The 121,896-nt window shown below is 41.8% G+C and overlaps 2 protein-coding genes across 3 annotated transcripts in view; one reads left to right on the forward strand and one right to left on the reverse strand.

Moving 5' to 3' along the window:
* Positions 1-15,085, reverse strand: part of LRP11 (LDL receptor related protein 11) — a 20,206-nt gene extending 5,121 nt beyond the window's left edge. Inside the window, exons 1-6 of one of the 2 annotated variants that reach the window (XM_062641764.1) lie at positions 14,467-15,085; positions 9,366-9,526; positions 6,165-6,306; positions 3,782-3,907; positions 2,850-3,059; positions 2,157-2,459 (exon numbers count right to left, since the gene is read on the reverse strand). In XM_062641764.1, the coding sequence (XP_062497748.1) occupies positions 2,449-2,459; positions 2,850-3,059; positions 3,782-3,907; positions 6,165-6,306; positions 9,366-9,526; positions 14,467-14,980 (1,164 nt within the window). In that variant the 5' untranslated portion in view covers positions 14,981-15,085 and the 3' untranslated portion in view covers positions 2,157-2,448. Of the gene's footprint in view, positions 1-2,156; positions 2,460-2,849; positions 3,060-3,781; positions 3,908-6,164; positions 6,307-9,365; positions 9,527-14,466 lie in introns of those variants that run through there. The other variant, XM_062641765.1, reaches the window with a different exon arrangement.
* A 50,733-nt stretch (positions 15,086-65,818) lies between these two features.
* On the forward strand, positions 65,819-120,577 carry PPP1R14C (protein phosphatase 1 regulatory inhibitor subunit 14C). The gene is made up of 4 exons (XM_062641649.1): positions 65,819-66,188; positions 107,905-107,988; positions 109,189-109,221; positions 119,270-120,577. The coding sequence occupies exons 1-4, from the start codon at positions 65,910-65,912 to the stop codon at positions 119,342-119,344; spliced, it is 471 nt and encodes a 156-aa protein (XP_062497633.1). The 5' UTR covers positions 65,819-65,909; the 3' UTR covers positions 119,345-120,577.
* The last annotated feature ends 1,319 nt before the right edge of the window (positions 120,578-121,896 follow it).

Raw genomic sequence — 121,896 nt, forward strand, 5'->3', positions numbered from 1 at the left:
CCATCCTCACAATACTACTCAACATCTTACCCGTTACCAAGTAGAAAACAAAGACAGATTTCCCCAAACAGGTTTAGGAGCCTGACATTAAACATGTTATGTTGGTTTCATTTTATTTTCGCTTTCTCTTCATTTTCTAGTCCATGCCTAGGAAACTGCAATTTATAGCCTTTTCCAGCTACCCTAAATCAGAGATCTAGGTTATTGCTACTGCTGTTGATGCCTCTGCAGCAAAGCCATGACGGTGACTTGGGCGCTCAGTCAAACGCTGTCCAGCCCTGAGTGACACTGCACATCAGCTGGCATGGGCAGCTGGGGAGAGGCAGAGACCCTGTGCCAGGGGAATGCAAAGCTGTTACAGTGATTTATATGCTTGAGTTGGCTATGCTGGGGAGTGCAAATCTCACTTGTGAACTGAACCTGTCTGCATTGACCATGTTTGCTACACTGGCTGTTGCTGCTAAAAGCCAGCCCATTGCTCACTCCAATGTGCTTTGCTGCAACTGTTATTTTTGTTATATTAATTTACAAGTGAAGCAGTGCTGGAACGTGCAGCAGGGCTTGAGAGCTTCTTTGGAGAAAGGTATCTGGATGCATGCAAGGTCAACTCTAGGCCAACAACCAAGATTATCATCTTGGTCTAACAAAGACCTTTACAGTGTGACCTGGAGGCATAGGCTCTGCATTGGCACCGGCAGCAGGTGCCACTGTCTCAGGAGACCACTCCAGAACAGGATTTTTGCCAGTGGAATTGCTGAACTTCTGAGGCTATTCACTGCTGCTTGCTTCTCCTCAAAAACTTATCTAGCAATTACTGCCCTCCTAAACACTTTTCCAGACAGGCTTCATGGCACTGTTCCAGTGTTTCCATGTCTCATTTTTGTAGCACCTAATTATTAGATTTGGTCTGTAACCTCCTTGAGATGGCAGTAATGGACAGATCTGGGTGGGGTTTTAGGAAAAGGTTAGATGCCTGTCTCCTCAAATCCATAAAGACTGTGATGCTTGCCAGTGGAGCAGGACTTGAACCTCTTTGGACCTCTGGGAATCATTCACACACAGCCTGCGATTCCTGTGGAGCTTAAGTGTCTGCATCAGAAGACAGCAATGCACAGCAGATTTTGGCAGCTGGGCTTTGGATCCTGCTACCTAGCACCCCTTCATGTCCCACCACATGCACCTCCTTTGGAACTGGTCTGTAGGTAACTTAAAAACTTACTGAGCTGTTTGCTGCTTTTCTGGTTAAAAGTACTGGGCTCTTGGGTCCTTCTATTCTACAAGGAAATCCTTAAGTATCATTTAACTGAAACTAAATTCCAGATAAGCCTTGTCAAAAGAGCAACATTAAACCCCCAAGGATGAAACCCCAGACATGGTCAGCTGAAAATCCTCTGTCTAAAACAGAAAAAGGTTAGAGCAGCTGCTGGCAGTTCACTGATCACTGCTGCCCCATTACATTCATTTTAGTTTTATAATTTTTTTTTCTTTTACTGTCTACTGCTGTGCACAAGCCTTGAGAGCAAGACTGGTGCAAGTAAGTCACTACGACGGGTAAACACAGAAAAGGACTGTGCAGAAGTGCCATGCTTTTACGTGCATTTCCAGTTATAACTTCTGATTATAGGTTGCAAAAGTTGGTGACCTCAGTTCTGGTTTTACTTCTGGATTCACAAGCCCAGTGGCTTTTGAGACCTGCTTAGCAGTTGACTTTCCATTGGAGCTTGCAATGCCCTTTGGCAATTTCATATTTAGTTTGGGTGGCCCTGTATTAGGTGTCACTTGGGACTATGTGAGCAAGAAGCAGAATTTTAAGTCATTCCAATACGGAGCACAGAGGTCATCTACGCTGCCAGAAGAGGGGGCAACATTTGGGAGAGAATTTCACTATCAGTTCCTACACATTCACTGAGGCAGCCCAATTCTTTAAGAATGTTGTTTTCATTCCTTTTGGGGTCTCCACAGATGCAGTACAAGCATCTGAAGAAACATCACATTGCCAACCAGGGCAGTGCTCTTTACATGAGTCAGGAGCAGAGGGCACTGAGCACTGCTCTGTTGTAACAAGAAAATAAAGCTGTTTATAAACAGCTGTGTCCTGGGGAGCAAGAATCAGTGTAAATCACGAAGAAATAAAAGTGAGAGGTCTCATAATCATATTATGCTCTTTGCACACGGTTTTATTCAGCTGTCATTTCTGCTCATTTTAATTCACCAGCAGAAATTTTGAAAGACACACCAATTTCACTGCAGCTTCTGGAGCTTTAGCAAGGCAAGGGCTGGTGACTGCCTTACTAAATCATTACACACTGACTCATAACAGAATATGGAGGAGAAACACTACAGAGAGTACTGCGGACTTGGAGTTGCTTTTTACCAACGACTCGTCTATAGTGATGAAAGATTTCTTCTGCCCTGGAGACACACTTCAGGAAAAAGTGCCCATAATAGTCAAGGTCTGACTTCAGAAGAAGAAAGAAAAATATTAGTCTTCGGTTAGCACCAGGAGAAAAGCAGTTACTCTCACCCTACAGATTTAAAGAGCCTTATACATCAGCTTACACAGCTGAGCCTGTGGCAGAATCTGTGTTTAGCTCACTGCATGTTTTGTTCCTTAGACTATTCTTTTCCTAGCATTCCTACATTTCAGCTTTCCTTTCACACCGGGTAAGAACCATGACAATTATAAAGCAATACCTACTTTTATTACAAGCTGCTTCTGTAGTTCTGACATTTGCAAATTTTTACTCTTAGCCAGGCACCAAAAGACAATTAAAATAAACTCAAGGTGCAAGATGTTTTCTTTCTTTAAAGAGAACGATTTACTGAAACTGATTCGTTTCAACTCTTACCTGGCACAAATCCACTGATTTGTTTCTTTGGTCCCTGAGAAAGCGATTGGTTTGTCATGTCTGCATCCACTGAGAGAAGAAGTTGATTTCTGGCAGTGGCTTTCAGGGTGATTTCTGCAGAGTTTTCATCTGCGGTTTCTGGCAGTCCTACAGTCCTTTGCTGGGTAGTGCCAAGAGCTGCATGTGTCACTGTCTTTCGACCTGGGCTGACTATGTGAACAGAAACAAAAATCATACTTTTTGTACAGAGTTGAAGGGGATGGTAGTGTTCTGATGGAGACTTTCTGATACGGGCCTTGAGGCAGGATAAACAACCTCCTCAGGTTCAGATACATGATGAAGTGTGACTTGTAGATACACAGCAAGTTACCAATCGCCTGCTGACAGCTATTACACAAAAGTATATCCATGAACTCTACAGTGAAATCCAGGCACTGAAATAACAATGGAATAGTGGTTATCCATTGAGGTAATTCACCCCTAATGATTTCTGTTCACTTAGCTGAGCAGAGGCACGTATTGAGGATGACTCATGAAACACTGGTTCTCCCTACATGCTCACATTCCAGTGTTTCAGATTCTAGCAAGGTACATAACTGAGACACCCTTTCAGATCAAGACCAGGCTCTTTGTTTCTAAAATCATTACGCAAGTAAAGGACTGATCTTCTAAACGATGAGAACACAAAATCTGCCATTTGGGGACCTTTAACAGTTTTTGTATGCTTTGAAGAAAAGGGAGTTAATTTCTGAGCATCTGCTGTATCCACACATTAAACCATCCCATGTGCTACTTCCGACAAAAGGCTCTGTGGTGGGAGCAAACTGACTGCTCCCTCTCTCAGGGAGACAAGCCACAGAAAGGGCACCACTGCCCTTTGGTCATTCAGGCTGTAGTTACTTTCACAATCTTCTGTGGCCTGGCACACTTACGGTTCTGGCAGAAAGTTTCATCTGATCCATCAGGGCACTGTCTCACGCCATCGCAAGCAAATGTGATGTCAATGCAGCATCCATCATCACAGATAAACTGGTAACGAGAGCAAACCCCGACACAGGCTGTTGAGAAACAATTACCAAATTACCAAAACAGAAATAATAGAATAGTAGAATCATAGACTGGTCTGGGCTGAAAGAACCTTAAGATCATCTAGTTCCAACCTCCCGTGCCATGGGAAAGGATACCTCCCACTATACCAGGTTGCTCAAGGTGCTGTCCAACCTGGCCTTGAACACTGGCAGGGATGGAGCAGTAATCCAAGCAGTAAATACTGAGTCAAAGAGTAAAATCTGCAGCACCAAGGAAAAAGCAAAACCATGCTATGTCAAGAAGGACAATGAAGAAGGCAGAAAGCTAAAGAAAGGCCAGGCTCAGCTATATGATGCTATATTGACATAGAAGCTAATACAGCTAATAGCTGGCACCCTCATCACTACTCTGGCAATCTCTTTACTATAGGAATACTCAACCTGGAGGCTGTTGCACCTTAGACCCCGTGCAGCACCCCTACAGCACCTTAAACCCTGCTGGACTGAGCTAAAAGGAGATCTGCCCAGGCTTAAAAGACACAGGACAGTCCTGAAAATAGATGAATGAAATCTCTATGGCTGTAACTGCATCTCTCCAACATATAATTCCTATTATACACCCATTCTGTATTTCTGACAATATGTTATTTTACATGCACACATAGGGACTACATGGGATCTTTTATGGTATGTTTTCTGCAGCCTAATTAAAATACTAAAAGAATGCTCATCCTTTATTTACATCAGCAATCCACTGACTTCAATGCAGCACATGCCAGAACAGGACAAAGCACAAGGCCTCATAAGGGATCTTCATCAGAAAGAACTGATTGCTGCCTGCTTTAATATTTACATTCCACTGGAAATGGAGAAGGTCCCTGGACAGTTCAATCTGCATACTAATACCTTTCCTGAAACCCATTCTGACCTTGTAATCATCAAGTGTTTACATTCGTGCCTTTGTCTTTCCAACAGCAGTGTAATTCATTGCTTTGTGGAGTATTATCAAATTCAGTGTCTGGTTAATGTAATAGCAAATTGATTTGCATAAAGAAGTCACAGCTTTTGGTTGTTAACCTGCTATGTACCAACATGTGCAACGCTAAAGGAAGAATGGCAGGAACACAGGCACCTGTTCAAAACTCCTAAATTCACGCTTAGAAAATGCATTTCCTGATCTTTGGCACTAATAATCACACAATTCTTGCATGCATTAAGGCACTGGGCATTGGTTTAATTCCAGCAGTGGCATTTGAATTGCAAACGTACTCAGGGAACGAGAAGAAAAACTGCAGCCCATTCTCTATGTGTTCCATGCAAAAGACACCACAGACAACCACAGCAAGCAGCCAATAAATAAACCAGGAAACCTCTCTGGCTGCTTTAGCTGAATTAAACATTAATGAATACCACTCAATCATCCATTACTGGAATACAGGCATTATTAAGCATACTTGTAGCTGTTTTTTTGTAATATAAATTTATTGCCATAGGGACTACTCTCTCACATAGAGATATTGCACTGGTGGAGAGCAAAGTTCTCACTGGCTAAGCTGAACATACTGATGATGCTGTATAACTTTTACTTTATGCCAAAGCGGCAGATCTGTATTACAAACTTGCTAATTACAACAGAATTAGAAATCATTACAGAATTGGCAGCCACTGAAATCTTTTACTTTCTACCTTTTACGCTTGTTACACGATTCTTGAGCTCAGAGTTTAAAACTGATGGGTCAATTCCAGCTTCAGTTTCCTCAGTAACAAGGCTTTGGTAACAGTCATTGCACAGAAAAGCTTAAATATGTGAAAACAAGAAACCATCTCATCTTTTAGATTACATATGCAAATCGATATTCTTATGAGTCTGTGCCTCACACATACTATTAACTGATTTTAACTGGGTCTTCCCTATAACACAAGCCCTGTCATGGTGCACGCACCATCTGACTATATAATGAACTGTTACGATGTGCCTGATACATATGTCAGTATTTCATTTTTCCAACCCTGCATGCTTATTAGCAATACAAGGATGAACATTTAAATGCTTGAAAGTATTATTGCTCTAACAAACAAGCAATGCTTCCTTGCCCCTAACTCTGAAACAGCAATTTAAAGGTGAAAGAGATGTCCTCATGTAATGAATAAGGGCAAAATAAAACACTAGAAATGGATTTCTAGTTATTAAAACACTAGAACTATGATTTCTGCCCCCATCAAGACCCTTGCTCTGAATACCACACCGCGGGTGTCACACAGGCAACGGCTCCCGTCATTTTCTCACCTACTGCAGAATGAACCATGGGCAGAACGGTCACAGAGATGTTGTCAGAGCTCCGCTGACCTGCGGTGTCTGTCACAGTTAGCTGGAAAATATATGCTCCTTCCTGAATGTGAGACAGTTTCAGTGTTCCTGGTTGTGGTACCTGATGAAAGAGAACAGCAAAAAAACCCCACACTGGTATAGAGGATCCATCTGTAAATTTGTAGGACTAGGGAGCTCATTTCTGTATAATGCTTTTCATGCAGATTCAATACCTCTATTGAAAGTCTAGCCAGCCCACTCAAGCATGCGTATCAACATGTGATGTTTTGATTTTTTTTTTGCATCCAGGTGTAAAAATAAACATGCCTAAGATTTATGTAACTTTCCTTCGTACACTCAGTTCCCTGAGCACTGGATGATAAATGGAAACATAGATTTAGCTTGAATTGTCAGTAATTGGGAATGCAATTTGAGAAGGTACGCAGTAAAATACTATTTTGTTCTCTGTCAAATTAATCTGTAGACAGTATACATGTATCCAAAGAAGTTACTTTTGCTATATATTGATTTATGATAAGGTGATTGATAGCACTGCTTTATGAATAAGACTGCCCACCTTTGTCCAGTATGACATTTGATGTAGTCACTTACAACTTTTACAAATTGCTGAACTGAATTTTTCCATGCCCAGCACTGGATGTCCATGCTTTACTCGGAACCAGAAATAAGTTCACCTATAGTGAGTGACCTAAACATTAGGTTTCAGGAAGTCATGTGATACAAATACAGAAACAACTTACACTGGATTAGATCTTGAATAAATTAATAAAATAACTTTTACAATGATAATTTAGAACAGATACCAAACTGGCATTACCAGTATAACAGTCATTTAGAAGTAAGTTTGTATAAAATGAGTGCAAATGTTGAACCTTTTTTAACTTTGTGACAATTACCAGTCACAAATAACTCCAGCTGTCTGTGAATTCAGTAACACATACAGTAACTACAGAAAACACTCAGGTTTATTGGACATATAGTGTGTTTTTACGAAGGAAGCACATAGGGCTATATATCCATCTAATATTAAAATGAAAATTTAATAAAGAACTTTGGATTGCTTATTTAAAGTTGTTTTTTCATACCTAAAATGGAACAGTTTTCAATAAATATGGTAATAGTCCTAAACACAGCTTTATATGAGGGTGTATTGATAAATGCATTTTTCTCTTCTGGTAAGTGAATTTCCTAACTGAAATTGCTTTCATTTTCTATTTATGTGAATGCACTCAGTTATGTGATCATGCTGTTGGTAACCTCCTGATGGAGTACATGACCCCTTAGAATTTTATTCTTTAGTGTTTTACAGAGATACATATGCTCTAAAAAGCACCGGCTGCTCTTCACCATGACTGCTGGGAGAGCAAATATGGTATTTAAAACTCATGAGTCATGGAGTCCAGCTCTCTTCTCAGTGCAGAGCCAGAGAAATGCCACTGACTTATGAATATGCTGCCACTCCTCCAGGCATGCTCTGTGCTTTCCTTTTTATCTCTGCCCTGCCCTGAAGAATGCCCAGCGGTACCTGCGTTCTTACAAACTCTGACTCAAACTAGACAGTAAATTTCCATATAATCAGCACTAAACAACAAACACCCCATAACTGCCCCTAAGTGTCACAGAGCTGCACAGCTACAGCATATGGGTAGCAATCTCAGAAGCAAATTATCTAAGAAGCAATAATCAGTCACAATAGAAAAACAATTTCCACTGGCTTCCTTCTACAATGTGGTAAGATCTCTTTATAGCAGTCCTTCCCCCTCCTCTACCTTCTATTTATTCTTTGGTATGTAAGTGCAACACAATGCCTGCCTTTTATCTTATTTAAACATAGTACCATTCTTCTTTGTAGCTATGGATTCGTGTATTGTTTGCTCAGAATAAATGACATGAAATCCAGTAACATCAGCATAGCAACTAAAGCACTAAAGACGGAAAATGAAGGCTGTATGAAGAAAAAAATAAAATCACACTTATAATATCTCGCAACTATAAGACTTTGTTCAAGTCTTTTCTATGTATTATTCTGTTCACACTCCTTATCAAAGCCTTTTGAACTTTTACTTTCAAGACAATAAAATAATAAATGAAGCTGAAGAAACTCACAGTGGTCTCTGACATGACAGTTTCAAATTGCAGTGCAGCTTCAAGCCACTCAGAACTGGCTGAACGCAGTCACCCTTTCAAAGATGTGGAACTTGCAGTAGAATACAGAACTTTCAAAAGCATGCAGCACTGGCTTAACTAATGCTTTTGAACAGCTCTTCCTAACCACCGGCAGCATCTCAGCAACAGTAAAGTCTGTGGTCCACACCTACTCCCCTTTACATGTCCCTCTCTAGGTTAAGTTCCCAGTGTGCCCTGAATACTGTGGGTTGTGAACAGACTGTGAGTAAACTCTATGGGTTTGAGACATTTTTTCCTTCCTTTTCTACTGCTCCTAAAACATTCACAAAGAAAGGTGGGATGGAGAATCCCTCTCTTGATGGTTAATTTTAAGTTAATATTTAAATTAATTAATTAATTAATTTTAATAATTAAGCCAAATTGAAGCAGAAATTGTATGGATATAATAAAATAGTATAACAAGGTTTACATCACACATTTTTTTGCAGTTTCTCCGTAAGCACTGACAAAAGACTGTTGGTGAAAATACGTTGTTATTTTTAGTAACTGAATTACTGAGATGTCTCTAAACTGGATCACAGAAGCTGAAAACCAAGTCCAGTGAGCACAAACAATGGTGAAAGCAGAGCTGAAATGCAGTAATTAACATCTGCTTGTTAGCTGCTGGCTGTCTCATGCCATCCTATGTACAGATGAACTGTATAAACCTCTAAAAATACTCACTGGAACAAACCCCCCAGGATCATGGTACAGTCCCCATCACTGCAGGTTTTTAAGATGTGCTTGAACAGGTAAAATAATCCCATCTAGGCCCCTTGTCCCACAAAAGCTTGGACCAGATAATCTTCTGAGGTCCCTTCCAACCTGGGCTCCTCTATACTTCTATGAAATAAGTGCTCAAGCTTTACATTCATCCCAATGTTGGTGCCTGGTAGCCATATCCATTCCAGTAATATTTTTAGTTCTACATTTAAAACAGTATGAACATATCAATCTGCAAGTAACTGGCCACGGGTGAGATTGCACGTGTACCTTCATTTCAACTGATGAGTCACCTTGCAGCAGGGTCCACTCATACTGCACAATTCCATGGTCATCTGAACTTTCTCGCCCATCCAGAAGCACCCAGTCGACAGGCAACTGCAGCACAATATCCTGTCCTGCCTTGCACCGTGGAGGCTCATCATATTCTTCTAGAATAAAAAAAAAGAAGCTCTGTTATTTATCAGGGTAAGTCAAGTGACTATTTATATAAAATGTACATGTGTGTTTCACTAACACAACACACAGCACGGTTAGCATCAGTGTAGTTCTTAATCTGAAAATGAAAATGGATTTAAATATGAATTACATACATATTCAGATGGCAGTTACTGCACACCTTTTACATCACCCTGCATAACTTCATAGGCTTTTAGCTACCTTTTTATAATACACGTTTACAGGAGTGAAAGACATATTTAACAAAAGCTGACTGGCAAAGCGGTGTACATACTGATTACAAAACATCAGAAATGACTGCTGATTTTAAGTGCCGAATTTAAGACATTCAAAGCTTGATTTTCATACTATTTAGGATTTGTAGCATCTTGCTATATTCAAAGTACAATACTTATTGATTAAAATTGTGAGTACTAAGTACTTTTGTCAATCAGACTACAAGTTTTCAGATCAGGCTAACAAACCTCATGATATATTAAGTGATATGGCATGTGAGAAGTGGTTTAAGACATCTGCTCTGCAACCATCAGGCAATGCAGGGAAGAGAGTGAGATAAAATCCATTCTACAAGTCAGCATTTGACAAATTTAGCCACAAGACTGTATCTTTCTGCAGCTACCTACTCAGGTTTCATTCCTTCTCTGGGCATGGGATGTTCCCTGCCCGCTGAAGTGTGAGAGTGCATTCTGCTCTTTTACCTCTCAAAGGATATTCTGTAAAGGATGTTAATGTTAAGCTCAGAAAAAAATCTATTGAACATGAGGCTGTAACTTCACTCAGTGTGGGCAGAGCTGCACCAGGAAAGTAAAGGTGCTTCCACATCAGCACAGGGATTCCCCCTTGCACATGCTCCTCTCCGGTATTAAGAACTTGCTTGAAGGAACAGAGCAGTGGGGCAATATTTTGTCAGTGATGGAACAGCAAACTTTCTATTTCTTGTTTTTCTCAGTAGTAGGAAAGGCGTAGAAAACTTCAAGGCAAATGCCTTAAGTTAGTAAAACGTACAAATAACTGAAAACAGGGGCTAATAATAGAAAGTATGAAACAGTTCTTGCTCATTCAGCTGGCACAGGAAGCTTTGCCTAATTTGTATGCACTCAGCTCTCAAAACCAGCTTCATTTAAAAAGCAAAGTTTAGGTGCAAAAAAACCCCGAAACTCATTGTTAATAAACACCAACATTATGGTGGCAGGGCAACTTCTGTTTGGTACATATGAGTTACACACAGTCTTCACATTATTTACTTCACCAATCACTGTCAAAAAGAGACCGACCTGGATCTGAAACAGCACAGCCCATTCTTCTTCCAGTTTTACCTTGGAAGGAGTTTCATGTCCCCTGTCTGGTTTAAATGACTGGGTCAATGCCCAGCATGGGGAGAGACAACCCCACTTCCCCTAAACCCTAAGCAGTGAGAATATTCTCTTCCCAAACTAACTTTATACTCCACAGTCTGAGTTGCAATGGCAATGTCACCTCACACTTTGGGCAGGTCACAGAAACTTATGCCTGCTCTTTGCTATGGATGAGAAAAAACTGGCCTGAGAGAGAAAAAACTGGCATGGGAGGAGAGAGCCTATTGAGCTGAAGACACTTCTTCCATAGCAAAGTTTCAGGCAATGGAATACATTACCCTCAGTGAGCGAAACACCTCCAAATCTGCTGCTAAGAAGTCAGCATAAAAAAGCAAGGAGGCATACTCCAGAGCCACGTACAACCACTGCTCACAGGAATAAAGGACTACGAGCCACAGGATAGCAGAAAAATCAAGCTCAGAAAGCACCTTTCAACTTCTGTTTTGAACTTTTGTTTAGGTTGAATGTAAATAAGCAATATGGAACTGATTTACCAGATCAAGACTTAGATGCTGGAGCTGTCTGCTTTCTAGAAAAGGAGTTGCAACTTTATGAACAACACTTTTTTCTTTGGGGGGAATGCCAATGGCTTAACTTACTCTGCTTCCTCCATCATGATGCAGGCTTTGCCTGCCAGTAACGAAGCTGCCAGCTAGTTTTCCGAATGAAGGCTTTGTTATAAAGGTTATTTCACTGCTGATTCCTAAATGTCTTTGATACTAGTTCACCTTACTGTTGAACTCTCCCATTGCTCACCACTACTGAGCAGCACAGAAGGCAGACATTTCTGGTGAGGCACTCAAGTCCTCTTTCTTTCTATGTCAAAAATTTAAAAATATGCCTAACAAAGGCAAACCCCATTTCCTCTTCCTTCACTATAGGCATATGGGGTTTCACTGTTAACACAGCACAAACTGCCTGGAATTGCAAAGTAAATCCACAGCCAAAACATCACAAACTGGGTGAGAAGGACTTAGATTTACAGTGAAATGGTCAGTCTCACAAATTGATCCCATCACTGCCTGCTCTGGAAGTATACAGATACACACCTGATCTGACAAATACAGATCTGTTATTAATTAAATATGCAATAATTTTTCATTTACTGGAGATCCTTAACATAAATGAAACCACAACACCCTAGAGATCACTGTATACTAATGCTCAGAAGTGTTTCAGAATTATGAGGACACCCCATTTATGGATTGGTTTGGTATTATCAAAAAGAAAACAGCAGCAGGCTCAACACCACAGTACTCTGACAAAAAACAAATGAAACAAAATCCAGGTAAAATGTGATCCTCTTGTGAAAGAAAATACTGAAATTAAAAGCTCTTTCCTAAATTTCCTAAATTCAATCATGGGGCGACATAAGGGAGGTGTGCCTTCATCGTCCTGTGATGATGCACTGTTGTCCAGATTAATTTTTCAATGTAATTCAAGAATGCAGCAGTAACATAACATCAGACAGCAAAATAATTCAATCTTAATTCTATCTCTCCTGGCCTATGTCACAGCTGACAGATGTTTGAATAACAGCTCATTCTCCTTTGTGGCTTTGCTTTGTCTCCAGTATTATTGCATTAAGAAGTCATAATTCCGTTTCCAATACCACCATCACCCACAAGGCAGACTCTTAAATAAACTCAACAGGATACAGAACAATTTGCAGATTAGGAACTGAAATTGTCTTGTGAGCCCAGTGCTGAAAGTTACAAAAGCTGCCAAAAAGGCAAGGCATTAAAGAATTCCTGAATTTAAAAAATCAAGAAATTCAAGATTTCTAATAGGTCAAGTAACATTTGAACAATAATATTATCTATATTGTGTGACACTACACCCTACATTAGGGCCAGGTTTTAATGGAATTAAGGTAGCTCAAAATGATGAAGGACATTTGAAGGTACTCTGAAAGGTTTTCAAAGAAGCCTAATTCTCTGTGACTTTGATTTAAAATCTAGCCTTAAACCTTCTGTCTTACAAGTTCATACAGGGTTATAAAACACTTACCCAAAACTTGATATATAAATAATGTTGTGGAACTAATACTTTGCCTGTTGAAAATGTCAAAATCATATCTTGGGGTTTTCTGATACCTTAAGCTTGCCCCATCTTCACTGCTCAAGGTCCTCCCTATAGCTGTCTAGTTCACCTGTCAATGAACTTTCCAAAAAGTATGTAGGCTTTGTAACTTCCTGTAGAAAGAGAACTCCTGCTCTCTCTTATTTCCAAGAGATCCCCATTGGCATTCTCATAAAATATGCAAAGGCCAGCGGACCTCAGACCTGAGGTCTCTCCTGCCAAGGGAGCAGCAACAGCAGGCACCACAGTGTCCATTCACGCCACCATTAGGTTTTCTTCATGCAGCGAGTAATTTACTTCAGTAAGAGTACATTTAGGGAAGTACCATCAACAGAAGATAATGAAATTAAGACAAACTGAATTAAGGTGCAACTGTTTAACAACAGGAGCTTTGAGAGTGAGAGTAAGTTCTTTGGAGTGGATGCTAGGAATCAGACTCCATATTTAGAAACTCAGACTTATTTTTCTTTACAGCTGCCTGCTCTGGATTACATTGCTCTCAAATACACCTCAGTGTTGAACAAACTGGTGCTCTGGATGTTGCCCAGATTCCAGATGCGGTTATATAGTCTCCATGCTGCCTCTGGACTACTGGTGTAATATCAGAATCATAGAATCACAGAATAGTTAGGGTTGGAAAGGACCTTAAGATCATCTGGTTTCAACCCCCCTGCCATGGGCAGGGACACCTCACACTAGACAAGACAGTTGCCAAAGGCTCTGTTCAGCCTGGCTTTGAACACTGCTAGGGATGGAGCGTTCACAACTTCTTGGGCAACCTGTTCCAGTGCCTCACCACCCTCACAGTAAAGAACTTCTTCCTTATATCTAACCTAAATCTCCCCTGTTTAAGTATAGAGGTATATACTTATATATAGCTACATCCTTGTCTTCTTCAGTCTAACTCCCAAGTTCTTAAGCAGGAAAAAATCTGAATTAAGCGAATGAGTAACCGCTTAGCTGACAACGTTTGGACAGCACCCCCGGGAAGGCGGCCCTGTGCTTGCTCCAAGCTATGCGCCAGGTGCGGCGTAATCGGCCCCAGCACTTCGCGCTTCCCAGGGTGCCCAACACCCGCAGGACCCCGCAGCCGCCAACACCCGGTCGGAGGTGCGGGGCCCGTGAACATGCTGGTCCCACCAGCCGGCCCCCAGCCGAAGGCGCCCACCGGCACCACGACGGTTCTGAGAGTCAGCGGTAGCAGGGCCGGCTTCTTCCCAACTCGCACTCCCAGGCACATCTGGGACGCCTCAGGGAGGGGTCCCGCCGGCGCTCCCCGTCCTCTCCTCCCGCGAGAGGTTTTCCCTCCTCTCCCACTACGTGGGGGCACCAAATGGCGGCGGAGAGCGGGCCCTGCCGCCGGTCCTGCCCTCCCCTCGTGCCGAAGGCTGCCGGCCGCCATTTCCCCCCCGCCGTGAGGCCGCCGCTTCCCGGGCCCTGCGCGGCCACCCCCCGGTGCGAAGCCCATCCCTTACCCGGCAGCGGGGCGAGGCCGGCGGGGCGGCGGCTGTAGGTGCTGTAGCCGCGGTGCGGGGCGAAGCGGCAGACAGGGCGGCCTCGGTGCGTGCAGTTGAAGAGGTAGCAGCCCAGGTCCGCCGCTGTCCCCCGCGGCCGGGGGGGCTCCTGCACCACCGCCAAAGTGCAGCGCGGCTCGGCGCAGCAGGCGTCCAGGCACTGCCGCCATCCCGTCGCGCCGGCGGGGGCCCGCAGGAAGGTGGCGCCGGCCGCGATGGAGTCCTTGGTGCGGATGATCGAGTCGGGCCTGGCGGAAAAGCTGCTACTGCCTCCGCACACCTCCCCGCCGCCTGCTGCCGTCGCCGCTGGTGGTCCCGGCTCCTCCTGCTGCAGCTGCCGGCGAAACTCCTCCAGTAGCGACTCCACGCCCGAGATCTGCGAGCGCAGGTCGGCCAGAGGCGCCGCGCACCACCCGCCTGGCAGCACGGCCCGCCCGGCCAGCGCCGCCAGCAGCACCAGCACCAGCGCCGCCATGGCCCCAGGCGGCGGCGGCGCGCAGGAGAGAGCGGGAGCGGCGGGAGATGCTCCCCCCGCCGGCACCCGCGAGCGCGGCGCGGGGAGGCGCCTACCCCGCCCGGCTGCGGAGCGGCGGCGCTCAGTACCCGCCGCCCTGAACAGCTCCGCCGGGCGGGGCCGCCGTGGCCCCGCTCCCGAGACGGGTCCCGCCCCCTCTTTTCTCCCTCAGGCCTCCCCGCCCGTCGCGGAGGGCGTCGGCTTGGGCCTGGGTCTGGGCGCGTCCGAGCCGGCTTCTGCGCGACGGCGTTAAAAAGCGTTTTCTTCTAAAATAATGCCTTAAACGTGTCCCCCAAACGCGTGAGGGAAACCTGGCTTGCGCGAGCCACCAGGCATGAAGATTGGGGAGGGACTTGGTGTGTCAGGGTGCACCTCCTGGTGTCACTGAATGGTGGTCGCTGAAACTGCTGGTGCTTGGGTGAGTGTAGGGCAACAAACAAAGGAACAAATTGTGGAGGGCTTCCTCCCAGCTGTGGCATTTCTGGTCAGAAACTAGGAAAAAGCCCCCAGTAGTCAAAGCTAACAAACACAGGTGTGAGTTCTTCAGGTTTAGGAAAAAAATCTCATACAGGATGCTGGGAGAGAACTTGTGAGCTTTTGAAGTAAAGGCTGAACAAGTTTTGAAGAAATCCTTCCAGGTAAAACTTACCTGTTTTCATAGAAACAGCTCGGTTGGGAAAGACCCATAAGATCATCACCACTACCCCAGGACTGCCAAGACCACCACTAGACCGTGTCACCAAGGGCCTCATTTACATAGAGTCTGAATGCTTCCAGGAATGGTGATTCCACCACTTCCCCGGGCAGCCTGTTCCAATGCCTGAGCACCCTTTTGGTGAAGAAATATTTCCTGATATCCAATCTAAACCTCCCCTGATGCAGCTTGAGGCCATTACCTCTTGTCCTTTCACTTACTGCTTGAGAGAAGAGACCAGCCACCTCCTGGCTCCGTCCTCCTTTCAGGTAGTTGTAGAGAGTTATAAAGTCCCCCCTGAGCCTTCTCTTCTCCAGACTAAACAACCCCAGTTCCCTCAGACTTTCCTCATGAGATTTGTGCTCCAGACCCTTCACCAGCTTCGTTGCCCTACGTCCTTCACAGCTTTTGTTTTAGTTTGGTCATGAAATGAAGGCTGTTTCTGTGACACAGGTTAATAACAATGTGACCTCCCTGAACATCAGCAACCCCAAAACCAGCTGCCTCATTATTTTTTTCATCAGGTGGATGGAGCCTTAAAGAGCAGGGATGGCACATTGAGAACTATTTACTAGCATTGAGAAACAGACATGGCACTAAACTGTATGGAGGTGGCAATGGGCTTTGCACTGTGTACAAAGGGGTATAGCAAGAGGTGAAGGGGCATCTCTATGTTTCTGTATTATCTGTTTCATTCTTGCAAGCATCTTTAAGCATAGACTCCTCTCGAATCACTGGAAAAGTCTTTACAGCTGCATCAAAAAATGATTATTTGGGCAGGTTATTTTGAACAGCTGGAGGGAAAGAAGTGTATTAGGAATGTCTTTCAAACACCTTTTTTACTCCTTCATATTTTTGGCTTATTTCAGGACATGCTCCCAGTGTAACTCAGAATTGCCTCCAAAATATATCTTTAATATTCTACCACTGTGGTCCCTTAGGTGTTGCCCAGAAATATTCACATGCAGCTCATAGTTTGGCTTATGATTTTTCCTCCTCCTCCCCCCCCCCCAAATCACAGGACTCTAGTTCAGTGATTCTTTGAAGCAGGCTGGCCTGTCGCCAGTGCAGTTAAAGATTGCATTTCTCCAGCTATGTGCTCTATGGGTTCTCTAGATTTCTAAAACTGTATTTTTAAGGCTTTCAATTTCCTACCAATTTCAGTTGAAACTGGTCAATGCATTGAAAGGTTATAGGAAGATGGAACAGCTAGACAGTGAGATGGTATAATCCTCATTTGCTTTGAAAATCAGGCTACAATGCCATGATTTTATTTTTTAGGAAAATTCTGGGGAGATGATCAGTCTGTTTGTAACAGAAGTAACTGACTGTAAAGCACTCACTTGATAGTAGTGATACCGGTTTGGTACCACTCTGCTCTCTTGTGCCACTTGAATGCGAACCATAAATAAATACTTAGAGATTTATGGTCTAAGTGTTAATACACTAATGTCTAAGCTAAATAAGCTTAGGTCTGAGCCAAATAAAACACTTAGAGAACATGAGATATGTGTTCATAAATATGCTCACACAGCTGTTGTGCAGGCTGAAGTTGGAAGAGGGAGCAAATGCACCAGGTCATCACTTCCTCAGAGTCACCAAAGATCTGGAACTCCTGTGTTTGAGCAGAGAGTTTCTTTCTGTCACCTTATAATGAGGAATCCGTGTTTGAAGGTGTCCCCAAGGAGAACAGACTCTTCTTCGAGCACGTGAGCATTTAAGAGGTAAAGAAGAGTATGGCTTAAGGGAGGTAACTGTACCCCAAGCTGCTGGTTTGCTTCAGTGGCACTTTTGCCTGTTTGATAATTAATAGATGTCAGAGCATTTTCCTGAGTTGGGATAAAGATGACGTGCTTAAATTTGTGCTTGGAAGTGTTGAGGCCACCTGCAGATTAGCTTCTTGAGCAAGAATGTGTAAGTGCAGCAGATTTTTTCTTATTGATGCTGGAGCAGAACTTGTTTTGTTGCCTAATTTTCTTGGCTCAGAATGTTACCGTGTTATCATCTCGTGTTACTTTGGCCTTTTGAGCAGGATGCATTTGTAGTCATGCTGAGCTTTACTCAGAAGGTGGCAGCAGCTTATTACTTAAATAAATTAGATTGCTGCTAGATGTTCATGTCTGCATAAGTGCAAGTACTTGTACTTAATTTCACATTTCTTTACTGGTTCATTGTTGTGAGTGCCTTAGATTTCCTTTAGCTTCTGGAGTTGCGAATCAAAATTTATAGTTATGCTTAAAATATTTTATTTTTGCCTGTCATCAAAGTGAAGTTTTGGGTGGTTTGATTTTCAAGTAGAGGGCATTAGAGATTCATAAAGGTATTTGTTAGGTTTTAATCCTTTTTCCCTTTTCAGATGATACACATGTACCACATCTTATTGTCCAAAACTTCATAAGACATGGGACAGTTACAGAGACTGCTAGCTTTCTTTACTAAGAGTGGGAATTAGACAACACATATGTTCTTTCCATCTAAACAATACCTGGCAGAGGAATACAGGGATTCAGAATTCATGAATATTCATGTTTCCAACCATCTGTTGATCAGTTTCTATGCAAATTCAAAATTCACAAATCACTGAAACTATGAGAGTAAGACATGAGTGCAACTGCTTTTCTCTTCCTTTAGATGTATTTTTTTCCAACCTAGGAGAAAAAAAATGGATTAAAGAAAAACAGGAGGACAGAAAGGTAATGGAGTAGGACTAGGATGGACAGAAATGGAGAAGGTAGGAAGGGAGCAGGAAGAAAAGGCAAAGTTAAATCCAGGCTTCCCCATCTGAAATGCTTTCCTGTGGACTCATGTTTTCTTTTTTTTTTGTTAGAATATGTGCTCAGGAAAAGAAATATGTCTTCTTTTTCATGTGATGTCTTCTAGGTGCTCTGCAAACAGTAAACACATAATGTTATCTGCAGAAAATGTGTCATTGGCATGATGCTCTCATTAAACACATTTTCTTTGCTCCAGCTTGCTTGTGAGAATCTGTTCAGTAAACACCCATCATAAATAGAAATTGGCTCAGATGTTGGAGTGGACCATTGATTGACAGCTGAGTTTGAGCAATTTGCCCATGAATGAATTGAAGTGATAACCATTTCTTTGCAGCTTGAAGGTTCAGGTTTCTGTCTGTGAGAGTGAAAGCTGAGACATTCAGAAGAAATTACAGAGGGTAAGGTGATAAATGTTAACAGTGGGAATGGAGGAATTACAGATATATGACTTTGTATTTTGTCATTTTTTTAACATTTTCTTTCCCTCCCAAGCAAAATTGTGTAATACTGTGGTGCTGGTGTGTCATAGTTTAACCACAACATGGTGTTATGAAAACAGCAGGAGGAATCATTTTTCAAACACCTAAATGAAAAATGTAATCATGAAAATGTTTCATATCTCATTGATTATATGTACATCTCATGGTGATGCAAGTTAAAAAGGTATGACCAGTTACAGCTTGAGATGATTTCAGTCCAAGTACTGTAAACAGCTTTCCTTGCTCTCTTTAAGAAGAGAAAAATAGCCAAGCCCTCTCTTGGCAATATATGTGTGTATAATTGTGCTTATATCAAATGCCATATCAAATATCAGTGTTCAAAAAGTGAGAGCTCTACTAGTTGATAAAGTGGAATATTATTAGCAGCCTCCCCCTCCTTCTATATGCCTGACTGTAAGTGTGCCTAACACAAAACAATTATTTTACTAGAACAGGGAAGGAGACAGCGAATCAAAAAAAAAGGCATGAGATTTTTTTTCCTGACACGCTTTCCCCCTAGCAGCAGTGGTGAGGATTGGGCTCAGAGGGATACGTCAGGTGATTACTTTAACATTACATTCATGTGTGCCGCGGCTGCTTCTCTGCCCAGATACTGCATAATTGACTGCACGGCATTAGCCAGGCACCACGTGGTATGAGCACAGATACTCTGACAGGAAAAGCACTGAAGCTCTGGTGCTGAGATAAATCTCCTTGTAAAGAAGGAGGATAGGCAGGTGTGAGAAGGGGGAGCCACTTCTGTAAAGTGAATTTATTAACTGTGTTTATTACCTGGTATAAAGTGTAATTCACTGTGAGAGTGTCACATAATGATAGTGCTCATTGTTGCCAGTGTATAGGCACTACTAGGGTGAACTGACTGTTTCATCAAAATCATGCATGAATGTGAACAAGGAAAAGAGAGGTAGGGTAAAGCTAAGCAAAGAAATCCTAATGTTGCTGAGAGAATAGTACCACTCAATGCATTTCTTAGCTGGATTTTGGAAAAACACTTTTCTTTTCAAATTGGAATCCACCAAATGTGCCTTCAACATCCTGGTCAGTGCAGTAACACTGGCAGCTGCTTCCTTGGCCATGAAACATGCAAAACTGCAGTCTGAGAGGTGAAGGACAGTTGTGATTGTATTTTAAAAATTATTAAATTACTTCTCTGGGAAGGGTGTTATGAGAGCAGTAGATTTGTAACTGGAATTTCAGCCAGTTTTGTAGAGATAAGTTACCACTGATTTACAAACAGTAAAACCTTAATTTAACAGCCAGAGCCCAGATTAAGCTAGGAGTAGAAAAAGTTATTTTGCTTATAAACAGCACCATTAGTAGGGGAATGGTTTAGAGAATGAACATGGGTCAATACTATGCATTTTTTTTACGGTCAGCATCTTACAACCTCTGAAGGAACTGACTTTGCCTGTATTTGTACTGGAACACAACAACTTGTGCTTCAAGGTGTGTTAGCTAAGCAAAGATTTGTATAATCTGTGTCCACCAGTCAATGAAAAAAAAAATCCCTACTGCATATTGAAAATGTAGAAAACTATTTCATGTCCTGGCTGAAAGTACATAACCAACAGCCTAAATCCTGTTTGCTCATGATTTTTCTGAACTACACAAAGCTTTGATATGCATGAAACTGCAAAAGATTGCTCCCCAGAAGGAAAATATCTAGCTAAAAAAAATTGCTCATTGCCATTTGAGCCATGCGTTCTTCTGCGGTACAGTATGTTAATCGATTGGGTAATAAGCTCATGAATAGTGAGTCAATGGAAGCTAGTGGCAGCCTTGATGTTGATCAATAATGTCAAGATTTTGTCACAGGTTACAAATAATAGCGGGCTCTGCAGATGCCACTGAATTAGCGAATAAACTGGTCGTGACCACCAGCGCTCCTGTTGGTATCCCCTTATGATTTTTCATACAGAGGGCATAAAGAAGCCAATTAGTTGGTCACTGGAAGCAGTTTTATATAGAATTCTTCATTTATATGTTCTGAATTTAGTATGCTGCTCTTAAATGAATAGTTTTGAACTTCTTGGCACTTCTTTCTTTTTGGCAGTTTCCAGACTTTACAGAAAATACAGGGCTTCAGGAATGTTTGCAAGGGCAACAGACCCTTTGCATCTTTAGTGATTTCACAGAAAAACAGAAATATAATGATGATAATGTTTAGGTTACTGGCAACAGCAGAAATTATGAGCCAACTGGACAGCTTGATCTGCGATGGAAGACATCAGTCTTCTTCATTGTTTTTAAAGCTTCCTTTTAGCCTCCATTGCCAAATACAAAAGTCAATGTAAACTCAAATCTACTTTCATTTTCTTTCTACTCTTCTGTTTTTTATCCTGGGGATGTTAAGTAATAGAAATGAGTGTAGCAACCATTACAGATAATTTTAACCCATTGTGTTACAGCTGTTAGATCTCACAGGGATTTTTCTGAAGTGATTTCTTGGATAAAGATTTTTCTTTTCATGTTGAGTATGCTTTGACTGGTTTAATAAATCAGCTACTGTGGGGAAAATGTGCAGTTCACTTCAGTTCAGCCATCAGCCTGAGCTGCTGCTTTCATATGTGTTTTTTTTTTTTTTTTCTACTGCCCTAACTGCACGCAACCATGATTAGGTGGAAAGACAATAAAATCCACATAAAGGATTATTTTAATTCTGAACCTCGATGTTCAAAAATAGCCAAACCCCGTTTTTAGGTCTTCACGTAATTTATAAGAATAAAAGTGATAGCTTATGGCCACTTTGGTTTGCCTGGCTATTGTTTTGTCAGAGAAGTAGGACCTGATGTATTTTTCTGTTACAAGCATAAAAAATGAACCCATTATAGCTGGAAGCACAACATTTTTTCTTAGTCTGAAGGTGTATGAACAAGATCAGTAGATCCTCTGTCTTGCAGAGCTGATCACGTCACTTGCCCTCCCAGCTCTGACAAGAGACTTCTGCTGGCTTTAGTAGACTTTGGGTCAGATTCATGATCTGCATCTCTTATTTTCAAATTGGAAACACTAATAAGTGTCTACAAAAGGAGACCTACAATAGAAAAATTAATTCATGATAACACACTTGAAGGTCATTGCATTGAATAATGAAATGATGTAATTAGAAATATTCTTGCCTGGTATTTTTCACTCAATACAGTCCAATTCCTCTTTTGCATGACAAGCTGACTGTGTTTGCTTTAGATTACCATATTTGCATTTGTGTGTTTTTTCTTGAAGCACTCTGACTGTACAGTTCTAGCAGTTCCCTTGTATTTCTGGCTGCTGCCATGCTAAGCCTGCTGCCACTATTGCATTGTAGGTCACACACACAGATCTCTCCAGGTGAAATCAGTGGTGGTGTTTAGTGGTGCTTCTGCTTTGCTAACGGTGGAGAAATGTGGTTTAGGTGTGTTGTGGTTGGCCTCTTAATTGGAGCTCTTACATGAGTTTTATCCAAGCATTTTACTTATATCATTAAAATAGTCTTCCTGGACTTCGAAGAAGGAGGGCTGTTAAGTTAATTTAGATGAGAGAGTGGGATTTTCTTTCATTTGAGCTGCAAATCACACATTTTGTAGTGAAGCTTGAGGAAAATTGACTTGAATGCAGATAATCCTGCTATGTTCTTCCCGGTGTTCTTCCATATATGTCTTGGAGGATGTGTATGTTTCCTTATGGGTGACAAACTTGCCTGAGCAAATACCTCATTGGGTGTCAGGATAAAAAAGCTCAGTCAGTTTGTCTCAGTCTCTGTAATTTAAATATTGCCACAATTTAAATATAAATTGTGATGGGAGAATATCTGGATTTTGGTTAGGCTCAGAAACGGATTACCCAGGGTAAATGTGCAATGACAATGCACTGGTTGCAATAACCAAAAAGCGTCCTAAATATGATACAGACTTTGATTCGGGAGTTTAAATTTCCAGTTTTCCCCAGTACTTCAGATTTCATTATTATTTAATAAATACCTAGAGTGTGAATACACATCTGAGCTATTGCATATCATAAATTTCCAGGACTGGCTGGTAATAGTCTTGAAAAATACTTCTAAAATGAGAGTTTGGTGGGTTTTTTTTTGCTTCAAATGTGGCCTGGAAATGTTGTGATAACAACCGTTTTCTTGGTGTTTCTGTACTTCTCTGTGCTAAACTGGAAACTAGCAGTGAAAAAACATTTATTTCAGACCTTCAGAAGCAGTTCCCCTGAAGCTCAGTTCTGGCAGGAGGTGGAGATTCAGCAGGTTGATTGTTTGACCAAACCAGCTTGTCCCTTCTTGCATTTCTTTTATAGAGAGAAAAGTAAAGTACTTTACTTGAGCAATACTGACTTTTTTTGTATATATATTTGACCACGATACTATATTCCTGCTTAACCAGATAGTGCTTCAATCAGTGTAAGGGGCTGTGAATGAATGCAATTTAAATGTATTAAGCAGTATACTTTTCACTCAGGTGGTTTTCTTGTTGCTAATGTTGCACAGAAGTTATTTACATGTGAAATTTTGAAGCTGCAATTAGGAGTGCAATTCACAATAAGAGTATATTTGATTTGTATCATGAAGCCATTTTGAAAGGCTTTCCCTGCACAGTCACGTTGTTGTGTAGTGCACATGTGATTGGCACTTCTGGAGTTGAAAGCCTGCCCTATTTTACATCTCCAGAAGCTACAGAAAAGCCAAAGTACTAATCAATCCTGAGACCATATCACCTGTGTAGTAAATTAGCTCTCTGAGTGAGATGTGTGTTGCTGGTAACCCATATTCCTGCCTGAAAGTCAGATCATACCCAGAAGAGTTGCTGTGGTGTTGCTATAGGGTATTATAGAGCCACTTGATTGTAGAACATTCTTATTACTGCTTGATTATACAGCAGGTATGCAGTACAGTATCTCATTTCAGTAAAACTACTGAATTTATTTGTTCTCGTAATCTAAGTAAGTCTTGTAGAAGGTATCTTGCTGGATCTCTTCCAGTATGGCCAGACTTGAACCTCTTGTTCTTGGCTGATAAGAGTTTGCAAGTGTTCATGTTCCTAATACTTGAAGAAATACTTGAATGCATACTTTCTGTATTCCATTCTCCTAATAAAAAACAACTGTCTTCTCCAAGGGCCAAGAAATTTGGCTAAGTCTGGGACAAGTATCCAAATGTGTTGCTTAGTTAGATCAGCCTCAGAAATCACACTGTTAGGTCCATCCAGACTGGAATTAGAGGAATTTTCTCAGGTTCTGTGTATACTTCCTGCCAGATGGCATGGAGAGTTTGGATAGTGTGTGGGATTGTCAGTTTACTTGAGAGGTAGATTAAAGTGATAATGGTATGTGCTATAGGGTTTTCTGGTATCTTTGAGCAGCTCTTAGTAAAGCTTATGTGCTTTGTTTAATGTTGTAAAAAACCCCACCACATTCTCATTCCTTTGCTTTTTCAGTTCTGCCAGCAACTTTCTTAATCCAGAGGAGGTAAGAATGTGTTTGCCCTCTCTTTTTTCCAAGAAAAAGGGACAGGAGAATCACTTAACTTAATGCTTATATGAGTTAGTAATTTAAATATGTTATAATAACATTTTATTTACACAACTGTTTCACTCAGCTCCTCTTTTAAGAAAGAAAATAGATGAAAGTCATTTCCTAATTTGTAAAAAGTTTTCTTAGCTCCTGCAGCAAAACTCTCCTCTCCTTAGTGGAAATACAATTCTTATGAGTAGGTTTCCTCCTGGAAAATACTACTGTAGTCTTTGTTCAAGAATGGTGCCATTAGCCAGTTCATGTTTTAGTTACAGTGTGTATGACAAAGAGGGAAAGACTAATGTTGTTTTATGAGCTATGATACCAGTAGGGCATTTCAGCTCTGCTTACTCACTCTTCGTGAGCTGTTGTTCAAATTTCAAGTCTGAGGATTATTTCCCTGGTATTAGTTGTTGTTCAGTATGTCCTGAAATGGAATATCATCTCGAGGTAAAGACTTTTTAAAGTCTGGTATTTGACTCCATGACATCTGGGTCTTCTATGGCCTCCTATGAGATTCTGCATATTTGCCCTTTGTCTCTCCAGTGGTCTGACATAGAAGGGAATGTCAGACATACTATAGGTTTAAGTATTGCTTAAACATCTGTAGTCTATTCAGTGAGTGTAACACACCTATCCACGGGCTGGCATTGCATTCAGGCAAGAATCACACATGTATGTTTAATAGAGTTTCATGTCCTGCCATACTTTGTATCATCTGTTACTTAATTATAATAAATTTATCCTCGTATTCCTTTAAGCTATTTCAATTATTTATTATTGTGTGTATTGCTTTAACCAGTTTAGCAATAGTATGCATGAATATATCTGTGCAGGACAAGTTTCTCCTTCAGCAAAGACTCCAGGTCATTGCAATAGATTGCACAACTGCCATCCTGCAGTGCCCCAGCAAGCTCATGGCCTTTCAACATCCATCCATCCACATTAATCCAGGTTGCCTTTCCAAAACCAGACACATTGGGAACATACCTGCACAACCCTTCAGCTTTAGAATTTGAGAGATAGCATGTTGGGTTTTTGTTTATTCATCTGATTTTTTTTTAATATTTCTTTTTTTCAGTTACAGGATTTTGTACTTATTAGACGGTAAGCATAAAGGAAACATCTGCTTAAACAACTTCCACATTCAACAGTTTGATGCCATGACTTATTCTGTAGGCGAATTCATGGGTACCTTTCATACCCTGAAGCAGCACCACAATTATTCCACTAGGATATCCAAGTTCCAGGTGAGGGCACTATGTGAGCGGAGCCTGACCAGTTGGAAGAGTCTGGCCCTGCACTTTGAGATGTAGCTTTAATTTATATTAGAAATAATTTTGCATTCCTCACACCCCAAGTCTGCATATTGAATAATCACTGTGCTCTTTTCCCTCTCCCTGACTGCTCGCCCTGTCTCTCTTAAACAGTACACAGCTCTTCCTCATCATATCTCCTTCCCTACCCTGGACGATATCACACTTCACCTCTTCCAAGCAGCACATGCCATTTTATTCCCTTTTCACCCTGTCTTCCCTTCCGTTGTCTCCCACAGCACACAGTACCTCTCCCAAGCAGGACAGAACTCTTGCACCCCTTTTCCTCTACCTTCCTCTGCACACTGGGACCAGCTCTCCCAACCAGACCACCATGCTTGTGCTCCTCTGCTCCCATTTTCAAGCCCATAGCTTTCTCTCAGCTAAACGTGATCTGGGTTGAATTCTGATTTTTTGTTTTGAAAACCTTATTTTATTTATTCTGGTCATGCAAAATGAAGAGAGAGAGTTTCTGGGTGTAAAACCTTTATTATATACAGTACAGTGGTAGGTAAGGGAGTATATTAACTTACTAACCAAGGTCATGAAAAGGTGATGTTTTGCCTCCTTCCCCCACCAAGGTTCCATGGATGTCGCACTACTTGTTTAGCTAAGACAAGTTTTTGCATCCTTCTGAACTTTGATTACGTTAAAATAATGGGATACAGATTTAGTAATTTAATTTGGTAAGTTAGAAGTCCAGCTCAGAGCTGTGCCAACCTCTTCATTCTTATGACGATGTCCTCCACTGTTTGTGGTTCTGGCACATGGACAGTGAGTGCTCCATTATGCTTGATGTGGCTTTTCATTTTACTTTCATCATAGTAATATCCAAGCACAAACCTGAAGTGATGGATCTGCTATTTGACACTAACAATTCAGCCTCATCATTCTCTTGGGGAAAGTTGGCATTTGGAGTAACGCTTTGTTTTAATAGGGTTTTGTTTTCCTTTAATAAGGTCCTGTTTTTTTTTTTATATATATATATATATATATATATATATAAAAACCCCAAACATACATATATTTGAATATATAAATCTATGTAAATAGACTTTTTTTTCAGAGAAGCTGAGGCTCAAGAAAGATGCCTTTTTTAAAAGGGGAAGTGTGGTGGTTAAGGTGGTTCTTGGTGGCTGAAAGTGTTCATTCTTTAGCCTCAGGCTCCTGGAAATTGTAATAACGGGGGCTTTATTCTCACGGTGGGAATTGTGACTTTATCTCAGGAGTTAACTGCAGCCTCTGTCGTTATACAAGTGCACGAGAGACTATGCTATCCCTCCCACCTGCTTTGAAAGAACAACAGAAACCCCAGAATTACTGTTAAAAAATCTAGGCCCTTGATAAGCATCATTCAGCTGCAATGCTGCCAGTGGTCAGAAAGTTATACTCTAGCTCCATCAGTAGGCTGACTTTTGACTTCAGTTTTGGTTGAATGAGTTCCTAAAACACAAGGCAGGTTTGCATTTGAGGCGTGAGCTACCTGAGTGTGAGAAAAGATTACTGTAATATTTTAGAAGTGTTTCCTATCTCCCCTCAGACATTGCAATTAACCTGTATGAGGCCAGAACTATGTATTACAAATGAGCGGAGAACTGTATTACCTCTGTGACTGCTGATTCCTCAGTGGACTCTGAAAGAATATTTCAAACAAGTTAAATTTATTGTTGCTTCACACTTCTTCAGCACAATAATATGCCTTGTTATGAGGTTAGCAAGCACTCCCTTCTTTTTATAGAAAAAGATTGAACAGGTCCTAGGAAATGCCTTCCAAATTGTATGGTAGTCCACACATCTTCTGGTAATAATAATGTTCCCTATTCATTTTCATTTTTTTTTCCTCTGTCAATCTCTAGCTTTGCAATCACACTCAGAGACCTTTTCATAACTCCTGACTTGGGCACTGCTTTCAATATGCTCCCTCTGGAAGTTATATTATGTGCGTATGATTCTCTGATACAATACATACATGCAACACTTTTATCTCCATAAGGAGGTGAAGCTGCAGATCTGACCCAGACTGTGTGTACTAACCGTAATGTTGAAATTGCATATCACTGTCTAGAAATTGAAGTGCGAAATTACAGGTTGCATAATTTGCATTACAGTGGAAGGACATATAAAGTGGCTGTACGTGTAATGAGAAATAATCAATAGGCTTTTTCCTTTATGCTTATGAAATGTGGTTTAGAAATACTTTTAGGTAGGCCATTTTGTATACCATGTTTTAGACGAGTGAATGAAAATTAAGAGGTGGCATTTATATATCTCTGAAGTTCTGGAGAGAAATGGTATGCAGAAGGCTCTGCTAGACTGGGGAATTTTCACCATTGCCTAGATACTAAGTCTTGACAGGAATTAAGATACAATCTGCTGTGTGAGAAACATGCAGCGTGCCTTTGTATCTGGTTATCTATCCTTCTGTAGAATCCTTTTCCAGACACTACCTCCCTGGAACTCTAAGCTATGCTCACCAGCCTCACACAGATGTGTTGCCAAAATGCGCACTGCCCCGTGGCTGATAGGTTTTTGGAAGAGGAGGTTGCAGCCAGAGCCAGACTGGCTCTTACAATGACACACAGGAGGCAACTTCTTAAATAGCCTAATAAATGTGCCATTTTCTCTGGTTCCACCTATCCATTTCTGGCGAAGAAAAGTTATATGGTAGTGAATAAAGAAGGGCTAAAGTCAGTGAGGTAGATGAGAGTGTATACAGAATAAAGGGCCCTTTCATACATGGAGATGAATCTCCTCAGATGCACAAAATACAGACTGTGCTTAATGTTCTGGACTGGGCAGTAGCATGCTGGGGTCTGAGGCTGTTCTTCAGCTTACTGTTTCATTTAAATGGGTGGCCATGATTGTTTTTTTCTTGAGTTATCTAGTCCATAAATCCACTTGGATGTTTGAAGAGGCCACAGACTTCCTGGAGATCCACGGCAAGGAAACAGCCCAATTATGCCTTAACCACAGACTTTTCATAACTTCAGAACACTTGGGTGTAAATCAAAGGCAGTGATGGAGGGGCACTAGACACACGCTAGTGCCAAAACAAAGGGGCAGAAAACCTCCGTAAGAATTACAGGCAAAACCTGTATGAGATCAACATTGCTTCTGTGGTGCATCCCCTATCAGTACCTAACATCAGATCCTGCTCTACAAGCCACCTCAGGGACTCTGTGGTTGGCTCTGAGGGTGCCCCCCTCCACCATCCTGGGTGCCAAGCAAAAACGCACAGGCTTCCATCATGGACAAACACCTGTCTTTCCTTATAGGCAGCACCCAAAAGGAAAAGCACAGATGGGGCAGACACTGAGGCCTGGTTTGCAAAAAACAGCCAAGGAAACAATGAACAGAAGGCTCAGCATCTTCTGCTAGTGGGTCCTAAAGGAAAAAGTAAACCAAAGTTAAATTTGGATGCCTGATGGAGATGCATATTTGTTCATATCTGCTTGATAAATGATGCCCTGGATATGAAGGATGAAGTCAGACACCCCTTTGTTTTTTTTCCCTGGTTTGTGAAAGTGAGGAGCTCGTCACAGCATCAAGTGTCTGAGTCACAAATCAGAAGACTTTAGCAGCAGATCATAGCAATAAAAAATGAAATCGGGCACTTCACTCCGAGACTGTTGCCATCTCTGAAATGGAGACTTTCCAGAATGGAGTCTTCTTTACTTATGCTATGCACAATTAAATATTCAGCATTTCCTGCTAAATTTAGGTTTATTGAAGTAAACAATCATGCATAAGGGCAGAACTGGACAATTCCATTTTTAGGTATTAATAATTCAAAACCATATTTGAAAACAAGCTAGGGATATGCACAATACATCATAGAGGTTTTTATTATATCCACCCCCTGCCTACCCACCCACACAGAGATCTGGATACTGTTTCTGCCTGGAAATAATATAGCATCATCATATCTTAGGCTTGTTTAAGAATGCAGATATACAGGATACATTTACAAGAATGCAGTGTTTTATGTGCAGCCTGATGAGTCATTCTTTTTTTCCTGCAACCAGATCAGCCACTTATTACTTAAAGTTGATATTGACAAACATTCATGCTCAGGATAACAGAAACAGTGTTTATCAGATTGCACAAAAATAGACAAAACTGCATTCTACAATGTGAAAAATACTATTCAAGGGTAACACTCTGTCACCGAGCTCTCCATTTTAGTATTATGTTTAAAATCTGAGTCCTTTTATTTATCACATTTCCCTTATTTATCTTGCTATCACTTTAGGCCACATAAAATTGGTTAGGTTTTTTGTTGGTTTTGGTTTGTTTTTTTTGCTTTGGCACCCATCTGAGAAATTCCTTGTACAATACTGGGTGTTACCTGTGTGCTCCCTGTCACTGCCTCTGACCAAAGCAGCCACAGAACCAAGAACAATGTGGGGTACATTGAAAAGGCAAGAGAAGAGAAGGAGAAATAGTGGATGCATCTGTTAAAGGTGTATTTTTACTGCAGTCTCAGGTTGTGGTTTTATTTAAGGACTGATGCCTTAGCTGTCTTTCAGCAACTTCAAGATTGATTTAGCTGAAGTGTAAGAGGTTTCAGGGGTTTTTGCTTGCTCATGGTGAGCAATCATGCCCCATTAGCCTCGGGACCTCACTCAGCTGCCAACCCCAAGATGCACAGGGCTGAGGAGAGGTATGTGTGAGGCTGATTTCACCTTTCTGGAGATCAGTCTAAATGCTGCTCCATAAACACTATAAGATGTTTGACAAGAGACTTAATAACATTCAGACCCAAATCCAGCAAGTAAAATCCAGCAAGGGGCCGAATTAGGCAAAGACCTAAGATATACCTCAAGTGAAAGAGGTAAACAGCTCAGTCCCTTCAATGAAATTGTTTCAGGATTATCCCAGTCGAATGAAAATCAGAACTTGCCTGGAGGGAGCTTGCTTTATTTCATAGCTATCTAGTTATTTTTTCTGATGCCCAGACCATCTGTTCCATTGGTGGGTATGCCATCATTCGCACACCCACTGAATGCCAAATTAATCCAAGTCACACAGCTTACACTTTCCTTCTGACTTAGACCAAACTATATTTTATTCCAGCATAAAATAGACATCAGAGCTAAGTTTGCCTTGCTCACTTCCATGAAGGAAAGGGTGAGCTTTGGTACTCACTCTGATCCCCTAAGGGGACAACCTTCAAACGCCAGAACTTTTGTAGCGGATCCCACCACAATTCATCAGCACTGGGCAATAATGGATGCCTGGTGGGAAAAGGGATGTGGAAATAAAGAGAGCAAGGACACAGCCATGCTGCCGCACCCCTCTCTCATGCTCTCGAGGTCTGCATCTTTGGGAAACCCTGAGTTTTTGTATCCAGTAAGTCTCAAATGAATTCCCTTTCCATGAATCTTCTAAGCACATAGGGACTTTTTGTGCCTGCAGCCTCCTATGGCAATGAGTTACACAGCTGAGCTATAGGTGGAAGAATTACCTTCTTTTGTTTTCTTTGAAACTATTACTATTGATTTCATTTGATGTTATACTGAAGACAGCAAACAGTTATTTGCATCCTTCTAGCCACTTTTATCGTGTGCCCTGCCTGGTTTTCTGTTCTCCCAGACAAAGGCTACTCTTCTCACTGATCATTTCTCATATCAAAATGATTCCAGACTTTGTTTTTTCCTTACCCACTTTGTTTTTTTCCCTACCCACTTTTTTTTTGAGCTGGGAGGATGGGGACAACAGCACGCATTATTCAAATGCAGTTACACTGTGAATCTGTACAGTGACCCTGTGATATTTTCTAGTGTGGTCTTCATTTCTTTCCTCACATTTGATTTGCTTTTTTAAATGCTACTGAGCACTGAGCTGACATTTTCATAGACCTTTTTATAATAACCTCAAGATTGCTTTCTACAGTGGTAACAGCTATTTTGGAGCATATCATTGAATATGTATAGTTGGACGTTTTTCTCCCATGTGTATTACTTTACATTTGTCAATATTGAATTCAGCTGCCTTTTTATTTCCAAGTCATTCTTTCTTATGACATCCATCTCCAGCTCTTAGCAGTTGGCTTTAAATTTACTTCTTTGAATAAATTAGTATTGTCAGCAAACTTTGTTACTTCATCTTGTCCCACTTTCCAGGTCACTTACGACTAGATCAGTCAGTGTATTCCTGTGAGACTCCACTGGTGATCTTCCTCCACTGACTTTTGTCCTTTGTGTCCCATCTTTTAACCATTTACTTCCTTATGAGAGTACCTTCTTTTTATTCCACTGCAGCTTAACTTTTTTAGCTTCAGGCTAGCTTTGTCCCGCTAAAAATGTAGCTTAATGGCTTTGAGAGCCACTCGAATATTGGTTGTATTCAAAACCAGCCAAGTGGGACACTATGGAAGTAGGAGCAATCTGAATCTTTTTTGTCACAATTCAAAAACTGCCATCTCTCCCAGTGATCAAGGGTGCCTGAGACAACCTGCTGCTGCACAAGCATGCCCTAAGGATGTCCATACTCAAACTGAAAATGCACACAAACATCTACAGTAACAAAGAGCATGCCCATTTGCAAAGGTCTAGGTTTGCTCCACATTTGATTTGGGATTTACTGGGATGTGCTGGAACTTCCAGGCAGTAGAGGAATATAATTAGCTGTGCTTTGGGGAGTGGATTTGTTGATCTGAGTTGATGTCAAGTGTGAGACAGACTGTGGCCTGCAGAGAAGAGGTCACTGAAATGTGTGGTTGGAAGACAACTGTGGGAGCTGCTGGCAGATTTGCAGACCTGGGAAGAAAACAGTAATGATGGCCTTGGGAAGAAGGGGCAGTGGAGGCAATTACCGAGTGAGACATTTCACACTGCAGTTCGGCACTGAATGCTGGAGCAGCAGTGATTTAATGTTAGAGGTGGTCAAACTAATAGCAACAAAAATATTTAGAATTGTGAAACTAAGGGGTAAATGTGTAACTGTCACATAGGACTCACTGTTAACAAGATATTGCTGAAATGACGATTTCGTCAGAGCTCGGGTTTAGTGTGGGCTGCATCAACTTGCCAGGTGACAGGTCTGCCTTTTCAACTCTGCTACTGATGTTGCAAAACAGCTTTCTTTAGTGATCATTCCCATCAGTCTCCCGTGTCTCCCTGCCTAATATAATTTTGAATATGCCTGTTCATTCACTAAAGTCTCTTATCCCTTTCCAACAGCTTCCCCCCCCCCCCCTTTTCTTGAGAAAAAAGAAGTTATATATGTTTTCATCTTTTACTTTAAAAAACATGGAGCATTGTGAGCATTCAGTTCTTCAAGATCCTCAGCTGAATGGGCTTCATGTCCTTGTTCCCTTGGTTTATCAAAGTTGGCCTTTTTGCAGGGAAGAGACTTAGTTCCACCTCTCTTTTTATCTAACTCCAAAGTAGGTCACTCCGCTCAAAATATTGGCACATTTGAAATAAAGTATCACCAGAGCAGAAGAGTGAACTCCCTGAACTGGAGTGTGAGTCAGGGAGGGTTAACAGTGAGTAAGGTGGGTGAAGGCTAACCCATTACTTGTAAATGAGCGGGTGTCTGACAAGAAGCCTGTAACCTGTAGAAGGAAGCTTCATACGGCTGAAAAGTGGGCTGTAAAGCAGAGACACCACCAGTGCTGAGGCATGGAGCTCCAGCACGGCTGTGAAATAGCCTCCCTGGGCATGGTAGCTCAAGGGCATCTTGTAGTTGAGACTGTGGGGGTAGATGGTCCCTTGTGTGCAGCTCTGAGATGCAAAGCAGTGGCTACTACTTCTGAGTCCAGGAAATGGGGATTTTTCTGATTCAGAGAGCCTGTGGGTGACAAGGGAGGTAGTCAGGAGCAAGCTGGAAACCCAGGGAGGGAAAGGTGGGGAATTCCTATAACTGGAGCTGCAGGCAGGCGTGATGCAGCGCACCTCCTCACTGCAGCACCCACCTCTCCGACAGCAGGGCTGGATAGCTGTGCAATAGGGGAGCAAAATATTGTGTCTGGGAGAGGTGGCTGCTTTAGTGCCCCCAGGGATCGAGTGTGATCCACAGTGAGCAAGTACAAGCAAGCATCATCAGGGAGTGCTGAGAGACATGCAACAAATGACCATCAACATGTGTGGATGAGAGAAAAGTCTCTGAGAACAGTGATTTGATACAAAAGAGCTGGTGCCAGTGCCCTGGGGCACCACAAGCCCTGACTGGCATCCTGGGGCTCCTCCACAGCCCCAAATCAGCCCCTGAGGCCATCAGCCCCTGCTCCAGCGATGATGCAGCAGGGCAGGTCTCCAGCTCCCCACAGCCCTGCCTGGCCATGGGCCCCACTAAGCTGGACCCACCAACAGGCCAACATCTAGGCCTGGCCTTAGCCAATCCCCAGTGAAGTGCCTGAAGCTGGGGCTGCCTCAGTGTTTCTGGCTCCTGGCTGCAGGAGGGATGGGCTCTGTCCTGGTGGACCCTAGAGGGGAGCTTCTGGCCTGGAGTTTGCTGAAGCAGGATCCACTTCTGGTCACAGCACGCTCTGGCCAGGAGACCAGTTTTGCAGCACCTGAGCACTGCGGCCATGGCAATCCTGATTCATTGCCTGTATCACATTTCTCAAGGAGGAAGTAGAAGAGGGTTTGTGCTAGGCAAAACCCCCTTGGGTTTATTCCTGCCAGCGTTAAAGCATATGGTTGCACCTGTGTGTCTTACCTCCCTGTCGCGCCTGAGGAGGACCCTTCCTGCTCCCTCCCCTACCACAGCTCGTGTCTGGTGTGTGCTGGAGACTCTAGGATTGAGAAGTTTGGTAGGTGTCTGTGGGGAGTCATGGGGGTGCACAAGGTGCCGTCTCACTCTGCAAGAGCTGCAGGGATAAGCAGCCATTCCTGGTATCCCTATGTTGTGCAGGCAAAGCCACAGAGCTCTCCTAGAGCCTGTGGAGCTAGGATAACAGTGGAGGCGCAGTGTTGCAGCCTGAGGAGCTCACTGCAGGACGCTGGAGTACAGTTACAGCACTGTACTTCAAGAGCTATCTAACAGCTGGCTATCCTCAGTCCAAATATTATAGACCTTTTTGTGGATAAAAGGTGTTCAGATATTTAAGTCTTTCATCTAAGGATGAATAAAAAAAACCTCTTGAACAAAAATATTTGCGATTATGTCACACTTGAAAGTGTTTGTGTCCCTTTGGTTAGCTAGCAAGCTGTGTAAGACAGCAAGCAGGGAAGTTTCCTGGGGTAGACTTTTTGTCAAACCTATCTGTGAGAAACACAGTATGAAACAATTTCCCACTGCAAAATGGCCTTGAGCACTTTGTTGTCAGCTTTGCCTATTTTTGCTCAAGTATCGCCAGTGTTCATTGCTGGCTGAAAGAATCTGAGAAGCAGATTGATGCAGTGGAAATTCAGTGAAGCCAGATGCACATGCCTGCAAGAGAGGTGAATGAATCCTGTGTTACAGGGATAAATGAGGTCAGGATTTACAGGTACTGCTGAGCCATGGGCATGCTGGTAGCACTCTTTCTTAGCCTGGAGATGGTCCTGCAGTTTGCTCTAGCCTGAACCAACTGCCGCTGATGTTTTTGGGAACACAGTTATGGGAGAAACCTGTATGTTAGATTTTGCAGCAGGTACTTGTTCTTGGAAACTTGAATGCATCTTCTCATTAATTTCATTGAATTTGGATACCACTTAAAAGCTAGACACTTTTTGCTGAATAACACTTTCACTTCCTATGGAAGAAAGAGCATGGATGGTGAGTCTTTCCAGCATGAATTCTGTGAGTTGAGAGAGGAATTTAAAGACATGCTGGAGAGCAGCATGCAAACAGGGAGCAATGCTGTCTTGTGATCAGTGCTGCAGCCTAAGCATTAGGCAGCCACTTCAGAGAGCTGATCCACAGTGCTGCAGGCAGCACATTTGCGTCTCCTTAAGGAAAATGTTTTAATGTATCAAGGATTCTTTGGGTGAGGGGGAGAAAGTACCTGTGGTCAGAGAACTCTTAAGCTGGAGGTCTTCAAAGTTTTATTAAAGAAGGGCCGTCAGAGCCAGAGCATGTGGCAGCTGCCCTCAAAAAAGAGTGTGTAGCCTTTATGTTCAATAGATGGAACACTGAAAATGGACCTTGGGAAAGTTTGCCTGTAAAACCTCCCAGGGGTATATAGCCCTAAGGGTTAACAAAGTTTACTGTCTAATGATGTTTACATGCTTCAATATGGGTAACCGTGGGTTTCATCCTAAGTGATGCTAGACCACTGAAAGCAAGCAGTGTTTTTTCAAGTCTTACATTATCACCGATCTTATGCTTTTGAACAGACCAAAAGTGGAAAGACAAATACAAATTATTTTTTATAATCAATGTTTCAGGGCTCTGCAAACTGATTCTCAGTGGGTGGAAACCGGTAGCAGTGAAGAAAATGATCTCTTGCTGGTAAACTGAACAAATGTAAATAGAGATCTGGAATAGAAAGCCTTTCTGTCATACGTAGACCTGGTATCTGTGATAGAAATGGTGGCACAGCAGAGCAGAGCTGAACTCCATCCTGCAGGTGTGCTGTCTCTGACAGAAGCCCAGTATCAGCAGATTCATCTGCAGAAAGCAAACAGAATAGCATTCTGTCCCTGCTTCAGTTTGTGTGTGGGCTAATAAGACTGAAGGGGAATTATGTGATTCAGGCACAATATGGAGCAGCCTGACAGATTGCAGACAGATGTAAGCTTGCTTTGCCTGTGCTCTGCACTGATGGAAGCTCAGCTAATATATTCTATTTCTCTGTTAGGCTTATTGCATCAAGCTCAGCATTGTTCTGATAATGCAGTCAAGTGGCTTCTGCATCCAAACTGGCTCTCTTCCTACCAGCTTGAAGCAAACTTGCATCTGTCTTCAAAATATGATGTAGACATAACCTTTTAACAGGCCACACTTCTCAGCCTGCATAATGTGGAGCTGAGACATGCTCAAAGCAGGAGGGAAAGGATCAGAGGTCGTCTCAAGCTCTTTGAAGTAAAAGGGATTTGAAGATACATGGTAGTATACAAGCAACCTGGAAGGAGTTGCAGTGAGTGGGAGCAGATGGTAGCTTGACTGACAAGTGGAGATGCTGATCATCTAAGTGTACTAAACTAACTGGGTCCCTGGAAGCAGAAAATTGAACAGTGTGTATTTCACATAGTTTTGTTACTGTGGCCATTCCCTGGCTAGCAGATTGCACCCGAGTGTGACCATTCTTCTTTATGTCTGTGCTGTGTTCCCTTGTAACAGAGCAGCCAAGTGATCTGATTGCCTCTATGCTGATACACATGCTTTGTCATAAAAATGGAGATACTGATTGTTCCACAAATTATGGTGATTATAAGTCAGAGCATTGCAGGGACCAGTGAGATAGGTAGAGAATGTCAGAAAGAATATACCTACTTCTGAGCAGGAGAAAAATCTAACTTTTATTTGCAGTATTTGTCAATATTCCTATATGAACCTACTGTTAACTCTTACGTGCTTTTTGCTTTAAATTTGAAACTGCAAATAGGAACTTCCTGGCTTAAACTTTTTTTTTTTTTTTAATGAAATAGCAGGATCCTAATGTTATTTTGTGCTCTAAGTTCCCAATTCCACTATAAATGTGATGGGGTTTAAGTTTGGAAAAGCTACCCATACAGCACACTTGCCATAAAGACAAAAATATTGGGCAGGTTTTTATTAGACAGACTCAAATTTCGCCTGTATCCTAAATCCATTCCTATAAAATGCAAATGTATTTTTTCCCCTTTAGTCTTGTCCTAATATGTAAATGTGGATACTTTCCTGTACAATGGATTTGCTTTGCTAAGCTTAAGCAGATTTTATTCATTGTCGAAATGTGTATATCTGCCAATTCCAGTTAATTCTCCACAGAAGCGGATGTAATAAGTGCAAACATTTATAATCCTAACAATTGATGGAAATGAAAACAGCCATTCTTGCTACAATAAAAGTGTGTGCATTTAGAACCTAACCACCAGTGAGAATATTAAATTGTTCACTCGAATTTGTATAGTAATAAAGATTGACACAATTTAGCAATAATTTTATTTTTATAATGTAAAGTTGCAAATGTAGTTATTTATGAGATGCTCTATTTAATCCTGTCTTTAGTTTGCTATTTACTGTTTAGAATTAATACCTTCCATGCCTTATAAAGCTTGTACACAATTGAACTTTCTCTGGGACCTTCACTTCTTGACCAAAATGCCCTGCCACTGTTTACACTGTGGCAGGCTTGGCTCCTACACCTTTTGCTGTTCTGAGATTTCTAGTGTAGAGATACTGGATGTTTTTACCTCCAGGTGACACTTGTAACCTAATGTGTTTCTTATACTAAAGGGCCTTTTCATGAATAAAAAGCTGGTATATCAGACTTCCATGAAGTTAACACAGGAGGTTTGGGACCAAGGAAACCATTCAGTAGTATAACTCTTGGGTGCTCTGCCAGATTGCTTATTATGGTAAACTTTTTTCTTATTTTAATTTTCATGAAATTTTTCAAGATAAAGATCTAACTTGAGATAACTCCTCTGAAAACCCAAAGGACTCTGATGATTTTGCATGTGATTTATAAAGCAAAAGTTTGCTTTTCATTTTGTCTTAATTTCCACAAGCCTTCTTGTGGTGTCTCAAACATAGCAGTGAGAATTTATGGTTTCAAGACTCCAAAATCACAGCATAATTAGAAGTGTTTGCTAATCAGCTGAACAAGTCACTTTGCCACCTGAATACTGGAATGATTGTTTTTCCACTGAGGGGAAAGAGGGAAGGGTTTGTAGTTTTGTTACACAGAATTTTTATCAACCGGTAAATGGAAAGACAGCCTTGTACGCTGCAGCGAAGCAGACTGCAGTAGCAATGTTCTGTGGTGATGAAGATATACTCCCGCTTCTCCCTAGGAAGTTGCCTTTCTGAGTGGGGAGAGATAGATGTTCTAGAGGAACACGTTTCAACTGTTAATAATCTTACGTCAAGACCACTGTGAAAGCAGTAGATTTATCCTCTGTTACTTCAGTTAAGTACTCCACTCCTTCCCCAGTGGATACTCCAATGTTTAACTACCATTAACCATTAGAAAGATTTTCTGAAAGGTCTGCGTAAATCTCTCATGCTGTAGCACAAATCCATTCAATTTTTTCACTGTCTTCAGTCACACAGAGATTAATTCACCCAGGTTATTTTGCAATAATAGTTTAAATATTGAAAGACTCCTCATATTCCACATTTTCTAGACTAAACAGCCCCATTTTCCTGTTTTTCTCATAATTCCTCCTCTTGCCTTCCCTAGACTTACTCCAGATGATCTCCATTTTTCCTGAAGAGTGTGTTATGCCCAGCTGTACACAGAACTCCAGCTGAGTGCTTATATACACCACCCCTACCCTCTTGAGACTCTTATTCCTGAGATATTCAGCTCTGAAGCTACATTGGTGAAATACCTACCTACATGACATAATATAGAATGCACAACAAAACATGTAGGAAAGCAAAGTAAGGAATCTTCTTTGTAGGGTGTTTTAGGATTTTTATTTTTTTAAGGGAGCATAGCTACACAACTGACATCTTCTACTTAAACAAAAATGTCTGTAACTGATGAGATGTATGGGAATGGATGATGTGTATAGAAAAGGTGAAAGGTACAAACTGGCTATGTCAGAAAGCTGGCACCAAACAAAATATGGCAGCATGTGGGAAGAGTTGCAATGCTTTTTGTAAGACCTGGGGCAGGAATAAGGAAGTAGAATCTGCTGAGGAAATGGAAATGAAGTTAATTAAAGGACTTGCAGAATTAATGTGCCTACCTATTTAGTACTCAGCCCTTTCAGAGCACTTCTGGTGATTACACCCTACAGCATGAAGAATTAAATCCTTTAGTCTTATTCTAAACAAAACTAAAACATATCAGCGCATTGGCTGTATTTTCAGTTTCTTCAAAGTGGAAGTATCTAAGTACTCAGGACCTCAGTTTTGGTTGCTGAAAAATAGCAGAGCTGATGTGTAGAGAATAAGGCTTACATTGCCTTGCAGTGAGTATTTACTCGAGCCATGTTTTAGAATAAGTGGAGAGCCCTATGGGTTCAAATGCTTCCTTGCACTTCAGTTGTATGCATGCTAGGAAGTCCTAACTCAAGCTTTTCTGAGTCAAAGTCAGGAGGTCAGATCCCTGCCTGTATCACTGAACACTTGATATGAACTGGTAAATCTCATGTACTTCTTTTCTTAGCCAAGGGAGTGAAATTTGAGCAATTAAACAAGTGACCAGAGAGAAAGTGATAATGGTGTTCAGAAAAGGGAAAACAGCGGTAAAACCAAGAGGTAGTAATTTAACTTTTCCTGACTTCTTTAATGCAAATCTATTTGTGGAACAGGGAAACAGTCTAGAGGGGCACTCTGACGCAGCAATACCTTGCCTGAAAGGAATCCGCTGCTTGCTTTCCCCAGTTCCTTTCTCTCATGCTTTCCTGGCAGTTTGCAGATTAGTTCATTGCCATAAGAAATGGGTCATCTCAGCAGCACTGTAGCAAATGCAACAGCACAGGGTGAGGACTTGGGCTTCTGAGCCTTCCCAGCTTGTCCTCAGCACCAACAGGCAGCCAGCTTTCCTCCTGGCACACCTTGGTACCCATTGCTTTGGGGGCAGCGGCAGTTAGCGTAGCTACTGCTGAATCCCTCCCTGTGTTTAAATGTCTCACAGATCAGGAACCCTTTCTGATTTTACCCCGGCTGCCTGTATTCCCTTTTGAGTCACATTGGAGTTTGACTTTTTTACCTCCTCAAAATGGAAGCTTTAATTGTCCTTGTGTTACATCTCATTGTGGTTACAACACATGTAATTAGATGACCTCAGGCAAAAAATGAGTCCTACAATAAACTGACACTGTTGTTGGCTGCTGGTCTACTGACCCACTGATTCTCATCTCTTGCATTTATTCCAGAAACTGAGCACTAGTCTAAATGTTTTTTTTATTTCAAGGGTATGCCAAAGAAGTTTATGTAGACTTCTACCTACTGCCCTATAATATTAGTTTTATTGCGCATATCCAGTAGGCATGTAGTAGAGCAGCCATTAAATGTAATGTTCAATACATATGGCCAAAGGAAGTGTGTTTAGAAAGCATGGCTAATAGTGTAGAGACAAATTCCATTTTGTTTCCCAGAGATATTAAGGCTGACAGACTGCTAGTTGCATGATCATTAGCTGAAGTGAGCTCCGCAGCAATGCTTGAGGCAAAATAATAGTAATATGATGGCAGATGCAGTGGGAACAGCACAAGTCAGCAGCACCAGTTAGCAATTCTTTTGCTTATTAGAAGAACATTCAGATTTCAGGCAGAATTGTTAGGTTGGGGTTTTTTTTCTTATCTTTGCTTTCTGAATCCTTCCTATCTTCAGGTCTTTCTTCTTCATTGACATTAGTTTTTTCAAAGCAATACCTAGAGACCTTAAATTTCATTTTCTTTGAAAAAGGATGTGGGTAAGGGAAGCTTTTTATGGCCTAGGAGAGTCTGTTTGTTTTATAACAGCATGTGGTGTTCAGGTTCCTAATTACCGTTGCATTTTAAACATAATTTATGCATGTTTATTATTAGTACTCCAAAATGATGAGGTATAAATCTGTGTCCTGATGCCTATCCCTAAGACCGAAACAGAAAAGGACACAAAAAATCTGCCCTTAAATGTAAAACCACCCTGCTCTTTTACCATCTTCCTCCTTGATAACCTGGGGAAAGAAAAAAAAAAAAAGAGAGGAGGATAAGGATTTAAAAACATTCTTCATGATCTGTACTTCTTACACTGACTGTGGCAACAGTAATAGATTTTATAGGTTTGCTCAATGTCAACCAGATGTGAAACAATCTATGCAGAGCTGTGTTTTGTCCCTGAGGGGGACATCCATGAAAAACCATGAAGTCATATTTCATATTGACGTATCTGCAATGCATAGTTCAGCCTTCAAATTTCATGGGTGCAACAAGTTATTAGAATTTAATTGTATTTTTTACTTCAGTTCCCAACTGAAACCAGCCACTTCTCCACATTATTTAAGATATCTTCAGATAGTGGCTTGTTTCCTGTTGCCCTCTCCAGAGTGAGTCAGTACAGCAGCACTGCTGTTGCCGTCTCAGTGTCAGTGTTGAGCTACAGTGGGACAGACTTTAAGACACACTTCAGAATGTGTTTGAAATAGGTCCACAGAGCCCAGAAAACTATTCCAGCAGGTGGGTATGTGCATCTAAACCAGGCCTTCTCTCCACCACAACAAGACAAGGCATTTGGAGTTACCCAATTGTTTACTACTACATAGGGATCATAGATGTAGAAGAATTTTCTCCACTTTTAGGAATGTGTCAGAACTCCTTATTTTCTGCTATTAACCAGGGTGCCTGTAGTCTTGTCTATAATGGCTTGATCACACAAAAAATAACTCCAAAGTGCTAGACTGGTCTGATTTTAAAGTGATGTTTGACAAAAGTGACTGAATAATGGATGCTTCTTAATTATAGGATATGTACATGCTCCTATGATTTCTCTCAAAATGTATTATTAGAGATTTTTCAACCACTCATGTTTCTGTTTTATTAAAGTTTCTGGGCAATAGCAAGGTGTCAGCTATTGAAGCTTACTAGTCAGTAAGTCATATGGCCCCCAGTCTTCACCTCTCCCAGTCTCATTACAGCTTCAGTTCTTGGGTCCCACATGCCAATAGATGAATTTAGAACTATTCCTAGAGGAAGTCTAGGATATAAGCACACACTTTGATACTGCTCGCAATAGGGATGGATCTAGGCAGATACCTGCCTGCTCTCCTAAACTCAGAAAAGTGTGAGCATTTGTAGCAAGAGTAATTGCTAATGCTATTGCAAAGCTCATTAACCATGAATACTTGCATATTCAGCTTCATAAGAAATGAAGTGTAAACAGTGCTGTCAATCAACATTTCAATCACCCAAATGTTTGTGGAAAGTTAATTCAAGATGGTATGAACATATTAAAAGTGAAATCAAATCACCCTGAAATTTCGGCACTTTGTTGTGAAAGCATTAGCAGTGCTAACCCATCTCCACCTGTATTCTTTTAGAACCCTCTAGAGCTTTATCACTGCTGTGATTGTCTGGTTCTAAAATTGGTCTTGTAATAATAGAAACATGAAATTTGCTGACAGATTTCCCCGTGAGCAAGGGTGGGCTGAAGCTGCTATTTTAAGCACCCTTGTGAGGAAAGTGATTGGTAGTATATGTGCTGAGCCCTGAATCAGCAAGAATGGGTGCAGGATCCCTGCTTAATGTTCAAGCTACAAGAAACATTGAAGAGGAACTCAAATGGATAGAAACATTGTGAGAAAATTGGTTGGAAAACCAGATTAGTAATTTGTTAGTAATAGAGAGATGAAGATTACTCAGAAGCGTCCAGCTCTAGTCAGACATTCAGCTGATGAAAGTGGGCAGAAATTCAATGAATTCAACAGGGTTATAATGATTTTACGCTTACTCAGGATTTGATCTCACATCTGAATGTGAATTTAATGACAATGTAATCACAACTGCTGTCACGTGAATACCCTTATATCTTGTTGTTCTGCAATAAAGTTAAAACTGTCTCCCATCTCTGTATGAGCAGCTTGAGCAAACTGGTAAAGCAGTGGACTAGGCAGTTAAACAGTTTAAACATAGTGGGATAGACATGTTTAGACAATCGAAACTATGGTAGATGACAGACCTCTGAAAAAAGTATTTTTTGACTTTAGTAATTCAGCTGCACCTGGAAGTTGAAACCAGTTTTGGGAGTGATCATCCAGATTAGCTTCCTAAAATGGTCTGGGAAACGATGAGGTCTTAAAAGAGTGGTTAGTAGTTGTAGTTACTGTGCCATTGAGATCTGCAGTACACTGAGCTGAAATAGGTCCATATTTCTTTTCAGTTGAGGCTGTTTTTAGCTGGAGATTATCTCTTGGCATGGCATGAAGCTAAATATGATTCAGAAAGACATTATCTATAATAACTTCAGTGGTTTTGCACTTACTTAATTTTATTTTGTCAAATCAAATTAAGCCAATTCTAGTCCATTAGGGAGGTGTGTGCATGATGAGCCTGGGGATGTGAAAGGGGGAACCAGGCTTTGGACTGTGTGGATGCCAGCCTTGACAGCCTTCATACTCTCCCCAGGGGGCATGGAAAGAATGATGTAGTACAGCAGATTTTATCTGCATGTGATACTTACTATTATTGTAAGGGAATTTCAGGGTGTGGAGTTAACCCTCAAAAGTCTGTGTAACTACGTGCATACGTACTGTAAAATATATTCACCGTTTCCTGGTGAGTCTTTCTCTTTTTCTCTCCTACAATTGCCTTGATGCACCAGTGATCTCCTCAGGGCTACCACAAATGGAGAAGTATGGCCCTCTCCACACCCCCAGGCTTTTCTCTGGCACTCCTTCAACATCTGGCATCTCCTTCAACATCTTCCTGCTACTCTTGCCCTGTGGTGTTTCTGACTAACTGCTAGTTCTTCACAAATCCTGTTTACCACTTACTCCTTCGTGTTTCATGATCTAAAGGAGGGAAGGAATGCTTTTCAGTATGCAGCCTTCATAGAAAAACAAGAGCAATCTGGACACAGTGCTTGGACAGTGTTTAGATTTTAAGGTTATTTTTTTAATATATTTCTTTTCCCTTAGAAGTGGTGCATTTTACACCTTGGGGTACCTCACATGAATGAAGTTTCCCAAAGTTAAAAACCCACAAAACCAATGTGTGTATAATACCCAGCAGCTTTAGTACAAAATAAATCAGTTTAGCCAGAAAAGGTGTTTGGACAGAAAAAGATGAGTTTAGTGCTTTACCTCACTGAGTTTTTCTTGCAGTAAAACTGCCATGCCCAGTCTCTCCTGCAAATTTATCACATGCCCAGTATTTGCTCCAAAGTAAAGAAAATATCTTTTTGTGGAAGGAAGTGTTAAAGACAAAGCCCTAGTGTCCCATTCTAAGCCTGCCTGCCCTTCTGGGCCTCCTGCCTGCAGGTCAGGATCCCTGTTTATCCCAAAGAGGGCAAAGAAGTGCAAAAGGCCCTTATTAAATCCACGGCTTTCCAGGCGTCAGAGGCCAGGCTGCGCCTAAGCCAGGAGAGACTGTGGGAGCTGTGGTGCGGGGCTGCTGCCAAGCCCCTCTCCCATGACAGAGGGGTACTCAGGGCAGCTGCAGGCAGAGGAAGTCACACCAGGCATGTAGAAAGCGAGGTGCAGAGTGCATCCCTGCCCACCCATGTAAAATGGTCATGGTGGGGAAACAATATGTTGTGTCCTGCCTTTAACAGTGCAGCAGAGCCCAGGGGTTTCTTGCAGTCATGTTGGGAAGCATCCCTTCCCAGGGTTTTGCTGAGCAGTACAAGTCCACACACCCTCTTCTTGAAGGCTGTGGCTTACCATCTTGGCTATATCCTAACTATATGTTTGATTCTGTGTTGCCTTGCCTGCCAGGAAGTAAAAATCAAACTCCCATTTTTTTGTGGGTTATTCCTTTTTTTTTTGATCTCTGGAAACTGTAGCCCTGAACTGCGTTTTCAGTAATTGCAAGATTTATTTTTGTGTTGCTGTACATTAAATCACATTGGAAAGGGAGGGAAGCAAAAATAGAGAGGGAAGTGCATAATTATTGAACAGGAAGAATAACATCAACACAGTCATATCTAATTTTCTAAGACTCTTGAAAACAATGGTGTGATTTTGGGGAAACAGTAGAAAGAGCAAGCTGCTGAAAAAAGTACATAAAGGCAAGTCCAACTGCACAAAAGGCATGATGTTCCTTTAAAAAGCTACGTGTAATCACCAGGGTACCTGACTAACTGGTACATAACATGTTTGTCTAAGCATAGTAACTCTCCCACTGAGAGAAACACTGTGAGCCGAACAAGAATATACATGCTTTGGAAATACTTTTCTAGAACCATGATGCTTGTTCCATTAGTCAATTTGGTGTGCTTTCAATAGCTAGGAGACTGTTGAGCCTAAAGTGAAACAGTCACACAGCAAATACAGAGGGAAACAGGGGAGCTTAGTTTTAGAAAATTACACTTCTGAAGAGAAGAAAATATGAGGACAAGATGCAATCCTCTTGGGGTCTGCCTTAGAGGCCCTCAAAATTCTACTGTAGTCAAAGCCACAAAAATGCCGACCATTTATTAAGCAAAGATAAAGCTGCAATGATCTTGCAAAGAGAAGAATAAAAAAGAAGGAAATGAATGCTGTGGCACTATTGCAAAAAAAATAACTTTTCATGTCTTTCTAAATGTCTTTGAGTCTGTTATGCCTGACTTATTGCTGCTTTTGTCATTTCTGAAAATTAAGTCAATTTTTCTGGAAAATGTTTTGTTGTCTTTGAGATGAAAAATGTACCAGCAACATAAAAGCCAGCCCTGAGGAAAGGAGGGATTCCCTGTAAAGACTCTGGATTTTCACTCCCCCAGTGGTCAGTGCCATCTGTAAGCAGGGTAAGGACAGAAGAGCAAGAGCTTTGGCCCAAAGTCTCTGAGAAAGGCTGAAATCACCTGTTTCCTCTGTCCTTCCACACTGGCAGGGCCCTTTGCCACACTGAGTGTGGGAAAAGCAAATAAATCACACATAATCCCTGTTGCTCTATAGCCTTCTGTGACTGCAGGGATGGTGTTATACGTGGGGATGCTGGGTTGGGTGGCAGCGCGAGGCAGTGGGACCATCTGCACTATCGCCTGCTCGAGGCTTGGGTTTCGCTGAATGGCACTGGTTCTGCTCCAAAGCCGCCAACTGGTCAAAACTTCCAGTCCCTTTCTGAATAAAATTGAATGCGTGGTTGATGGAACCTGAAATATTGATGAACTATAGGGTTTTTTTTGTTTCCCGCGCTCTGATTGATTCCTGGTGCCCAGTAAATGTAAGAAAAGCCCTGCACATGTGAAATGGTTCCCAGCTGTAGCTGGGAATTTCCATAAATGGGAAAAACATCTCAAAAGTACAATCAATGAAGACCTGATTCTCCCTCAGCCTAGCTGGCTATAAGGGCTAAATTTGCTTCAAATCAAACCTGGTCTATTATGAACAAATGAAGTGGACCTGAGAAGTGGACAAGTGTTATGGAAATCCAAACATCTGTTCCCAGAGGTTGTAGCACACAAGGGAAAACAAAAGGGATCATACTGCCACAAATAGGGTAGCTGTGATGAACCTACCCTGAAGTTGCCCTTGATCTGGGGTCTCAGTTATAGATTTCAGTAAATGTTAAGTGTTCAGGAGAGAAAGAACAATGATTTCAAGGATTTGGCTGGTGCTTGGACTAAGTACCTGCTTTGACTCTATGTGGTGCTCACTACTGGCCAGGCCTAGGGATCCCTAATGAGTCATGGGAACAAAGCTGCAACTATTGAAGAGCATATTGATGGCTTTGATGCTTTCTTCAGCTGGAACAAGTGCTGATACATTTGAATGCATTTGTATTTTGAAATGGTTTCAGAATACTTTAGCGATGTTCGGGTTTTTTGTGGAATCACAGAAAAGGGGGTCTGGGAAGCAGGGAGGAATCTTGTCCATGATCGTGCTGTTCTTACATAGCCACAAATGGAGATGCTCTATGTCCTTGGGGCAGTCAATTTGAATGCTTCATTACCCTTAGGAATTTCATAGTGAATCCATATACAAATACTGGAATTGATATTGTGCTGTCTAATGATATATTACAGCAGGATTTATAACCTCATTTGGTGAGGTCCAGCATTATCCTCTGAAAACACAACAGGTACACAGACTTGGCTAGCCAAGTACATGACTTAACCATCATTTTACATTGACTTAAGCACAAGTTACTTCTAGAATGGGCTATCTCACCTTCTCCTGCCCCCTGCCCAAATATCTCTATTTGCTGCCTCCTGGGTATTCATACAGCCAGATGAGCTGTATGAGAATCAAGTCCGTCCCCTTCCATACCTCACCCAAAAAAGGCATGTTTTGTGGTGGATCAGGTCCCTGATCTGGATGACTGTAAAGCTGCAGGAGTGCTCAATTGGCGCCAGCAGCAGTGGTGAAGCTGAGGGATATGGCTCTTCCGAGAGCACCGACAGAGAATCATAAAATCATAGAATCATAGCATAGTTAGGGTTGGAAAGGACCTTCAAAGGTCATGTAGTCTATCTCCCCTGCAATGAGCAGCACATCTTCAACTAGGTTGGGTTGTTCAGAACCACATCCAGCCTGGCTGTGAATGCCTCCAGGGATGGCACATCCACCACCTCTCTGGGCAACTGGGCAACCTGTGCCAGTGTTTCACCACACTCACTGTAAGAAATTTCTTCAACACATCCAGCCTGAAACTCTTTTAGTTTAAAACAATCACCCCTCATCCTAAACAGTGTCCCAGCATGGTTCTGCTGTCAGACTTCCTGTGTCTGTACTGGGAGAGCAGGACCTTTTGGACATCTGCAGAAGCAAGTCAGGAATGAGTTAAGAACTGAGCTGCCCTGGATTATTTCCCAAATTTCAGGGCCTATTCCTAGCTTTGAGCTGTTGGTTTGTTTGTTTTTTTTTTTATCGTTCATCTGTGCTTAGCTCAACTTTTTGTCCTATTCTCCCCACTCCCAGCTTGGGGCAACTTCCAGGTTAAGCAGTTGATAATGCAGCCTTTTCCTGCTGTGCAGTAAGGTCTTCTCCTTTACAGGACACAGAATTGTACTGTTGGATGCAAAGGCAGGTGACAAGCACAGGCATGGATGAACACTACAGAACTTCAGGCACAAAATCAACGTGAAGGCTGCCAAACAAAAAAAACAACAAAAGAAAATAGCCATCTGCAAGGCAAACCACAGCAACCCAGTCTAATTGCCTAATTCAAAGACTCCAGCTAAATAAAGATAGCTCTGTAATTGCCTGAAGCAGCTCATCACTACAACAGGCTCAGAAACACACAAACAAAACTCTGTGTGGGGAAAGGAGTGTGGGAGGAAGAAGTCTTCGGAATAATCACAGAAATGATGAAATCAGTGTTTTTCCCCACTTAGGTGGTAAAATTAGAAAATAATAACAATAATAGTGACAATGGTAATAATACTTTGCTGTATTTGCTGAAATAACACCAACCTAGGCCAGAGACGCAGCTCCATAGATGTTGTGCTGAGAGACGACATGACATGTGCCGCGTATGCAGCATGGCCTGGGTTGTGGAGTGGCTTTAGGGAGTCCCCTGACACCAGGCAGGGTCCTCTTGGTGCGTCAGAACTGTACATCATCTGCTTTTTCCCTCCTCCATGCTATGGCCTCTGGGAAGCAAAACACAGTGTACAGTCCCACACTCCAAAGTGTATCACTGGAAACTGTGCTTTTACAATGATCCTCAGGACTTCTGTGTCGTTTTTCTAAACCGGATGGTTATATTACCTCAGTATGGCAATAATGACAGTTAAATATAAGTTGAGAATTAGTGTCTGCCAACTTGATATGATGTAGCCGTTAGCAGGATTTTTAAGCTGTTTCCTGTGGAAATCATTATTCTTCAATTACACTCCTTCAGCTTTGTCATCTAGTGTATAACCTGTATATGTTGATTTTCAAATTAAAGCTTGGCGTTGTAACAGTGAAGAAACACAGCGTCTGCAGTAGAAATGCCAAAATCCTGGAAGCTGCTCCACAGGCAGATGGTAGGAATCTAAGCAAAGAAAATGCAAGAGGTGTGTTTTGAGGTTGCTGTATTTGATTTTAGGTATTTTTTTTCAATGTATGCAATATACTGGAATACATGTTAAAGCCCTGGCAATGCTCTGAAAAACAGGTGACATTCTTAGCATTTGAGCAATAACATAGAGTTTCAAAAAGAGAAAGAAGATCATTGTGAATCATAAGGATGATTTGGAAAGAACATAGTAAATGCTGCCTCTTCAGCAATCAAGAAGAGCTCCAACCACTTCCCAGGATGCAGTTTCCAACCTTCATCCTGCGTAATGAAGTGAGCCAGGTTGCACATGTGAACAAACACTTATTTAATAATGTTACCATAGATTTTCCAAGTGCATTAGTAATCCAATAAAATAATTTCCATGCTTCAATTAGATACGTGTGTATTTCTCCCCCCCCCCCCATCTAATCAGGACAAGCTGAATTACATCAGACGGGGCCATCATGCCTCCTTAGGCATGGACTGGCAGCTGTAGAGATAGCAGAGCACTGCTTTGCTCTGCAGGCAGCAGACATTCCTGTTGCAGGCAGAAGATTATAACCTGTCAAGTCAAAGTCTTAATCTCTTCTCAGTCATGAGTCAGTGATGAAATGGCAGTCAGAGCATGCACAGGCAGCAGGAGAAAGATTTGTTGTGGCTAATGAGAACACTAAAGGAGAAAAAAATCAACCGACTTTAACTGAAAATATAGAAGACTACAGTATGAGGAACAAACTTTAATGGCAGTACTCACAAGAAAATTAGAAATAAACAACCTAGCCATGCTATGAGGAGAGCAGCTTATTTAAAGTCATCTATTAATTTTGATGAATATGTTGTAAATGTTTTGACAGAAAAAGGAACATGTTGTGTCATGGTAATCTATGTACATTGGGGATTCACAAATCCTGTAGCTAATATAAGAAAAATGGAGATCAGCTGGGTAAAAACACTGTTGACAAACAGCTCATCATTGCTGAAGTACTTACTGGTAGAATCATTGCTACCATTAATATCGTATCTCTTATAATAATAATAATATTGTACAGTCTAATATGTTCATTCAGGCATGGTGCAAACTCAGAATTAATTTCTCTCCCTCCCTTCAGCCAAAATAGAACATCTGTTTCTTCTTTTTATCTTTTTTGTTTTTTTTTAAGAGATTCCTAAAAATGTAACTCAGACAAGCACTGTTCTGCCTTCTCTTTCATGAAGCAGGGATATGCTTCTGCTAGCATGTACGTCAGACTAGAGATAAAGTCAGGCATGCATCTTTTCATGGAAGCACCTTTTTTTTACTAACAGACCGTAAGACAGAAATCCTGCAGCCAAATTCTGTGGCCCAGAATACTAGGGAGGAGAATGGAGAAAGCCTGTTAGGAGACACTGGCTCCAGCCACGAAACACTGCAATACTTCTATTCACTTAAAAACCTGTAGAAAGGCTGTTTAATAATATTTTTCAAGACAATTGCTGGCTAGAAGTGTTTTAAGGTGTGATAGGTTGTACCAGCTGCTAAGGGTATGTAGTTAGTGAATGTTTGTTTTCCACTGCCTAAATAGCAACCTTATACTTAGAGGGCTCAAGCAGAAAGCTGGAGAGGTTGATTCTAGGAATGCTTCATAGTCTCCTTAAAAGAATGGCTCATCTAAGGAGACTGGTCTAGCCACACCAGTGCAGCACCCCCAGCCTCTGCTGAAGGCACACTGTGAGAAGCCGGGTATATAAACCCAAATGAAGCTCTGCAATGACACTGCTACACTGCTTCTAGCTCTTGTTCAGAGTCAGGAAAGGCAGTGCTGAACAAGGCTCGCTGCTTTGGATTCAATTTGGGTATCTTCTACAAAAGCGGAAGGTTTTTTTGTGGAGACAGTGTTCTCACGGGAGAATGGATAATTGGTACATAAACTCTGAATAATCCTGAAAGATACAGCAAGGCCATGAGAGGCCTGAGGAAGCTTAAGCAAGCAAGATAAGAAGAAGCTGGAATTCACTGAGTTAATGAGAACTGTGGACTGTTGGCAAGCTTTTGAGGTCAGGTTCTCACACCTGTGCTTAACCAATTATATGTTAGTCACTAAGGGTCTTCAAGACATGTATCCAATCATAATATGCCAAATCATTGAAAGTGCATGTAAGAAATAGTATATAAGGAGTTAAGGCTTTGTAATAAATTTGGCAATGACTTGATCACACTGATCGTCTCTGCATTGTCCGTGACTCCTGCATCAACAAGTGGCGCCCGAACAGGGACCCTCCGATGGGTAACTCGATGAAGATGAGTTTGAAGGTCTGACAAAAAGGAGGGGGCGGAGAGCAGGCTGAAATTCAGCACTGCCCCAGTGCTGGGAAGTCAGACATCTGCAAAACTTTGGGAATCTCGCCCTGATCAGGTGAGCGGCCGGGGAGGACTGCAGTATGATAGTGCCGCTTTACAGAGGCTGTTAAAGTGGTCCCGTGATCGCAAGGTTAGTAAAGGGACCAAAGGTGCACAGAAACACTCTACACTTTGGAGATTGGTGTTTGAGACTTTGAAAGAGATGAAATTGGAAAGGGCGGTGGTAGCTTCTGTATTTGCCACCACAGCTCCAGAAGGGGCTGTCTCCCCTAGCCCCCACCATAGTGCTGTGGCTATGACTTTTGCACCTCCTGTGGTACCTGGAACGGCACTGAAAATATCAGCCCCTCAAGCCGATGAAAGCAAGAGCCAGGTCAGCAGATGGCCACATACCGAATGAGAGACACCTGACAAGAAGGACATAGCTGCGAACAACGGAGACCCTGAGTTCGACCCAGGATCAGACTCCGAGTCCCCTGAATCCGAGCCAGATTTATATCCTCTGCTTCCAGACTCTGACTCGTCATCTCCCGGGTCGGTCTGCTCAGCTCATCAGCAACTACTCACTGGCCTTGGAGACGCTCAGCTGCAACAATTGATGAAAAAGCTTGAAGCCCTCGAGACTCGGATTGAGACATCTCTATCGGTGCCACCACCTTATCCTCCGCAAAACCCCTTCCTTAAAGAAGGCAAACAGGGGAGGGGGTGGGAGAGTTATCGGGGTGCACAAATCTTGCGCACTGTTGGCGCGGGTTAATCAAAGATGCAATTATTACAGGTGAATTTTCTGCAGTGGGCCTTTCTGCATGTCCTGTGTTTACTACACAACAGGGGGTAAAGAGTGGGAAGCTCTTGATCTCAAAATAGTTAAGGAGGCCCGACAAGCAGTGACCACATATGGGTTAAAATCCTTTTATACTCAAGCTGTATATGTTATGATTTTTTGTGCTATTGACAGGAGACTTTAATGACCCCCCTGCTATAATACATGGTCAGGCATTAGGTTCAGGTTATATGACTAAAACTCTGGGTATTCTGGTCCAGTACAAGGATTTGGAAACCGGCATTTGGAAAGGTCCTGCGGAAGTAAAACTGACAGGTTGAGGTTATATGTGTGTAAATTACAGATTCTGGTTTGCAGTGGGTGCCAGCTCAATGGGTGAAGCCCTGGAAAGAGTCAGCAACACTCCAGGACATCCCCCTTGTCAGTGATTGAATGAATTGAAATTTGAGCTTAGGACATCCATTTTATGGATGTTTTCAGTCCTTCTTAAAGGGAAGGGAGCAACCTTTTTTACATTAAACAAACAAACAAAAAACCAAAAAGAAAAAAAACCCACCACCCACCCCCATGCCCCCCTCCCCCAGACCTCCAGGGAAGCGAGATCAGCGCGGGATACAGACGTATTGTGTGATTTTCTGGTGGTGGGAAGGTCTCTTTTATGCTCTTATCAGGGGTATTGGGCATTCTGTGATGGACCGTGGACTTGGTATCCCTTATACAACTCATTTGATAGTCTCTCTGTGATACTCATGTACTAGAAGTTGGTAAATATAAGTATGTCCACGTTTCTGTCGACCTTTGGAGACCTTTATAGATTTTGCTGGCCACTTCTTCCAACATAGGCTGGCCACCTGTGTCAGAATGAGTGTGCATTTTGGTCAGTATAAAAGCCCAAGCCTCATGCGCTGTGGGGGTGGCAGAGCCTCTGCGGGGACGCCTGCTAAGGATGAGCCTGCCACCTCGCAGTGTGATGATGCTTCTCGGAGCTGGTTTCCTGTTAGTCTCCACAGGGTCCTTTTGCCATGTTCTGTACATGGGACGGTAGTGGAGTAATGATTGTCTGGATTTTGTGCTTCAGATATTGTAGTTGTGTGGCGTGTGCTTGTGGGATCCCATACGTGTGTGTGTGTGTGTTGAGGGCAGATGGTGTTCTGTGTATTTTTTGTTGTTGGGTTCATGTAAAAGTTTTTTAACCGGTAGCAGTTTAACATTTCGGGCAAGAAAGGGTTAATGCAAAAGTGCGGTTGCCGGCAGGTATTTATGGCTGCTGCTGAAGGAGGCAGGCAGCTGTAGCTGCTGCCAAGCAGGCTGGCGTTTGTAGCTGTGCAAAGCAGGGTGAGCGACTTTTGGGAAAAAAACAAAACAAAACAAAACAAACAAACAAAAAAAACCAAAAAAGCTGACCTCCGATTCAGCTCCCGGTGCTCCACCAGCGGAACGGCCAGGATGGACGCCAGAGCTGAGGAGTGAAGGAAAAAAACAAAAAAAACCCAACCAACGAACCAACCAACCAAAAAAAAAACAACAAACCCCAACCTCTCAATCTATTGAGGTATTGAGGCAGTTTGTAGAGACACCACAGACAAAGCCTAAAGACCACCTGCAACACAGTGGGTGCATGGTAGGAGCCTTGCTTAGTATGTTTAAGGTAACCTGGGGGTGAATCCAATTCTTGGAGGAATAGATAGATCGGTTGAAATAAGAACCGCTAACTGAAAAAGCGAGAGGGGTAGTGCAACCACAAGCTTTATGGGCTGTCACCTAAGCAGCATCAGGGTGGCAGAAAAAAAGAGGCAATGATGCAGGAAACTCCTGGACAGTTAACAATGTGCAGTTTAACCTGTCTACTTCTCAAGAACTGATAACCTGGGGGAGGGGCTATATTTGTGCCCTCCTGCCTACAGGTCCATGGCGACTGCCTGCAAAGTTTGTCAAGCCTTGCCATGAGCTGGACAGACGAATGGAAAAACCTGATGCCTCAGCTACAGGAGCTGACCGTGAGTACCCCAAGCAGAACGAGATAGAGGAAGAGAAAAACAAATGACTGCAAAACATCACTTGGGGACAACTGAAAATTAACATCCTGAATATGTGTGCTTGTAAAGTAGCTATTATTAGAGGCTGTGATTTTGTGTATAAAACCACCTGTATTTACTAGCCAGTTGCTAATGAGGGACTACACCTTGTATTGTATGGATTTGTCACTTGTAAAAGAGATGTTAGAGTACGGAAATTTGCAGTAGCTGCTAGAAAATGCTAAGGCAAAAGCTGGAAGGATTCTAATACAATGATAGTGTTATAAAGCAGGTGATGGAACAAATTAAGAGGGTGGGAGAATTCCACTGGTAAGAAATTTCTTTGGCCAGTCCCTCGCTGCACCCTGTAATAGTTACTCCGCTAATGTAAATTTGTGTGTGCCTTGCTGTAGTAGCGACTTGTTACTGGATGAAGCAGGTGAAACTCTGCATTGACAACAAGGTGCAAGGACTGAGGCTGACAAAATGCCTGCTACCACAGTCAAGGGTAAGACTGGGTTGGCCTCTGTTGTTTGCCACCAAGAAGAACCTTTAGCTCCGCTGCTGGCTGCAACCCAGCAGGCGTGGAGCGGTGGGAACACATGCCATGCCAGACCTTGATGTGAAGGATGGCCTCCCCTGTTATCAGAGAGCCATACAGCAGAAAAAAGGGGCAGGCCCAGCAGCCTGTAGTTGGCATATGTTGGAGATATAATCTAGCCCAAATCCCCTGCTCAAGTAGGGTCATCCAAAACATATATAAAACAAAAAGGGGGAGATGTGGAGACAGTGTTCTCATGGGAGAATACATAATTAGTACATAAACTCTGAATAATCCTGAAAGATACAGCAAGGCCATGAGAGGCCCGAAGAAGCTTAAGCAAGCAAGATAAGAAGAAGCTGGAATTCACTGAGTTAATGAGAACTGTGGGCTGTTGGCAAGCTTTCGAGGTCAGGTTCTCACACCTGTGCTTAACCAATTATATGTTAGTCACTAAGGGTCTTCAAGACATGTATCCAATCATAATATGCCAAATCACTGAAAGTGCATGTAAGAAATAGTATATAAGGAGCTAAGGCTTCGTAATAAATTTGGCAATGACTTGATCACATTGATCGTCTCTGCGTTGTCCGTGACTCCCGCGTCAACATTTTTTGACTGCTTTTCTGAGGTGCCTGTGGCAGCACTGTATAGAAAATGTAGCTGCCTAACCACGGGCTTGGGATTCAGCTCTGAAAAGGGAGGGCAGTCAAAGTGGATTTATTAACTTTACCTATAATTGCCTCATTTCCTACTGCTACAGAGCTGTACTATGTATCATTCCAGGGATAATGTAGATGGATGAATATAAATGCATTGTTGCTAGAAAAAAATATGAGTGTGAAGTGCACTTATGTATCAAAAAATATCCATGGATAGATAATTCAACAAGAGCATACCTGAGCTGAAGGACCATTTACACATAGCACCAAATATTGGTGCAGTCTTTTTCACATGCTCTGCCTCTCTACATTTTTTCAGTCACCTTGTGTTTTCTAGAGCAGCTGCTTTAGATCCAGCCTCATCACCACAAAGCACATAATTTAGCAGGTGTATCTTATGAAACTCAATTTTTGCCTGTTTTTCCTTGGATTCATGAAGCTGCTTCTTCCATTCTCAGGATGATCCATGGCAAATTGCAATCTTCTCCCATTTACAACATACCCGTGGCTTTTTATTGTCTGTTCTTTAAAGATTAATTACTAATGTACTAACCCACAGAAGGCAGCATATAGCTGCACATCATTTCTTCTAATGCCAAAGGTTCTTTCTGAGGTCAGTCTGGTGAGTTTTTGAGAATCAATACAGAGGGGCTTAGGAATAAGAATCATTACAAATGCCCTAAATGATTAATGATTAATTTAACATTAGCTAGGATGCCATATTTAAAAGTAGTAGCATACTTCCACTTTTTAAATGCAAAATATTACTTGTATTACAAGTAATATTCCTCAATACCATACCTTGCACATTGCATAGGGCCAAAATATATAATAGAATTAATAATTTTTAATTAATATGAAATTAATTATTAATTAATATATCACATTTACATAGTAATGTGTGATGGAGGGGCATTTTCAGGCTGTGGGGCAGATGAAAATTGAGCTATGTAATAAAATTCATGCATAAATTACTAATGGTACCCTATCTAAGGCTGATATATTGACTAACCCTCCTATGAATATCAAACAGGTCAGTGCACTAAGAGGTTACTAACTAGCTGATGCTTGTGGTGTTTTCCTTATGGTAGTTTGAAAGGAAAAGAAAATAACCCAGATGTGGATGGTATTTTCACTATTGCAAGAAACACATGGCCCCATTTTGCAACATTTCTCTGAATTTGACTTTAGGAAACAGTTTTATGAAGTGCTGATACTCAGGCTCTCGTGGTGCTGAGAAATGAGCAAGGCCAGAATGGCAGAATAGCTTTAAAGCTGACTGCAGTTAAAGAGTAACCTGTGTTTATTGAACCTGACAGCGCTCTGCTCACCTCCCATTACAATTAGAAAGTTAAATATAGGACAATACCTATAGGTAAAAGCTCCTAAATCATCTGTGAACTATCCATTTCTTTGAAGCTTGTTAAATGGAGGCAATCTAGCCAGGCATTCAACAGATCAACCAATATGCATATTTGTCCAAGCAAATTAAATTCTGCAGCAGTCTTATCACTGTATAAACCTTGCTGAGCTGAATCTCCTGGAAAATGACTTAAGCCTCAGTGGGGAGGAGATGCTAAATTGTGCCTTATACTGAAAATTACTATGGATAATCTCATTTTTACACTTAAAAAAATGTAATTTTTGTACACACATGACAATGTGTTTTTAACCTCTGCTCTGTTGTGTCAAACCATAATGCACAAAGTTTGGGAGGGGGAGTGTCTCCTACTACAGATTTGTAAAAGTACTTCAGATAATGGGACTTTCATCTTAGTAATATTGCAATGAATTATTATAAATATGTTGTATTTATGAATATCTTATACTTGAACATAGAATATTTCTTTTCATACGTTATTTAGACAAAGCTGCTAAGTGCAGCAAAACTGCATGAATGCCCCAGAGCTAGATGGCTGTTCTACACATAAAAGCTTGTTCATTTAAATTGCACATGTTTAGAGGGGGCTTTTGGATTTCCCTGTTAAAAAACAGTTTAGTACAGAAATAGCCACAGAAATTAGGACTGGAGGGCACTTCTAGACTATGTCTTTACAAGAAACAGGGCCATGACCTCTTCCTTCGTCCTGAGCGCAAATACCATGTTGTAGTTGAATACTTTCCCTCCTGAATGTAACAACCAGAGTGCTGGAGTTTTTTGGAGTGGCAGAATCTTTGGAGATTAGGTCCCCAGGACAGTGACCAGTGCAGGACTGAGCTCCAGTGGGGATTTTACTGGTAGCTTAGCTAGTAGTTTGGTACCAGTGCTTGAGCCTGCTGCCAGTGCTGGAGAGCATAGGGGGATAGGTGTAGGCTGGGAGGCTCCTGGTTCATCTCCTTGCCTTAGGGCTGGGAATAAACAAACATCTCCAGAGGATTCCACAGCCTTCCTAACCATTTCTCTATGTATTTTGCCATTTCTCTATCCCTATTGTTGGAAGTACTTTCACCACGTTTAATCAAAATCTACTTTGCTTCAGTTTAAGCTCATTATTCCCAGTGCATACCACATGAGATTGAGAGAACATTATTTCCCTCAGCTTTATTGTCACTTCTGCGTTTTGTAAATGAAATATTTCTGGTTCCTTTAGTCTGTCCCTGTAGGTTATTACAGAAATGGCATGTCTTTTAGACCTCCAATCATTCCAGTTGCTTCCCTCCAATTTTTGCCAAGTTGGTCCAATCTCTTCTGGAGTCTCACACTCCTAACAGGTGCCTTACCCACAGAATCTTGCACAGTAGAAAAACTTTGTGTCACATATGCATGACATTCTTCTTGATACATCCCACTATGATGTAGTTTTTCTTCACCATGGCATGCTTTTGACTTATTCTCAGCCTGTGATTCAGATCCCATTGGTCCTTGTTGGTCGAACTGCTGTCAAATTCACATTTTCCAATAATGTATTTAAGCAGCTGACTACTCCAAAAGAATGTGGAGCGTTTGCATTTCTTTTATTGAATCACATCCTGTGATATACATATAAAACTGATTAAACATTTTTGCTGATGATCTACGTTTTGCTGATCTTTCTTCAATGCCTGCATCTTCCAATCTTCCATGGTTTTCATTTACTAGATTTTGAGTGGCAACTTGGCATATACTTAAGGTTTGAAAAGTATGTTCAGCAGTCTTGTGAAGATCATCCAGAAAGTCACCTGAGCAGTAGAGCTTGCTTTACTTTTGCTCCTCATTTTGTTCACTGTTCAAACCGCAGCTGATAGCTTTCACCAGCTAGCCCTCTTGATTGTTTATGCGGCCTCCGTCAAAGTAGCTTCTATCTTGGAAGAACATGCACTGGGATAGCATCAATTACTTAATGCTTTTAACAGTTCTGTGCTCTTGACATCCCTTGTTATAGCCAGAGAGACCACAGACTCTTTCCATGCTAAACAGCCCAGTATCTTTCCTGCTTTCCCAAAGGAGGTAACTAACATCTTAGGAAGTTTAGCATATCTTCCTTGTACAACAGCATCAGGTTTTAGCTGCACATCCATGCCAACTTTTAAACAGTCCTGAGTTCACTCTGCATATATCTTTCTGTAGAATGCTTTGAGGTGCAGGGCTGAAGGGATGTGAGGCAAAGCAGGACTATTGGCACCCAAAATGCCAAGTGATTGTTTTCTGTCTAGCTTGCTCTTTTTTTCACTTCCCCCCCCCCCAGATGCAAGCACCTGAGTGCCATCACTCACCACTAATTGCCAAGCAAAACGGGTAACACACATTCTGTCCCTCCTGTACAGGCTAGCCAAGATATGCAGAATAACTTATTATCATTCTTCATTATTTCTTGAGTGCAAGTGAAATGGAGTGTGTAGCAGAGGTGACAGGTACCAGTCTGGGAGACAACTGGTACAGAATATTAATCTAGTGTCTCACTCTCTAACCAATGCTTTCTTTTGCTATTTTTGTTTGTCTCTTTTTATGGACTAATACAAATACTTTATCTGTGTCACTCATTTTCTCCTTTTGTATTAAACCAAGGGGTTAATACTTCTGTGTAAGCAGAGTGGGATTCAAGGGCAAAACAGCAATCAATATTACTAGAGGCTGTGGGATGTTAATTGTTCAGCCCTGCTTCATGCTTTGTTTTGCTTTTGGTTTGTTGTTTGGTTTGTTGTTTTTCTTTTCAAATCTTTTCCTTTATTGATCCCCTACCTCCCTACTAATCCCTCCCAGAAAAAAGGGAAGGCTGTCCACGTCTTTCTAAATAAAAGTGACAGCTTGGGTGGTAGAGCTCAGATGAGCAATCATAGGTTATTTGTACCAGGAATTGCTGATGTTATTGAGGGCAAGTGCAAGTAAACAGAGGTTACCTACTGATCACTACTTCTTTAGTTGTTATCTATCCTCAACACAAAGTAGTATGACAGCACAGCCCATGTATCCCAACATGACAGAACACAAGAGGTGCTCAGGGATGTTGTACTTGGTACTTGGGAGCACTCTGAATTTCTCACTGCTTTCTGAGATGCAATAGTGGGCATATAGACCACCTATTCCACAGAGACTAAAGGGCCTGGCATCCTTTCACACCACTGAGGCTGCAAAAGCAGCTGAGAGAGATGGAAACGAATGGTGCCTGGGTCCCATGCCGACTGTCGAGATGTGCATGCAGGAGGAGCCCAAAGGGCAAGTTTATCCCTGAGGACACCAGCTGGACAGCCATAGGAAGGACTTAGGAAAGGAGAGGAGGTTCCTATGGACAGCTAATACACATGGGTCCTAATTAGCCTTCTTCTCTGGGAGCAGCTACATAAATGTATCATGTGGTTCTACTCTATGTGTGTAAGGTGAGAGTTCGGAGAAATTCCACCAAACAGGAATGTGGCCACCGCTGACAGACTTCAATGCACCACAGCAACTACTGCAGAAATGTGGCTACAGTCACATGCCATACTTGGATCTCTGCTCTGAGACAGGAAGAGGTTGTCATTGTGCATGCTTACTTTGTATGAAATCATACAAATTTATTTTCCCTTCTATTTTTTAATCCCTCTCCTGAAGCAGTTACCTTGTACTTGATTGTAGCTTGGCCTGTGAAACTCATGAGTACGCAACAATCTCCTCTTGAAATGCAAGTCTTCCAAAGTTTCCTTATCAGAGTGTCTCAGGCTATACACAGATTATATCACAAGCAAGAAGGACCAAAGCAAACACTCCGACATAGCAAATATTTGCTTTGTCTCATTATTTTATATAACTAGTATCAGAATTACTGTTTTGACCACAGGTATTACAGTGGGGGGAGAGGAGGTGAGCAGTGAACCAGTCATTTCTCCTTTACAAGAAAGGACAAATAGGAAAAAGCAGCCCTAGGTAACAAACATTTCCGAAAACCATACTCTGAGGAGCTTTTTAGTAAAGGCAAAACAAATTAAAAAAGTGGGGGTTTGGAGCATCAAAAGGATGGCTGGAAGAACAGAAAGTCAGCAGTACTGAGAATGATGGGTTGACACAGACACAGTGTCTTTGGAGGATGGAACATCAATATCACAAACAGATGAAAAGGGATTGAAAATGAAAACAAAATTGTAATGTGTCTGGGGAGACAAGGAAGTTACCAGTCAGAGGGAGGGGCATTAATTAGGACATGCAAAGTAGAAAATCATTTAGAGACATAGAACCCATTAACAGCTCATCGCCCCAGGCTAAATTTAAATAGGAGACACAAAAATGGCACTTCTACACTGTCTGACACGCACCCACTACTGCTGTGATGAAAGCAGAGCTTAGTTCTGCAGTGGTTTATGAACTATGGCAGTAACCCCCCTGAACTGCTTTTGCTTATTGATGGGGAGGATGGCCACACTGATCTAAGCAAGGCAATGCATAGGCCTGGAGTACCCACACCAGAGGGTGGAACCTTCTCCAAGCTGAGTGGGCTGTCAAGGCTCATTGATGAGACACTCTTGTCCCACAAAAGTACTATTAAATAACTCAACACAGTGTCTTCAGACTCCTCAGATGCAGTCACCAGGCACATGGCAGACAATCTGGTTGGTGGAAGTTTCCGGTAATCGTGCAAAAGAGAAGCCCTGTGACAATGAATTTTGCTGTTGTGCCTGTGGCAAAGTCTCACGGCTCACCAACAAGATGCCATGCAGAGCTCTTAAATGGCGGGGCAGACGGTAGACAAAGACTGTCTAGCGCTGCAAAAATAATGGAGTCTGCCATTACCCACACCAGAGATTCCCTGGCAACTCCTAACTCAGGTATTTTGTTAGCAAGCCAAGGAATACAAGCATGAAACAACTCCTGTGATTCTGAGAGCATGTAAAGTCTCATGTGCATTTCAATAAGGAAATAAAATCACCAACTGATGTGAACTAAGCAGGTTAAAACAATTTTGTGCTGCTGAAAATCTGCAGCTATGAGTCTTCCACTCAACTAATTTCTTCCTGAACACATTGATGTGTGAAGTGGAAATCACCAAAACTACATACACATGAATCCCTTAAAGAGAAAATGTCTTGGGTAAATAACAGATAGGAAACTGAATGAGACTTCATGACACATACTGGATTGTTTCAGAGACCTGTAACTTCTTATTTCCAAAGTTGTTCAGAAGAGAACATGGAAACAACTAAGAGTGGAAAGCCATGGAGAAGAGGCAAGCTGCAGGGATCCTTCCTTTGAGTAGCCTCTGGGAAATGAAATCTTGTGGAGAGCAGCATAAAAAGGGTCTTGGTTTTGGCCACTTTAGTATTTGACAGCATAGGAAAATGGGGATTTAGGTTATTGCTGACAATAACAAGCCTAAACTTCGTTTCCTAAATAGCAAGCTTGCCTAGATAACAACCGTTAGCCACAGAAATGAGTCCACACTAACACTGTGACAGAAGTGACAGAAGGTCAATTGTTTAGGAAGAGAATATACCTGCTGTCAAACAGGGTAACTGAAGGTGAATAGACAAGTAGTGCTCAGTGCCTTGAACCTGCAAGGCCACTGCATAAGCCTCCTGAAAAATTACTCCAGATGCTCTCCAGTGTTTTCTTTGACTAGACAACAGGTTAGGACCATGCAACATGTGCATGGGAAGTGGATACAGCTTCACATTGTTACATTCAGGAGAGATCCCCACATCCACTCTTTGGGAAAGAAACATAGGAAAGTACAGATGATGCAAGTGATCTAGAGGCCTTTGGCATTTCTTGATTTCCTTATCCTGTAACCAGATACAATGTTCTTGTTAGAGAGACCACTCAGAGAGCGCAATATTAGTGTTGTTGTATTTTATCTCCCCTGTGGTTGTATTGATCAACCTTTAGTTTTAGATGAAGTGCAGCACTGTGATTTTGATTTAGCAGCTGGAAGACCCCTCGCCTATGAAGCCTGATCTCTTGTGTCCTGAATTAATCCCTCAAGGTAGGTCTGAAACTGGGGCTGAAGGGTTGGGAAGGATTGTTCCTCCCTCTGCCATGTTAACTCTTGTCTTTGTTATGGGTGTAACCATTAACAGCTCCCTTGTGGCATAGAGAAGTATTTGCGAGGAAACTTCTTGCTCCAGGAAATGCTCTCATACGCCTCCAGCCACTCAGGAGCAAAGTAGAGATTGTGCCCACACAGAGCTGCATTGCTCGTTCCCAGGATATTAGCAGATCTAAACATTTTTGCTCAACTTTGACTTTTAAACAACTAGATCTTTCTTTCAAATGAAGCAAAATCATTGCAGGAAAGATTCTTGGCAGCACTTTTTGCCCTGGCTTCCTGAGGAATGCACTTGCTTTAGAAACTGAATGAAAAAACCAATGGCACATAAAGCTGCCTTATGACAGTGCTGGCAGTTCTACCAGTTTCTCATCCGCCTATGATTACCAACCACTACGCATTATGTTAGAATTGTAACTTTGAAATGATAACCTCTGAGGACATGCTTTTTAACCTCCACTACCTCATTTTCTACTCTAAGAGTATCGCAGAAGTGCCATTTGAAAAGCGGGTGCCAGCTTTTAAATGTGTGCAGTGGTTTTAATATACAATTAATAATAGTACTGAAAAAGTTCTTCAGCTGAGACTGTCTGCATTCTCACACTTGGAGTCAATAAGAGTATTTTAGTCATCTGTACACCTGATATTTACTACAGCAGGGAACAAAGCTCTGTGTTTCCAGCCAACTTAGGTCCGGTGTGGAACCCCTTAGGGTTCTTTTGGCTCCAGAAAATATCCTATTGTGATGACAATTTGAGTATTCCCGCTTTATACCCCACAGAGCAGCAAGTGTGATGCTTAGTGTGGCTTTAAAAAGTGTCTCAGGTAGTATTTACTTTCTTTTGCATTAATCCATGTTCTTTTCTCAGCAACCAAAACCAGTCTGTAAAGACGAAAATGTTCCTGCTCTGAACAGGAAAGTTTCAAGTTTTGTGGTTGAGAATGTCAGCACCAGACTTCCAGCATGACGTGCAGAGCTGAAGACCCAAATTATAGGCCACTCCAAACTGAAAAGTTTGAAAGAGCTGCTCCCCTCTTTCAAAAACTCCTCTGCATCTTTTTGGTTTCCCTAAGAACAAGCTGTTGATGATGGTATTTCCCTACTGTACTTACACTAGCCTGGATTTATAAAAGCCAGGCAGGCAACATTACTCAGCTGCAGCTAGCAGCAAGATTTGCTTGGGTACTGGTGGAGAAGGCTGTCCAGTGGGTAAGAAAGGCTCCTTGCAGAAACTCAGACTTGTACCCTGTGGTGTTCTCTCAAGCTTTGCCTGCATCCCGAGCTTCGAGTGTGACCTACACTGATGCCTAGTTGCAGTTACTCGGTATCTCTGAAAATCATGTGATCCCTACACACATATAATGAGCTCAACTTTGTATGCTTTGCTTTGAAGAACTGGTGCTTTTTTTAGGTGAAAATCTAAAAGCTATCATAGCATTTAAGACCAATAATAAGATTTAATTTCTTGATCATATTACATGATGACATCTTTGGTGGCACAAGCTGAGCTTTACCTAAACAGCTTGATGAGGCTTCAATGACTCATGCTAGCCTCTTGTTCAGCCATGTGTCAAACGCAGAGAACTGAGAAGTCTGAACTGCCACCACGGCCACACAGGCATACCAAACAGCAGCACAGATTTGACCAAAATAGGTATGCTCAGGTAATTATGGTTCGTGATCCATGCCCCCTTCACCTTCTCTGCCCTTTGCTGTCTTAAGACATCTTTGACCAGTCAGTGCGTGCAGGTGATGGTCTCCACAGCTGTACCCAAGCTTTGGGACACCAGGCACTTCCATTTGGGATACTGGGCACTTCCAGTTGCAGATCTGCATTCGCATGGCTTCTGCCACTTCTCACAGGCAAACTATTTACTAACAGGGACGGTTCCAGTCCCCAAACCAGCATCTGTGTGATGCTGGCTGGTTATTTGCAGTCATAGGCATATTTTGGTGACTGTGATGGACTGCTGGTGATATCAGTCAGTGCCTCCTGAGGGACACAAGGCTGCTGAAAACACTAGCGCTAACTGGTGCGTCTTAGAAGCGCAGCCATCTCCAAATGGCTAATTGTTGCACTAACTGCTGACAGTACGAAATACTTGCTTTCTATTTGGCTTCACCTCCCTGAAATCATTCGCCCCCCTCCTCCTAACAGAAGAAAACGATCGCATTCCTCTCTTTAACGCTGCAGATATACAATATTTATAAATGCCGTGATGATGAGGCAATACCACCCTTCATTAACGAGAAAAAACCCATCAGCCACCCAGAACGCCGGCGTCCCTGGGCAGCTCCCGGGGACCGCCCTGCCGCGGGCACATGCAGCTCCTACAGCAGCGGAGCAGCCGCACCGGGGTGCCCAGTGGCTCCGCTGCCGGCACCGCGGCTCCCCCTGGGTACCCCGCACTCGGAGCCGCTCTGCCGGTGTGGAGGGGCGGGCCGTGCAGTGCGGTGTGGAACCGAACCGAGCCGTGCCGAGCCGTGCCGTGCCGTGCCGTGCCGTGCCGCCCCTCAGCTGTCCCCGCCCTCTGCCGGTCTGAGCCCAGCCCTCCCGGCGGCGGGGCGGGCTGCTCCGCTGTGCCATGCGAGGCTTTAAACGGCAGGTGCGGGGGAGAGAAGCAGAGGCGCAAGCGGCGGCTGCAGCGGCGGCCCGGCGGTAGGGCGCCTTTCGGCTCGGCGGGAGCCGCGGCGAAGCGGAGCATGTCGGTGGCGACCGGGGGCAGCGAGACGGCGGCAGCAGCAGCGGGCGGCGGCGGCGGGAACCGCGTTTTCTTCCAGAGCCCCCGCGGCGGCGGCGGGAGCGGCGGCTCCTCCGGTGGCTCCTCCCGGGAGGACTCGGTGTCGGCGGTGGTGCAGGTCCAGCAGCGGCGCCACCAGCAGGGGAAAGTCACGGTGAAATACGATCGGAAAGAGCTGCGGAAGCGGCTGGTGCTGGAGGAGTGGATCGTGGAGCAGCTGGGGCAGCTCTACGGCTGCGAGGTGCGGGGCAGAGATAGAGCAGCCGGTCGCCGGCGCGGCTGCTGTTCCCACAGCCCGCCCTGCCCGCCGCTGCACCCCTTGTCCCCGGCATCCTCCTGCCGCCCCGAGCCGCGCTCCGGCCGCGGGCAGGGGAGGGCTGCCGCTGCCACCTCCAAATGACATTCTCGAGCCGCCGCCCCTCGCCTCCGCCGTGCCCAACGGGGGAACGTGTTCCCTGTCCGGCAGAAAGGGTGACCCCGTCACCCCCGAGGTGAACGGGACGGGACCGCCCTTGAGGACCGGCGGCGGCTGCGGCAGGGCCGGGGGTGCCGGCGGTGCCGGGCTCCGGGGGTGGTGCTTGGGCGGGAGCCGCGGGCCCGCGGCAGGGCGGGCAGGGGCGCGGCGGCTCCTTCTCTGGGATGGGAGCGGTCGATCCCCGTTAGCAGCGAGCTGGCCCTGCGCCGGACCAGGGGGGAGAGCGGGGTGCGGGGAACGAGGCGAGGGAAGGTGGAGGAGGAGGAGGCAGCTGAGGAGCGGCGGCGGCTGCTGCGAAGGATGGACCCCGGTGCGGGTACGGCCACCGTTATATCGTGGTTCTGTGTTGCCCTCGGCCCCAGAAGCGGGTAGGTAGTAGCCAGGAAATTACAGTTTGAGGATGAAAATGGAAAACAGTGGGGGTCTGTGTGTTTAATTTGTAGGTATCAAGCCTGTTTTTCTTCACTCTGGGCAAAAAAGTGTTTCCAGTTGAACTGGAGGATTTTTCAAGTTTATTCGAAGGCACAGTAACTGTTCTATATAGACATGACAGTGTTGTGAAGTAAAGGGAGTACCAGTACTTTGTTAAAGCTTCATTAGAAATGCAGACCTTCTAGTTTCCAGGGGATCCTACCTTGAGTATTTACAGTTATAAAGGATCAAAGCATCTAAACTGAGGTTCACCGGTAGTTTTTCCCATCAGTAGCCTAATTTGCTTTTATTAATGACTTTTGAAGTGAGTGTGCATTTTGCAGGGAGCATCTCCGGAGCCAGCATCTCACCCCAGGGTGCCCAGCTGCTCCGGAGCTGGGAAGGCGAGAGCTTGGCAGTCCCGGAGGTGTGGATTTGAGGGCCTAAATAATCAGGCCTGAATAGCTAACACATACATAATACAAATGCTTAAAGAAACTTCCTTTTATGTCAAAACCAGTTTATCAGAAATTTGTTAGAGGGACACATAAAAAATGTGCATGTGACAAGTTAAACCTCCTTTAACTATTCACACCCATCAACCAAAGGAAGGAAAGATACAAATGGAAACTGGTTAAAAATAAGCAGTTGTTACTCTTGGGTCTCTTTCCTCCCCAGCCTCATGATTACTTAGTCCATGTAGCCCATAGGCTGCAAGGTTTTCTCTAAGATCAGAAGTACTTGTGGCTGTTTGCATGAACTGATGGTTTTGTGTCTGCACAAGCTGATAATGTGGTTAGTATCTGGCCTACTGGATCTGTTGCCTCTCACTTGACTCCCGTTGTTCAAAATCACCAGGCCTGTTTGGGGTGTGTGCTGGGTGCTCTTGGTTTACAGAATAATGTGATACATGGGACCAAACTGAGGTTCAGAGGAGCTATCGCTGTTCTTCATGGGATTCAAATAACTGTCTCGCTGGAGGAAAAAATCCTTTCAGTTTTTGCCTTACTGTGGTTGCCACCTCCAACTGAAATAAAAGGATGCCACCCTATTAAGATGGGGACCTTATATGGCTGCATAAAAAGACAGTTTGGTTTCTGAGGTGACTTTTAGGGGGGAAATGGTTTGACATGTCAGATTAAAATGTTTCTGGCTTTGAAGGTTGAGGGCAAAATGTGTAAGTCTTCATTGCTGTTATGCATGAACTCTATCCAGTGTCAGCATGGATGACAGTAGTGAAAAGGTCAAGCAATTCATATGCTATCAGAATAAAGTTGAAGGTGCATGATGAGTGTAGTGATTAAAGACAATAGCAATTTAATGCAAGATGCTTTGCTTCAATCTGCTTGAATTACATTTAGGCTTACAGATGTAGCTCTCAGCCTGAAACTTAATCACCTATGCAGACAGTTAATAACCTTGTCTGAAGGCAGGTTGGTGTGTGTGTGTGTGTGTTGAGAATTGCTTGCTTTGATTTCCATGGGAGATCTGCCACAGCTTCTTCATACGATGCCACTTAAGTTCTGAAACAATCTGAAATCTTCTAGAATGTCAGAAATGGCCATCAAATTGCTAATTCTGGAAGAGCAAACTAGTGTTAGTGTTTCATTGCTGTTCTCATTTGGAGCTCTGTTTCTAAGGAGCAACGTGCTTCATTCCTGGGAAGAGCAGGAATAAATAGAGGGCATTTGCAGTGCAGTACATTGAAAGTCTGCAAGAAGACCTGGGTGTTTCCTTGTGGAACTGCATAAAGGTAGTGCTTGCTCACTGTTTTCCATTTAAACAGTGTTTTCTATTAAATTATGCTAAGGTTCATCAGTAAGTGGGTACTTGCAGAAAGATTCCCTTTATCCACATCTAAACATGTATTCATAGCCTGTTATGTGCTTGCAAGTTAGGTCAGCTATAAGCCTGTTTTGGCTTGATGACAAGGTTGGGAAATACACAGACAGGTTGGATTGTGTTTATTTTCTAGTGGATCTTGTCTTTAGCAGTACACTTTTAGTTTTAAAAATTGGACACCAAGCAGGATAATAGTGGTGGGGAAGTCATTTAGAAGGAGCTCTTTGAGACTATTTTTAATGCTGACCGCAGATCTGCACTACAAAGATCAGCATTAGAAAGGTTGTTTTCACATGGTGCAGACTTCAGAGATAAAAACAAGGCTGAACGGTAAAGGGTTTCTGAGATGGAAAACTTTAATAGAACCAGGGACACTTAAGTAGAATTTGTTTGGCACCGGAATGGGTCAGGCTGATGTACTTGGGTCAAGTGCTTCAGGTGAGTGTCAGTCTGGCTCTTTACTCCTGGAGCTGCTTTATTTAAAAAATAAAGTTTTATAACCTGCTTTTCTTTTTCTGGTTTCTATGAATGCTGGAACTGAAATTGAGGTCACCAGTTGGTATATTGGAAATGAAGTGCCTTAATTGCAGGACTTGACCCAACTTTGGTGTTGACCTTTGCTAGGTATCTTGTTTCTAAAGAGCAGTTTTTCCACAGATGCTTCATGTTTTGGTCTAAGTCCATTATTGGTTAAGAATTGCTAAATAATGCTGCACAGAACAACTTACATCATCACTATTCATTCCCTAATGGTTTGCAACTTGTAGTTCAGCATGAAAGTGATGACAGTCTAGTTTTCCAGATGTATGATCTGTGTTGTGTGCACCTGCCAAAATTGAACAACTTTGTATAGGACAAAAAGAGGCCAGTGCATTTGTCCCCAGAAACCGTTCACCCTCGGAGGTGAATTACTGTGCTCAGGGGTCCTGTCTGCTTGCAATTAGGGCATTTGCTATAAATGGCAGAATGCTGATGGAATGAGTACATTGAGAGCAGACAGATTTTTGCACAGCATTAGTAAACAAGGAAGAAAGATTTTTGCTTCTGCAATGGGTTTGATGAGTGTTTTTCAACATGGAGACTTGCATGTACAAATCAAATGAACCCTTAGGCTTTGCACTCCAAAAGTTGAGTATAAGACTTAGCTTTAATATGAGATACTGCTGAGCTTAGTTGAGTAATCAGCTATTTTATTAGAGTGTGTCTACTCATGTGTGGAAATCTGTGCTTGGCAAAGGATATGATGTTGATCTGGAAGTAACAGGGCATTATGTTCAAGCTTATCTCTCTTCCATTCCAGTGCAAAATACCCTGCAATTCTGTTCCAAAATTCAGCATACAAGAAAATACAGCTAGAAGAGCTGCCCATAAAAGCCCCTCAAGCATTTCCTCTAAGAGTAGAAAGTCATGGCAGACTGAGAGATGTCTTATGTCTCTTATGTCTCTTTCACCTCCTGAGTGGCATGAAGGTCTGAAATGATAAAGGATTTAATGGTGGCAGGGCCAATCTTTGGCCATTAGTTTCAAAAATCAAAAAAGGTATGGTGGGTTATGGAGCGAGGGGAGCAATTTGACTTGATCCTGCATGGATTGAGCTCCCGTTCCCTGGGTGCTCTGTGACCGCAGTGTTGGAGAACCCTCTCTTTGGCCATCTTCCTGAAGCTGCTAGGATATGCTAGCACTGACAGCTTGTCCCTAATATAGCATCAGAGAGTCTGTTGGTCTGTATGCACTTCAGTTTGAACTGGCTGGTGCTAGACAGGAGAAGGCAAAAGGAAGGCTCTAATCTAGGCTGGAGGAAGAGAGCACTAAAGTAAAACTTCCTAGCTTTCCCCTCCTGCTGCACAAATGTTTTGGCTGCAGTGGCAAAGCTAGTGGGAAGGCGTAAAAGATGGTCGGAGAGTTGTGGGGAAGGTGAGCTGTCTGTTTTTGTCAGGCTTTTTGAGAAGGATGGGGTTTTGCTAGAGGAGTTCTAATCACTGTGTTTAAAGCCCAAGGGTAGCTGCCTTGACTGCCTTTTCAAAGTATTTTTCCAATGCTGAGTCTTCGCTGCAGACTGATGTGTATTGGTGGTCTACCAAGAGCAGTGCTGCACGTGCTGAATAATGGCTGCACAGCACCTTGGTTCCTCTGTGCATCTGCGTCCAAACAGGCATGTCTTGTGACTTTGTACACTCGGTTGCAGCTGTTTCTCTCCCTGCTGTTTGGGACTGTATTTATATGGGGCACTGACCTTCCATGCCGTATGGGCCACCTTCTGCACCCCACCGGTGCAGGGGTCAGTGGTTCTGCATGCCCCACGGAGCCTGTCTATCTGAGGCAGTTGCTATGGTTGCCAGTGATCTGGTTTTCTCTGGGTATTGGAATAATGCTGAATAAAATGGTGCAAGGACTTCAGGGCCAAATGCTTCCTCCCCTCACCCCACACATCCCAGCCTTTCCAAAACAGCCTGGTCAGCATGCCACAAAGTGATGTGGACCTGATGGTGTGATCAGGTACTGCTTATTCCTCAGGCGAAGGTGAGGTAATGCTTGAAATTCGTTATTCATTTCTCAGAAAGGCCTTTGGTAAGGAGATCCACTGAGTAAAATGCTACCAAAACAAACTTTTGCTGACTGTCTGACTCTTTGAATAGACTTCCTCTAACTTGGACTAAGATCTAACAATGACAGTTGCACACGGCCTCCTTTCTAAATGGATTAAAAGTGGAAAGAGAGTGAGAGGGGTCTGAGAATTAGAAAGTGACACTCCTTAAGAGGATACAGGTCAGTAGGAAATGTAATAAAGGATTTCCTTCTTCCGGAAATTGTCTGTTATATTCTAGATCCATTGGAGTGAAGTACTTGGAGGTCCATTAAATTGATCAGAAATGTTCAAAAGAAATGATCCACATACAACTATTACAGATGTCAGATCTCCATGCTGCACAGCATGAACTTTGGAGTATTTGCTTGAAGGCAGGGATGCTGCTCAATATACCCAGTTGAAGGGTTGCTCTGATCAGAGACCCTACAAAGGACACGGGCAACACTAGTGTAGCAAAGGCTTTTTATATCGTGTAGCAATCACAGTAAAGCATCTGAATCCCAGAAGGAGAAAATAGGAAGCCCAAAACGGCATGTAAAATACATGCTGTTATTTTCACAGAAGGAGTAGGTTTAGGTACTTGCAAGGGTGCCAAGCACCCGATGGCGGTAGAGGCCAGAGCCTTTTGTCTCTAAGTGTGCTGCTTAAACTCTTATCTTAGATTCTAAAGATCCTAATCTAGTAGGAAATGTACTGCCATTCAGCTGTTTTCCTCCTTTTTTTAAATGCAAAAATTGTACTACATCTCAAAGGAATTAAAAAGAAATTCAGCAAGGCCAAGTGCAAGGTCCTGCACATGGATCAGAGCAGTCTCAAGTGAATACAGGCTGGGCAGAGAAAGGCTGAAGAGCAGCCCTGAGGAGAAGGGCTTGCAGGTGTTTGTTGACTAGAAGCTCAACATGAGTGTGTGCTTGCAGCCCAGAAAGCCATCTGAATGCTGATCTGCATCAAAAGTAGTGTGACCAGCAGGTTGAGGGAGGTGATTCTCCTGCTTTACTCTGCTCCTGCACTAGTACTTCATTCAGCTCGAGCCTCGAGCACAAGAGGGATGTAGACCTGTTGGAGTGAGTTCAGAAGAGGGCCATAAAGATGGTCAGAGGGTTGGAGCACCTCTACTATGGAGACAGGCTGAGAGCTGGGCTTGTTCAGCCTGGAGAAGAGGCGGCTTCCAGTACGTAAAGGGGGCCTACAAGAAAGCTAGAGAAGGACTTTTTACAAGGGTGTGTTGTGACAGGACAAGGGGGAATTGCTTCAAGGTGAAAAAGGGCAGATTTAGATTAGATATTAGGAAAAAATTGTTTAGTATGAGGGTTGTGAGGCACTGGAACAGGTTGTGGCTGCCCAGTCCCTAGAACTGTTCAAGGCCAGGTTGGATGGGGCTTTGAGCTGCAGCCTGGTCCTGCTCATGGTAGTGGTTGGAGCTGAATAGTCTTTAAGATGCCTTCCAACCCAAACCATTCTGTTATTCTAAGAAAATTATTTTTTTCTTACTTGAGTTTTGTATGGTCTGGACATAATCTCTGCACTGGTTGTGCTTGGTTTTTCTGTATTAAGTAGCAGCAATATTCTTGACTGGTAACTTAGAAGCTTTGCAGCATAAATCTTTATTTTCCGTCAGCTATTCCATAGCAAATCTTTTGTCCTTTCCCCCTCCATTCAAGATTCAACTGGTCTCTGCTAAAGCGGTAGGTGTGGTTGTTTTATAACAAGGCAAAGAAATAATTGATTGCTTACATCACTTAGATTTTTATAATTGTACTTCTTATAAACAGTAGCTTCCAACCGTTGTGGCTGCAAAGGCTCTTATGCCTTTAGGCAAATTGCTTTACTTGGAGTCAGTGCTTGATTATCCAGAGTAACAAGGGAGGGGAGGGGGTGGAAGAGAGAACATGGACACAGTGGGGGAAAACAACACAGGATAATACAAATCAGTTGTAAACTATGCTGCAAATCATGCAGTGAATACACAGCTGAAGGAGGAAGAGGGGGAATCAGTAATTAATCTGCCCCTTTTTCCCCAGTCGAGTTCATCACACAAACTCATCTACATTGCTTTTGGACTTGAATCTAGCTTGGATGTGTCTGTACTTGCAGTACAATTAAACTACAACATGGATGATCTATCCACGGAGAGCTGGGAGCTGGTTATATTGTGCTTTGTTGAAGATGCTGGGCTGACGTGCACTGCTAGTCCCTTGTTCCCTGTGTTCTGACAGAGTGGAATCTCTCCCATTATCTTTGTAGCTTTGCATTAGCTGATCTAAACTGTGCTATAGAAGCAAATGCCTGAAACAAAAATAGCCCTGTTTAAATGAGGAAAATACGTATTTCATGGCACACCTGCCTGGTCTTAAAAGGCAGAGGGGATGTTTCTAAATAGGTATTGTTTCTAAATATGTTCTACATGAAGTAAGACTTTATTTTACAAGTAGTGTGATAGTTTAGTCTCATGACAACCTTAAACTATTTTTCTATTCATTCATGCCTTGCAACGGGTTGCTGAACTGATTACATTCTTGTAGTTCTCATTTTAGATTAGCTTATGTCCGGCCACTTGAAAGGTATTTTACTTGGCCCCAGATCCAACAAAAAAACCCCGAACAAAACCCTGAACAATTTTGTTGTGTGTAAAGCGGTTGTCTGAGAGTACAGGAGATGCTGATGAAAAAAGTAAGCTATCCCATCTCTAACCTGATTCAGTCTGAATTATGCTCACCTTGTCTCTTGTCACCACAGGTGATAAAACAGCGGCAGCAACAGCAATCCATTCTTCCAGCAGCCCTGTGTCTTGCCTGCAGTATAAGAAAGCCAAGTTCTCATTTTTCCCTTCCCTTTTTATTTCCCTTCCCTTTTTATTTCCCTTCCCTTTTTATTTCCCTTCCCTTTTTATTTCCCTTCCCTTTTTATTTCCCTTCCCTTTTTATTTCCCTTCCCTTTTTATTTCCCTTCCCTTTTTATTTCCCTTCCCTTTTTATTTCCCTTCCCTTTTTATTTCCCTTCCCTTTTTATTTCCCTTCCCTACATCTAAGTCCAGAAACTTCTATTTGACAGCAGAAATTGAGTAGGTTAGACATGGCCATCCATCTGTGTCACCTCAACGTTTGGCTGCCTGTCATAAAACATTGGCAATTCCTTTTGCTGTCCCCTCATGTGACACATAGAGTTATGGAAGTCAAGATTTCTAGAAGTTACTAATGTTGGAGAAGGAGGGATAAAATCTTAATTGTATGCAGTCCATGCAGCAGCAATATGACTATTTCAAAGGTAGAATAAATTTAGTCTGTTAAAGATCTTTTTCTTGGAACAAGGAATTGTTTGGGTAGAGATACGCACTGAAACAAATCAAATCTTCTTTGAAGTGATAAGTATTTAATTCTGAGGATCCTAGCAGAACTGTTACTCTTTTTTTTTTTTTCCCCTTAGGGAGCATGATACCTATTCTAGGAATGAGTTCAACATGGTATCTTAAACTGTTTTCATGGAACACCCAGAGCACAGCCCCAGAAGGCATCTTGTATCTTTTCAGTATTTATCAGTAGCACAAATCCAGTGGATCTAACCTGAGACAAAAATCGTAAGATGTGCTGTAGGTCTTTAATAATTAGAATGCTGGTAGCTTAATGCAGTGTAATACTGTTCAGCATGTAGAGCAAAGCTGGTACAAAAGATAGCATTAACTTAGTGGCCTAATGGTAAGGAGTAAGTAAGTATGTAAGCTTGTGCAGTGGCATGAGTCTACTGCAGTGGAAGGTCACGCTTCCAGTGGCGACTGAGAAGAGCTCACCATTCTGAGTGTGCTGCCAACAAGAGGATCACACATGTTAGTCCTGTGTGTTGGACTTCATAAATGCAAATGATGGCACAATCAATGCCTAATGAATATCATCTTACCAGACTGTCTTAATAGGATTAATTTCCAGAATACAGATTTGGGAAGAATCTCCTAGGTCATAGGGCCTGCCTTCTCATTTGCAGATAAGCTCTTTGCGTTTGATATAATTTTTATTTTTAATGGGGTAACTCAGTTATATGATGTTTCTTTCCACATTATTTTATAGATTTAAATATACCTTTTAAATCTTTTAGACACTAGGCTCTTTTCCACCCCCTTCATAAAATATATGAAGACATAGACAAAAGACTAATGTTTGCTTGGGATGGAATTGTCTGGATTTTCACCTTGGAATGGACATTAAATAGATTGTAAGTGTACTTTACTGCCTGTCCTTACTCTGGGCACCATCGGGCTCAAGTGATGACCACAGTAGAGAGGCAGAAGTATCAAGACAGCGATTCTGCTGCAGGTCACTTATTACCTGTCTTTTGAGTAGATGTCTGCAGACTCTGGGAGAAATATGCTCACTAATATTTCATGGAAGTAATTTATCAGTACTTGGAAAATATAATGTTAGCTGCTGTCAGATGTTTGAATCTAACTTCTTTTAGCCCTTGAATGATAACTTCTTTGAGGTACATATATAAATTAACTCTACTGTAGTACAAATTATTTGTTCTACTTTAGGTGACTGATATGTCACTGACACATTTACTTTAAACATAAAGAATGCTTTACATTTTAAAAGATAATACATGAAGCATACTGCATTTTTTGTCAGAAAGGAAATCCATATGTTCTGGAATAAATTCTTGCGTCTCTCTGTTTTTGTTACCCTGGTAGTTACGCCATTTAGGGCTTACTGTCAAAATTTGTATTCTTGTTTCAGGCGCACTGAGGTAAAACTGGTTAGTCTTATTTCTAAGAAAGTTAATAAAACTCCCTAAATTTGGATTATGGTTGAATTTCTCCTCTTAACATTGAGAACTGATTCCCCTCTGAGTGGAGAAACAAGCGTGGGGAGGAGCGCTTGTGGGAGCTAACTCACTGGCAGTCAGAAACATCTCTGCTCTTACTTCACCTGTCATCGTTGTGATAGTTTACTAGTCTGCTTAGCTAAAGATGTAATTGACTTGCTTATAGGTATTCAGCTGCTATTTGCTTATCAAGACCAAACTCTTAGAAGATTTGCTTTAGTGTCTTGAATATATTTTGATAACCAAAGAATGTACTTGTACAAGGAAGCAAGATAGTAGTCCTGCACTTCATAATCTGGAGGCTGTCTTGTCTCGGGCTACTTCTGTGAAAGTAAACACTTAAACAACCTCTCCCTTTTGTTGTCTTTTTCAGTCGGTCTCTGAACAGTTTTTTCCAGGTCCTTTGTTGTTTTTTTTTTAAAGCTTATATGAAACTTCACCTTAAAATAGGTGCTGTAATTGATATTGCAATTGTTAGGTCTTACTCTGGGTTAGCAGTTTGCAGTGCACTTGAATGTAGCAAGTGGAAGGAGGCAGGACTGTGAACCAAAGTATGCTTTTGGGAATTTGACAGAAGCAGGACCGGAATCAAACAGGGTCCCATACAGTCTTTAGCTCCCTTCTTCCATGGTTTGTTGACCTTGGTGGGGTAGTCACAGCAGATTATCCCACTTCGTACACCTGGAGCTGTTTGTTGAATTAATTTTAAAGATCCTTCAGGCACTCTTCTATCTTTCAGAGTCCAGGGGCTTGCCTGGGGAGCGAAGTGGTGTCGCTGGCCCCTGGGGAAGAGGAGTGTCCGCTTTAAAGCGTGTTAGAACTCCTGCTGATGTTTCTTGACACCAGTGGAACAGAGCCAAAATGCATTGACTGCCAGTCCCTGGCCTGCCTGCTGCTCAAAATTAGTGTTTTGGGGAGGGAGAGGGCTAGGAGTGAACACTGTTAACACTGTGTAGAGCACACTGCTTATGCCCAGGCACCACTTGAAGAAATGAGTTACTACAAACCATGGGAAGCTTTGCAGGTCTTTTACAGACTGAGTTTCTTCAACAAGTTTATTACATTGCTCTTAGATTCTGCAGGATGCAAGGGTACTTGTTTTGGTACTACTGAATAAAACATTCCCTGCCACCCCCAGAAGGCAGACTTCTTGTCTCCCATGTCAAATCTGACAGGACCTGATACTTCTGACTAAAGAAATACTGGCATTTGAAAACTCTCTCATATTCCAACCAATAACCCGCTAATTGGCTGGTAAGGCAAAAATGCAGTGAGAAGACCGTGAGTGTATCAGATGCTTGATGTACCCATACTGTAGGACATTTATTGCGGACATCAATTTACACACAGCTTCTCAGCATAGAAAAATCAATACTGGAGAGTAACTGATTATTTTTACAGGCCTGCTGAAGCTGAGAGCCATTTAGAGGCCTCACTATACCATGTGCTCTTTCCTTGTGTTCTTTCAAGGGATCTGATAGAGTAATTAATCCTTGAAGTGCCCCAGGAGGCAAGCCTACTTAATTGTGCTGCTGTTTAGCCTAAATTCCCAGAGTGCAGAGGGCCTAGTGTTGATCCTGTTTGGTCAAAATGTTTCCTTAAAGTGCGTTCCTTGAGTCTTTTTTACCTCCACTACTAAAAGAAAGCAATCAATCTGTCGAATTCGACCTAGCATGGAGTGTCCTTAGTGATCGGGGTCATGATAGGAGTGTGTGGCACCACCATGGTGTTAGTGAAGGAGAAAACTGCTGATGAATCTCAGGGCTCTTCTGAGGTGCTAGATCGGCACTTAAGATCTTAAGCTAGTGTTGTATAAGTTTCCGTTTCCCTTTCAATAAAGAATAATCTTTCCAGAGGCCAGAAAGTCAATTCCAAGCATATGTGCTTTCCACGTAAAGCTGAATTGACGTAGAAATGCAGGGATGAGATGTGGTAATCTATAACTGCAGAAAATGCCCTGTTAGTTCCTCCCATGTTGTCTTAACTGTGAAGTTCAGAGCGCAGTCAAACTTTGCTTCCATGTAGTGCAGACTGCACTAGGGATGTCCTGTGACTGCTGTGTGGAAAGTCATTCCACTGATGTAATCCTCAAAGTACCTGGTGGCTTAACTTCTGTGCCTCTCAAGGATGGCTGTGTAACGGTGATTTAGTGTACAACATGTATTTGCTCATACCAAGCTATTTCTGCCCTGTGTGAAAGTGGGTGATGACAAAAACCATGATGTGTCCTTCCTATCTGCTTGGAGTGTTTCGTTTAACAGAAGTGACAACCAAGCATGGACTTAGCCTGTCCTATTTTTATGTTGAGAATACAAGGCATTTGCTTTGGAGATAGCACTTGATTTTTAACAAATGTCTTGCTGAGGTTGGATCCATGTCATGGGTATGGTTAGGAAGTGCTAAATGCTTCTCTCTTCCTCTGCTCAGTGTAGCTTGTGATCAATGCCTCTTCTTCACTTAGCAATTTCACACTCTAGTGAATCCTTTAGGCTTTTGTAGAGATGCACAAATTACACAACAATTCCTTAACCAGCATGTTATGGATATTTTTGGATAAGCTGAAGTTATTTTGACAGTTCAGTTATGTAAACAATAAAATCCCAGTGTTAGTCCTAAAGACGGCTAAATGAAGTCTAAACCTTAGTCTGGCTGAACTCTGTGCTTACTAATGACCCTGCAGTTGCAGACTGCAAGATTCTTTCCTTTCTCTGGATAATAAGCAGAGGTGTTCATTTTTTTTAATTAACATTATGGCTGAATGGAGTGCCTGATGTGCTGTATTACTGGCAGTTCTTTTTGAGGAAACGAGTGCTTTGATGTCCTAAAATCTTTTCCTTTTAATTGTATCTTATCACCAATTGATTTTATTCTATGGTGTGATAAAGACAATAGAAAGCTGTGGCCATCTTTACAGGGGATTGACTTTTATTATCAAAGTTAATGACACCATGAGGTGTGGAGTTATCAAAATTCAGAATCTCGTGGAATTTAGTCTTATATTTCTTGTGGTGCTTGTTTTCCATGATCTAGTAGCAATGGCATAAATCCCAGAAAACCTGCTGCTCTACCTTGGGTCTTGCCCACACCTCCACCTGCTGGCTGCATCCCTGTTTTACTGCCTGTGGCTCTATGGTAATTTACCCTGTTAGGATGCATACCACAAGACGCATCTCCTGCCTTGAGAACTGCTCTGGAATTTCAGTGCTTGAGAGGATGGAGTAGTTGGGAACTTTTGGAAACCCTTGTCCTAGAAAATGCGAAAGTTGCAGTTGTTAATAGGGCTCTCAGGAGGTAGGAATTTTCGCACCCTTCCTCCGCTTACTTCTCCACTGGCAGCAAGTGGAGATCAAGTTCTGTACTGTCTTAAACACTGTGTCTTTAACTAGTGGAGAACAAATGCTCCTCCTCTCTAGAGCTTGCTTCTGTCCATCTCTATAGTAGGTGGTAGAAGGGTATCCACTGGTTCTGAACCAATGGGAAGTGTTGGGTCATTAGGGCCAAGTGGGAAGGAGAAAATGGAAAGTGAGTGGACCTGGAGAGGCAGAAGTAAGGTAGAGATGATAGAATGCATGTACACAGAGCTTATGGTATGTTGCCTGTTTGTCTCTGTTTTTCCGTGTTATGTCTTTCATTAGTGTGTACTTTTTATCTAGGTATGTGTGTACATGTCTCCTTGCCTAAACTCTGCTGACTTGCTTCTAGCAGCAGGAATATGGGCAGTAGAAGATGCCAATTTGATAAATGTAAGTAATTAGTCAGTAGTCTGCTTTCTTCCTGTGCCCACAAGTTCCTGATCCAGCTTGTGCCTTTCTGTCCCAAATGTTTCAAAAGTTTCTAAAGACCTTGTCCAGTGTTTATAGTAACTTGTGCACTGTATCTGGGCAAGTGTCTTCAGGGGCACTTGTGTAGTTGCCATCTCGCTCAAGCCTATCATCAGTGGGTGATTGTAAATGGCTTTTCCTTAGACTTTCCTGGGCTGACAGTTGTCTAGTAAGACGCATTGTTTACAGCCACAAGGAGTTTCTCATGCAACAGGAGCTACCAGGTGCAAATGTCTGAGGTACAGGCTACAGAAAAAATGAAATAATAGACAGTATTGAGCTGATGATTTGCACTTTGTGCCTCTTAGAGGCATGTTATATGACACATTTTTAATAGGAGCAATTTTCTACTCACTGAGCCTGGTTTAACACTTAGCTAATTTTAGTAGTCCAGCTATGGTACAAACGGTGTTTGAGACTAATGTTGAAAGACCATCAATTTTTTTGACCTGTTCACCTTGTCAATGGCATTTGCTGTTATTCCAGACTACCTCTATTTTCTCATCCTTCTGACTGAAAAAGAAAGAAAATCTTTACAAAAAGCCAAAACCTGAGCTATACATGCAGTTATTTCCACAGTGCTGAACAGGAGCTCTAGGGCTGTGCTTCCGAAACACTGCAGGAGACTGGCAGGCAGTGCCTTGAAAAAGCATGTTGCTTCCCTTCTCATTTTCACAGCTGCAGTGTTAAGCATAAAAGCGGTGAAGGTAGAGTATGTCTGACTCTGTCCTCCCACACTGGCTTGTTTTTCATGTTGACTGCATCCTGTATGACTGTTTCTTTTAGGGAATCCAGGATTTTATTTTATTTTATTTTATTTTATTTTATTTTATTTTATTTTATTTTATTTTATTTTATTTTATTTTATTTTATTTTATTTTATTTTATTTTATTTTATTTTATTTTATTTTATTTTATTTTTATTTTATTTTATTTTATTTTATTTTATTTTATTTTATTTTATTTTTCCTTTTCAAGCAGTCAGTTGTCAAATCAGTATGAGTAAAGTCACGTTAAAACTTAAACTTAGCCTGGGAATTTCTTGCCCCAAAAGACAAAATACACAGACAAGAAGGGATGCCATCCGTGAGCTAGCAAAGACTGGCTCACAGAGGAGCTGTATGCAGGGCTGTTAGCTCTCAGATCTGCTGCTGTAGATGAAGTCTTTGCTTGCTGTTGCTCTTCCCTTCTCCTTACCATGCAGCAAGCAGAGTCTGTGTGTTATAGGAGGGGAATTAACATATGCAGAGATATGCCCATTTGGCATTACTCTGCCTTAATCTGTGAGATGCTGCAGGTAATAAAGCATGGAGTGGAAGTTGGGGGAAAAGGGATCATGATCTCTTCTCTGCTCTTTTCTAATTTATGAACCCTCCCCTCTTAAATCTTGTAATGCTCAGTGTGGAGCAGTAGTGGTGCTGAAGCAGACTTCTGATCAAAATATGGCTGCAGACCATTGATACTGCTGATGAGGCTGGACAGCAGCAAAGGAGGGAAAACCTGAGCATCCTTCAGAAAGGAGGAAGTTCACAGAATCATAGAATTGTTTAGGTTGGAAAAGACTTTTAAGATCAGAGCCCAACCATTAACTCAGCACTGCCAAGTCCACCACTAAACCATGTCCATAAGCACCACATCTGCATGTCTTATTTTAAATACCTCCAGGGAGGGCCCCAGAACTGAGCTGTGGCCTCACCAATGCTGAGTACTGGGGGATGATCACTGCCCTGGCCCTGCTGGCCACTATTTTTGATACAGGCCAGGATGCTGTTGGCTGCCTTGGCCACCTTGGCAGAAGTTGACTCATGTTCAGCCATCAGTCAGCACACTAAGTCCTTTCCCACCAAGCAGCTTTCCAGCCACTCTTCCCCAAGCCTGTAGCATTGCTTGGGGTTGTTGTGTCCCAGGTGCAACATCTGGCACTGAGCCCTGTTGAACCTCATATGCTTGGCCTCAGCCCATTTGTACAGCCTGTCCAGATCCCTCTGTAGAGCCTTCCTGCCTTCAGGCAGGTCAACTCTCCCACCCAACTTGGTGTCATCAGCAGACTTACTGAGGGTGCACTTGATCCCTCATCCAGACTGTTGATAAACAAGACATTAAACAGAACTGGCCCAATGCTGAGCTCTAGGGAACACCACTGGTGACCAGCTGTGGTCATCAGCAGCCCTGCAGCTAGCTCACCATTGCTGTGCAGGATGTATTTCTTGCTTGAGGTCAGCTGGGGATGCCTCTGCTGCTGTCTGCAAAAATAGTATTTGGAGAGAGATGCTGCTTTTCAGTGTCTGTTTTATGCAGTGTCTCGCAGTGCTGTGCAGGGCTCAGGCACAATGTGCTGCTGTTGCACCTCTGTCATGCGAGTTGCCTGGGCAGTGCCTGGCAGCCAGGTTCTTTCCCACTTGGGATGCTGAGAGCAGTCCCAGGAGCACAGGGGCAGCCCAGCCCTGGGAATATTCCCAGGCACTGGCCAGAGCCAGGCTGAGATGTGGGCTCAGCTAAGCCAAACCCATGTCCAGGCAGGGCTGTGGGGAGCTGGAGACTGGCCCTGCTGTGGCATCACTGGGGCAGGGATTGGTGGCCGTGGGGGGGCTTACATGGGGTAGTGGGCCAGGCCTCTCAGCCCTGGCACTCAAGTGAGTCTGATTTTGGGACTGGCTCACCCGTAAGCAAAGCTCATTTTAAGATACATTCTTCTAAAAGCCTTTAATCCTGGGCATTTCTTAAAGCTTTCAGGGGAGTTTTCACCTTGTGGGGAGAGCTACAGGTCTGGAAAATAGGCTGTAATGTGGGGGGGGGTGGAGTTGTGCTGATGCGTGTGTCGGAGTCTGAGTGAAGATGTGGCTGCAGACCCAGCTGTGTTGTCATAACCAGAGTGGCCATGTGGACCATGATAAGGTATGTGTCATACTGTTAACTCGGTTTTTATGTGAAGACTCATTTTTGAAGCACCTTTGTTCAGCCATGAAAACCAGTTAAATGTCAACTTCTTGAGCGACATTTCTTATCTTAATTTCCTTATATTACAGCAGTTTGATATGCTGAAAGATTCTGCTTGCCACAGACGCTAGGTGCTGAGGATGAAATAGCCGTACAAGGCAGATCAGAGAAGGGAGAGGAGGAGCAGGTTAAACCCAGACCCACAAACACTCTGTGTAGGGACTGCAGTCCTGTTGGAAGCTTGGGGCTGGCTGGAAGTGTCAGAAGGAGGAAAGATGGTAAGAGCCTGAGTACTGTTTCTTATCCATTATTGCTACGGAAGTTGGCAGTTCAAACTCCCCTCCTATCACTTTGTCATGGAAGTGCAGTGTCAGATAACACATGATGAAAGGAAGTACAGGAGCTGGTGACTTTTCTGATTGCATCTTCATAGTGTTCAGAGTATTGCCTGACCTGCAGAGGCTTCTGCAAAAATTCATGTAGCTAAGGGAAAAATGATTAAACTCATTGGATAATAGTTTCTTTGCAGCAGCCAGTCTTGGCTGCGGTTGTGTTAATGGTTGCCTTAAAACTATCCGCAGCCTAATGGCAGCTATGAAAACAGAAACTTGTGCTGCTCCATCCTGTTCATCTCCAAAAAGATAAACATTTCCAATCCTAATGATCCATTTAACTGCCATTATTAAGCACACCTCAAGAAAAGTTATATGCAATTAAAAAGGGAGAAGCCTGTTAATGTAATATTGAGGCTGTGTGATTCAAGACAGCAAAGCACCTGGAGGTCAGATTTTTAAAAGCGAGATTAGTTTTAATTTGACCTTCGCATAATTTTATTCTTCCCATTTCCCAGATAAATATTTACATTGTTTTAATTCTGAAGCACAGTCAGTCTCAAGTGCTCAAAGGTTAATGAACAAAGCTTCAGAACTAAGGGCTAGCTAAGTATTTCTTCCACGTCAGAAATGGAAACAATCACTTTATGACTTCCCAACGTCACACGCATACTTCACAGCAAGATCTTACTACAAGACTGTTGGACTCATTCATCTAGTTTAACTGCAGGATTATCTTCATTCACTGTCTGTAATTCCTGTTTCCTAAATACGGCTCTCTTCACTTGTTTCAAGAGCAGACTTCCTTGTGAACTGTAAACTTCTGCAAGCCCTGGGTAGCAGTCTTGTAGTGTACGAATGAGTTTGGTGTTCAGCTGTCATGTTTCTTCTGTGTGCAAGGTAGCCTGTCATGTAAAACACAGTCCACCTGCTCTACACCTGGATAACCTGGGCTCCCAGACCTGCTCTCTAAGCAGCATGCATCACTGTGTACCTAGGCGCTTTGGTCCCATATGTCTGTTGCTAGGACTGCTGGTGTCTTATTCCTGTAGTTTCTTTGCTGCAGTAAACTGAGCTGCTCTTGATTTCCTGATGAATTGTGGGGCCTTGTCTGTCCCTGGAGCATGTTTTGAGGGGGAAGGGAGGAAGATATTGTGGGAAAGCATCAAATGACTGAAATTGCTTTAGGGCTGCAATCAAACAGTGGAAGATCAAATCATCAAAAGGTGGAAGAGAACCAGCCCACAAGTAAGCAGTGGTGGGGTTTTTTGCCTGTAGCTCCAAATAGACCAGGGTGGCTGAGAGTGGAGTTCTTGAGTGCATGGTGGACTACTTGTGTGGGTAGAAGCTCATTAGCAGCAATGCATGAGTAAAGGCCAAGTCTGCCTTGCTACTAAACAAAGTGCTAGAAGAAGACCAGAGTATCTTCTTATGAATAATAATAAAAGAAAAGAAAAAAATCAAACAAGACAGATACCATTGCCTTGGCTGCTAGAGCAATATGAAGATGCTTTGATGTAGAACTTTGGCCCAGTTCTCAAAAGAACTCTTATCACCTGAGCTAGATTGCCAGGTTGAACATGTGTACAGCATAAGCCACCAAGCTCTGTTTACCAAGGGATGAGTAACTTAAATTTACCCTCTTGGCTTGTTCCTCTGAGTTCTCTTTGTAGATTGGAAGCTCACCCAGCTGTTATTTCTCCTGTGGCACTATCTGAAATACTTCAGGATTTCATGTGAATGTTCCCTATTTGAGTGCATACATTATGGATTCTCTTCAATTATAAAAAATAGTTCATTTTTTTTTTTCCTGTGTGTACTTTTTGTTTGTCAAGAACAGCAACAAGTAGTGACCTAAAAGTTAACCTGCTTTCCTTACTGTCTTTGTAAGTAGCGATCCAGAGCTACATCTGAAACCACAGCAGGAAATGAGTTCTGGTCTGTGTAGAAACTAGGTGAAATGTATATCCTAATTCTTCTAATTAAGTGCATAATTGTTTAATTCCTTTGGATTGGAAAATGGTTTTGCAAGTTTGTGTATTTTGGTTTTGAATATATTTGTTTTACATAGAATCTTGTGACTTGGCTTGTCTTTATTCAGTGGTAGATGCCAAAGGCATTATATGAAGGATCTCCAGCACTTTAAAGTGGAATGCACTTAAGAGTACTCTTGGCACAGCTCATCTCCAGCTTACAGTTGTAGGTAATGGGGATTTTAAAGGAATATTGGATATGTTAACTTTTAGTGAGCGTCAGTGGCTTCTGCCTCCTTCTTTTAAGTCTCTATCCCACAGACCAGTTAAAAAGCTTGGGTTAGACTCTTTCCTGGTCATAAAAGCTCTCTGGATTCCTGTATTCTGCTGTGCTGAAATGACCAGGCAATGGCTGCTGTGCCTGTTTCATATTCAGTAGACTTTATCCTGTGAACTCATTAGGAAGGTGGCACTGCTTATTATGAATGTAGGATTACTAGGGTCCTGACTCCTGTGTTTGGCACCAAATGTGCAGAACTGGACCCTTTATGCTTTATCTAAGCTGCTTGCCCGTGGGAGGAATATGGGTACAGTGTGCTTCACACGTACCTTCTACAAGCTGTGAAGATGGTTTTGAGGGGATTACTCAGTCTCCTCTTACAAACCATCTGGGTTTGAAAGAATTTGAGGAGGATTAAAAGTAACTATTTGGTAGCTTTGGGCAATAATGAAAAAGTGGGATCCTTAAACAGTGTCTGGATGTAACTACTTTAGAAACATCTCAATGTTCTTCTTTGTTTTCAAAAGATACTTCTTCTTCCCCCAGTCCTTTAGGTTGTTTTTGAGCTACCAGATTAGAGACCTCTTAAATGGCATCCAAGGTCTCTGTTACAGAAGGGAGTCAGACATTTCTTAAACTGTTGCTCTGACAGTGAAGTTTGGTAAAGAGGGTCATGCAGGGGTGGAAAGTGTGGTTGCTGCTGTTCCTGGTGGAATTTGTAACGTCTAACCATGTGCTCATTCTGGAGATGTTCTGAAAGTGGTGAGGTGAATCTCAAACTCTGCTTTCACTGGCCATTTGAATGATTAAGAAAGCTAGCACCAAGTGAAGACCAGTGGGAAGGAGCAGATGACACCACCTTGAGTGGACTGGTATGACCCTGTGCCAGCCAGTGCCTCTTCTGAGATAGGCTGAGAATGCTTTGGCTTGGTTTGCTGGAGCAAAGCTTGACTTTGGAGATTACATATGCGTGCAGGCCAGCTCCCCTTAGTTGGAAGAAAAAGTCAGTTCAGGAGGTTGGATTTAGGCATGCTCACTCTCCTTGACCAGGTCTTGGAAAAACACTAGTATTTCTTTAGCATTTGAGGGTGTCAGACTACTCATCTAAACTTTAAATTTGAAACTCAGTATTCTATTATTAGCTGTAGCCTGAGGTGATTTTCAGAATCCACCTGTTGCTTTGATTATACTGACTCTTTTCTTGTTTTGCTTCCTTGTCTGTTGATAAGAGAAAATAATAAATAAATGTGCATTCTGTGCAGCTTGTGGCTAATGTGGTATGCTAATGTGTTTTTAGATTGTAAAAGAAAAAAAGATCATTTTAAAGAAACCTGGTAGCATAGGTTGGACAAAGGGCAATTGCATGCAATTGTAATGCTGCATGGGAAGTCTTCTAAAGCTCAAGCCTTTAATTTGGGTGAAAAAAAAAGGTTTGGGGGCTACCTGAGCACTGATTCACCACTACTGGTTTTAAGAGGGTCCTTTCCTGATGCAGAAAGTCTTCTGACCTGTGCTACAAGGTACTTAAAAGCTGAGTGTTTATGGGCATAAACACTTTTTCCAAGCTCAGAACAGCTTGCTGAACCATCCAAATACAAATCCTGAAAGCTGCTTCTCTGGACAGTACTAGGTTGGACTGCCACTAGAAAGGGGTTGGTTGTATTTTAAAGGCACAGAGTGTATTTGTTTATATTTTGAAGCTAAAATGGAAAACTAAAAGTGTTTTGCAGAAAATCGGTATGTGTGTGTCTTCTGCTGTGCTAACTTGTATAACACTAGCTTGAAATTGGCCAGGGGGATAATGATGTTGTAGCATGACAGTAACTGTAGAATTTAACTGCCTATTTTCACAAAACTTAGAGACCCCCTGAGTATCTTCATCGAAGGAAAGGCCTTCATCCTTTATTAGATGGTAGTGAATCTACACAGGTAAGCTGTTATAGCATCCTGTATATTCTTAGTAAGGGAAGAACTATATCTAGGCACCTGAGAGTCAAGACATGAATTACAGGAAACCTGTGTTTCCTTAGCGATAGTGCTCTGTAACTTGTGTCATTGTTTCTGCTCTGTGTAAGAGCATACATGAGGAATCCAACCACGAATGTGATAGGTAGCCCTCTTTTGAGTGTCTTCTGTGTTGATCTCCAACAGACAAGACGTAAGTCTGCTAGTCATAGCAGGTCATAGCATCATCTTTTCTTTTTTTTGTCTTTTTAGTTTATGGGAGAGGGTCTTCACTTTGAAGTGGATGTTGTCCTAAAGAAATATAGTAGTTAGCAATAAGTCGGACTTTGATGTAAAACTTATTTTCAAGCTATTAGTCATCCCCTGAATCTACTCTGTTGGTGTGCCATTTCCTTAGCAAAGGGTGTCACTGACACTTTGTGTGCCACTGTGTAAAATAACGAACAAAAGAACAAAGCAATCCACCTCAAAAATACACCCCCAGACCACAGTGGCCTTGTATGTTATTGTGGGAGCTAGGTGAACACTTGTTCCTATCTACAAGAAATCTTGTGGAAGTCAGCTCTTTTGGGATGTATTGGATATTGTTTGTGTTGTAAGCTATTTTGATGACTGAAATCTTTTAAAGCGGGGAAACAGCAGAGATATGAAACGGGAGCAGCATGGAGCTTTGTCTCTTATCTTTTTTTCCCAGGGAGGGAAAGGGAGTGCCTAACTTTGATCTTGTTCCCTTCCTTCCACCTGCTTCTGCATGCATGTTCATGCAGTTTCATGTCTGACAACTTGATTATAGTCTCTGGTGTTCCTGGAATATCTTCCATTTGAGAAAATCTGTAGGTGGAAATGAAAACAGGCCTGTGAGAATATGGAAGAGTAGAGATTGTAGGAATTTTCCTCATGAACATTCTTTTGTCCAGGCTGATCTCTTGCAAGGGGCTCAAATCTTAGACTTTGGATGTTTGTAGGTAGCCAGTTAAAAATAACTTGATTGTTTAACACAATATTGTACTTTGATTTCAAAGTTCCTTTGAACTGGCTGTTCTGTGTTATAGACAGACTAAAGATGTGCAGGAGTGCTTCTGGATTAATTTTGGTGGTGTCAGTGCTGTACTATGACTCTGAGATTAGCCTCAACAGGGCTTTTTGTCCCTAGAATGGAAGTAGGCTGCTGAAAAGATTTGGTTGATATGCAGGTGTTCTGCATGCCTTGGTCATTTGAGAAGGAGCTCCACTGAAGGACTTTATTTTGGATTCCTTGGAGTTAGTTCCTCATCTGTGGTTATGGGATAATGATGTTATGTTTCTTACACATTCTTCACTGTCACCCAAAGACTCTCGATTTGAATGTATATGCTAAGTACAGTGTGTCAATGAGAACACTGCTGTCCTTTACATACTACAACTTTAAGTTGTAACATTTAACTGCTTGAAATTTTGTTTTCCTGAATTTCCAATCCTCTCTTTGATTTCAGAAGTAATGTGAGAAGAATGCAAAATAGCCAGCTCTTTGACTAAGGTGTGCTAATGGGAAAAAGCTAATTTATACTCAGATTGTATTACTTCCTTTTCTTGGCATCTGGAAGTAGAAAATTTTTACAAAAAAAAAGCACTACGGAACTATATTGAGTAAATAGATTAAAACCTGTCCAAGTTAAATGTTTAAGTTGATGCAGGCTAGGGTTGGGATTTTTTTTTTATTTTGGGTTTGTTTTTTTTAATAAATTACATTTATTGGGTGGTCAAAGTGGCTGGTTGATAGTGCCCATCTTTAGAACTTTTGATGCGTTTCATTTGGTCTGGTATAAAAAGTTTGGTCTTACAGTGTAACAGATGGAAAAATGAAATGACATTAATTGTGATTTGTATCATGTCTCTTTTGGCAGAGCAGTGTGAGTAACACAATCAGCCAGGCTTTAAGACAGTCTGTCCTTAGTCTCATGTCCTGACTCAACCTTTGCGAAGGTATACTGGTTAACTTTATCTAGATCTCAAGAAGGCATTGGCTTCAGCTCTCCTGGACCATGATAATGCTCTGTGTTGCCTTCAGGATCAAAAACAGCAGCAGTGAACTCCAGCTATAACAGAAAGGTACAGGTCTTCTGTGCAGATAATAGATACCATTAGTAAGATTAATTTGCCTTGAGACAGACAGACCTCTGTGCTGTAATTGCTTGATGCTTCCTTTAGTCTCCTGTTGTTTACTGCAGATGGGTAATAGACATAGAAAATCCCAACTTGTGAGTCCTGGGCCTTGGTAGAAAAAACAAAACATCACTTTTGTATCTTTGCTTTAAAGTGTTGCCCAACACAAACAGTTGTGGTCAGATAAAGGTTTCATTCTGGAAGATGGCAGCTCTTGAGTTAGAAAGTTGAGTTGTATGAGTGTTTCCATACTAAGTAACTTCATGTGCATGTGGTCAGCATGTTTGTTTGAGAGCAGGGAAGATGGCAAAAGGAAAACACTAACTCCCAAGTACTTCCAAGATGCAAGATAGTGGAAGGGAAGTGAAACTCACAGGAATGAGTAGCTGAAAGGTGAAACAGAAAAATCCTTGAATAGTTCCTTGAAAGTCTTCTAGAAGCTAGAAACTAGCCAGTGTTGTCCAGAAGGACAACCCATGCTGTTACAGCCTCACCTGATGCTTGCTCAAGCTGGTGTGGCTCCTCGCTATAAATATATTATTAGCTGTGTTCAAGATAGTGAAATTCTGAGTCCATGTTACACAAATCTTGAGATAATTTAGACAAAGCTGATCCCTCTCAGCTCCTCAGCTTCTCTTGCCAGCAGCTTCTGAATGATGCCAGTGAACTTATGATCAAAATAACTTTGGCTGTTGCAGGAGCTTTTGTAAGAGCAAGCAGCTTAAAATTAGAGCCCTTCTGTGATAGGCACTTAGTTACAAACACAAATGAGAGATAGTACTGCTTGAAAAATACGGTGCTGAGGTGTCCAGTGATGGTGATTGTAATGCACCCAAGTGAGCTGGTGTGGGATCCATCCATGCTAAAGATGAGGGCCATTTTTTGACCCAGAAAAGGTTCTGGGTGGCAGAAGTTTTGACTAACAATATTTCACTTGTGAACACAAAGGTGGCTTTCTAGGAATTCAAGAACTTGCCTTTCATGAGCTTGCAGAGGCAGGAGTGTCAGCTCACTGGACGCCCTCTCAAGAGCTAGTGAAGCTTTTCAGATTGTTAAGAGAGACTTTCAATTATGGTAAATATAAATGTTAAAATGCTTTAAGAAATGGCATTGTCAAAACAACTTCTAACTACAGTATTTTTGTGATGCTATTCCATGTTTTATGGGGCCTGGAAAACATGTTTAAGCTTCTTTCCTCATGGGGTTTACAGAGAACTGGGCTCAAAACTTAAATCCTAAGCCAACTTTAGCTACTTTAGGTAGATATAGTGCTAAAGCAGAAGGCATGTCTTGTGCTTACTCATTATATGGTCACGGAGTGGTACACATAGAATCATAGAATAGTTAGGGTTGGAAGGGACCTTAAGGTCATCTAGTGCCAACTCCCCTGCCATGGAGGGGGACCTCACACTAAACCGTCTCACCCAAGGCTCTGTCCAACTTGGCCTTGAACACCACCAGCGATGGAGCATTCACAACTCCCCTGGACAACCCATTCCAGTGCCTCACCGCACTTACAGTAAAGAACTTCTTCCTTATATCCAATCTAAACTTCCCCTGTTTAAGTTTTAACCCATTACCCCTTGTCCTGTCACTACAGTCCCTAATGAAGAGTCCCTCCCCAGCATCCTTGTAAGCCCCCTTCAGATACTGGAAGGCTGCTATGAGGTCTCCATGCAGCCTTCTCTTCTCCAGGCTGAACAGCCCCAACTTCCTCAGCCTGTCTTCATAGGGGAGGTGCTCCAGTCCCCTGATCATCCTCGTGGGCCCCCTCTGGACTTGTTCCAACAGTTCCATGTCCTTTTTATGTTTAAGACACCAGAACTGCACACAATATTCTAACTGAGGTTTCATAAGAGCAGAGTAGAGGGGCAGGATCACCTCCTTCGACCTGCTGGTCATGCTCCTTTTGATGCAGCCCAGGATATGGTTGGGTTTCTGGGCTGCAAGCGCACACTGAAGCCAGCTCATGTTCATTTTCTCATTGACCAACACCCCCAAGTCCTTCTCCGCAGGGCTGCTCTGAATCTCTTCTCTGCCCAACCTGTAGCTGTGCCTGGGATTGCTCTGACCCAGGTGTAGGACCTTGCACTTGGCATGGTTAAACTTCATGAGGTTGGCATCAGCCCACCTCACAAGCATGTCATGGATGGCATTCCTTCCCTCCAGTGTATCAACCAAACCACACAGCTTGGTATCATTGGCAAACTTGCTGAGGGCGCATTCAATCCCACTGTCCGTGTCAGCGACAAAGCTGTTGAACAAGACTGGTCCCAACACTGATCCCTGAGGGACACCACTCGTTACTGGTCTCCAGCTGGACATTGAGCCGTTGACCACAACTCTTTGTGTGCAGCCATCCAGCCAGTTCTTTATCCACCGAGTGGTCCATCCATCAAATTGATGTCTCTCCAATTTAAAGACAAGGATGTCATGTGGGACAGTGTTGAACGCTTTACACAAGTCCAGGTAGATGACATCAGCTGCTCTACCCCTGTCCATCAGCTCTGTAGCCCCATCATAGAAGGCCACCAAATTGGTCAGGCAGGATTTCCCCTTAGTGAAGCCATGCTGGCTGTCACCAAGCACCTTGTTGTTTTTCATGTGCCTTAGCATGCCTTCCCGGAGAATCTGCTCCAAGATTTTGCCAGGCACAGAGGTGAGACTGACTGGTCTGTAATTCCCTGGGTCATCTATTTTCCCCTTCTTGAAAATGAGGGTTATATTTCCCTTTTTCCAGTCATCGGGAACTTCACCTCACTGTCATGTTTTTTCCAATATGATGGACAATGGCTTAGCAACTTTATTTCCCAGCTCCTTCAGGACCTGTGGATAGGTTTCATCAGGTCCCATGGACTTGTGTACGTTCAGGTTCTTAAGGTGGTCTTGAACCAGATCCTCTCCTCTAACATGGCAAGTCTTGTGCTGTTTGTTGAACCAGACTTCAATTCTGCTTGGTTGTTCATTTAGAGCGTCTGTGTGTGTTGTGAGGATCAAAGAATGATCTGGAGGTAGATGCAAGGTAAAGTGTCTGAGATTGTTTCAGAGTTTTAAGTGTGACAACAACTTTTTTTATTGAAGACCATAAAGTATTTTGAAATTTGACTTGTTAACCAATTCATCCTTTTAAGTAAGACATGCTCTGCTGGTTTCCCTGGTTGGAATTCAGAAACTGAGGAATTAATGTCTGACTTCAATCCTAGCCCTCCTGACTTAAGTTCTACACTTACTATTTTTTTAAGATGCAAACCAGCTGATTTCATGAGTCAGTGGTTTCTTAGTGTAGTGCAGGTGATATTCTCACATTTCTGTACCTTTTAATGAACTTGAGCATCTTTTAGCATGGGGCCTGGCATGATCTTAAACCTCAGGATTGGAGCCTTGGGAAAGTTACTAGTATAACCTTGATTCTTTTGATGCCAGCTTTTCTAGGAGGAGCTGAATGGAGGTCGCAGAGACTTAGATTAAAAATATTGGAACTAGCGGAGGGCTGTTTTATGTCTCTTCATAATAGCTGGCCCTGACAGTTTAACAGAGCTTATTGACCATCTGCTTTGTCTAGTTTGCCACATGGCAGAGTAACAACTAAGCCAAAATACTGGCTGCACACTGTATTAATTAAACAACTTGCTTGTGAACACTATGAAGGTACGAAATAGATTGATGTTGTATATTTAACTTGAAGAGTTTTGTCCTTTCCTCTGCTGCAGTTCTTTGGCTCTGCCAAATATTGAGCTGGATATCGAGCCAAAGAACGTAAGAAAGGTGGTGAGAAGGGAGCTGTTCAACTGTGCATTAGAGTCCCTATTTACCTCCTTGCCCTCTGTCTTCTGTTACCCATTCTCAACAGATGGGACCCAGAGTATATTACAGTTTTGTCCCCCTGCTGCTACTTCTGACTGCTGCTCCCTGCCTCTCACAAAGCTGGCAAAAGCAGCAGCTGTTTCATAATTCCTCTGTTTGAAGGGAGGGAGAAACAGCATGGGGAGGGGCAAGAGACTGAAAGACTAGACATCTTGCTTGCAAAGGACTAGAGAGAGACATTGTTCATGTCTCTTGTTTTCAAAAGCCAATTTCTCTTCTGAGAACAGCTTTCACTTTCTTCAGTGTTCGTGTTCCTGGAAATACAAGGCATCCTTCTCCGAGGTGAGAGCAGAAGTTGAGAGCTTTAAGCAAATAGCATTGGTTGTGTCTGCATATCTCTAGCTGGAGGAACCTGACTGTGGGCTGCTTCTTAGTGTGACTAATTCTGCTTGAAGGCACAGCCCCCTGGGAAAGCAGTTTTTAAATCCAGACTGTGCTGGATTCAGAGACATAGAACATGTTCTCTGAAAGGGATGTGGCAAGGCTTTGGCAATATCCAACAACTGACTGCTTGATGAAGGGACATGCTGTAGGTAGCATCTCTGCAGCTAGAAGCTGAATCCTGTTGAGCTTGTTATAATGAACAGATGGCTTGTTAATATGCTCTGCTGTGCTACAGCAAGCTGTGCTTCTTCAAGGCCTTGCTACCTACACTTTCATTGCAGAAATCTGTGTACAGATTCTTTTTCTTCTGGTAACTTTCTGTAACAACAGGTAACTGTTCATACATATGTGTTGTAGCTGCATATTTGTGGTCTGTTAACATGCTTCTGAAGGGTTAGTGTCTATATATGTGTATACACTGTGTATATAGTAGTATACTGTTGGATGGTGTAACATGACATAGTATTGCAACTCAGTATAACGTAAATCTGAATGCAGCTTCTATTTGGCTGTATTTTAAATATATCTATGCTGCTGGAAATGGTTTGTCTAGCAGGTAAATAACTTCAGGAGAAAACTGAGACAGCTGTACTCATTTGGGTTCTCTGAAAAGCTGTCTAGTCTGCTGCAGAGAAAGCCCATGCTACCTCCTTGTTTTGGCCTCTGAAAACTCAGTGCTAACTAGAAACATTCTCTGATTGTGTTCTGGACTTTTAGGAGTTACAGAGGATCTCTGATTTACATCTAAGTGCTTTGGATCCCAGGTAGTCCTGGGGTGTGGTGTCCTGCAGAACCAGGAAACTGTTTAAGAAATGACATCTTGAGTACATGTGCAAGTTCTCTCCTTTCTGGGAAGCTTTAATATTCCTGAAGATGGCTCCTTCTGGCATTTAAGGGATACTTGAGAAAATTACACTTCCCTTAAAATCTTCTCCTTCTCACCCCCCCCCCCCCTTTTTTTCTCCTACTGTGTTAATTAACATATTTAAGAATAGTCTGTCACCCTTTTGTTAACTTGAAAAGGTGAGGATTATAGCCCTTCTGCTTGGGCTTCAACCTAGTGATGAATGAAGGGCTAGGCTTGATACAGCTTTTAAAAAGTAGTCCTTGCCTGGAGCTGTATTTCAGTCATAAGAAACAGTTTAAGCAGCTGTTTTCTTTAGCATGTACATAGGAGTTGTGCTGTTGAGAAGGAGGGGGAAAAACAGTGTTCATCCTTTGGCAGCCTGTTGGGGTTCTTTCCCTTTAGTTCAGACCAATTGCAGTTTCTGTCTTGACTAACAATCAGAGTCACTTGCCAGTCTGTAAGTTCATGTCATTCAGGGGCCCTCATCGGCCCATGCTCTGTTTGCCTGCATCATCTTTCAGCTACAGTGATTTGTGAGGCAGCTGTTGCACGAGCATCTGGAACTTTCATGGTTGTGCCGGGAAATATTGCCTGTTTGTTTATCCAAGGAGCATAAGGACATCTGAGTGCTCTGGCCCCATTTTGTTTTGGGCTTGCTAACACTGTCATGATCATGTAGCCCATCACAAATTTTCATTATCCGATGTGAAAAGGTCTGCCACATGCTTTCTGCCAGCAAGATAGTCCTGGAAGATGATGGGCTCTTTGGCATTTAAAAAGTGAAGCTGTGAGTAAATTAGATGCTTCAGATTGACTCCATTTCGTTATTTTTATTCTTTTTTTTTTTTTTTTTTACTTTATACCAAGCCAAAACAACAAGTGTTTTGTCTTATGTTCTGTTTTTCTCCTTCAGTATGCCTTAAATAAGTCTTCAGGCTGTGGTTATGGAACCACAGAGCTTTTATTCCTTAAAAAAAGAAAAATATATCCTTATCATCCATAACTCTTATTCTTCTGAAATGCCACTGGCAAGAGAAATGCACATTTTAATTCAGGCTGTGACCATTTAAACAATGTAGACGATTAGAGACTGCTGACAAGTGCTGACTTGCAAGTTTGTGTGGGAAAAATGGAGGAAAGTATTTTGACATATTTATGACATTTGCTTAAGAAAGATAAATCTTGAAGTTGAAGCAGGAGAAGAAGGACAAATTTTAGGCTGACTACACAAAGTGAGAGTTCAGTTGAAAAAGTGCCCTGTTTAGGGATCTTGGGAGCTGTAAGAAGAGGTCCTGATGCTGCAGGCTACCTCAGAAGACAGGCTGGTATCTGTTCTTAAAACAGTTGTTGCAGATCATCTGCAGGCTCTGTCAAATGATACTTGCTCGGTTTGCTTTTTCAAGGAGGCGTCACCATTTGTAAGGTTGGCTGGCAGTTTAGAGTGCAATTCTTTGGCAGTTTGCTTCTCAGGATAGGTAAATGGGCACATAGGGACATAGGGGGCTTTGTAGTGGAATGAGTGGAAGAGTGAAGGAGGAGTTGAGACTCAGAAGGGTTTGATGGAAGCTTTTCTTTTACTAGTGCTTTGGACTTTGCAGTGAACCCTTTTCTTGCATTCAGTGGTCCAGTTGAAAGGATGTACTCTTAACTTGGAAGTACAGTGCCTTTTTACAACCTGTGTTTCAGAGACTCTCAGGAAAGAGTGAATGAATGAGTATACTTGAAACTAAATGAATGGGAAGATGTTTTTGCCAGACTTCTTAGGGCTTTTAAATGGAAGTATCCTTAAATGAAGTCTAAAGCCTAAATTCCTTTCAAATGTGCTACATTTGGATATAATAAAAGGATTTTGGGAAAGAGTTGTTAAAACTGGCAATTATTTATTAACTAAAATGGGAAGAGATGACATATAGAATCTATGAGCACCTGTATCAGGTAGTTAAATGGTGCTTTTGCAAGTGAGAAGGAGGGGTGATGCTGCAAGACAGAAATTCCAGTTAACACACCTGCTGGGATGGGAAGAAAATGCTTCGATGTAAGAAAGAACTGAATGCTTCCATTGAAAATCCCCATTTTGAAAGGAATTAATATGCCCATACCAATGACAGAGAAGATAATCTGAACTTTATGTTTAGCTTTCACCTTCTATCACTCTGTTCTGTCTTGCACTGATACGAACTTTTCAGATGAGACATTTATTAAATTGTCAAGTAGTTGAGAAATGGAGCTTTCCGTGTGTATTTCTTACTGGCTTATGCTATTTTGTCTGTTGAGAAGTGTTGGGGAAAGGTGCCTTTTTCTAATTTAGCACCTTCATCTGCATTGGCATCATGATTACTTTTCCTTGTAGACTACGCAAGGATTTCTCAGCCAGGAGAGGAAAGCACAAAGAGATATTCTGCCTGTTCAAGAGAAGTGGCCATGTTTCTGTTGTACTGGGCAGCTGCATCAGTGTCATGGTTAAAATCATCTGATTTTTGAGGGCTGTCACATTTTTCTGAAGTTATAGAATACTCATGGTAAAATAAGAGCAAATAACAAATTGCAACTGATGCTCAACTTCTATTTCCCAAATGAAATATTCCCAAGGGAAATATTTAAATGAATGATGGGGCCGCAAGGCATGCCAAACTGTGGGTTTTGGCCAGTGTGGTATTCCTAGAAGCTGTTCTGTTCCAAGTTAGAGCCTATTTTGGTTTCTCACTGTTGGATGTTTTATGGCAGGAGATCTGAGCAAGTGCTTCCTAAACAGCTGCTTATACAAGAACTACTGTGTATGGACAGAATGGAGTCAGCCCTGCAAGTGTGTGATCTCTGACTAGTGTTTCAGTCACCCATTCAAGCAACAGATAAATACCAAACTAAAAATAGCAAGTTCAGGGCCCAGGGTAAGTATTTCCAGTCACCTACATAATAAGCTCTTTTGAAAACTTGTTAAAACACAGGATGCCAAGAAATTAATTTGCTAACCTTCCCCCAGCCCCAACCCCTAAATAGTGTATGCATTTTTTTTTAACTCTTAGAAAAGCCCATTTGGCAGCTAATTACAGGAGAAGTTCTCCTGTTGATTCTTTGGGAATTACTTCCTTAGCTCTCAGTTTACTGACCAAGGCGCCTGCACATGCCTCCATGGCTGTTTATGGAGTTGCAGGCTGTATCCATACATAGGGAGTTACCTCCCTGCTTCTGATGGGAGAATGCAGTCAGTGAAGTGTGGCAGCCAGCACATTCTAGCTCCAAGGGTGTGTAAATAAAAAGGCATGGCCTTCTGAAAGAACACAGCCTTCCTTCCAGCCAAGAAAACTTGAAGGGTGTGTTGGTGACCAACAGTAGGCAGTGTGTCTGCTGGGCAAGCCTAGCCTCAATTGAGCTGGCAGAGTTTGAAGTGCGATAAAACTCTAGTTTAGCTCTCCTAACACATCATTCTTTCAATAGCAGCTTTGTGGCCCTGCTAACAAGCAGAACAGAGAACTGTGGAAAGAAAGGATCAAGGTGGCTTCTTCTACAGAGTCATCTTTAGAGTATTTAGCTGAGGTCATCATCATTACATTCTTCTATGGTCTGTATAAACATAGAGGAATCTGACAGCAGTGGTCACGTTCATGCAGAAATATACAATGAATTTTAATGGCTGGTCAGCCTTTACTGATTAGAGAGCCCCTGCCCTCCATTTGAAACTCCTGTTGCCATCACTCTTGGGTGTAGGTAAGCCAGAATGTACATAGAAACAGTTAGTTTGGGGAATTTTCATGCTTTGCTTATTACAAGCTACTAACTTTATAATTTGCTAGTGTCAAATAAATATATCAATGTTTTTTTAACTACTTGCTTTTTTTGTTGTATGATTTATTTGAAGTCCCGTTTTGGCATAACTCTGTGGCACTAAGGCAATTTAGATGTGATGTGAAGCATCAGTCTGTAGTGCAGCAGAACACAGAAGCAGGAGGTTGGTCTGGATTTTTTATTGCTCCAATTCTGTAAATGTTTAGTTGCATAGCCATTATATATAGAATTGTCCTCTGAAATTGGCCCTGCCTCCCCTTCCCTGAGTAACTTCACTTCAGTGAATGGTTTGGCAGTACTTGAACCTGTCTCGCTGTGCTTTAACTTAACCTTCCCTTTCCTGTCTTCCAGCTAACTTTTGACACAGTTGGCTGTTTTACTTTTCCCCCACCCCTAAATGGGGTAAAATGCCATACATGCTAACCATGTTCTGATGTAGGACCTAAGCAGCTGACTTAAGTTTAGTGTTTGGGCAGACTGTAGCTGTAAGGAGTTTGTCCAGAGGAAATCATGGTGTGTTGCTATTGTCTTTCTGCCCTATAGCCTTCTAATTGAAGGAAAGGCAAAACTGCAGTGGCATCTGCAAAAACAAGCAGCTGCCTCTGTGTTGAGTGTCAGTGCAGGCAGGCTTGTGTTCTGGGGAAGGGTGAAGATATTTAGGGAAGCTGGGTCGGGACTCCTTCTCTGGATGTGGAGGTCCTCTCACTATCCTCTTCCCTTTTTGCCCATAAAGGGAGCTTTCACAGCAATTGCATTGAGGGATGATGTTCTTATTTCTGCTCGTAACCCTGATCACTCCATGCTGACAGAAGCACCCCAACTGAAGTAAGGGCACAACAGAGTAGCTTCTATTTGCATCAGTTGTGTGGTTGCTATTTTGGTGTACTTGTGTGCTATTTTATAATGAAAGTTCGTGTTGTGTTGACTTCTTTAGAGGAGCTGACTTTTTGAATGGAACTTGCAATTGGAATAGCATCTGTCCACTTCATCTGCTCTAGAGTTGTGTGAGAGCCAAGAGGAGAGGCTGATCTGTGGCTGTGCCAGCTTGAAACAAACAACAGTAGTCTATAGTAACTGAGGGAAGAGAAAGAGCCAGCTTGGGTAATGAGCTGGAAGAACTTGGCTTGAGTGGGTGCTCCTCCCCTGCTCATTAGAAATATCAGTTGCTGTTAATGGCTTTAATGAGGTTCATAACTAGAATTGTAAGTGTTTGTTTGTGCTGTTTAGTCATTGCCCTGTTAGTGTATTTTTCATTTCCATTTGAATTCTGAAGCTACAGCTGTACCTAACTCCTGGCATGTGCATAGACATTAAGATACCCTTATACTTAAGTGACTCCTAGTAGTTGTTTTAAATTTGTTTTGAACCATGTTTTTTTTAATACTAATTTCCAAGTAAGGAAGTTTGATTTGTTCTTGGGTATTGATAACTAACACGAACATACAGGTTTAGTATCCCAGTTTGTCTAGGGTGATATCCTTATACAGGGATTGTCCTGCTTGGCATCATTTTGTCCTGAATCCATTCCTCCCTTCTCTCATCAAAACCAAACATTCAAGCCTGTAACCCTCATGATTTATGCTTTCCAGGTGGCTAACTTTGCCCCCTTTCATAGTCCTCAGAAAGGAATAAATGATCCTGAGTATTCAAAACTCATAGAAGTCCCAGCCATTAAGGAGACATTCTCACAGGATCCCTCTCCTCTGCCTGTTTTTTTGCATTTGGTCAAGGAAAGAAATAATTTGCTTCAGACATGCTAGTGTGTTTTATTTTGTTTTTTAACTAGCAGTAACTTTAGGACATCTTATCAAGTGCATAAAAAGGAACTGTATTTTTGACATTAACACTTGTAAATGGCCTGTAGGAAATGCGAGTAAAAGCCCTTCTCACCCTTAGTCGCATTTTCCCTTTGACTCCTTTACTGCTGTCTGCTGGAGAGCATACTCTGTCTGGTTTGTTCATCTAGATGAGTGTGTTAGACCAGCAGGTTACTGTCACCTTTTGACAGTTCAGTTTTGCAGCCCTATGTGCTTTTTTCAGAAACTTACAGTTGACAGTACTGTATAAGCTATGTAGTTCTTAGGAATAATGAATGAGATGTTGATCTAAAGCTAGAGAAGTTCTGTCTTCTCTTTTTCCTTGCTCGTTGGTGCTCAGAAGTGAGGTCCTTGCTTTTTGAAGCTTCAGCTCATAGGACTTATTTTTTGTGAGTCACTTGTTGATCAGCTGCTTAAAGTGATGTGTATGGACATTCCGATACGTTATTAAATGTATGTCTTACGCAGTAAGTACTAGCCTGGAAAATGCAAAAGAATCTAGTCACTGTCATATCCTTTACCCTGTTAGTGTGGTCCTTCTGGACTTTACTGACTTAATTTGGATTAAGGTTATTTCTGCAAATCAGCCTCTGTATTTTGAAGTGGATGTGTTAGAAGGGTGTGTTTGCTTATGCTCGGATAAGGGGAGAAAGGAGAAGGAAGAATTCCTAACCACACTGTTTCAGTGAAGGCTGGCTAAGTGACAGGATGGTCATATTCTTCCAATTGTTCAAGGAGCATGGTGGTATCCTTCTTATCATGTAATCCTCGTGTAATTCTCATGGCGTGTCACTCGCTGGGGCAACACACACCTAATGTGTGTACTGATACGGATCTTGAGAGTGGATCTTTAGGCCTGGGAGCTTGAGAGTGCTCCCTGTTCCCTGGGTTCAAACATGCATCTTCAACAGATCTTCTCTTTGGGGTTTCCCTGGAGTAAGATGTGCTCTTCATAATACAAGCTTCAGGCTATTTGCCCACTTCTCTACTAATCAACATAGGGTGAATTGTCAGATGCAGACAGGCTTTAGCTAGCTCTTTCTTCTCTGAGCCAGAAGAATGTGGATAAGCTTTGGTCTGGAAATCTGATGGCTGTGTTAATAAACTGTGGCACCTGAATGTAAATGCTTTGCCAACGGGGTTTATTCTCTTGGTCTGAAAGTTGCAGTTATGCAGCTATAGTTTCTGGACCACTGTCGTGGTTTAAGCCCAGCTGGTAACTCGGAACAGATATGATGTGAAGCATCGCAAATGTTTGCACGCTGGCTGAGGTCCAGCTGTACTTGCCTGTGTAGACACTATGATTGTGTGTCTGTCTGTCTTTCCCATCTAGCTTAATAACCTTTTCCCACAGCTTTGTCAATTCTCTTAATTGCCAGGTACCGATGATTTCTAGGTAAGCTCCCCCTCTGCCTCACACCAAGGTGTGTATTCCTTCATGCAGAGCTGCATAAGCATTACTCTTGGCACTACTCTTGATTTAACAACTGGAAAATGCACTTTTCGTATTTGTCATATTTGTCCAAGTTGAAAAAATCTGAGCTGAGGAGATTTTCAGTAGATGCCTGTCTCAACTGGAATACCTTGGGAAGATTTTTAGGTAAGAATTCAGTTATTTCTATGTTGAGACTAAAATCAGGAGGGGAAAAATATTTCTTCACATTGCATGAGAACTTTTAGCAGCTTAGTTTACACTCTAGTATGGCTAACCTTGGAAATTTAGGAGTGAGAAGACTTGCTTTGTGGTGGAGATGCCTGTTGCCAGTTGATGAATGTGTTCTCAGTTTTATCAAGGATCAACCCTCCTCTTTCAGTTGTGCTTGTCATGTGTCCAAACTTGTTAAATATTGGCAATAAGCTCAAAGATTCTTAGGTGAATAAATTACCTTTATAGAGAATTAGGAGGGGCTGGACTCTTGCAGTTCATGTTGATAGAGAGCCCTGACTACACTGCCTGGGAGCTGAGAGTTGCCTCTTTCTCTGCTTGCAGTGGTCCTTCCTCTGGCCTTTGACTGATGAGAAAGGGTACATAAGAAGGAGGTAGAAGCAATACCCCCAAAAGGTAGAGCAGAGGTGGTGGGATTTTGCAGGAACCAAGCCATGGTAATAAAAGCTGAGGACTAAATTTTTAAGAACAGGAGCAGAGGGAAGTGGGTGCTTGAGGGCAAAAGTTAAACTGCCATTCCCCAGACCTGAGAACTGACTCTAGGGAAGATTCTTCCATGCTCTACCAGCAGCTTCAGGGGCCCTTGCTGGGTTTGTAAAGTGTTACCTCCCTCTAGTGTTGTGTGTACAAGGTAGTGGGCACAGTCCCCTGCTAGCCCCAATGGTAAGGGTAGATCATATAAAACACAGCATCCTTGACTTCTATTCAGCTATTCATACCATGTTATGTACCTACAGATGCACTAGGTGCTCCTGTGAGATACTGGGTACCTTGCATAAGCCATTCTGCTGACAGGTGGACACTTAGTGTCCTTCCCTTTCAGGATGTTTAACCGGATCCATGTGAGGTCAGTCTTGAAGACAGGCTCGGCACAGAAGATTTCTGTTAAACAGCCACAATGCTGCAGGTAATTATGATTATTCAGGAACAGTGGGATCAGCAACCCAAAATGAGTCAACAAATCTGTTAGCTTTGCCTGTAATGTCTCTTCACATTTACTTAATGGACAAGAGTGTTGAAGAAAGGAACCTCTTTCACCAATCAGGTCGTGGTGAAAGGGGCTGCTGTTCTGGTTAGAACAGCCTTGGTTCTAACACAGGCAACACAGGCTTTTCTAACTCTTAGTTGGAACCAAGACTGGATGGCATGCAGTCAGGGGTGTGGGGCATTGCACTCTGAGTTGCCTTTGAGATTGCACATTCAATTGACTAATGAGGTAAGTGTCTGATGTAGGAGAAAATAATATGTAACTGCATGGTAAGGATTGTATTGTAGTGGGAGCAGCATCCTAAACGTGTTAACTGATTATTAGCTGTGCAAACTGTTGCATGTGTTGCTTGAACCACTTCATCTGGACCAACAGAAATGAGAGAATTATTTTTTCATGTTTAACACTGGATCATCATGGCTGCTACAGCATTACTGCTGTTAGCAGTTGAGAATTGGAGAAAACATTCTATCATTTAGTAATTGGGTTGTAGCACTAAGGATTCTTATTCCTATTGTAAATGTCCCCAAACCTGGCACTTCTGAGTTTCCTCTTGCTCTCTTCAACATATTTCCTAATCTGTTGCTCCTCATACCAATCAGTAGACTCTAGCAGCCTTTCTGTGCTGCCAGCAGCTTTATTTTAGCTTTTGTATTTTGACTCTCCACTTAAGTAGGATTAGCTTTACATCAGAAAGAGCTTTTTTTGATTCTGGAGTCATAATTTTTTGACCACTTAAACTGTTCTTTTTATTCTCATTTTTGTCTGCTTTTGCCCTGGCTCATGTGTCCCCCAAAATAATGGAATACTTTGAAGTGAGGAACACATGGGTTTTTCCTTTGTGTTTCATACAAATGACTACTTGGTAGTATTCTTTTACCTGTACTAAGTGCAATCCATTCATAATCGCACCAGGTCACATATGCAACCAAATGTCTTCTAGTACTCGTAGTTTATGGCACTTTTATGTATCATCTTGAGTCTTAAACAATTACCTTGCATTGGGGCAGTGCTGTCCATATCTGCAGATTAACTTTTTTAAAGCTAACTGTATTAGATGTCCAGAAGGTGTTTCTTATTTTTAAATTAAATCTTTTTATATAGTGATACTTCTAGAAGAACTGGTCCTGTTTTCTAGTTAGCTTTGGCCATCTTCCAGGACTTTGAGAGAAATCCCCAATTCATACAGTCTTAAACTTTCATACCTCTGAAATGTATGGTCCTTTCCTTCCTTTTTCTTCATCTTCCTCTTTCTGTCCTTTCAGGTTGTTTCTAAACTCACTATACAAATGATGGCTTTAGCTTCTCCTTTCTCTCCCAAACTTAAAATTTAAAGTAAAACCCAACCAAACCCATTTCATTATTTCTCAGCATGGTAAGATGATGCACAGTGAATGGGCAGTAAGGATGACAGGTAGCAGGCTAATTTGAAAGTTGGCTTTATAGTGGCAAGTTATCCATAGGGCAGCTATCACCCTTTAAGTTTTAAAGTCTCAGATAAATGCTTAATTGGTAAATACCTGTAACAATGTCAGACCCATTCTTGCTGTGCTGGAGGTGCTATCCTCAATAGTCAATAGACTAGGGTGGGCAAGAGTTCTTCAAGTGCCCTACAAAATCCTTCCCTTTGGCTTAATCTGCTGTGGAAAGTGATTTCAGAGGCTTTTCCCTTCTTTCATTAAGGGATGCTCACCTGTTACTGTTCTGTTCACTGCTGAGGCTGTGATCACCTCTGCCAAAGGCTAAGTAGAAAACAGTTGGAGAAGTTGTAATGTCTTAAACTGCTACAGCTATTTATTACTTAATGCATGTTTGTGCCCCAAGGCATTTTGCCAGTAGCCTGCAAAGAATTCATGCAACTTAAATAACCACAGGGCTGTCTTCTAATATGATGTTGAGTTCAAATTGCATTAAATAGCATGGAAGCTAACGCTGGTGATATTCTTGGACTTCTGAATACTCAAGCGTAAAACGGTTCATATCTTGCCTATATTGTTAATGCAAAGTGGAAAGAGTGCTTAGAAAGGATGTCCATCCTTCCTTCCTTTGTTTCAATTGATGGGTGTTTGCACTCACAACCCCCAGAGCTCTTCTATTTTAGCTTCTCTGGAGGCTGCTCTCTGTCAGCACACTTTCCCCCCTCTTCCCCTCCCATTGTCTGCTATTTGCAGCACCTTGTCTTCCTCTCACTGGATCAGAACATGGCAGTGCTTTGGTTTCCCTGCACAGCCTAACGGCATGAACAAGACTCTTAAAATATGACCTTTCTGCTATGCACAGCCCCTTTCAGGCTTGCTCCAGCCTACTCTGGATCTAACTGCTCAATTGTAGTAGGATCAACCACACTTATCTTGCCAATAAAATGAGGCAAACAGAAGACATGAGAGAGGGAAGGAAGAAAGAGTCATTACAGGTGGTGTGGGTTGGTCAGGCTCCTGACCTAAGCACATGTTTTTCATACGTAACATAAAACTCTTGAGATTATGCAGGCATAATAGTTCAGATGGGGAAAAATGCTTTGATTATGTTCTTTCATTCAGCCAAAAATAAGAGCAAGTGTTACCTTTTTGAGCATCCACTGCTCCATTTGTGTTGTCTATCAGAGTTCAAATTTGCTGTGAAGTGGTGAAAATACACGTGATCTTTTGCAGAAAATGTAACTTAATTAAAGGCCAGTATGTCAGGCACAGCAAGCTCCCTTGTTTTTTAAGTATCCCTAACTTATTTTTTGTTATGGCTTTCCTTGAAGTAGAGGTGATATATTACCTCTTATACCAAAGCTTAAGTGAATTACTGGCATAGTTGCCCTCTGGACTAATGGCAGTGTGAACCTTGAAGATGTAAGAGAAAGTTGATGTGAAGGAGGTAAGAATGAGGAGGGATAGAAGCAAGAATTTCTCCCACATGACTCACACCAATCAGGGTAAAACTAACCTTTCAGGAGTTCTCAGCTTCAACAAAGCATGATCACAAAAAAAGCATTATATACCTTCTAGGGAATTCCCCCTCCACTGTTGCCTTTCAACATCATTTCAGTTTGCCAGAATGCCATTCTGACAGGCAAGAATTCAAAACGTGTATCTTGACAAAATATTTGATGTGCAGAACAACTCTTCTTAGCGCACAAAGGCAGGTCCATGGATGTGTCTTTTAATGTATTTCCAGTATTAACGGTGGTAAGTCCAGGCACCCTATCTCAGTAGTATTTTTAATGAGCTGCTTAGATAAAATGTTCAGGAGGTTTACTGTTTTATTTGGGGAATTTCTGGTTCTTAGTGTGATATGCTAATTAGTAGCATCGGGGTAGTAAGCTAAGGGTACCACTGCTAGGGATTAATATTTATCCTTTCCAATCTAGTGGCTTTTACTGAGTATCTCTATAGTCTGTGGAAGACTTCTCTACTCTTCCCCTCATGTGGAAATTGCTAATGAGCCTATAGCATTAGGTTAGGAACTGCCTTATTGCCAGATTATGTTACAGTAGCTAGTATTTTTATGATTCATCTCATCAAATGCTCACACTTCCTTTCTGACTAAAATGCATGCTGACAAAGAGTGAACCTGCTTTGGGCAAAGGATGTGCTTTGTGTACTTTTATTCATTGGCCTGCATGGCTGCTTTATCACATTTCTGTACGCTTTCCTTCAGAGGTGGGAAATGGGGACCTTAATCATCATAACTTTTCTCTTTCCTCCTCATATCCAAATAAATGTTGAACAGTTGGAATTTTAGCTGGAGCTGCTGATACAAGTATTTGGCACTTTGATACTTAACTTTTGCTAGATTAACTTAGGCTAATTTGTTACCTTCCTTGCTAATGTTTGAACTCTTATCCAGTAGAAAATTGATTTTGGTGGCAGTTGCTGTTGGAGATGTTAAATGATTTCACTATTGTTAAAATTTTGCAGATTGCTGGGCCCATCACATTTTTGTCAAAATGCTTCTTTAAAGGATCTTGAAAAATGTTGTTGAGGTACAATTAAATAGCTGCTGCTGGGGATATTGGTCTTGTTGCTTAACCCTGGCTCTCAAATCCAGCCTTCCCTTTGGAGGCTTTTTTTCAGGTCCCTGTTTTCATTCAGGAAGTGCTAAGGTGATACAACGCCAGTGAGCTGATCGATGACAGTGTACTTGGGAGAGGGCAGACTCACAGTGCCCATGCATTGGCTTGGATGGAGCAGAGGAAGCAGAGGAGCCATGTGGCTGTGGCACTGAGGCCGCTGTGAGGGTGGGACTTTGTGTGGCAAGGGGAGAGCCTGAGACCAGAGTGTTTTGTATGCATAGTGAGGTGCCGCTTTTACCATTTTGAAGTGCGTTTTATGTTGTGAAAATGCAAATAATGGCCAACAGACTGTGAATGCAATGAACGGTGATACCTGTGGATGAATTCTTTTTGGGATTCCAGAGCTCAGGGATCCTTCAAAATATGTGGACTGCTGCTCTAACTCAGGGAACAATGTGTCTGATGTGGTGGTGATGCAGAAGCAGAAATGTATGGGTAGTGGAGATTAAAAAATTATCTGAAATATTCTATGCTTTAGATTTTGCACTTCACTGGAAATCTGAGCTCTTCTAGTGGAATGTATGTGGCTTACAAGGATGTATGTCATCTTTGTAAGCCAACTTTGAGCAAGGGAGATCTTCCTTCAAACAAAATAAATGGTCCAATCAAGAATGATTTCAAAGCAAGTTTATGGATTGCTGCAGCTTTTATCTCCTTCTTCCAGTAGCTCTCTTTCATCCTCTTGCCCAGTACTGTGAGAATAGCATGGCTTTGTGCTGCTGGGCATGGGTCAGTAACACAACCCCTGGCTATGATGGAAGGGTTGCTTAAGAGCTGTCACCTCCTGTGTGGTCAGGGCTTGGTTTTCTGCTGGCCCTGGAGCAAAGAATCAAGCCACCTTCCCTTACTGATTTCCTTCTTGCCTGGCTGCAGGCAGATGGGGTTATGTGTGCTATCACTAGGCTGCTTTTGAAGTTAGTTAAAGGATATATATCTCTATCGACTATGTGGGAATTTTTGCTTTTCAGGAAGAAGAGATGCCAGATGTAGAAATTGACATTGATGACCTTCTTGATGCAGCCAATGAAGAGGAGAGGGCTCTCAAATTACAGGTAATATTATATCCTAATTTCAAATCAGAATGTTGCTGAATTAATGCATCTGGGTCCATATCTTGTGTTTGATTAGAACTGAGAGGTTCCTAGATCTGAGTTTAGCATAATTTACTGGACTGTAAAAAGGTAATCAAAATCCTTTAGGCTAAAAATGGTCTGGAAGGTAGGTGATAACAGGAGTAAATAAGAGTTCAGAATCCAGTAATATAGGGAGATATGCTGAGACAGATTAGATTCATTCAACTTTTTACAAGTATATGAAATGAAAAACTGGAAATTATTTCTCTGTCTATACCAGCTAGGATTTGGAGCCCATTGAGTTATCTTGGGGTAACTTGCCTAAAAGCTTGAGGAAAGGATAAGGTGGTCAGATGCAGGTATTAGTAGAGAAATTCAGAAACTGTCAGGTGAAATTAAACCCTTCAAACCAACTCTCTAATTCTCCGAATTCTGCTTGAGGTAAAAGTTTATGAAGGGAAGAATGAGGGAGGAAACATCATTGTCTTAATAGAGATACATATATCTAATTCAAGATAGAAAACGATTATGAGGGTCTCTGTTTATAGTCTTTTCAGATGCATTGAAGGAAGGAAACCTGTGAGTGGTTTGCCCTCGGCTCACTTCTGGGAGGTGATTACTGTGGTGCTTAAATGCACCACATCTGATTTGCAGTGCCTGTTGGCACCCTTTTCTCAGTGCCCACTGCCCAGACACATGGCTCTACTCTATTTACTCAGCATTCATAAATAACTTTGCTGCTTCTGCCTAAACAAGCTGCTGCAGCTGGGCTGCCAGGAACACCTGACCTAGCTTACAAACTAGCAAAGGCCTATAGGTCTGTATTTCTGCATCACAAACACTGTGGTGCGCTCACAGAAAGCTGCCTTTCACATGTGTATTCCTGGAAGAAATGTTCTTGGATTCTCATTCATTTTTCTTCAAGAGGGGGGTTTTATAACTTCCAGCCTGGAGAAAGAAGCCATCATTTCTCTCATGTTGCAGATTATTCTGATCCATCTAGGTAGGGAGTGAAGGTGACTTGCTATAATGCTAGGTTTTCAGTAGTTTCATAGTCCAGTGATTCCTGGTTCCTTCTCCTCTTCTTTCCCCATTCCCTTGCCAGTTTTTATACTGTAGAGTTGTTTATGTTCACTGTTATTCTGTATTGGAACTGACACTTTCATGTTTTGCTTCTAGGAAACTCTTGTAGATTGCTACAAACCAACAGAGGTAAAAAGACTTTTCTTAACTACTACTTATATTTGGAAAGTGTAGCAATGTTCAAGCTAAAGTAACTTTTTTTCTTATACTGATGATAAAGTAAATACAGGAATATTAATAGAGAACTGATGGGCTTGGGGTTTTTATCCTGGGAATGTTTATTCTTGTCACTTCACTACAGTAGGAACAGGATTGGGCCCTGTGGAGGAGCTCCTGATCATTCCAGCTGAAGTAGCTATTGTCTTCCGTAATGTTCTTGATTTTACTTTACCCACGCTGAAAGTTGTCATGTTACAAGAGTACTAAACACAGTTCTTATCACATGGTTAAAACCCTACTATATTTGCATGAAACATCAACTTGAGAGATGGACTGTGTGCTCTTCAATGTGAAGCCATTAAATTTTATCTCTGATGGTAAAATTGGTTGTTCTGGGAACTGTTACATAGGTATGAAGCTCAGCTAATTGTTTTTGTGAATAGACTTGAATACAGTTGTGGGATAACGTGAACTAGCAGGATTTGAGCACTCCATTTTCAACTTGAATATTCAGTAATGTGTCCAGTGCCAGTATAGCTTACTTCTTATATACTAATGTGTGCTTACTAGGAGGAGTAAATCATAGAATTATAAAATCGTTTGGGTTGGAAATATTGTAAGAAAAGCTTGGAATCATTGTAAAAACCAACCAACCAACCAAAAACCCCAACAAAATCAACCCCTAGGTTGTGTGACATTTTCTTGGTTCGATTTATAGAGTCAGTGCTTTTCCACCTGTGGCTTTTGTATAGTACTTAGTGTGGTTGGCTTACAGGATTTTTCTAGTCAGGAACCTTTCAGCTCTGCATGACTTAGAAGCTAGCCATTTGTTTTTTTGAAACAAGGCTGCACATAGCTTGCTTCCTTTGTAACATCTACAGCTGTAGCTATTTAAACTGTTGGGGCTTAGGGTAGTCAGGCTGTTAGAACCACTGGTATGGTTAAATAGACACTTCTCTGTTTATCAGAGACTTTCTTCAGGGCTTTTCCATTTATTTTTATTTTTTTAATATTTTTTTGTGGTAGACTGGGAAAATTCTCCAGAATTGCTATTACAGTTGTTGGCACTAACTTTTTGACAGTGCAGGGAAGTGACCCAGAAAGACTAGCATGGTAATGCTTCTATATCTTGGTCTGTGTTGTACCTTGATTTCTTCACAGCAGGTAACACACGTTACCTCCATCATGATGACAGGCCAAAAAATCAAGTCTTCAGCTGTCTCACTGTTGTAATGCTGCACTACAGATGACCCCTTTCAGCCTCTGAAAATGTAATATGAATTATTTTTCTTAGCTCTGAAGCTGGACACTTAATGCAAGCTGTGACACGGGTGCATGATAGATGTCAGTGAGTGTTCCACTGGAAACCTTGGTCATAGAACTGCAGGAAATGCTGTGCTGGTAATTAAGTTGGCATGGCAGCTCACAGGAAACAACATCCTGGACACGTGTACTTTACCGCCCTGAAGGCAATTGGATCAGAGTGACATTTTAATACTGAACTTGTGACTTGTCTGTTCAGTCCTCTGCTGATGGGATGGAGGCAGCTCCTTTACCTGGAAGCATATCCATCTTCCTTGACAATCTTTTGAGATAGCCAAGTTAAGTAGAGTCCACTCTTCTGAGACAATAGTTGCCAAAAGGGGAGTAATTTCCCAGGATTATTTTCACAACAGCAGCTTTTCTTCTTCATCTGTACTATGATAAGCCCAGTAATACTGCATGACTAGTGATTTAGGCCACTTCAAAATAATGATTTTTTTTTTTTTTTATTTGCCATATGTGGACTAGGAAGAGCCTTAAGTTAGCTCAAGCTTGCTATATGAGGATCTGCACCTTGTCTAGAAAATCTGAAATCCTTTTGTATTTTCAGACCATTCAAAACTGTTGAGGTAATTGGTTTGTGAAGGGCTTTCTGGAAGATTTGTGGTGGATGAATGTGAGCTGATGGAATTTCTCCTGACCAATCAAATGCAATCAACCAAGTACACTAGGGATTTTAGCATTGAGAGTTACACAGTTTGCAAATGGCAGTAATCCCTAACTGGAGAAAAATGTAATATGTCATCTCTGCTCTTCAGAACATAAGGAAAAATAGTACAGCAGGTAGAAAGCTTAATAACTTGAAGCTCTGACCTCATCTGTTTAAAAGCAAGCAAACAAAAACACGAAACAAAGCAAACCAAAAAAAAACCCTGAAAAAAACAACAAAAACCAAAGCAAACCCCAAACAACCCCCTAAAAATCCTAATGTGTATTGTAAATAAGTTTTGCTTACTGCCTTCCACTTAGCATAATGGTTAAGGAAAGACTGAGGGATTTTTGCATGTATTCTGGATTGACTTTTCATCAGAAGAAGCAGAGTTATTCAGGTCACTTGAAAGGTGGAAGGAATTCTCATTGTCTAATAAACTGGCCAAAGACGATAGCTGTCAGTAATGTATGAGAAACTGCTACGAAGTCTTTCTTCTGAGGGAAGATAAATAGGCTGTTAAATGTGCTCTAAAATGTTAAAAGCATTTTTTTTTAACGTAGCAGTTATGGCTGTTATTTCACTTTGTATGGAAATATGCTTAATGTGGGAATCTTATCGTAAAGAGTCATGTAGTTTGCCCAAATAAGGCAACTAAAGGTTATTCAGGAAAGCATGCACAGTTGGTATGTTTTTCGGGTGCTGTTTAAGTTTACATGAATGATTCTTAAATTAAAATGTTGATTTCCTAATCAAGATTTATATGCAGTGCAACTGATGCATCATTCAGTCATTAAAAATTAGTTTTGTAAAATATACCAGAGACTAAAAATAATTTCTAGGCACATTTGCCAATGTGGTTGTTTCTACAAACGTAATAATTAAAAAGCCCTCCAACACCCCAAAAAGAACCCCAAACAAAACCACACAAACCCAGTGTGTTTATTGGTGTTAATTACTGTAATATGTGACTTGTACTTATTTTTGACATCATTTTATTTCAGCCATAACCTCCTTTTTTTGTGTGGTTAAGTTGTGCTTGTTGAAGAGAAGTTGAGTTTCTGCCTGACTTGAGGCATAGGCTTTGGGATCTCAAATGGGAACAGTGATTTGACATGTGATGGTCGTCTTCCTACCGTGCAAAATTAAACAGTGCTAGCAGTATTCTTCGGACAGTTTACACTCACTATGCTTCCCCTTCTCTCTTCTGTAACTACATTTCTACTTCAAAAATGGTACATGTCATGTAGGCTTGACATAAGGTAACGCTTGATGTGAGAGAAGTTCATTTTAGGAGTGCACAACTTAAAGGGTGTTCTGTCTGAAGAATTAGTGCCATAACAAAATTCTGGATCTGAATTTTTGTGGTTAAAAAGGAGCAGGGAGCAGCAGCATCCTTCTGCATCACCCATATGCCAGAGGTGCCACTGCTTCACTCAGTGCCATGTTTTGCCTGTGGAAAATCCCACTCAGACCTTTGTCGAGTTTCTGCCTTGGTTCTAACTGATGAAGAATCTTAATGTAGGTTACAGGGAATTTTAAGTCTCATGTTAGCAGTGAAGGTAACAAAGAAATTTAATCTGTAATCCTGATGATAGGGTATTGATACTTGACAACAGACTCTCTATTTAGAATAGGAAGGCCATTGTGGCCATGAAATCAATGAGGTTTTGTCAAGATGCATACTTTGAAGAAAGCTAAATTTATGTTATTGTATCTCTGCTATTGGGAGCAGCAAGACCACACATATGGACTGGGCTTTGGAGAAAATCTGAAGTATTAGTGTCTGATGTCAATTAAAACTCCTGATAGTGGGGCTGCCAAAGTTACCACAGGAAAAATGAATAATAGCCTGTTAAACTGCTATGGGAGAGAAATCCAATGAATGGGCAGTTTTTATGTTTACTAACTCTAAAAGATGCAGCTGAGCTACACAATGCCTGCACATAACTAATATTTGATGAGAATGAGATAAATTAGATTTGGAGTTCCTTTTTTTCGGTCTTTCTTCTTAGAAATACACAAAGCTTCAGGCAAATAGGCTGGAGATCTCTCCCACTCAGGCAGGATTAAATCTATCTAAACCATTTTGTTAGTATAATTTTTTATTTAGTGCAAAATGGGAGAAAAAGTAGATGAAATTGCATCCTTGAAGAAAGTTGTTTTGCTGGTAACTTGTAATTAATAACAATTTCCCTTATGATTTCCAAACAAAAAATGTGAAATTGTTGTGCATATTCTCTGGAGAATTTGGGCAGAGATTTATGTCATTGATAGTTACCTCAGTGGCCAAACTATTTCAGCAGCTTTTAGCACTTAATTTTGAGAAAGGTAGAGAGCATTTAACTATATGCTTCCCTAAGCTTAATTTGTAGTTGGAACAAATAACAGGATTGTGAGTATTTTGGTTATGCCTTCAGATAATGTGTATTTAATATATAGACATGAATAAAAAGCTCAACCCTGCTGAAATAGAATCTCTAAACTTTTGATGGATAATATATTTTTTTGGCCCTACTATGTTACAAATTATTTCAAGTTAATATCACTATTTGGTTTTGGTCTTTTTTTTGTTGTTGTGTTCTGTTTTTTTTTAATATAAATATAAGGCAGCAATACACTGCCTTATGATTAGATTAAAAAGTACATTTTTGTAGCAATACTAACTAAAGATGTGTCCAAAAGCCTCAGTGCAGTGTACTGATTTAGATCTGGGTGAACCTAAGAGCTCATAGACATTTAATGCAGCTTAGCTGATGAGTGGTAACTTATTAAGCCACTGTAACTGTATTAAGTATCCATATTACTTGAAATCAAATAGGACAATTTGTAGAGAAAAAGTTAAGAAGGAAGCATATTTAAAAGTAGTGCAGACAGAGGCATTTCTAGAAAAACATGATTTCTTGATCATCCATTTAACTACTCTGAATTCACTGAACTGAAACTGTTTATGTGCCTGCTGAGATCTGCCCTACATTGTACTACAGCGTTGGAGGCAATTAAGCTTGCATGTTTTCATTTCTGCAAGTGCTCATGGATATAACTTAAAATACCTATAGCAATATTAAGCAAAAAAATACCTGAAAGAGGGTAGATTTAGGTTAGATATTAGGAAAAAATTCTTCACTGTGAGGGTGGTGAGACACTGGAGCAGGTTGCCAAGAGAAGCTGTGGCTGCTTCATCCCTGGCAGTGTCTCAAGACCTGGCTGGCTGGGGCTTTGAGCAACCTGGTCTAGTGGAAGATGGCCCTGCCCATGGCAGGGGGTTGGAACTGGATGAGCTTTAAGATCCCTTCCAACACAAATCTTTCTACTGTTCTATGACTATTATAAGCATGGTGATTTGACAAGATTAAGGTGGGCTTGTTTACATGCTGCCAGATTGGAGAATAGCTGGACTGCAGCTGAGTTTTGTGGTATGTAATCAGTGCCTTTTACTGTTTTAGCTCACCAAGAAGCTTAATTGGTGCATATTGGCCTCCTCTGGGGACTGATGGTGCTGAGGTCTCACTGGAGAGGCCGTGCTGATGGGATTGTTCAGTGAGGCTACAGAGATTCTGCTGCACCAGTTCTTGCTAATACAAGGCAGCTTCTAGCCTCACTCTCCCAAATACGTGCCTTGTTAGTTCCCTTATTCATATTTGATCAGCTTCAGGTTTGTGCCTGTGTGGAAGTGAAGGTGTTTGGCAGTAGGGTTCCCTTTTTCCTTTTTTCTTTTTAATTCCCATTCAGATGCCATTTTTGAGCTATTGTTTAGTTTGTTGCCCAAGTAGCTATGGAGATTGCTCTTCTGGCTGACTTTACTTTTTACATCCAACTAATCAGGCTCTCTCCAGGAAATAGCCTTGGGCAAACAGTCAAGGAAATCATCATTTTTTTTTACTTTGCTGCAGGGAAATAAAACTGTGGAGGAAAGCTGGTTTAGGATTCACTTTGTGCTCTGGTGAAGCAGAGGACTAGAAACCCTAAATTTTGGTTTAAGAACTAGTCCTAGAACATGCGTACTGTTTGTGGAAGAGAAATCTGGAGAGACAAAGTCTAATTATTCTCCAGAATTAATTAGAAGACTTTGAATAGGAAGCATGGAATTCATTGTCTAGCAAATGACCTCATTAAAACAATGAATCACACCTCCAAAGCAGCAAGGTGAAGTGATTTCCTCCCCTTTTCTGAATTATCATTTCACCTTCCTTTGTTGTCTTTAGTTTTGTTTTGTTTTTTTTTTTTAATTCTGCATTAGATTAATGCTTTGCTGAAGCAAATGTCTTTAATTCAAGGGAAAGCTTTGCAGAAGGAAAGTGCCTATGGCCAATTATAGATGAGTTCAAATGAACTATAGATTTAGTCTCTGTCTCATTTAAATTTGCCTTTACGATTGGAAAGATGTCTTCAAGAAACAATGATTTTGTATTATAAATTAACAGGATTCTCAGTACTTTCAACAAAACTGTATGTAAAGGTGGTCTCACAGAAAATCTGTAAAGAGAATTTAAACTGAGTTTGTGGATATTTTTGTGGTTATCTTTTTTGGTGATGTGATTTTTGTTGTTTGGTTTTTTTTTTTCCTTTTTTTTTTTTTTTCCTCCTCCCCTTTTACCAAGCCCCAAAGTGCTGGTACAAGATTTTTCTTCTGTTAAAGGTAGATGTGGCCTGTGTATTTCTGGCTGTAGCCCTCCAAGGAATAATTCATAAATTCTTGAGTCTTAAGTTGAATTACTGGTAGGGTTTTCAAACTCTATGAATAATGAAGTATTATATAAGTATATGTAAGTAGATAATCCAACCTGTGTTACAGAACTATTTTAAACATAGATGGGTACATGATCAGCATTCAAATGCATGATGCTAAGCTTTGGCATATCTCCTAGAGGGGGATTTCAATAAAATGCGCTGTGTAAAATGGTTTTTGTGTATGAGGTTGAGATAGATGTGGATATTAGGCCTTCTATTATGCCTTGACTTGAATGTCCACAAGGAATAAACCCCCAGTTTTTGAGTAATGTTTAAAGAAAATGGATGTGTATTACTGTCATAAAGATGAGTTGGTTAATTATAAAGGGAAGGCTCACTGAAATGCTGTGAATCTCCTTTCCTGCCTCCAAGAAGGAAAATGTGCATCTCTTCTAGAATGCTGCCTTTTCTTGATGGGGAGCTGCCAGACAAGAAAGGCACAAGCACTGGAGCACAGCTGTGTTGATGACAGCCAGCTCCATACAAGTGTCAGATGCAAATGATACCTAAACCAGTAATGTACTGAACGAATACTGTGGTTTGCACACCCATGGGATGTGCACAACAGCCCTACTGGGTTATGTAGAATGTCTGCCACATAAAAAATGCTCTTGCTGGGTTTTATTGCAAACCTTTATTTCAAGAAACATAGTTACTGAGGGCATAAAGCATTTTCACTTATTGTATGTGCTACTTCAAATGAATACAGCTCCCTTCCCCTTCATTACAAATAGCCTCAATTGCCTCAGATCTGCTTACGGGGTTACCCTACAGTTTGCTTTATTTTGGCAGCGCTAAGAAGTTTAATGTGAAAATTGCTTGAAAAGTTCAATCAAATATATTCTTTTGCAAAAGAAGGTGCTTGTGGTACTGCTTCAGAGTATCAGGGGAACTCCCCTCCCTTCTTGTAATGTCATACTGAAAAACAACTGACCCTGTTTCATATCCAAGGGAAACTTACTCCAAACTCTTTTGAGTTGTGGGGGAAAATGGACCGAGAGATGGCAGAGGTGCCTCTCAAACAGGGATATCCCAAATGTATGCAGTCAGAGTACAATGGATTTCCCTGTCCACTCTGCACGTGTCCCTTCCTGTAATGCTCTTACTTTCAACTTCTATGAACCAGTTGGGTATTTCCCAGTTGTAGTGTCTTGTTGCTACCTTGGTGGTAAATCAAGGTGGTAGAGATTATTTGTGGCTTTAACAGATGACGATAAAGTCTTCCAAAGGGGAAAACTGAACTTCAGCTCACTCCTTCCCAAAGGTGCCTCTTAATCTGATGTTTCACAAGGGAAAATAGCTTTTTAAGGAAAGAGCTGTTGAAGGCAATACTCATTGCATTAATCTGAAGTAAAAATCTTTTAAGGTAACTTTAGAGAGTTTATTTCTATAAGGATTTTACTGCAGGGCTTCATTTAATTTTGGTAGTAAAAAACCTTAAAGTGCGTTTGTATGTTTCAAACAACACCATGCCACATTAGTTTTGCATTATGTAGCAGGTCTTTACAATGATGAAAGGCTAACACAGAACCAATGCATAGTGCATTGAAAGCTGTGAAGTTTTAAAGTAAACCAGTCTCCTTCCTTTTCCTGACCTCTGAATAGAAGAGTACTGTACTCTGACAAGTTTAGGGTGGGTATTGTTGCAGTGGCTTGTGGCTATATGGAAAAAAGACAGATTTTAGTAGATGGAGGGAGAGAAATCTACTTCTCTGATTATATCTTTAGGCTGTCTGTTCAGGTGGCAAGTGCAGTACTGGTAAGCGCTAGGTGTATTGTGTACTGGCCTTGATGTAGTTAGTTCAGGAGTGGAGGCTAGAATATGAAAGGTTCTTAATGAGCGTTTGTAGTTCACACTGACGTGTATGCTGCTCTCTGCCTTTGCTGCTATTAGTTGAAGCCACAGCTAGTGTTGGTGCAACAATAGCCATGATGCAACAGTACATGCAGTACAGTATAAATGTCCATAAACTGTCAGAAAATGAAATTGCTCTGTTGGCGTGATACCTGCCAGGATTGTGGTGCCACCACAAAAAGCTGACCTCTTTCTCGAATTAAAATACACGTTTACAGAGGATTTTCTTATGCACAGTGTAGCACTTGGGTAATGATTCAATGTGACTTTTCTGAAAGGTACTGTATTGCCATTTAGGTGGTAGCCTTGTTTGTTGGAAGTTTTAGCCTCAAGCATTTGGCTAGGAAGTCATGCTTTTTGTCCTCATAGAATCATAGAATGGTTTAAGTTTGAAGGGACCTTAAAGATCATCTAGCTCTAGCCCTGCTTCCATGGGCAGGGACACCTTCCACTAGATCAGGTTGCTCAAAGTCCCATCCAGCATGGCCTTTCACATCAACCTGGCTGACTAAATCCGTAATTGCATTCCATGTTTATAGCTAAATGATTTCATGATCAGAACCTCTTTGTAGGTGTATATGTAGTACTGTAAGATAAACCTTATTCTCCCAATGTGACAGTAAGGGGGTGATTTAGCTTTTAATGCATCTGCAATTGCTATGAGAAATTATATACCAAAAGGATTTCAGATAATGGTGCAATTGTAAACTTCTGTTCTCCCACAATTTAAAGGAGAAAATCTCCTGAAACTGGGGAAAATGCCACTGTGAATAAAGACCTGGCCCATTAATACTTTATTTCTGAATAGTGTCATTTACTGAACTCCACAACAAGTTTCACTCAGAATAACCCAGTGGTGCTGCCTCTGGCTCTGTTGCTGCCTTGGCTCAGACTGGCACAAGTGCTGGTGTGGGGCTGTGTGGTGAGCCTCACTGGAGAGCTGAACCAGCTTTGAAAGTAACAGGGCACGAGGAAAAACAGTCGAGATTTTAGCTGGATCAGCTTTCTGTTCCAGCTGAGTATGCAGCCAACCAAAAGGCTGGTGCCAGAACTGAGAGTGGCGAGAGAAACACTTCTGTTGGCAGGAGTGTGGATTTCTGTGCGGGCTTAAACTGTGAAAGTCATCCTTGATTATTTGCATTGTATCCAGCCATAGATTTCGCTTGATTCAGCAGTTGGTAGAAGGGCCTGTGTAGTAAAAGCCTGAAAGGTGGCTAGTAACTTAGCCTGAACACTCACTCATTGAGAGGAAAAGCTAGTTATTCACACCTCCGCTGTGTGATGAGAGTATGCATATAAGATTCTTAGAGATCAGGCCAGAGAAATTCCAGCTTAGCAGTAAAAGCTTAGATAAAAATGTATCACTTCCCTTGATGTTTTTTTTTTTTTCTTTTAAACCCAAAATCATGGCATTACGGGATCATAAAAGTTACTCATGTTTTCTAATCTTTTTTTCGTAGGAATTTATCAAAGAGCTGCTAACTCGGATAAGAGGAATGAGGAAACTCAGTCCCCCTCAAAAGAAGAGTATATAAATAACTCGAAGTAGTAGCACTCTGTAAAAGACATGGCAAGGGAAATGGGACTTTGAATACAAGACCTCTATTAAAATAATTGTCTTTCTTCACAATTTTTTTGATTTCATTCAGTTTTGACTCAAGGAATTTCTTTTGTGTGTTTTAAGGGTTCTTTTTTAAGTGTCAAAATTTTTTCATCAAGAATATCAACAATTTGGATGCTGCTCAACTTTCACTTGAGGATTACTGAAGCAAGTGAAGAATCCAAGAGTTAGTGATGAGGGGCAGCAAGCCTGCTTGGTGAACCAGAAGATCTTATAAATTTACAGAGCTAGGAGACTTCTCCTTGCAACAAGTTGGATAACATTTAAGTTGGTTGTACATTTAACTCATGGATGTCAAGTTTCTTGTGCTTGTCTGTACATAAATTATAAAGTGGGTTGTGAATACTGTTTCACATGGATGGAAGGAAGTTTGTTACAGTAAATTATTTAAGTGGTGGTTCTTGCAAATTTGCTACCAGAAGGTACCAATTAAGATTACTAAAATGCGTGCTGCCATTTTTCTAAATACCCTTAAAGCAGCCCAGTGAAGAATTTCATCATATCTTCTTATTTAGACTGCAGCATATGAGAATTGGGAAATTTAAGGGCTTAATTTGTAGACTTAAGAATTATTTGATTGATGCTTTGCCAGATCATTTCTTCTCCACCTCATGGTGTATTGGAACTGTGCTAACCTATACTGAGTAAGGGCCTGCAGTGATATCCAGAGAAATGTCTATCACCATTTAAAAGCTGCTTCACATGGAGGAAAGGCAGTGCTACCAAAATTAATTACAAGCACTGCTTGTATTTAGTGATGTGGTCTTAGTTAAATGCAGTTTCCTTTCCTGTTAAAGTGGGCAAAGTATATTTCAGTCTTTGTTTATGGCTTTGCCCTGAGAAGTGGGGAGACTTCTTAAGTTGGGCTCTGTTACTTGTAAAAGAGAACAGAAAAGAGATCCCTGCTCCCTCCTGGAAAATGCCCATGAAAATGTTCAATAAGCTACCATATACTGGTAGGTGACACTAGTCAGGCATTTTATATCAAGGGTGCTCTGAACATATTTTATTTTTCAAAAGAAGTACATGTTTGTGAATTTTATGTATACTGGCAAGCTTTTTTAATGTATTTAATTTTGTAATGTTTACTGATGATTTTATTTACCAGATATTTACTCAAATAAATGGAACAACTTGTGACTTGTTACATGTACACTTCACAAGACTACTGTTGCTGAGTAGATTGATAAATGGATTTGCTCTTCAAAAAGAGAAGCCTGTGAGGTGGTAAGTACATGGAAATCCAGATGTAGAGACCTTAATTGGCTTCAATATGCCAGTATCACTGAGTCATACTCCTGTAATCTGGTGCACATCTTCACTTTTTAAAGTCTTCTGCAGATGAGGCCTTCCTTCCCTGTGCCCTGGGGGGGTTAAAAAAGGAAAAAAAAAAAAAGAAAATGAAGGCTTGGGAATTATTTCAGATAAATGCTGCTGCTTCCACAAGACGTGAGTGTAAGGGAGGGCTTACACTGGGTGACTCAGTTCTCTGCTGAAGGTGTGGCAGAAGGGGGTCTATCAGGCACTCTGCCTTTCTCTCCTCCTGTACCTCTCTGAATCTCAAAACATTCCAGCAGCCCTGAGGAAAGGGTTGGTCAGTTTGCCTGCAGCATCTTAAATTTAAAGCTTGTACCTTGCTGAAGTTGTAATTCAGCTCTGGTTTCCTCAGGGGTCTTCCAGCAAACTGTTTTAAAATTGTGAAGTAGAATCTCTGCTCCAGGGAGATTGAGGGGAGCTTGTGATTTCATCTGTATTTGTTGGGATTGCCCGCTGTTGTTGTCAGCATCATCAGAGGGATGTCTGGTTCTGAAAGGTCTGTGTGAATGACCTGTCTTGCCACAAAGAGATTGTTGCTCCTTGGTCTGTGCTTCTTGCAGAGGATCTGAAGTAGCTAGATCTAAATGACCAAGTTTGTACCAATATCATCTCTTGAAGGAGAGAGAGTTACAGGAAAAGCTTCCTTAATTCCTGAGGTAAGGAGCCTTTTGTTAGATTTTTCACTTAACTCTGGAGGCAGAAATAAATGGTGTTAGAAAACAAGTCTTAGTCAATAGCAAAATTCTGGTGTTTGATTGTGCAGGTATTTTCATAGGCCTTTTTCCAGAAAGCCTGTTGGTTTGTAAGCTACTGAGAGCCTTTTGTGAACACCATGTTTATGATGTCTAAAATGGTAAAAAAACAAAACCAACCCTTTTGATTGAAACTTGTTAGCAATGTTTAGTTTTGAGTTAGTGTTTGAGCATGGTTACTGTTCCCTAGCTCAGATTTATTTAACATATGGACTGAAACAACTGAGAGCAATACTCTGAGGTGATATTTAGAAACACTGAAACATTAAAGGTTCTAATAATTTTCATGTCTACAGATACATTTTGTGACTTCACTTATGATGTCAAAAAGTTTTTTTTGTCCTTTATAATTGCAGTTATGTATCCTATTTGCCTTGCACTGAAGTAGCTGCAGAAA

This window comes from Pezoporus occidentalis, unplaced genomic scaffold (genome assembly GCF_034315485.1).
Source record: "Pezoporus occidentalis ecotype Australia unplaced genomic scaffold, CSIRO_AGI_Poc_V1 ctg7, whole genome shotgun sequence".
Lineage (NCBI taxonomy): Eukaryota > Metazoa > Chordata > Aves > Psittaciformes > Psittacidae > Pezoporus > Pezoporus occidentalis.

Excerpts from the sequence above, each read along its gene's own strand:
- PPP1R14C (XM_062641649.1), top strand. The coding sequence starts at position 65,910 with ATGTCGGTGGCGACCGGGGGCAGCGAGACGGCGGCAGCAGCAGCGGGC. Across the intron at positions 66,189-107,904 it reads GGCAGCTCTACGGCTGCGAG|GAAGAAGAGATGCCAGATGT; the intron begins GTGCGGGGCAGA and ends TTTGCTTTTCAG. Across the intron at positions 107,989-109,188 it reads AGAGGGCTCTCAAATTACAG|GAAACTCTTGTAGATTGCTA; the intron begins GTAATATTATAT and ends TTTTGCTTCTAG.